This window comes from Amaranthus tricolor, chromosome 5, assembly GCF_026212465.1.
Source record: "Amaranthus tricolor cultivar Red isolate AtriRed21 chromosome 5, ASM2621246v1, whole genome shotgun sequence".
Taxonomy (NCBI): Eukaryota; Viridiplantae; Streptophyta; class Magnoliopsida; order Caryophyllales; family Amaranthaceae; genus Amaranthus; species Amaranthus tricolor.
The window spans coordinates 26,436,123-26,578,560 of NC_080051.1; the positions used below are offsets into that span (position 1 = coordinate 26,436,123).

General features: G+C 32.9%; 16 protein-coding genes across 36 annotated transcripts; 6 read left to right on the forward strand and 10 right to left on the reverse strand.

The window, feature by feature from the left end:
• The first annotated feature begins 1,256 nt into the window (after window positions 1-1,256).
• On the forward strand, window positions 1,257-4,386 carry LOC130813937 (subtilisin-like protease SBT1.2). Its single transcript, XM_057679863.1, has one exon. The coding sequence runs from the start codon at window positions 1,845-1,847 to the stop codon at window positions 4,182-4,184; it is 2,340 nt and encodes a 779-aa protein (XP_057535846.1). The 5' UTR covers window positions 1,257-1,844; the 3' UTR covers window positions 4,185-4,386.
• A 2,271-nt stretch (window positions 4,387-6,657) lies between these two features.
• Window positions 6,658-11,040, reverse strand: LOC130813938 (auxin-responsive protein IAA12-like). Its single transcript, XM_057679864.1, has 5 exons — window positions 10,504-11,040; window positions 9,408-9,715; window positions 8,715-8,850; window positions 7,128-7,189; window positions 6,658-7,027 (listed from the first exon to the last, which is right to left on the reverse strand). The coding sequence occupies exons 1-5, from the start codon at window positions 10,872-10,874 to the stop codon at window positions 6,978-6,980; spliced, it is 927 nt and encodes a 308-aa protein (XP_057535847.1). The 5' UTR covers window positions 10,875-11,040; the 3' UTR covers window positions 6,658-6,977.
• A 9,543-nt stretch (window positions 11,041-20,583) lies between these two features.
• On the reverse strand, window positions 20,584-23,897 carry LOC130813939 (uncharacterized). The gene is made up of 2 exons (XM_057679865.1): window positions 23,711-23,897; window positions 20,584-21,307 (listed from the first exon to the last, which is right to left on the reverse strand). The coding sequence occupies exon 2, from the start codon at window positions 21,261-21,263 to the stop codon at window positions 20,844-20,846; it is 420 nt and encodes a 139-aa protein (XP_057535848.1). The 5' UTR covers window positions 21,264-21,307; window positions 23,711-23,897; the 3' UTR covers window positions 20,584-20,843.
• A 1,644-nt stretch (window positions 23,898-25,541) lies between these two features.
• Window positions 25,542-28,947, forward strand: LOC130813940 (hypothetical protein At1g04090-like). Its single transcript, XM_057679866.1, has 2 exons — window positions 25,542-25,972; window positions 27,102-28,947. Exons 1-2 carry the CDS (start codon window positions 25,774-25,776, stop codon window positions 28,670-28,672), a joined length of 1,770 nt encoding a protein of 589 aa, XP_057535849.1. The 5' UTR covers window positions 25,542-25,773; the 3' UTR covers window positions 28,673-28,947.
• Window positions 28,948-29,825: 878 nt separating this feature from the next.
• On the forward strand, window positions 29,826-32,252 carry LOC130813941 (probable inactive receptor kinase At1g27190). The gene has a single exon (XM_057679867.1). It carries the CDS (start codon window positions 29,835-29,837, stop codon window positions 31,818-31,820), a length of 1,986 nt encoding a protein of 661 aa, XP_057535850.1. The 5' UTR covers window positions 29,826-29,834; the 3' UTR covers window positions 31,821-32,252.
• Window positions 32,253-34,271: 2,019 nt separating this feature from the next.
• On the reverse strand, window positions 34,272-41,956 carry LOC130813942 (nuclear transport factor 2-like). The gene is made up of 9 exons (XM_057679868.1): window positions 41,537-41,956; window positions 41,314-41,448; window positions 39,209-39,518; window positions 38,471-38,739; window positions 37,929-38,118; window positions 36,587-36,708; window positions 36,436-36,501; window positions 35,481-35,562; window positions 34,272-34,855 (listed from the first exon to the last, which is right to left on the reverse strand). The coding sequence occupies exons 1-9, from the start codon at window positions 41,564-41,566 to the stop codon at window positions 34,725-34,727; spliced, it is 1,335 nt and encodes a 444-aa protein (XP_057535851.1). The 5' UTR covers window positions 41,567-41,956; the 3' UTR covers window positions 34,272-34,724.
• A 3,327-nt stretch (window positions 41,957-45,283) lies between these two features.
• Window positions 45,284-50,193, forward strand: LOC130813943 (B3 domain-containing protein Os11g0197600-like). Of its 13 annotated transcripts, XM_057679875.1 has the most exons (7): window positions 45,284-45,437; window positions 46,831-46,982; window positions 47,088-47,267; window positions 47,496-47,691; window positions 47,841-47,984; window positions 48,539-48,755; window positions 49,552-50,143. In XM_057679875.1, exons 2-7 carry the CDS (start codon window positions 46,848-46,850, stop codon window positions 49,667-49,669), a joined length of 990 nt encoding a protein of 329 aa, XP_057535858.1. In that variant the 5' UTR covers window positions 45,284-45,437; window positions 46,831-46,847; the 3' UTR covers window positions 49,670-50,143. The 13 variants fall into 13 exon arrangements, 11 of the variants coding, with proteins under 11 accessions (XP_057535858.1, XP_057535852.1, XP_057535854.1 ...); XM_057679869.1 differs by having other exon boundaries at window positions 47,088-47,691; window positions 47,838-47,984; window positions 49,552-50,150; XM_057679871.1 differs by lacking the exon at window positions 45,284-45,437 and adding an exon at window positions 45,827-46,365 and having other exon boundaries at window positions 47,088-47,691; window positions 47,838-47,984; window positions 49,552-50,152.
• Window positions 50,194-51,762: 1,569 nt separating this feature from the next.
• Window positions 51,763-55,724, forward strand: LOC130813947 (uncharacterized). Of its 2 annotated transcripts, XM_057679882.1 has the most exons (6): window positions 51,763-51,902; window positions 52,248-52,538; window positions 53,233-53,399; window positions 53,521-54,364; window positions 54,684-54,934; window positions 55,163-55,724. In XM_057679882.1, the coding sequence occupies exons 2-6, from the start codon at window positions 52,487-52,489 to the stop codon at window positions 55,409-55,411; spliced, it is 1,563 nt and encodes a 520-aa protein (XP_057535865.1). In that variant the 5' UTR covers window positions 51,763-51,902; window positions 52,248-52,486; the 3' UTR covers window positions 55,412-55,724. The 2 variants fall into 2 exon arrangements, with proteins under 2 accessions (XP_057535865.1, XP_057535866.1); XM_057679883.1 differs by lacking the exon at window positions 52,248-52,538 and having other exon boundaries at window positions 55,163-55,721.
• On the reverse strand, window positions 55,711-61,599 carry LOC130813946 (cellulose synthase-like protein D5). The gene is made up of 3 exons (XM_057679881.1): window positions 60,488-61,599; window positions 58,482-59,286; window positions 55,711-57,806 (listed from the first exon to the last, which is right to left on the reverse strand). The coding sequence occupies exons 1-3, from the start codon at window positions 61,444-61,446 to the stop codon at window positions 56,031-56,033; spliced, it is 3,540 nt and encodes a 1,179-aa protein (XP_057535864.1). The 5' UTR covers window positions 61,447-61,599; the 3' UTR covers window positions 55,711-56,030.
• Window positions 61,600-63,046: 1,447 nt separating this feature from the next.
• On the reverse strand, window positions 63,047-66,426 carry LOC130813949 (eukaryotic translation initiation factor 6-2). Its single transcript, XM_057679884.1, has 8 exons — window positions 66,259-66,426; window positions 66,096-66,152; window positions 65,593-65,689; window positions 65,428-65,513; window positions 65,270-65,314; window positions 64,014-64,144; window positions 63,807-63,917; window positions 63,047-63,594 (listed from the first exon to the last, which is right to left on the reverse strand). Exons 2-8 carry the CDS (start codon window positions 66,103-66,105, stop codon window positions 63,337-63,339), a joined length of 738 nt encoding a protein of 245 aa, XP_057535867.1. The 5' UTR covers window positions 66,106-66,152; window positions 66,259-66,426; the 3' UTR covers window positions 63,047-63,336.
• Window positions 66,427-68,646: 2,220 nt separating this feature from the next.
• On the reverse strand, window positions 68,647-78,140 carry LOC130813950 (syntaxin-43-like). Of its 6 annotated transcripts, none has more exons than XM_057679890.1 (9): window positions 77,755-77,894; window positions 77,575-77,653; window positions 75,563-75,836; window positions 71,963-72,052; window positions 71,804-71,878; window positions 70,960-71,037; window positions 70,805-70,870; window positions 70,645-70,725; window positions 68,647-69,972 (listed from the first exon to the last, which is right to left on the reverse strand). In XM_057679890.1, exons 2-9 carry the CDS (start codon window positions 77,583-77,585, stop codon window positions 69,865-69,867), a joined length of 783 nt encoding a protein of 260 aa, XP_057535873.1. In that variant the 5' UTR covers window positions 77,586-77,653; window positions 77,755-77,894; the 3' UTR covers window positions 68,647-69,864. The 6 variants fall into 6 exon arrangements, with proteins under 6 accessions (XP_057535873.1, XP_057535872.1, XP_057535871.1 ...); XM_057679889.1 differs by having other exon boundaries at window positions 75,563-75,839; window positions 77,575-77,671; window positions 77,755-77,890; XM_057679888.1 differs by having other exon boundaries at window positions 68,648-69,972; window positions 75,563-75,839.
• Window positions 78,141-79,871: 1,731 nt separating this feature from the next.
• LOC130813953 (fumarate hydratase 1, mitochondrial) lies at window positions 79,872-88,236 on the reverse strand. The gene is made up of 17 exons (XM_057679892.1): window positions 87,996-88,236; window positions 87,044-87,161; window positions 86,647-86,796; window positions 86,420-86,530; window positions 86,186-86,269; window positions 83,813-83,911; window positions 83,284-83,334; window positions 83,143-83,192; window positions 82,661-82,742; window positions 82,462-82,556; window positions 82,314-82,380; window positions 82,132-82,182; window positions 81,701-81,796; window positions 80,997-81,095; window positions 80,881-80,910; window positions 80,733-80,798; window positions 79,872-80,277 (listed from the first exon to the last, which is right to left on the reverse strand). Exons 1-17 carry the CDS (start codon window positions 88,145-88,147, stop codon window positions 80,191-80,193), a joined length of 1,488 nt encoding a protein of 495 aa, XP_057535875.1. The 5' UTR covers window positions 88,148-88,236; the 3' UTR covers window positions 79,872-80,190.
• A 1,114-nt stretch (window positions 88,237-89,350) lies between these two features.
• On the reverse strand, window positions 89,351-97,577 carry LOC130813951 (kinesin-like protein KIN-14I). Its single transcript, XM_057679891.1, has 19 exons — window positions 96,916-97,577; window positions 96,483-96,649; window positions 96,213-96,356; window positions 95,197-95,433; window positions 95,029-95,100; window positions 94,602-94,670; window positions 94,421-94,504; window positions 94,196-94,327; window positions 94,031-94,112; window positions 93,693-93,788; window positions 93,436-93,609; window positions 93,239-93,345; window positions 92,955-93,135; window positions 92,655-92,814; window positions 92,247-92,500; window positions 91,813-91,976; window positions 91,534-91,725; window positions 90,555-91,045; window positions 89,351-89,746 (listed from the first exon to the last, which is right to left on the reverse strand). Exons 1-19 carry the CDS (start codon window positions 97,031-97,033, stop codon window positions 89,617-89,619), a joined length of 3,054 nt encoding a protein of 1,017 aa, XP_057535874.1. The 5' UTR covers window positions 97,034-97,577; the 3' UTR covers window positions 89,351-89,616.
• Window positions 97,578-103,429: 5,852 nt separating this feature from the next.
• On the forward strand, window positions 103,430-105,217 carry LOC130813619 (uncharacterized). Its single transcript, XM_057679456.1, has 3 exons — window positions 103,430-104,794; window positions 104,853-105,029; window positions 105,137-105,217. Exons 1-3 carry the CDS (start codon window positions 103,430-103,432, stop codon window positions 105,215-105,217), a joined length of 1,623 nt encoding a protein of 540 aa, XP_057535439.1.
• An 11,128-nt stretch (window positions 105,218-116,345) lies between these two features.
• On the reverse strand, window positions 116,346-127,737 carry LOC130813954 (nicotinamide adenine dinucleotide transporter 1, chloroplastic-like). The gene is made up of 9 exons (XM_057679893.1): window positions 127,314-127,737; window positions 127,142-127,237; window positions 125,002-125,108; window positions 122,942-122,990; window positions 122,752-122,864; window positions 122,456-122,550; window positions 119,845-119,933; window positions 119,661-119,755; window positions 116,346-117,445 (listed from the first exon to the last, which is right to left on the reverse strand). Exons 1-9 carry the CDS (start codon window positions 127,369-127,371, stop codon window positions 117,209-117,211), a joined length of 939 nt encoding a protein of 312 aa, XP_057535876.1. The 5' UTR covers window positions 127,372-127,737; the 3' UTR covers window positions 116,346-117,208.
• Window positions 127,738-129,193: 1,456 nt separating this feature from the next.
• Window positions 129,194-142,088, reverse strand: LOC130813955 (uncharacterized). 3 transcript variants are annotated; one of them, XM_057679896.1, is made up of 14 exons: window positions 141,954-142,088; window positions 140,230-140,598; window positions 139,283-139,521; window positions 138,137-138,293; window positions 137,904-137,981; window positions 137,665-137,739; window positions 137,210-137,329; window positions 136,468-136,632; window positions 135,851-136,376; window positions 135,319-135,475; window positions 134,577-134,686; window positions 132,411-132,523; window positions 130,459-130,816; window positions 129,194-129,744 (listed from the first exon to the last, which is right to left on the reverse strand). In XM_057679896.1, exons 2-14 carry the CDS (start codon window positions 140,587-140,589, stop codon window positions 129,416-129,418), a joined length of 2,787 nt encoding a protein of 928 aa, XP_057535879.1. In that variant the 5' UTR covers window positions 140,590-140,598; window positions 141,954-142,088; the 3' UTR covers window positions 129,194-129,415. The 3 variants fall into 3 exon arrangements, with proteins under 3 accessions (XP_057535879.1, XP_057535877.1, XP_057535880.1); XM_057679894.1 differs by having other exon boundaries at window positions 141,876-142,074; XM_057679897.1 differs by having other exon boundaries at window positions 141,853-142,073.
• Between the last annotated feature and the right edge of the window lie 350 nt (window positions 142,089-142,438).

The following is a 142,438-nucleotide window of genomic DNA, read 5'->3' on the forward strand; positions in this document are numbered from 1 at the left end:
AAGTTTATCTACACATTTTTCCACTTTGAAGTATTTACTTTTCTTAACTTTTCAAGAGTAAATTTAGTGAGACAGATAAAATATATTGATGATATTAGACTGTGACAATTCATTACATAATCTTACCGTGGCCCACTCGTGATGACATGGGACATCCGCGGGCTTGGGCCCACAAACCCACGAATAACGAGCGTTGACTTGCACTTACACTTGGTGAAATTCATTGTTTCCAAAACCATATGGTAGTAGGAGGATTAGCTCACCCAATATATATACACGTTTATAACCCACTATTTTATCAACGTGAAATCTTGTCTTAAATGTGAAGTATTTCTAAGAAATGGTACATCATGGTAATGTGCTATGTTTGTGTATGGCGTATAAGAGGCTAACAGCTGGGTATTTCTAGTTTCTACAACACGATTTTCTTGGGACGACTACTAAGAAGTCATGGTGTGTTAAGTTGCTCCGTCGAGAAAGGCAAATGAGTTTATTTTATTTTGACAAAAAGGTGACAAATAGTGATGCATTACAATATGTTCAATACTAATTGTTATTTTTAGTGTGCAAAATCGTGTAGATCGGTACTATGCTTCTTAAAATGGTACACAACAAGATTCTCTTAATTTTTAGTAGATTTTTTTATTTTTAATCTAATTTGAAAGTTATTTGAAATCTAACTGAAAATTATCGAATCATAATTTGTGAATTTTGCTTTCTACACCTCAAAATGACTTGACTTAAATAAATTTGAAAATGTGAGTTAAACTCGACTGCTATTATTTTTTTAATTTTGTCATTTTTCAATTTGATTATTATTTTTAAGTTATTACCCATTTTATTTTTAATCAATAATTATTTTTTTAAAAATGTTTCCTTGTAACTATAAAATCGATGTATAAGTCTGAAAACCAACATACAAACAAATAATTAATATATTTCTTTTAAAAAATTTTAATGATAACAAACAAAATTTTTAACCCTTGGTTTGATCCATTGATCGAATTTGATTAAATAAAAAACGACTCAACCTATAATTCACATCCACTAAACAATTCCAAAACCGAAATATATAGCTATTTTGCATTGCGTTCAAAACCATCGGACATCAATTCTTAGTTTCATAATACGCCCATAACTATTTTTCAATAATTTCACCCTTAATCATCAAAACAACTATACTAACATAAATTTCGTATATTTTTATATATCAACATAAACTTCTTATGTTTTTGTAAATTTCACATCAAAATCATGAATTTTTATCTTTCTCTAATATAAGACAACTCAGATATGAATAAGTAATAACAATGGACACTTCACAAACCCGAGGGCTCCCTTCAGGGTAGTCACACCCCAAGACACAAGCCACACGTGCAAAGGGAGCCATACAAATTTCAAACTCTTCTAGAGCGTGTGAAAATAAATGCAATAAGCATTAAACTCTTATCCACTCAAATTCTAAATCTCCATGAAATCCAAATACAATATTCTTCATCTTCATTCTTTCTTTTATCAATCAATTTCAACATTCCCAAACCAACCAATAATCTAAGACCAAATACTACATTTCTATAAGTAGTACTCCATATCCCATCATCTACTTATAACAATGGACTATAATTATTTCATTTTTGCATGTAAACATTAAATCAAACCATTATATCTCGTGAAAACAAAAATCCTCAGCTCGTTTCAGCTCCTACCAAAGATCCTCGTGAAGAAGAGCTCTTCTTATTTCACGGGTTTCGTATTCTTCTCTGATCAACACTCCCAATTCACCCTTCATATACCCCATCGAACCTTCCCACTTAGCACCATGTACCCAAATTTAAGCTCTTTTAATGGCTTCCACACCCAAATCTTCCCTTTTTCTTTCAACCCTTTTCTTTTTTTGTGTTTTTATGAATACCCATTTAGCCTTTTCTCTTAATACTTACATTGTACAACTACACCCACAGACTAAAACCTCAGCTTCTTATTACCCTTCTAAGCTTGATTGGCACCTTTCTTTTCTTGAGAGGACTGTGTCTTTGCAGGAAAATGGGAATTCTCGATTTTCTTCTCGTCTTTTGTACTCTTACCGGTCTGCAATCGAGGGTTTTGCGGCTGTGCTTAGTGAGCCAGAAGTGCAGTTGTTGAGGAGAATGCATGATGTGATCACGGTTAGGCCTGATCGGAGGCTTGAAGTGCATACGACTTACTCGTATAAGTTTTTGGAGCTCGATGTTCAAGGGGTTGGAGCGTGGTCTAAGAGTGCGTTTGGGAGGGGCACAATTATTGGCATCCTTGATACTGGGGTTTGGCCAGAGAGCCCGAGTTTCAGTGATCATGGGATGCCGGCCCCTCCTAAGAAATGGAAGGGTGTTTGTCAAGAAGGGCAGAATTTTAACGCGTCGAGTTGTAATAAGAAACTTATTGGTGCTCGGTTTTTCATTAAAGGTCATCATGTGGCAAATGCACCACTGGAATCAGATGTAAGTCCTGAATATGTGTCACCGCGTGATTCTTCAGGGCATGGGACCCACACATCGTCCACGGCTGGAGGATCACCGGTTTCAATGGCTAGCGTGTTAGGCAATGGGGCTGGCACGGCTCAAGGGATGGCACCAGGGGCTCATGTTGCTATCTATAAAGTGTGCTGGTTTAATGGGTGTTACAGTTCTGACATACTTGCTGCTATGGATGTAGCAATAAGGGATGGTGTGGATGTGTTATCTCTTTCTTTGGGTGGATTTCCGATCCCTTTTTATGACGACACTGTCGCGATTGGAAGCTTCCGAGCAGCAGCAAAGGGAATTTCGGTCATCTGTGCTGCAGGAAACAACGGGCCTATCAAAAACTCGGTTGCTAATGAGGCACCCTGGGTTACCACAGTCGGAGCAAGTACTCTTGACAGGAGATTCCCTGCCTTTGTCAGAATGGGAAATGGGAGATACCTTTATGGGGAATCCATGTTCCCGGGGAATCATTTCCCGAGGGCTGAAAGAGAGCTTGAAGTAGTCTACATAACAGGCGGCGACATGGGGAGTGAATTCTGTCTAGAAGGTTCATTGTCTAGAGCACAAGTTTCCGGGAAGATGGTGGTATGTGATAGAGGTGTGAACGGAAGAGCAGAGAAAGGCGAAGTTGTGAAAAAAGCCGGAGGGGTTGCAATGGTTCTAGCCAACACCGAGATTAATCTTGAAGAAGATTCGGTTGACGCTCATGTCTTGCCGGCTACTCTGATTGGTTATTCCGAAGCAGTTCAACTAAAGAGTTATATCAACTCTACGAAACACCCAACAGCAAAACTTCGGTTTATGGGTACTGTTATTGGAAGGTCTCGAGCACCATCTGTTGCACGTTTTTCATCTAGGGGACCAAGCTTGAACAACCCTTTAATCCTCAAGCCAGACGTGATTGCGCCAGGCGTCAACATCATCGCTGCCTGGCCGCAAAACTTGGGCCCCACTGGCCTTCTAGGAGATTCTAGAAGAGTAAACTTCACTGTCATGTCAGGAACATCAATGGCATGTCCTCATGTCAGTGGCATTGCTGCTCTTATCCACTCTGCTCACCCAGATTGGTCGCCTGCCGCAGTTAAGTCAGCCATTATGACAACAGCCGATGCAACTGATCACTACGGAAAGCCTATCAGGGACGGAAATGTGCCTGCCGATCATTTCTCCATAGGCTCGGGACATATCAATCCTTCTAAAGCTATCGATCCAGGACTGATATACGATATCAAACCAGACGACTACACAACACATTTGTGCAGTCTCGGATACACAAGATCCGAAATTTTCACAATTAGTCACAGGAACATAAGCTGTAAAGAGATACTGCGGAAAACCAGGGGATTCAGTTTAAATTACCCTTCGATTTCTGCCATTTTTAACGGGAATAAGACAGTTAAGGTGATCAGCCGGACAGTAACCAATGTGGGTGCACCAAATTCCATCTACTCGGTGGAAGTCAGAGCACCGGAACAAGTAAGAATCATAGTCAAACCGAGAAAGTTATTGTTTCGACGAGTTCATCAAACGTTGAGCTATAAAGTGTATGTTATAGCCAAGAAAGGAGCAAAGTCGGGTAGCACAACTCAAGGAGAATTGAGATGGGTGCACTCGAGCAAAACCCGTTACAAGGTCAGAAGCCCCATCACAGTATCGTGGACAAACAAACAAAGGAATAATTGAAGGGTATTCTCGATCTTCATCAACTTGCAAACTCGCAGAAGTTACGAGTTTGGGACTAAAACTATTGAATGCCATACATTCTTATGAATTCAAATGTTGAAGCAACTAGATTCTATTGCTTCACAATATTTTCTAACATGTTCTTTATGTTACTACTTACTATTCAAGTCCTTACTTCATTTATGAGATTCAGATTCTATAATTCATGATTGGGTATTCAAACTTATGCCTTCAGGCACCCAGCTTTATGAGATCCATGCAAGTCTTTCTAAGTTCACAATATACGATTAGATATTCAAATTTACACCTATAGTCATTCTGCTTAGTGGTTGAGAGCATTCTCTTTCTAACCTATGATTGAGGTTCGATTCGATGTTTAGAACAAAGCTATCTATCACCGATTGAGCGTGAGTCCTTCAATTGGTTTGTCATAGAGTTGTAGACCCATATGACAAGTTTTTAGCATCCTAGGGAATGAAATAGATTGTTTAGGCCAAATTTATAGCGGCAATTAGACATTTCAGATTAGTCGGTTAAGTTTGACCCAACAGATTATAGATTTATCGTTATTTTAAATTTATCAAATTTCAGGCAAATAGATCTAGTCAGTTAAGTCTCGGTCGGTCGGGTTAAATGATAGGTATACCCATGATTAATGAACATCACACTTGCAACATTTTTACTTTTGCTCTTTTTAATCTTAATTTTAATTAAAATATCTTTAGTTTTTTAATAATAAATATTATAAAAAATTGATATTGTGAAACAATTGTTCATAATAAATTTAACAAGATTTCACTTTATTATATATCTATCTTTTTAAAGTACAATCGTTAATATTTGTGGTCAAACTTTGTTAATACTACCTCTATTCTAAAATACTTATAACACAAGATTATTGGGTATAGTTCTCCATTCAAGCTTAGTTTGTATAATAATTAATATAATAATATGTAAGAAAAATATAATCAAATAAAATTTTAATTGAATTGTTTAATCACATATTTTCAATATTAAATTTTTATGATATTTAATGATTTAATTATGAATTATTCAAATGATAAACAATTAAATAATTTATTTTATTACTTTAATGCAAAATGTAAAAAGTATAACGAAACAAGTAAAAAAAAGTATAATTAATTATAAATTGAAAACTTAAATTTGAAATATAGCAATATGCTTACGAAAATGGGAAAAGGTATAATGAAAACAACTCGTTTTATATGAGATCGTTTCACCATAAAACGAACTCATATAATTAATCCATTTCTCTAATTAATTACGCTGAAATTATAAGTAATTACTTTAACTAAATGTATATTGGTCAGCATGATAGGAACATGACATTTTAGAAGTTGTGTGTTGAAAATTGGTAGGTAGGTACACACACAACACGAGTGTTAATTGAGCAGATTGACGGAACTAACAAGTACTGATGCAGCTATTTGAACTACTCAAATAGGATGAGTATAAGGGAACACAAGGGTCCCAATGTCCCATTTGTTAGCTAGGGACAAATTTTGCTACCTAAGGACATGCTTAGATTGGGTGTAAATATTTATGAGGGAAAATAAAGTCAAACTAATGAAATGAAAGCAATTAGAGTTACATTCAAAGTAGTTATGATAGTTGTGAAGAAGATAAAATGAGTATAAAATAAAAATAATGGAGGAAAAAGAAGATTGATTTCCCCTATTATGAAGGTAATACATTCTCCCACCCTTTCCTAAGATAAATATTTACCCCACAAAATTAAAAGCTCCTTTCATTTTTCATTACTTTGCAACCATTCTTCCGCTTCTACAACAATCAAATTTCACTAATTTCTCATATATCAACTTCGTTTTCTTACTTTGATTTTTTTTACCCACTTAAATATTTACACTCAATCCAAGCATGCCCTAAATAGTAAATACTACTACTATATAGTACCTTTTGACTCTTGAGAATTGATATTGACATATTGTCACTAATCACCATGCTAATGGGTCAAATTAACACAAACTCGATTATAACCCGATTTAACTCAACTCATCAAAGCTCCTCCAGATATGCATAAAAACCGAGAATAATTCGTTCTGAAATACCTGACCAGAATAAATCGACTTGAAATACCCAACACAAATGACCCCAAACACCCACGTATCCAACTATCAATATTTGTCTTAGTTGTAGAGAAAGAAAACATACTTTGGTTAGCGTGATTGAAGCATTGCTAGTACACACAATGGATTAAGACTCGAAATTATCTGCAATTAGTATCAGCCAAATTCAAATTTTTACAAATAACATGACTACCATGTTTAATTTAAGGCATACGATGAGAATAAGACGATCAAACAACATCATCTAAATAGGATGGGAAAGAAGGCAGACTAATACTCCAAAACCCTCGTCACGAGGAGGTCACGATCGAGGGAGGCCCTTAAGTGCAACACGGATGCAAAGGCTAAAATAATATCTCAAGATCAGAAACCAATATAAAATCTTTCCATTACAAAGGCAAAAACCAAGTTCATTCAGTATTTCATAAAACCCAAAGAACCCTTACATTCTAGCACCCCATATATGTATGTACACTAACTTAAAAACCGCTCTTGACGACGTATGCAAGATGTGTACAATTTAAATCAACAAAATGAAAAACAAAAACTTGTAGAAGTTTATCAGAGCCAGAGGATCAGTTGTTACTAGGTAACGTATGTATTCACCGTCATACTTTCATTCCGATATTTAACTTCCGCTTTGTTTTTTCTTTTCCCGTAGATAAAGACATGATGAAGAAATAGATTATATAGGTCTACTTCTTTGCTTCGCACTCCTTTCTTCTGATCTCGGAGCTGAATAATTAGAAATTGAATGTTAATTTTGTATTCAAGTTTTTCATTTATACACAAAGAACAAGTATTTTAATGCGAGTTGGAAAAGGTGACAGCTTACCGAGTCCATTAGCCTCGGATGTTCTCATAATTCTAAGCCGCTTGACTGAGCTCAGGAACATTCTGTGACGGTGACATTGGAAGGCAGATGTAGTAATCAGTCTTACGTAAACAAAGCGCAACAATGATAATAATGTGAGCGTTTAACAGAGTCTCCTCCGATATCATCCACTAACAAAAACATACCATTATTAGCATATCCAAAACATCTACTTAGCAAATTATCAAGTTTCTATCTCGCGATTGATTACTATATATGATTCTAATTTCTACCGAAAAGTGCACAACCAAAGATTAAAGCCCGACTCAACTATCATATAAAGACTTTTCAACACAAACAATTCAGACTTTGTCGATAAAATTAAGACCACATAACCAAGAATGCGATTTGAACAATGATTATGGTTTCATGCTTGCGGATGCAGTTGACTGAATGTTTGAGGTTATAAGAGACTGGCGGTTATTAAAACCCATTTCAAGTAACATATTACTTTGGTGTAGCGATAACTGAAATATAATGATGCAAGAAATTACAAGTTGTTCTTTCAGAAAATGACAGTTTTGTTGTCTTTCATGCCAACGTTTGTATACAAATTCAAATTCATCTTTGATTGTTTGCCTTAATAGTAGCCAGTTAGTTTAATGCTTTAAAAGTCTACGGGAACACAAAATCACTAATACAACACTTCAGTTTGAAAGCACGATATATCCAACTCCAATTTCATTAATGAGTGCATTAAAATGGTAATTCTAACCTCGAACAAATAATAAAAGAAGAAAATTTATTTATGATTATCGCTTTGTAGGCTTGTATTTTTCACCTTTAAAAAATATTTCCTCGATCCAATATTATGCCACATATCTACAACACCTTAAAATATGTCCATGTTTAATTGAGATAGTTGAATAACATCATCCTCATGCCCATCACTAGTGCAATGGATAATAAATTCAAGGCTGATAAGTTCAACAAGATCAACAAAGGAACTTCGATTACTTAGTTTCGATCAGCACTTATATGTTCCAATATTTCATTTTGTTGCGACAATCTCTCTCATTGGTTTGCTTTGGTTTATATAACAGACCCCCATATGTACAGATTGAGGTTATGTCATTGTTTTTGTTATGTCCAAGAAATACAAACACATCAAAATTAATTATTGTTTCACATTATTTCAAGATTTTAAAGCAAAAAACATTTCTTGTTATTCACAAGGCCACCAAGTAACACGCCAAGACTGTTTGAGGATGAAATAGAAGTGAATAGGGATGGCAACATATATTCCAAGAAAATTGAAGGCCATCAACAAGTATGTTATAGGTAAGGTTTCCCGAGCACATAGAAGGCCTTCAACAAATATGCTACAACCTACAGATGAATGTTTAGCAATCTGAAGTGATATGTAATATGTCACTATAACCCCATAACCTACGACTTTAAGTTTTATGATCCCTTCCAAGACGTCATTTTTCACACATCAAAATGCTTAGTGCTTATCACAAAAGATCTACCATTAAATAAGTACTAAACCCATAGTTTATAGCATCACAAATAACATAAACACTGAATCTAATGGATATTACATACCCCCATGGAACATCTCCCACAAGCATCCAGTCCCCGTCTTTGTCTTCATAAGTGAGCACAAAATCAGACGATCCATCCAACAGCTTAGAGGGTCTTGTCACTTTTGGCATCAAAATAAGTTCCTCTCCATTTGATTCTGAGGGACAATAACCATACAGCTATGTTAAGACAATAAAACATTGGTTTAAACTTTAAACTATTGGTGACAGCAACGCCTATCCTAACGCTCAAGACTTCCATCCTTAACTTGTACTTAAGTCACTCATGTCCATACAATAGTTTATCCAAATCACAAAAGTTGCTCTAAAGCTATGCCAACAAATCTTGTCTTTCAGTTCAATTCTTTCTTATATTACCTTGAATACTAAGCATTAACAAATAACAACATTTCATGACATTATTCTACCATCAGGAACCATTAAAGCAAGCCACTAAGACATAAGCCAAAAAAAGAAACAAAAAAATAATCCATAAATCCTAAAGCATGATATTCGAAAGTTTTTTTTACTATCATTAGCAAATGCAACTCAAGGATTTTACGTGTACCAATCGGCGGGAGCAAACAAATCTAAGCACTAAAATAGCAAGAGCTCTCCTATAAAAACTTAATTGATCATCTTAAATAAAATCCATCAAAAGTTGAGTAGATATCATTAGATGACAACTAAATAGGGCAGAGTGGCAAATACATACTCTCAACAGATTTATTAGTGAACATTTCCTCCAGTGTTTGAGCCAAGGACTCGTAGCTCGAGTGTGCATTGAGATCGACCTTCCTTCCAATTGCAGCTCCATCCATATTAACTTTAACAAACAAACAACTTTTCACTTGAACTCTCTCCTTAGATTTAGCATTTGCCATTTCATCAGCACCATACATCACATTTTTCCGTTTGATATCATCAAATTCAGAGTTGTTTTCACCAGTGGGAGCTGATTTTGCATGGTTAGCCATGCTGCTCATCCTGTATGCCCTTATCGGAGGCCATCCCACAACTTGACTGCTTCCAAACATTATCAGAAACAACAATGAATAACCCACAGAAAATCAACATCAGAAAACTTCCCCACATTAAAATATTCATAAAAACCATCAACAATAAACAACAAATTGTAAGAAACCAAAACCAAAACAATGAGCAAATACACCCTTATAAACCTATTTAGTCCAAAACCATAACCTCACAAATCAAGAGTAGCAATTATAGTACACAACCAATCAACAAGAACATAATAATACATTCACACCAAGAGAGCAATAATGAAAATTTATAGTGTATTGATGACATATATAATATCCCATTCATTAAAAAAACAACAAATTCATTAGATGGGGTTTATAACCAAAACCTACAAAACCCCAGAATAACACCCAATGACCCAAAAAAGGAAACAACACCAATGCATCAACAAACACAGATACCCAAAATTTAAAATTTAATTGATGATGTAATAGATTATCCTAGAAAAACCAAACATATTCATCAAATTGGATGGATAAAAAAACCTAGAAAACCCCATAATTACACTCAAAATACGGAAAGAACACAAATATATCAAAAATCAGAAATACCCAAAACTTAAAAACGTAATTGAAGAATCACGAGAAAGGATCATAGGAGCAGTACATTCATTTAAAAAAAAACATCAAATTTATCGAATAGGAGGACAAAAATACTAGAAAACCCTAGAATTACACCCAAAAAGGGAATGAACACAAATTATCAACTAATACAAATACCCAAAAAAAAAATTAATTTTAAAGAAGGGGGAAAATAAAGGATTAAACCTGACAGCAGTAGGAGAAGCAGCACGCTTAGTACCAGCAGAAGCATTGTTATTATTAGCAGTTTTAGCAGAAGAATGAGGTCTAAGACCCAGGGAAGAACAAGAAGAAGCAGAGGAAGGAGAAGGTAAATCTTTAGGTGTTAAAATCTTTGGAATTTGTTTCTGAATTTTAGAATTACTATTAACAGCAAGGCTCAATCCAAGCCCTAATTCTAACTCAGAATCATCAGAAACTTCAAAATTAGCAGTATTATCATTATTATTCAGTTGTTCGCCTACAATTTCTTCCTTTGAAATTACACTTGATTCTGAAGACCCACCACCACTTGCAACACCCCCTCCACCACCACTATCACCCATCAAAACCTCCATTGGAAATTATAGAGAGAAAGGGGGATTTTGTTTGATTGTAAGAGAAATTGAATTGAATTGAATAAAAGTTGAAGGGGAGGAAAAAAAAAAGCAGGTAAAAAAGGGAAAATAAGAAGAATGGGAAGGAGAGAGAAAAAGGATGGTGTGGGTGGAAATAGGGATGAAGGTGGGACCCACCTGTCTGGCATTGTGCTATGGGCAACTTCTCTTTTCTTTTGGCTCTTTGGCTAATTAGTTTGGCCAGCTGTCATCACCCGTTGAGATTGGTATAATTATTAATTTATAAATTGTTGTATGAGGCAATTTCACTATAAATAATATATTTTATATTTGAATTAAATAACTTAATAATAGAATATTTTATTTTATGGGTTTTATGTTTTGAGATTGTCTCATCGTGAGACAGTCTTATATAAAAAGGGTTGTTAATGGACAAATTTTCATATTAAAAAGTTAAATTTAACAACTTAATTAGTCACAAAAATAGAAGTATAAATTATGGTCGTTAATTATTTATTAGAGAAAAGTGATCAATGAGTCAACAGTTTACGAGAATGTTTGGCAAATGCTAGTTGGCTATTGGCAAACTCTTTTACTTAATTATTTGAATGGTAGAAACTAGAATGTGTTGAATATTTTTATTGGCTTTTAAAATAGTTAGATAATTGAGTTATTTAAAGAAATGTTTAATGAAAGATGACTTTTGTTTGTTTATTAGAGGAAAAGTAAATCAACAAGCTAAAAACAACAAAAAAAATATGAATAGTGTCTTTTCAGAAAGTCAATATTTTTTTTGCTGATTATCTAACACTTATTTGACTTTTTATCAAAAAAACTATGAGTCAACAATCAATCAAAAAGCAAACATAAAAGCCAATAATCCAATACACAAACACTAAAAACTACTCATTGTAGCTTTTTCGTATTTTCAAATATTTATTATTAATTGGCTTAAAAATTAACTTTTTATTTATTTTGTAATTAACTCTAATTCATTCAATTCCATTATTACAATGTCTTTATATGACTCTAAGTTCTACTCTTGTTAATGTTAAAACAAATAAGAAGTTATTTTCAATTGACATTTATTAGCAAACATCATATGTAACTTTATATTCCTATAAATAAGTGAACATCATTTAATGATTCATTTATAATCCAAAATTAAAAAAATGTATAAATCTTTAGTCAATTTAATTATATAGATAACTAATAATAAAAATTAATTAATAAACTAGCTATACATAGAAAGAAAATAAAAAAAAAATAAAAAAATAAAAATTTAACCCAAGAAGGGAAAAAAATGTTAAATCCTTTTGTTGTAGCTTTACATAAATTTTTCTACAAATTGATGCTTTTCTTGCTTTTGTTTTGGCTTTATTTTTGGTTGGAGTTTATTTTGTCGTCCATGGTGTGTTTTGAGATGATGGAAAATGAGACCCATCACCATTTTTCTATAATTGTTGCCTTTGAGATCATCATCTTCTCGCCGATATGACAGGCGATATGTTTGTGCTTTGGTTAATGGTGATTTTTTTTCTCATTCTAGAAAGATTTTAGTTCTACTTTTTTTCGTTTTAAAATATTTACACCAAATATATTATTACGTAATTTAATGTATTTGTTGAATTGATTATATCTAAAGTTATACATAATTATAAATTGTAAAAATTTGATATTGCAATTTTAGAATTTCAATATAAAAAGAGATAGATACAATAAAAAAGATAGTGACAATAACAATACTTTATTTTCTCCTCATTTCCCCATTTCTCAACATTTAGTTTTTCATTCTTCAAAATTCTTATCAATTTATAAGCTTTATTATTATTCATAATTTTTTCTCAAGAAAAAAAAAAAACCATAATATGAAAAATTCAAAAATAAATTAAAGACAAGCATACGCATATTCATATACCTATCAGGTCACATTTAAATTTAAGGGAAAATGGGAAAACGTGTGAATGAGATAAAATAATAAGTAAAATGTATATATGATAATTAAAAAAATAGTGTAAATTATGACAAAAATAAAAATAAGTTAAATTTAATAAACAAATTAAAATGAAAAGTTTAAAAAACTTGATGGGTCATCAAAGCATACATTTTCACCATCGTTCTCTCATCTTGCCTGAGTTTGCTCAATATATTGCATATCGTTGTATAACACGTGTTGTCTGTGGTTTTAAAAATTTTATGAAAGTTTTTTATTTAGAAAGCTTCTCACTGTGAAATGACCTCTCACAATAATAGCTGCTGACTGTAGTTATATTTGGATAAATTTGATGTGATAGAAGTGTATTGGGATAATGGGCCATAGGCCATAGGTCTTAAGAAGTAAAAATAAACAACACAAATTGTTTTACAAGATAAATTACCATGATACACGCCTCATATATACTCCTTTCATTTTTTTTCAAACGTCTTATTTGGTTTTTGAACACTATTTATCATTTACTCTTAATTTGTATTTTATTCTTAATCTATAAGTTAAAATATATCAAATGAGATCTTATTTGATTCGTCTTAGCATAAGGTTTATTAATATCTAATTTTTATAATTTTTAATTATATACAAATAGAGATAGTAAGGGTAGTATTAGTGCGTTGGCAAACGTGCCCAAACCAAATACTTCCTCCATTTCAAATTAGTTGCAATATTAGAAAAATAGCACTATTAATCTATCACTCTTAATTTGTAATTAGTTTTTAATCTATAGGTTAAAACATAGTCAGGTGAAATCTTGTTTGATTCGTCTCATTGCAAAGATTATTAATATCAAATTTTTATAATTTTTTATCATACATAATTAGAGATAATAAAAATTAAATTAGTGCATTAGATTGAATGAAAAAAAAATGTTGCAAATAAATTAAAATGAAGATAGTATTAGGACATTTGAAAAGAAATAAAGGAAATAGATTAAATAGCTCATTTAGTAGTTATAAATATTATGAGAATGTATCACCTTATTTGAGTTCGTCTCATATTGTAAGAATACATCACCTTATTTGAGTTGGTCCATGAGAAAACGAAGGTATTTTGAAGCTATCGCATGAGATTACGCATAATGTCAACTGGACCCCTCGCGCTCCACTCCAAACGACAATCCGACAATTGGTGGGACCCAAACGTTAAAAAAACTCAATGACGTTGAATACAGTGCCACGTGGTAAAAGGAAAATATCTTAAAATTTATTTTCTTAGGTGTAATTTTTTGGTATATGTAGAGTATATGGTGTACATGTTCCTTATATTTCGTATAATACGAGCAATTTTGCCACTTAATTGTATCGCGTTGGTCTAAACTCTAATAACATAGGTGAGGTTTACTTTCCAGCAAACCCGCTGGACTCGAACAATAGGTGAGTTTAAATAGTGAAATTTAGTGGAAAATAAGACAAAAACTTTACTTTCCACAATATATCTATTTTATTTTGGATAAAATTTAGTAAAAAGTGAAATTTAATTGAAAAATAAGACAAAAAAATAAGTGGATAATAGAAATGAGTAGTTGACATGGAGAGAGAAAATAAGTTTGTAAATGAAATTTAAAGAAAAAAGTAGGGTCGTTACCAAAAAAAAGGATGCGAAATAAGTAGAACAAACTAAAAAAAAAAGTGTAAATTGAAAAAAACAGAGATTGTATTTTTTTTTTGTGTCATTATGTATGTGATAAGTTTAAAATAAGTAAAGCACGTCAGTTTAAATATTAGCAAACAGATAATGAGACACTATAAAATATTAATTACTAATGGTGAACTTAACTTAGAAGCAAATTATTACAATGTATAACCAATAAATTTAACCTTGTTCACATTTAACATATTTCATAATACATTTCTAAAATTTTACTTTGTAAATCATTTTTATTACTAGTATTTAGTAACAACAAACAAATAGACCATCTTATATTATGAACCTAAGGTATTTGAAATAATTATTTGGAGCGATATTTTCTAATCTAGCTTTATAATAGCAATTACAAGAATAAAGAGAATAAGTAGCAAATATTTAAGTATACAAAACAAAGTTAAATATAATTTATTGAGAAAATATGTGTTTTTATGAAAATAAGGAAATTTAATAACAAATAAAGAGAGAAAATAATTATACAGATAAAATTAAAAAAATTAAAGTATATAAATAATATCAAAAGAAATTAATAAGTCATTATAAAAATAAAAATAATACAAAATAAAACAAATAATTTAAAATAGAAATACTGCTAATTAAAAATGAAGGAGGGAGTAAAATAATGTAAACAAAAAAAATAAAATAAAAAAAAGGGGGGGACAAAACTTAAGCATAGATCTTCTTACTTCAAATCCTCATTATTGCTTCAAGATTCGCCATCCATTCCAATACCATCAATGTTTTCAAAATAATAATAAAAAAACATTATCCTGGATGTTTCCCACGCTATCCCACGTTTTGTCACTTATATACTTCATCGTTCTAAAGAATAGGGAAAGTTCTAAAGATTAGGGAAACTTTACATGGTAATATTTAATTTTTATAAAATATTAGTGGTTACATTTTTGTAAAATTTTTCCACATGGTAGTATTTAATTTTTTGTTCTCAAATGTTTAATTCACCATTTTAACATTTAATTCACCAATTAATTTATCAACGCTCTTAAATGTTGTAACAATTAAGTAGATATGTATTAGTGTTTGGAATGCACCTTTTGAACTACAAAATGCACATTTTGAACTTATAAAATGCGTCTTTTGAATTATTTATTAGTGTTTATAACGCACCTTTTGAACTTTATAATGCCAATAACTTGAATGAAAATATAATTGTTACAATATTTAAAGGCGTTGATAAATTAATCAGTGAATTAAATTGTAATAATAGTGAATTAAACAGAAATTAACAAGAATTCTAAAGGAAAATGCTACGGCAGTTAGATAGTGCATAAAATGAATGCTACAATGTGGAAAAATCTTACAAAAGTACTATTATTGGCGTTTCATGAAAACTAGATACTACCATGTGGAATTTCCCTAAAAAATACTACAAATACTTATTAGATTACGTTTTTATTGCACTATTTATCGTTCAACTTTATTTTATATGTTGTGGCTAATGCGCAAGAAACAATATAATATAATAGGATCTTGTTTGAATCGTGTAATCGCATATTTTCAGGATATTAACTTTTTATAATTTTTAGTTATGATTATGCATAATTCAATATATAAATGACCAAAATAACGCATTTGATTGAGAAAAAGTTAAATGTAATAAGTATAATGAAATGGAGAAAGTAACTCTATTTTCACTATATGTTGCCCCTATTTTAAAATACTTGCTACTGATAGTGACATGTCCAGTGGAGAAATGTCACTATCGGTAGCAAGTATTCCTTTCGTTCCTTAAAGAAGTTTTGATTTGTCATGTGTAGTATTTTATTTATTGTTTCCCTAAAAAATCTTTCTATTTGTATCACAAATTTTTGGATAAAAATAATCTTATTTATCCTAATTTTAATATTTTAATAATGCTTATAGTCCAACATATCTTCTACTAATTTCATGTTAACATTTTTACATTCGTTATGATTCTCATACGTATCCCACTAACTTTATAAAAATATTTTTTTAATGTTTATGGTTCTCACTTATCCTCCAAATTTGTTATTTAAAATTCTATTTTTTAAATTTTTGTGAATTACTAAAAGTCATAAAAATGATAAAAATCGTTATATATATATATATATATATATATATATATATATATATATATATATATATATATAGGAAGAAGTTCAAGTGAAAACCATCCTTATATGAGAACCGTGAGAACTACAAAAAGGTGTTACTTTTTATATAAAAAGGTGTTATTTTTTTCAGAAAAACGTGTTATTTTGGATTTGTATTTTTTTTCTAACAGTTACTGTTTTTTGGTAAAAAGTACCATATTTTTTTTAATAAAAAGTAACACAATTTTGATGTAAAAGTAGCACGTTTTCTATAAAAAGGTAACACATTTTTTGATTCTCACGGTTCGCATAGAACCGTGGTTTGCACCTAAACGTGACCCTATATATATATATATATATATATATATATATATATATATATATATATATATATATATATATATATATATATACTAAAAATCATCTATTCCTTTAAAATACCATCATTTGACTAAAAAGATCAGAGTTTTTTTAGTCAAATAATAATACTTCCTCAGTGCCATTGAATTTACATTATTTTTTATTTTGGTATATTTTACTTGATTTGCTTCATTTCTATTTTTAAATAATAATCTACCTTTTTCTTTTAAAATAGAGTAATTAATAATATAAAATACCTCGCGAGGTGATAGACAGCCAAACACTACTTTTTTTTTTTTCTTTCGCGTTATTATGGCTTTTTGTGTTTTTGTTGGTACAACTATTTTCCTTTCATTTTTGCCATTTTTTCTTCTCACTGTCCCTACAATTCCCCACACATACGTTTTTTAGTTTGGTCTATAACTTCATAGTCTAGGAGACTACTCCAACTTCTTTTAACTCTTTTAAGTAGTATTTTCTATGTTAGGATGTATAAATGTATAATACACTAATTTAATTCTTAATATTTTTAATTATAAATAATAAAAATTATAAAAATTTGATATTAATAATTTTTGCAATGAGACAAATCAAATAAGATCTCAATTGACTATATTTTAACCTATAGATTAAAAACTAATTACAAATTAAAAGTGATGAATAAATAGTGTTATTTTTGCCAATGTTGCAACTAATTTGAAATGGAGGAAGTACTTTCTTCATTGTACAAACTTTTTAGCCCACTTTTTTTTAATCTGTTTTATCAATTCGTCATATTTATATTTTTATTTATAATTTATGACTCATATTTTTTTTAAAAAAATTTTATATAAATATTTAATTTACTTTTTATCTCATTTACATATTTTTTTCAACTATCCTACAATATTTATTTTTTCTTTTTTTTTTCTTGATTTTCCGACAAATATCTTTGGGTCAAACTTGGTGGGATAAAGTATGTATAAAAATACACTTTTCATGCCGCTCATTTAGCATTTTTTTCATATTAAGTTGTTTGCATTATTTCTAAATATTAGAAGTATTTATTGAAATAAGTAATGATTGTTCTAGCTTGAAATTATATAAAGGAGCAAACAAGTTTAGTAAAAAGAGTAATATAATAAGAAAATATACCATTAATATAAAAGAATCAAGTAAATTCTAAAAGATATGAGCGTAAATATGCCTATTTAGTGAAAATATTAGACAAATAAACTTATTTTGTCCAAAAATTATCTTAAATTTAAAATGTTTATAATGAAAATAATTTTTAAAAATTTTCGTTTAAGAAACATATTACCTAATTAACTCGACATATTTCTTTTAAAAAATCTGAATTCCCACTTGTACATGAAGCAATTTTATTTAAAAAATTTGAATTGACACAATTAAAGTCGTCTCACAGTGAGATGTCCTCAATAAAAAATTCGTGAAACTCTATTCAAACTGTGTTGATAATATGCTTTTATATTACTAGATTTTTGTATCACACTAAAAGTTAAGTCATCATCATACATGAATCCTATTCATAAAAACTATAATCAGAATTTAAAGAAGAAAGAAAAACGATAAACCATAAACAATACCCATAAAAAATGCGACCAAACAATCCTAGTACTAATTATTTTTTTATTTTATATAAGGTGTTTTTTATTTTTAATAAGCAAATTTAAAGAGAATAATATGCAAAAAATTTAGTATAAATATTAAATGAGTTTTAGGGGTAAAATTTATAGTGTTTTTTAAATAAATTTCCTTCCCTCTCACCTCTCCTTTGCTTACTCATCACCTTTGTAAACGGTAAATTGAAGTCTTGACCTTCATTAACATCATCATTAACACAATATGTTTTTTCAATTGTCTTCCTCTCTCGTCATGAACATGTTGCTCTTCTTTGTTTAAAGATGGAAATCAGATTTTTAGGGTTTATCAAGAACTTGTTTGTGAATTATTGGAATAATTAATTGCTTTTGTGATTTACATCCAAAAAATTGACTTGTAGTTCTCATAAATATAGCTGGAATTAAAAACGATCCACATCAATAATTGATTGCTGGAATTTCTATCCTCCAAGCATTATTTGATTCTTTGAATATTTCCTTTTTGTTCGATGAAATTCTAAATGGAACAATTTATGGAACTATCTTTTTTCAGCTATATTTAATTGACCTTATCCAATAATTTACTTGATAGTAGAAAGTTTTTGTTTGATTTTGATTTTGATTTTTGAGTATAATTTTTGTTGTACAGCTTCTAATTAATTGTCATAAATGGATTAAATTATGCAATCCTTACGGAAAAAAAGAAGTCTAAAACAACTAAAATTAAGAAACCCTGCCCCTGTAGTATAAATTAAGACTCACATGACTCAAACTGGCGCATCATAAAAGCCATTTGTTTCAGCGCTACAACAATATCAGAGCTCCAATCCTAAAAGATTGTAGTCGGTTACATGAACCAATATATCAACCCCAATGGTTGTCCACATAGATTCTTTTTCTCCATTCATTCCGATTCTCTACCATCTTAAGTCAATCATATAATTTTCCAATCATGTCCTCCAACTCATCTTCGGTCAACCTCGCCCTTTTTAAAAATCTCCCGAGCTCCAACTTTCTATCTATTTGCAACTCCTAAACCCTTTTCATATCTTTGTTTTGATTTCTATACCTTAAAGTATGTCCACTCATCCATCAAAGCATTCGCATTTCTGCTACTCCCATCCTTTTACTATGATCCTTTCTAAAAGCCTAATATTCTAATCCATATAGTAGCATCGGTCTAATGGGCGTTTGATAAAACTCAACCTTTAAATGTAAGGGCACACCTCGATCACATAGTATTTCATTAGCCTCTCTCCATTTTTGCCACCCACACTTAATTCTGTGGGTCATGTCTTGTTAGATGTCTGTACGACTCTAAAATTTGGACCCAAGGTATATGATCCAATAAATTTCCAGTGCTTGTCAACATCTCCGCGTGAATTTTTCTTCTCCATTAATTTGATCTTCTACAATTTTGACTTGTGAATCTAAATCCTTCATATTTTTTTCCATTATTTCTCTCTGAGTCATCTTTGGTCTTCCTTACCCTTTTTTAAATCTTTTGAGTTTCAACTTTCTATTTTCCTTGCTAGTTTTAATAATATCTCGTCGTTGCACATGTCCAAATCATCTTTACTAAAATTAAATTACATTCTTTCTATATTTTTTGTTGTTAGAACATTACTTCTTCATTCCACCACATTGTGTCCTTTATCAATACCATACCACCGTTTTCTTCTCCTTGAATCCCTTTAGTCTCGTGATGCAAAACCAGGGCTGATTAAGGCCTTGATTATGCAAGGATAAATGTTTAGCGGAAGCCTTTATTGATTGCACACACAAAACTACAAAGTGACAATGAAAAGATCCCTTAACACACGCAACCAGAGCCAAGAAATCCTTTCTTGGTTTTCTGATGATGTTGGTCAGTGGCTATTTCAACGCCCTTCTAATAATGATAAACGTGCAATGTCTTCCAGACTATGCACACACGGTTTTCCTTACAGTGTCAATGATTGTTCCACAATCCTTGAACCCACAAAGATCAAAGGATACTCCGTATACCCTTGATGAAGTCACCGTCAACTTCAAAGAAGGAAAACAGAAACAACTTTCTGAAATACCTCACTTGTATTGAATCAAAATGAAATCAAATGCTTGAACGTTTATTACATGGGATGAGGCTCTCCTTATATAGAGCACTCAACTACCTTAACGGCTAAAACTAATCACACCCTTAATTAAAGAACACGTGCTAAATACAAGGCGCTTAAAAAACAGAAACAGAAGACAAAATACTTAAGTACATTCTGATCTGGAAAATCTGTCAGACAGCCCTCCTTTCACTCAGCCTCTAGGATGCCACGTGGTCTATCAGTGAGATCCTGGGACCTAGATGGTTTGGCCCATGTGCAAAGATGACATCCCAACCTTGATCAGGGTCTGGATGATACGGTTCTGCGCTCAGGGGACTCAGCAAGGTCTGCTGGTCGTCAGAAAATGCTTTGGTCTGGGATCTGCTGTCTGTTCCCATTTCCAAGTGTATGTTGTTGTTCCTTGTTGTAGTCTTGGCTTTCTTGTTCCCAACATAGTATCTAGAGGTCATGTTTAGTCTTTGGCAAGCATCCTTGACCTGGTTTCGCCCTTCATGTACAATTGGCATAAATGACAAATTAGGAACACTGTCTTGTACTTGTGAGCTATTTGCAAGGTCTTGATCACTTGATGCATTTGCATCATCTCCCCAATTCATGCATTTCTCCATCTTCGTCATTTGATTCTTTCTTGTTCATGAATTTTATTTTTACGCGGGGTTGACTACATGCAAACATCAAACGTTAGGATTTTGTATTGGGTGACTACACATTTATCACTTTTTGCTGTGAATTGACTAATTTCAAAAATCAGTAAATTTGGAATGAAATAATAAAGGACAAAAAGAGAAAGTAAATATTATAAAATTGATGATTAAAGGAAGATTACAAAATAACAAAAGATAAATCAAACACTTAGAGAAATTTGAGATCTCCTAATTGAGTATAAACTCACCCACTAAATGTTTAACATTATTCATGATTCTTATGACTCTCTAATTACCTCTTTTTTATAATAAAACTATAGCTTATTTCTCAAGTATCCCTAACCAAACGATGACCTAAATTGCCCTTTCGTAAACCAAGTATCCAAAATGCCAGGTCATTGCACTATCCTTATTATTTCTTGTTTCATATTCAGAACCTCCATGAGCACTCTCAAAATTACTTTGTCTTTCTAACAAATGTGTTTAGATCATCGCCAATATACAGATTTTCTAATGTTAAAATACTTAACACACATCTAACGCTTCTCAAAACTTTATTGAGTGTTTCCTATATTCACACTTGAGCTGCATATGAACAAAAACATTTATATTTCTCATTCATACGAAAGCTTTATCCTTAGAATTCTGTCATTATTCAACACACTCCAACCACATCTTTAGCTATGCATTTATCCATCACAATATCAACTTTATTTCTACTCCTATATTGCGTCGAGAACCACAATTTGAAAATTTTATCCTCTTTTGAATGTCACGGTCTCTTCACTCACCCACTTTATCTTCTGTATGTAAAGAATGTTAATCTTACGTTTTTTTATAACATCCAGCAACTCTAATTGCTTCTCTTAAAGAGTCGGCATTCCAAGATATCAGGCTTACCTTGGAATTAACTATTCTATTTGGTCTTTAAACCTAAAACCTAAACCTAAAAATCTCTGTTCGTTTGACACCACATTTAAAAGTAGTGTGTTCCTTCCGCATGGTAACTTAGCAAACCTTACATAATTAACACTAAACCCGGTTCTAAGAAGTGAAGTGCAAAACCCTTGCTCATTTGCACCACATCTGAAGGGTGTGCCATAACCTAGAAACCCTTACATACTTTTCACTACTCCCTGAAAATGCAATGAAAATTTTCCACAATAGAAATAATAGAACATATTGTTGGGATAGCTCTAGTGATACCTTGAATAGAACTAAATCAACCTATTATGACAGTTAAATACCATATACCACTGCTAACTGCTAACTGCTAACTGCTAACTGCTAAACGCCTCACCTCCACTAAATCAAATGGACTCAAAACATACACAATACACCAAAGTGCAAACCCAAAAATACTCTACACATAGTTGGTCACAACCACACATAATTGTAGCAACAAGAAATTTATTAGTAATGAATGCCAATCGCACCCAGTACAGCCTAGTAATCATTCTAGAGCAAAAATTTCCTATTGATCCATCAAAAGCCCAGGCAAATTCCCATCCACAACAACATGATTAGGTAATTAACCATTTCCTTTGGAGAATTGCCCTTTTTGACTCAATATAGAAGCAAATAATATTGTTATTTGCTAATAATTTTGTTTGACAATATATTGAAAACTTCACTCGTTATAGCCATTTAAAATATGATGATCATCTTTGTTTAATTTAACTCTGCTCTCGCCACAATCCACATGTGCATAGAACTCCCCTTTCGCCACAATCCACATGTGCATAGAACTCCCCTTCCGTCATTCCTTAACACAACTAGTAATCTCTAAATAAGTGCGTAAATACTCTGAAAGTTGTTTTTAACCAAGGGGGCATAATTACGTAAAATTTATGAAAACCTATTTGAAAACTCATTTGAAGTTCATAGTCACATAGACTAATTAAAGATTTCAAAAGGTTGTCACCTTCCCTAATAGATTCATGATTTATGATAATTCTCAACATGTCACTTATTTATAAAGGGAAATAGATATAACACAAACTACTATCGGGTACATTTCAACTAAATGTAGTATCATTAACTATAATGGATTGGAATTCGGGACAATATTAATATAAAGCAAGGCAGTGGAAAATTAAGAGTTGGCAAGTGAAAAAAACAAGGCAGCCATACAGTTAAAATGAGTTAATAATGCAACAATTAAGGACAAAGCTAGCGCATAATGCAACAAGTAAAAATACAGACTGCAAGTCAGCTAACATAGGGTGGTACACAGTTAACAGCTCTACAAACTACTAATCAATGATAACTCGAAGAACAGTTTCATCATAAATGCAACCAATGCTAATAGACGATTCAATCAGATAAATCAACATGATTTCTGGTTAAAATGAACATTGTATAAGCTGAAAATAAAAACCCTAAAGTTCAAATAGAAAAATAACATAAAACAAGAATACCAGGAAGATTGAGAAGATGCAAAGAGCCGAGAAAGAATGGATAAATTTCTTCTAAACATGGCTGTTAAGCGAATTTTCCCTGGGCGTTATCCCTAAAGGAAGCTTGAGGGGTTTCTGTTTGTTTGGGTAGCGAGGCAGGCACGCTCTAGCCTTCCGGGCAAAAACAATTGGTTCGCACCTAGGGTTATGTCAAGGGCGAAATCAGTAATTTAAATTGAAAGGTTAACTATTAAATTTATAACTTGGAATCATAAAGAATATTACTTAGTTGAGTTTTAAGTTATCTCAAAAAAAAAAAAAATTATATACTATATATTGAGTTATGATTTTAAATGTTTAATTTCAATTGAATTGTATTATTTTAGATTTCTATCTATTTTATTTTAATGACAAGTTGTGTTTAATTTGATTTGGGGTATATAAGGCAATAGGATGGTGTTTTAATAAAAGAGTATTTGAATTTGAAGCTGAGTCAACTATGAATCACAAATTGTTATATGAGATGGTCTTATCGTGAAATGCATTTCATATATGGGTTAAATAGTTTATCTAATATATTATGAGAATTTGATCTATTCAAAAATTAATCTTTCACAGTAGTATGTTACTATGAGTAGGGTTGATATTAGGATAGTTCAATTGTGTGTTTAATTGATACTAAGTTTGGTCAATTGAAAGTCGAATCAATTACAAGCGGAGTCAAATCAAATTTTAAATAACTTTTGTTTGATTTTTTTGGATAGCAATTCGGGTTACAACTTACACCAAGCTTGGGTCAATATTACCAACACTCGTTTTGTACGAGACGAATACATATAATCAGTTCATTTTTATAAATGATCACGTTAACACACTAAATGTATATGTACCAGTCTAATGAAAATAGAGTCATCACAATATCGTCATATTTAAGAATTTATTCAATAACAAATTAATTTTTAAAACCCAACTAAAAAGTTTGACTCACTATTTAAATATCAACCCAAAATTAAAGAACATTAAAAATCTCATACCCATTCTCTATAAACAAACATAACACTTTATTTAATTTAAGTCTCAACCCTGAAGTCTGAATTTCATTCCTTCGCCAAAACACTCCTAAGAGTATGAACCATATGTTATATGTGTTACATTATTTATCTTGATTTTATTATGTAGGTTGTGTTGTGCACAATCACTAACTAGATATTTTTATTAAAAGATCTAAACTAAATGCCCAATAAATAAACGGGCCCCTTCTCATATTCCCAACAAATCAAGAATAGTTCACTAATTGGAAAAGATTGGGATAATTGGAGGAACAATCTTACCAACAGGAATTCATCCATAGCATAGCTTTTAAATCCTATTTCTTGGAGAATCATAAAATAGCCTACTACTTAAGAGTTTTCTTAGATTTTTATTGCTATAATAAATATTTTAGTTATATTATAATTATAATTCTCTTTCTTCTTATTTACACAAGAAATATTAAATCTTTTAGATGGTAAAGATATTATTTTATATAATAATAAAGCTAATAATGAAAAAGTGAAACTCATAAATATTAAAAAATATATAAATTAAAAGTAGTAGAAAAATTTGAAAAACACAAACATAATAAAATATTAAATCAAAAATAATGAGAAATATATTGGAATTCTCCGCATTATAAAAATATTTAAATAAAAATAGTAGAAAATATATAAACATCATATATAAATACTAAAAAAGTTAAAATCAAGGTGATTTAAGACAAATTAGGTTCAAAATAAAATATAAATAAAATAATTTAAAAAAAAATATAAATTTAATAGGAACATCAAATAATACATGTAGGGATTGCTTCTAAAATTCATCCTGTGTTCGTATTCTTATTCCTACATCACTACCGTTAAAAACATACATAAACAACCCCACCTAACCAATCAATCACAATTTTTGAGAATCAAATTAAACCCTTTCTTTGAAGTTTCTAAAATCTTCAATTCAACATATTCCCACAATTTTAGATCTTTAATCTTATATATTATAAAATCTGCAATTTAACATATTCCCACAATTTTATATCTTAAATCTTTTTTATGGGCAAAACCCACATCCAATTTCCAGAATTGTGGTTGATCATTTTAACAATTTTAATCATTTTGATCATTTTTATGGTGGAAAGGGTGGTAAAAAGATTGTTGAGGCGCCAACCAATTCTTGGGAATACTTCTATGGATTCATCTCCATCTTCAGCTACGTTCTTATTGCCAGCTTCATTGCCTAAGTGGCCTAAAGGTGCGTTTTTTCAATCTTTAAATTTATTTAATTTTTTGTTTTATAACTTGTTTTGAAGGTGTTTGTTAAAATTATCAAGGTATTTTGAAGAATGTGGTAATGGGTTTTGGGTTATGTATTTCTATATGGTTTTTTCTTAACAGTTGTATTACTGGAACTTTGTGATTATATGAAATGCTATCTTTTTTGCAATTAGCTTCATAAAACTTCAACATCTAGCTTATCAGAAGACTACATTCAGTATTTTACCAATGATTATGTAATGCTAATTTGGGATAAAACCATCTTATATTACTTCTATAATTTATGTAAGATACAAAAAAGTTTCTGTTTTAGCTTTCCATTATCATTGTTTAATTACATTCATACTTGTGATCATACTTTGGTAAATACTTACATGCATTTTTAATGGAGCCAAAGATCCGTAGTTCTTTGGTTTTAGATTATTATGGACTATAATGAAAATGGTTCCTTAAATCATGTGCATTTCTTAGTTACGTAGAGTTGTATATGATCTTTGTTACAACCTCGCTGACAAGAATAAGGTTGCGTATATTCAACTCCCCAAACCTCGCCTAGGTGGGATACTTCATGAGTCATGACATTGAGATAATGGAAGGTATGCATTCTTTTGTTGGTCTCATTTCTTGCAATCTTTTGGAGTAAATGAGAAACTAAGAGGTTATTCCATGTGAATTTATCTTGTCTAATTGTTTATTGAGGAATGTAGAGAATCTCATTTATGGTATCCATTTTAGTTTTGCGGCGATTTGCAATAGAATAAAATGTCTGATATGAATTGTTTCTGGTTTTGATATTTCTTGCCAGTCATGTATTTGTGATGACTTCACTGTTTTGATATATGCTCTTCAAAAGGCTGTTTTGAAGTGTAGGTAATGAACGACCCCGTTGCTATTAGGTGACTCCCACCTAGGCAATGATCGGATGTTCACAACTTTATGATTGTAATAACAAAATAGTTGTTTCGATTTACCTTTGATAGTAAACATCATTTGTAGCTTCATATAAAAAATAAGTACACACGTTTTAATGAGTCATTTTACTATAATCCATCATAATCGACCTCGCAAAAGAGTAATTTAGAAGTTCCCTTCGTATCTTTTACTAGGGCAAGGATTTGCTACTGGAACAATCAATCTCGGAGAACTAGAAGTTGCACAAATAAATAGGTTTGAGTTTATTTGGGGCTCTCATCTGTCACACGACAAGAAAAAAAGTGTTTCGTTCTATAAACCTCTACGCATACCCGAAGGATTTTTCAGCTTTGGTTATTACTGCCAATTAAACGGCAAACCTTTGAATGGGTATGTTCTTGTGGCTAAGGATGCATCACATGAACATAACTTACCAGCCCTTATGATGCCCGTTGACTATACTTTGGTATGGATTTCCGACGATGGCATGGGAACTTACGATCAACGTGGTTACTTTTGGCTGCCTCAATCTCCCTCGGGTTATAAAGCCCTAGGATTCATCGTGACTACCAAACCCGATAAACCCAGTTCAGCGGAAGTAAGATGTGTTAGAGAAGACCTCGTCGATGATGGTGAGGCTTGTGGTTTATTGCTTGAAATGGTTTCAAAATTTAACAAGATCCCTTTTAAAGTCTTTAAGACTAGGCCTTGTGATCGAGGAATGTTCGGTAAAGGTGTCTCGGTAGGAAGCTTCTGTTGTACAAGCCCGTGGTTTTTAGGAGAAGAAATGCCCGTTGTATGTTTAAAGAACAAAGACCCTAATCGGCAAGGAATGCCAAATCTTGATCAGATTCATGCACTGATCAATCACTATGGCCCTACAATATATTTCCACCCCAAAGAGATCTACTTTCCATCTTCTGTGTCATGGTTCTTCAAAAACGGAGCTCTTTTGTTCAAAGAAGGACAGTCTATTGGTGAACCTATTGATCCCGAAGGTACTAATCTTCCTGCTGGTGGTGAAAATGATAAAAAATGTTGGATAGATTTTCCTGCTGATGATCGAAGGGAAGTTCTCAAGCGCGGAAACCTAAATAGTGCCGAGGTTTATGTCCATGTGAAACCAGCTTTAGGCAGTACTTTTACGGACCTAGCAATGTGGTACTTTTCTCCTTTCAATGGGCCAGCCACCCTAAAGATCGGACCGACTAATTTTAGTTTAGGCAGGACCGGAGAGCATATTGGCGATTGGGAACATTTCACTCTTCGTATAAGCAACTTTACAGGTGAACTTCATTGTGTATATTTCTCGCAGCACAGTGGTGGTGAGTGGGTAAGTGCTTGCGATTTGGAGTTCATAGACTGGAACCGAACTGTTGTGTACGCATCTAAACATGGTCATGCTTGCTACCCGCGTCCTGGGACCTATCTTCAAGGATCGTCTAGTCTTGGAATCGGGATAAGAAATGATTGTGCTAGAAGCAAATTCTTCATTGATTCTAGCACCAAGTACAGGATTGTCGCAGCTGAATATCTCGGTGAAGAAGTTATCGAGCCTTGTTGGCTGCAGTTTATGAATCAATGGGGACCGAAGATTGTTTATAACTCGAAAAAAGAGCTGGATAAGGTGATCAAGCGGCTTCCATTGATGATACGACGTACAACATCAAATGTGGTTGGGAAGATTCCATTTGAACTTTCAGGACAGGAAGGACCAACTGGTCCTAAGGAGAAGAATAACTGGTTTGGGGATGAAAGGTGGTAGATTATTACACTAACACATTTAAATGTATTATTTTGGGGATAATCTGAATGCGGGCATTTCTCCTTGCCCACTCCTTAGAGGGGCACGGGTATGATTTGCCCGTAACCCTTCTCCCTCCGAATCCTGATTTGTGCGAGATATTGAGTTGCTAATGACGTAAATGTATTGTAATTTGTAACTGTTATATTGTTTATTGATGGTTTTTGGTCTTCTGTTCCAATATATCATAGACCTTATGCTAAAATAATCAGATGTTTTTTACTCCCTTTGTTCCACTGTGATATTCTCACTTACTAATACGATTACTTTCAAATGTTTTTCACCATAAAGTTTTTACTGTTTTTGTTACATCTGTCGGAAAGAATTAATTTTGGTGATTATCTTTTTTTTTTCATTTTTTTATCATTAACTACTTTTTAATACTTATGATTAATAATTATATTTTAACAGTTTTATAATATTTATGGCTTCTATATTTTTCACTAACTATATGTCAACATTTTAAATTCTAATAGAATCTATACATTTTTCCACCAAATTTATTATTTAATAAAATAATATTTTAACTATCAATCTCATTATTACTTTTATACAAAATATTCTCATTTCTTTAGTTTCTTAGAAAAAAAAAACAAATTATAGTAGAAGGAGAAACTCTTGTTTGAACCCTCTAATCTGATGAACATCTCTCCACTAATGTACTCTCGGCATCTCTTTACATTTGCAACAAAGTAATATTACTATAACTGTATTATTAAAATTTCGTCATAATTAATAGAAAGTAATTAAATAAAAGAAATATATAAATAAGATAATAGAAATGATAGGTTTGTTGATAAGAGGAGAACTAGTTGAAACCCTTTACTAAAATTAAAAATATTGTAAATAAAAAAAAACGTAAATATGTCAAATTTATAATGACGAAAAAAGTACTCGACTCCAAAAAATCATTCAACGCACAATTAACCTAAAAAACAAAAGAAAACAAAAATAAGTAAAATTAAAAAAAAAAGAACTCAGTTAAGAGCAAATATTACTTTTAATAGAAGCCATTGATTCAATTTGCATCTAACCCCTTGCTTCGGTCTACTTACTTTGTAATAAAAAAATTTAAAACAAATAATTTAAAAAATAACAGTCAAACTGTGTACATTCCAAAGCAATGACCATTCAACACTACCATCCAAAATTTGTAACTAACCAAAATCACCATGCCCAAAAGTTGACCTTGTCCTTCAAAAACCTAACTTTCCTCCATTGTTTCTTCCTTCTAGTTCTTCCCCTTTCTACTATTTCTCTCTGTATCTTCCTTCTTCATTCTCTACTCATTTCAATTATGAACAACAAACTCTTTTCAGATCTACCCACTTTCTGTCTTCTTCTTTGCTATCTGTTCATCCTATCTACTGCTGCAGAAGATGATGTTAAGTGTCTTCAAGGCATTAAATCTTCTTTAATTGACTCACAAGGTAAACTCAATTCATGGAACTTCAAAAATTCTTCAGCTTCTGTTGGTTTTGTTTGCAAATTTGTGGGTGCTTCTTGTTGGAATGATAAAGAGAATAGACTAATTAGTCTTCAGCTTAGGGGTTTTCAGCTTTCTGGGCAAATCCCAGATTCTCTTGAGTTTTGTTCTAGTATTCAAACTCTTGATCTTTCTGGTAATTCTTTATCTGGTACTATTCCTTCTAAGATCTGTACTTGGCTTCCTTTTTTGGTAACTTTAGATTTGTCTAACAATCAATTATCTGGTTTAATCCCACCTGATCTTGGTAAATGTCACTATTTAAATAAATTGGTTTTGTCTGATAATCATTTATCTGGGAATATACCTTTAGAATTATCTAATTTGAATAGACTTACTGAGTTTTCTGTTGCTGATAATGATTTATCTGGACCTATTCCTGGTTCTTTTGCAAAACTTGATAAGTCTTCCTTTGATGGAAATGGTAAATTATGTGGGAAACCAAGTGAGTCTAATTGTAATGGGTTAAGTAAGAAGAATTTGGCTATTATTATAGCTGCTGGTGTTTTTGGAGCTGCTGCTTCTTTGTTATTTGGGTTCGGGTTATGGTGGTGGTATTTTTCTAGGGCAAGTAGGAGAAGAAAGGAAGGATATGGGCTTGGAAGAGCTGATGATGGTTCTTGGATTGATAGATTAAGGGCTCATAAGCTTACTCAGGTTTCTTTGTTTCAAAAACCTCTTGTTAAAGTTAAGTTAGCTGATTTGTTGGCTTCTACCAACAATTTTAGTGGGGATTCTGTGATGATCTCAACTAGGATGGGAACTACTTATAAGGCTATGTTGCCCGACGGGTCGATGTTGGCGATTAAACGGCTTAATAGTTGTAAGTTGAACGAGAAGCTTTTTAAGACGGAGATGAATCGGTTGGGAAAGCTTAGGCATCCAAACTTAGTTCCGTTATTGGGTTATTGCCTTGTAGAAGATGAGAAACTTTTGGTGTATAAGCATTTGTCGAATGGGACTTTGTCGTCTGTGCTTCATGGGAAGACGATTGCATTGGATTGGCCTACAAGGTTTGGGATTTGTTTAGGCGCTGCAAGAGGTCTTGCTTGGCTCCATCATGGAGTGGAGCCTCCTCATTTGCACCAAAATATAAGTTCAAACGTGATTCTTCTTGATGAAGATTTGGATGCTAGGATAATTGATTTCGGACTTGCTAGACTTATATCGGCCTCAGAGTCACATAATGAGAGTAGTTTTGTAAATGGGGATCTAGGAGAATTTGGGTATATTGCACCGGAGTACTCGAGCACCATGATGCCTTCGCTTAAAGGAGATGTTTATGCATTTGGTGTAGTTCTTTTGGAATTAGTGACGGGGCAGAAACCCACGGAAGTGAGTGCTGCAGAGGAAGGTTTCAAGGGCAACTTGGTGGATTGGTTGAATCAGCTATCAAACTCGGGAAGAACAGTCGATGCAATCGATAAAGAGATACGCGGAAAAGGGCATGACGATGATATTTTACGGGTCTTTGCTGTTGCCTCAAATTGTATAGTTTCTCGGCCCAAGGATAGATATTCCATGCTTCAGGTTTATGAAGCACTAAACAGCATGACAGAGGATCATCCTTCTGAGCAATTTGATGACTTTCCCCTGATTTTCGGAAGACAGGATCTTGATTAGGTGGATCCCTTTCGCTAGCATTTCTGCGTATGTTGTCAATTTGTTAAATGCACCTGTATATCGAGTCTTCGAAAACTTTTATCTGTTGCAAAATAGAATAGTTAGCCTGCATTTGATGAGTGTTTGATGCTTGTGATATGCTCTCGTGTGAGTGTTTTTGAGAAGCATCATCGGAAGCTCATTTGGCTTGTAATGCCATACGTCATTGTATCTTGTAAATTAAAAAATGGATCAAAAACCCGCCTTCTTCATCCTTGATTTACGGAAGTTGAAGGATATTTCTCCGAATTTGCCTGCCAAGCATGTTTATCGTACTAATACATGTAATATGTTAGTCTCTCGAGCCTAATGAATCTTGTTTCCTGTAACATCCTTTGTATGAATGAGGCGTAGGCCTTAGCAGAATGATTATAAGCATGTATTTGTACCTAATCCGATTATTTTGTTGACTTGACAAAGATGCTGCGTAGAATTGGTGGCATTGGTGTTGACTTTTGACGCTATGACTACACTAGTGCCAAATGCCAATGATGGTTAATGTTACGGTTGGAATGGGTAATTTTGGTATGACTTTGGGTTGATGTTTTAGTGTAGGTAAAGCCGGCCGGTGGCAATGGTGGAGTGGAGGGATATTGTTATAGCGGTTGTATTGTAGGATTTTCGGGTAGCCAATGTGGCTCACTAAGTCGTCTAACAACACATACGATCAAGCTGCCCCGAGCTCTTATGAAAAGTTGCAGGCCTTTCTTATGATTAGTTTGGGTATTTTTGATGTGCTCGTTTGTAGAGCACATTTATCTCCTCATTGTAGTGTCGAGTCTCACGTTTTAAATGCGTTTTACACACTTTACGCATGATTTTACCTTGTTCTTGTCTCAATGGTGTTTTTTGAGGTAATTTCAGGTATTTTCGGAGATTTCAAGGTATTTTACGTTGCGTACAAGACTTAGATGCTTTGTTCGAAGATTAGACACGCGCACCGAAGCTTTCCCAAGCATTCCAAGTCTTCCTCAGGGTCCCCGCAAAGTCCAGAAGGCATCCAAAGCTTCAAAAGACGAAAATAGGCCAAGTAAAGAAACCATTCGGCCGAATCAAAGCTACATTCGGGCAAATGGGAAGTGATTCGGGCGAATGGGCTTAGAACTTCAAGGAGATGTGTTGAAACATGCTGGAAATGGCGAATGAAGCCCCATTCGGTCGAATGGGCGCTCATTCGGTCGAATGGGAGTCTTTTTCTGCGCGACTTGTTTTCTTCGCAAGTTTATTCCCGAGGGCTTTTTACCCCTTTTGTTCCTTAGCTTATAAACACTTCTTGTATCTGAATAAACCCCATGCCTAGTTTGAGTGCCTTTGTGTAACACCCCGACCCCTCGGACCGCTGGTGACTACTCATGGAGACTGTAGACTGGCCCCACAAACCAACACAAGTCTTTCCAGCGCACTTTGGCCTCACTCGTGTGCACCCGAGAACACTTCCCAGGAGGTCACCCATCCTAAGATTGCTCCCTACCAAGCACGCTTAACTGTGGAGTTCTTAGCAAATGGGCTCCCTAGAAAAGAAGATGCACTTTGTTGATATGAGTAGTCTATCAATCCTTTTTCAAGCTAAATCTGGAGTATTACACTTTGTGCCTCATTTTAGAATATCAACCCCTTTAATGCTTTCTCTAGTTTTTGCCCTAAAATGAATTTGTAGTTCTTCATTCATGCTTTCATCTACTTTCATGTCACTTCATTTATGTAAGTTTATTTCTTTAATGCTTTGATGTCTTTATTGTTTTTCTATTGCTTTCTTCTATACTTCCCTTTAATGCTTTCATTTAATGCTTTTTTAGTTTAGATTTAATACTTTCATGTTTTTCAATTCCTTTAATGCTTTTCTTGTTTATTGCTTTTACCTCTAGTATGTTAGAATAGTTTCTTTAGGGGTTTTAGGTTAGATAAACCCTAGGTTTAGTCTTGTCTTCAATGTTTAGGATTAAGGTTGAGATTGATGATGGTTGTTGATAAATATTTGATTCGAATCTTGTCCTGCCACTCCTAGAGAGACATAGGGCGATCATAGGTCGTTCGTATAGGTTATAGGGTCACTAACTTCCTCTCCATATAGAGAGTGTCTTGATTGATTATCATTAGAACTCCCTTGACCTAGCTTATCTTTATTTCTAATAGACCATCCTAGGGTGGACATAGTCTACTCCCCGCTTGTCTTTCATTGTTGAGTTTCGCTTTTTATTCTTGTTATTAGTTAAGTTCACCCACCAACCTACCTTCCATATAACCTTCCCACACCAAGTATTTAGTCTAGCATCCCTTGTCCTTGTGGTTCGACCCCCGACTTACCATTACACTCGCAGTAGTAGTATCAGGGTGATTATAAATATTGTTTGTATAGCCAACCAAGGCTTTTAGTATTGACGACGTGCTAGAAACTTGCTATCAATTTTACATTTATTATTACTCTTATACCATCATACATCGGGATTCAGGACTGATCAGCTTGATCAATTTGAGATGGATGTAAATCAAACTGAATAATAATTTCATTAGTTAATCGACCAAAACTTGGATAACCACAAATTCAAAAACAAAGTAGATCAAAGCCATTAGTACAAAATTAACAAAAAAAAAAAACAAAAAGAAAGAAAAATATCCCCATAAAGAAGAAAAACATATGGGGATTGAGGCAGCATATCACCCTTCAATTGAAAGAAAATAAGCTTAAGCTATTGTATGTAAAATTCAATACCCAAGATCAAGGGGTTGAAACCTAAAATATCCATCACTAAAAGCAAAACATATGCAAACACGTAAAGCAAATGACAAATGATGAAGCGGTGCACATCACTCTTCCCAATCTTGCAGATAAATGCTTTTTCATGATCTTTACTGGGGAGTACGCTGCTAGTAGCCATCGCATCTAATCTTATCGTAGTCGTTGTTGTCAGAAAAACTTCGACTTGGGTTTCTCATCCCGCCACGTCCCCTTGTCGTGTTATTTTGGTAGCTACCTCGGCCTCTGCCTCTTGCTACGACTGTTAAATGTAATGAGATACGAATACATAAGCTCATCTTCAAAAAGGACATTAACGTCACATGAATGTGTAATTGCACATGAAAAACGTGATAGATCTTCCAAACTATCCCTCATTTGAGCAAAATATGACATCAAAGCAACAACATAATGTTTAACTCTCTCACAGTCTATCTATTGTAATTTGATTTGCATAATTGCATTTCCTCCCAATCTGAGCACAAACTCAATTACATCTTTCTTTCACAATTTTTTGTACAAGTACACATGGTGCCCATAGGAATTTCAACCAGCTAATTTACCAAACACTAGTATTGGTTGGTTTAGACACCCAACCCTCTATTTATATCAAAATAAGCTAAAATTTTCTAATAAGTTATATACTGAGTAAATAATTGGGCCACAGATGAGCTCCAATTACTTTCAATTTACAGAACAAATGAATATGTTTTCAAGTGCGAGTTCCAAAAGTCTATAAATCCATCTTAAGAGTGTTGCTAAAGTTGTACTTACAAATTACTTTGAAACCTAAAAATCATCTCCATGAAACTTGTGCCTATTCAAGCAAATGAAAGCAACAAATGATCTATGCCAAACAATTAAAAAAAAACAAAAACTTAACAAACCTCCGCCACGGGCACTGTGGTTGCTGCTTGGTCTCCTCTCTTCAATGTAAACTTGTCTACCAAGCAACTCTATGGGAGAACTCTACAAAATCCAATATGATTAAAATTCAGTCTCAAAATAGTATTACATGGACAACAGTCAAGAAAATATCGGATTTTCACAGTGATACTTCGTCTTGAAATCACTATTCCCTTCCGCCAACACAATGCCAAAACCTAAATCCCAACATATTGGTTCGGCAATATGAATCAAAAGAAATTAATGTAAGAGGTTGTCAATAACAAAGATTATAATTTATTCGGCCATATATAATACAAAATAGCACCTAAGAAAATCAATTTCAATGATCATCCATATACATTCTCCTTCTATTCATTGATATCCATTGACATATGCTCCAATAAATCCCAAAAAAAAACCATTATTTTTTATAAAAAAAAAAAAGTAACTACTGAAACTGAAAACGCTTATATATTTTTGGCAACTTATGGGCCTCCACGAGGATTACAAACTAGCAATGTATTCCCTTTTTCCCATAGATGCAAGATGTATATGCGATAGCCAATGGCAAAGCCAAAATTCTTCATTGGGCGACTATTATGGGTCGGGAGGTAAGTCAGGAAATAATGCTATATGGCGTGCCCCAATATGAAAAGGCAATGAAAACGTCCAAAATCACCAATATGATGTAGACTACTTTTCAAATTATTAATAGCTGAACACCCCCCTCCCCCCCCCCTCCCCCTCTGTCGTCCTTGGTGAAAGCATTGCTGTGAAAGCCGGTCAACATAAGAATGTCTTTTAACATTCATCGTAGATTGATAGCAACTAAAATAAAGAGTTAGAGGTACACATAATTGAAAGTACAAAAAGTGCATAAATGCTCGAACATGAGGAAAGATATAGAATAAGAAAATGCAATGCTGATAGTGATAGTGGTTGTCATTAAAGTACCTTGATGGCATTTTGAACTCCAGACATGTCTTCAAATTCAACGAAAGCAAAGCAAACACCGATTTCCTGTGTACCCAGAAGTAGAAAGTCACCAAAAAGTTTTCTAACAAGTTAGAAATCAATGTCACAAAACCACATAACTGAAACTCACCCTTTTATTCCTAATGAATACTCCGTTAGGTTTGATTCTACCATACTTTTTAAACTCCTTCTCAAGATCAGCAGTTGTAACATTTGAGGGTAAGCTTCTCACATAGACAGATGTCAGTTCACCTGAGTTATAGAGTTCCCACCAAAAATGAGAGCAAGACAAAGTTTGTAGTTGAAACAAATAACATAATAAAGATACATCAGGCAGTATTCCATTGCAGATTCAAATCCAGGCTCCCACAAGATACCATAGATGTGCAACAGGATTTCGTATAGAACACATAAGAAAGAATGAATGAGTCTACACTCTAGTCAATTGGGATACAATACTGATGCAACTTCTTGCATCAAAAAGTGAATCAGGATAACCAGCTACTTATGCATTAAACTTCGAATCGATACAATACAAGCAACTATTAAAAGTATTGGCCTATCGGATTTTGTATAGTTTGACTTTTATTTCCCTTTAACTATTTACGCACAATACAAGCTAGCTAAAACTGACTTGAAGCCTGAACTCTATAGGTCCAACAGAACAGTTCTTATTTGCCACCACGGCCAAACCAAATAGTAAGCTTATTTTGGTCAAACAAGAAATCAGAAGTCCCATCCTTTTGACACCCTTCTTTAGACAATATCTCTCTAGTGAAAAGCACAAGAGTGAAGACAATCGTCTATTGATTAGAACCCAATATCTTCTTGAGAAGTAATTTCCACAAGATAAACAAACACATGTCCTACATGTCCATCCTGGAGCTGACTCGAAAACTAACTGACGGATACCCAATTTAACCGTTTTTTTTTTTTTTGTTTTGAAAATTGATAGTGTTTCGAATTAGGAGTTGGGACTTAGGACCCGACCTTCTATTTCTACATCAATATTTAAGATTTGGGTTAATATTTCACAATCAAAACTTAAAAATAAAGTTTGGGCTATTATATAAAAATTAATTTTCATAGTTCAACAAATAAATTTATATGGTGCTTTTTGAGTATTTTATAAGGACAGCAATATAAAAATAAGAAATCATTGACCCCGTTGAGTTGAACTCAACCAACTCAAAATCAACAAAATTGACCATTTTGGCAGGTGTACCTAGAGAAGTCTTCTTAGAGCCTACAGTCAAACACACATTGTTAACATTTCTTAAGAAACTGAGTAACGATTTCTCGAACTTCCCACATCTAACAATCCATAATCCACATGTCTATTTAGTTTCACAAGCCAATCAATGCCAATCCAACTATTTTCCAGGGCAACATGAAAATCAAAGTACACCAAAGGGAAAAAATTAAATACGCATTGAGGAAAGACTAAACCAAAGTAAAGGATTTAAACTCACCATCTTCTTGAACGAAACCTTCATCTGCCCCAGCATTAGCGTTGTCAGGAACAAATGATGATGCTGATGGGTTTGATTCTGAAGCATTTGCTTGCACCATTTGATGCTGCTCTACTGGAGGAGTTACACTCTGCCTTAAATTTGGTAGAGAAACAACTCTTTGTGAAGGCAGCCCTTTTGAAGCCCGTAACTGCAAAATTTAACAAAACAAAATATCAAAATATGAGTACCGAATGCTATACACAAAATATGGTCTAAAATCCTTTGATTGGAAATTGTTTCAATAATTTGATGTTTCATTTTGTGCAAGAAATATAATTCTAAGAATGAATCAAGAAAAGTTGCAGTTTGAGAAAAGTCACACAATTAGAGGATAGATCTCTCTTTCATGTAAAATTTAACTTTAAAAAAGAAACGGCACAAGGTAAGGTTCATAGCATGTTTAAATTAGAGGCAATGAAAATTAACAAGAAAGATCAAACAAGTTAAAGAGATATATAACAAAAACAAAAAAGACAGAAACTATATTGCAATAAGCATACAATGGAAGCATATGATAGTTTGGGTGGCTCTCCAACAGGCTCATCAGCTGGAACAGGTAAGGGATCTTCCACATAGACCATATGGTTGACAGTATTCTCAATTGGAGCAGCAGGTTCTTCAATAGGGGCTTCTTTAACAACGGTTTCTAAATGAGGTTCTTCAAGTTGTTCTTCATCAAGAAGGCTATATTTGTCAACAGGATTATCTTCTTCAATGTGAATTGAATTCACATACTCCCTACTCTCTTCCTCCAGTTCATAATTAGACACTGGAACATAAAACATGTCCATCAATAAGGATTAAGATTCAAGAGTATAAAAAACCAAATTTCAGACGACCATAAACCACGAGAACTAAAACTGACTGCAGCAGGCGGCACAATAATTTATTTTATACAATACAATGAGAGCAGTAGACAGTATCCGAAACACAACATCTGTTCATCAAAAAAAGAATAAATAAAATTTCAATAAAGGAATTCTATTCTAGTCCAGAGGCATGAAATTTTAAGATCTCTTTGTATGAATATCAAGTGTCCAATATAGTTTGCAATGATACAAAGCAAAAAATTACAGATTAACAGTAAAATATGGTCATTCAACTATGTTCTCAGGCTATATCAATAATTCTATAATGCAACTCTATGATCATATTAAACTACCATGCACAAACATATATTTTTTGCAAATTAACAAAGCAAAAATATCACAAGCTCCCAACTAAGCTTCCATCAGTACCTGGCTGCTCTAAGCGAGGACTAGATGCAGAAATTTCGGGATCAACCTTGATATCAGGTATTTCTGGTACAGGATGTTGGTTAAGAAAGACTTCCTCGTTGAACAGAAGAATATCATTGAGGACATAATAACCCTTCTCCTGAGGAGCTAGAAAGAAGGACTGTGTGAACCTCCTTTTGCCACTGAAGTTTCTGGACCTCATAACACCTTGCACAATGAGCAGAATGCCACCATTCATGGAATCTTGACAATTTAACTTCGTCACTTCCAGTCCACTAACATTCAGCGAGGTGAGTACTTGATGGATCTCCTGCAAAATAGTTGAAACACTTTTGTTGAAAAAAACAAAGCTAATTATTGGCACAACTACAATTGCGGAGTCACAAATGCATGCATCTGTTTGTAAAAGAATACATTCAACATAATCACACAAAGAACAGTATAAAGAGTTCGACAACAAGAACAAATATTTTATCAAATCCAACATATCAATCGCCAACATAAGGCCATAATCAATTTTGTATCACAAAAACTTCAATACAATGTACAACATTCCTTTAAGTACAACATTCCATCAACTCAATCCCATTAAGTGCCTCCCATCAAAGTGGGGGTTTAAGAGGTGAATGTACGCAACCTTACTCTTATAAAAACAAATTGGATGTTTCCAACCCATTTATCATGAAAAATTTCACATAATAAGAAATGCAGATTTTCATAATGAGTCATTTTAATGTATTATGTTTTTTGTAAAGATGAGTCATTTTAAAATAGTCCATCATAATCTAAAGTTGGAATATAATAAATCTTTGGCTCCATCACGAAATTTGCACATCGAATTTACAAATGGACAACATTATTCAAATGTTGCACATGGCAAAAAGTTTGCCTCTTTAAACATCCATAGCGATTGATATAACATAGGCAACATTAATGTGTTGATCATGAAATTTAATCCCCATATTTATGTACTGTTTTTTTCTGCTTTTCTCTAGATCATCCACATAAGCATGGATGTGCCACACATCCTTTTTGCAATAGTACCCTCAAAAGCACTGAGCTCTCAGATGCATTCATATAAAAAGTTGATTTTAGATTTAATAAGTCACAAATCCACTCTGCTCACCTGCACCACCAAATGCCCAATTCTCACAATTACTTCTATAGCATTAGCATTGTTTCTATGAAACATTGAGTCTAACTTTGTCCAAATTTCTTTAAAAATGTTGTGTTCCCATTCTACAAAAAAACCCTAAGCCGCTTACTCCACCAATCTAACGCACCAACTTCCTCTATAACTTTGTAGAACCAACCACCACGATTCACCAACTACTTCCGATCGTCCCCAAAACAAAAGGGTTCCCGGTTTCAAGAAACCTAAAGCCCTTACTATAAGTTCAAGGTATATGTTTAAGAAGACAACTAAGGACCCAAAGAAGACTACACAATGTGACCATAAACATTAGAATGGCCAAACTCCAAACATAATCATCAGATCATACTTCTGATGTTATTGTGCATAGAGTCACCCAAAATAAATATGTGAGTTCTGTAACAACAATCATCTTCCCTGTTAAGAAGGACTCGGTTTCACATCTTTCATTAGCATAGAAATTATTCCAGAAAATTAAAACAATAACAAAAGAGAAGCAATCTAGCACCGTGAAAATAAGTAGATTCGACTTAGTCATAGGATGAGATTACAGAAGCAGAAATGGAGACAATCAACTACAGTTGCTTATAATCTATGGGAACTACAGCTTAATGACTTATATTACATTGAAGAACCTAGAGCCAAAAATTGAGGGGGCGAAAATTTACAAATATAAATTTGAGATAAAAAATAGATCATTCAAACAAAACCCTTTTTTGATTACACATCTTCAAATAAAGATAGCAAGGAACCAACATTCATCCTTGTATATCTTCAAACCCCTAAATTTTTGTTCTCAACAACTTCATAGATTCACACTATATATACAGAGTATACTCTAAACTAAAAAGTAAAAATTTCAAAAAAACTCATAATAATCCAAAAAAACCATACAGATTGATAATAGATTGAAAAACAAAAGATGATAATATGAGATAAAAAAAATCATTACCATTATGTTGGAAACAGTTTGACTATCATTACCATCATCTCGAGTCAAGGTGCTTAAATCATTGTAAAACTGATGAGTAAACTCTGGTGTTTCTTGAAGCACTCGATAATATTGACTAATAAAGTATGAACCAACCTGATTAATCAAACCCACAACAAAATTAATCAACAAAACAAACCAAAAAATAAATTAAATTAAATTAATCAAATAGGAGTATAAAAACCTCAAAGGCAGAAACAGAAGCAGCCGCCATTGTTCAAGCTTAATAAGAAAATTTGAAAAATACCCACGAAAAAAAAACCCTAATTGAATCAAAAATAACCAAATTCTGATCCAAAAAAATTAATTAAATCCCAGTAGAGAAAATGCTCAATAGAACTGAGAACATGCGCAACAAGGTTTCTGAGAATAGATTTTCAACCATATAAATATGTATATGGAATACTCAGTATGTATTTATGGAAATTATTAATGTGTGAAGTCCAAGTTTAGGGAGTATATCTCAGAGATTTGAGAGAAAATGAGATTGGGGAGACAATAAATTTGGTGTTCAGATCTAGAAGAAGAAAGAGAAAGACACCCAATTTGTCTGCTGACTGCTCAAAGTTGCAAAGGACTGTTATTCATCGCTAATTGGTATTAACTCTCCTATAGTCAAGTAAATAGCGATCATTGATAAATAATTTTTTAGGTTTTTCTCGCTTATACCTACGTACTTTTAAAAATTTTCAGCTGTACCTAATAAATTTATCAATTTTCAATTGTATTCAGTAGGGTTTTTCTCACTTATATCCACGTACTTTTAAAAATTCTCAGCTGTACCCAATAAATTTATCAATTCTCAATTGTACCCAATAATTAGTATTAATTTAGCAACAATAACCATTTTTTAATGACAACTTAACAACAGTAAAAGGAGTAAATACTAAACAATGGTAATAAAATGACTTTTTGAGTAAATCTTCATAATATGTTATTTTCATGGCGATGTAAGTTTTATCCACAATTAAGTGTTGATAAATTTCTCATGAGAGCTGATTGCACACAAGTGCGATGAATTTTCATCCTAAAATCAATTAGTAAAAGGAGAGTCCATTAAGTTTATATGTTTGTCTAATCCTCTCTAATTCTTCGATATGAGATCACATGTGGTTACTATTTTCCCACAAATATTTTACTGAATTTTATAAAAAAATATGATTATTAGAGTAAGACAAGTATGATCAATAGCCTTCACGTGTTTTTTTCTTGCAAATTTAGCTAAAATTTTCATTATCATTTACACGTTCTAATACCAATAATTAAACGAAACGTAAAAGTTATTAGTTCAAAAAATAAGCTCAATTACCTTTTGATGTAATAATAACAAAAGTCAACCAAGATCAAAGTTTGAACAACTTCAGCTACCAACATGAGTACGTGGGTATAAGTGAGAAAAACCCTACTATTATTGGGTACAATTGAGAATTGGTAAGTTTATTGGGTACAACTGAGAATTTTTAAAAGTACGTGGGTATAAGTGAGAAAAACCCTACTAATTATTGGGTACAATTGAGAATTGGTAAATTTATTGGGTACAACTGAGAATTTTTAAAAATACGTGGGTATAAATGAGAAAATTAGATAAGTAAATTTCTTTTTTGTTCACAAATTCTTAAAAAAAATTGTGTCATGAGATTATCTCAATTGGTTTGGTATGTGTCATTTAGTCTATTAAAGTGATAATTTATAATTTAAAGTGATCATTTATAAAAATTGGCTAACTTTATAGGCTCCTCTCATGATGAGTCGATCTCATAGTAAAACACAAAGCTATTGTCTATTTTGTTTACTTTATTGGTTTTTATTATGTCTATTTGTGGTGATTTACAAATCACGTTGATAATTAAGAAGTTTTGTAACAGATTAAGCCGGTCGAACATTTTTTTCTAAGTACAAAGTTGGCTAAGGGACAAAATGGTCAAAGGCAAGAGATGAGAATCGAACATAAAACTCACTTGAAGAAAATGGTATATATTCTAATTAAGCCAAAATTTGATTTTCAAGTTGGATTTGTGTTTGGTTTATATACAATTGAGTGGTCGTCTAGTCGATCGTCACTTAAACATAAGTTATTCTAATTGAGTTGAAAATCACAACTCTAAGATATACTCCATTGAGTGAATTATAATAAATTAGGTTAACTTAATTTTAACCTACCTAATTAGTTTATATAGAGAGATTTTTTTATTTAAGAATAAGCTACATAAATTTTATGTGAAAACGGAATCAATCTTTCTAGTAAGCGGAGATAATTAAATCCTTGTTATAATTGTGAAGAAAAGTTATTAATTACAGTGTTAATTCATAATCATATCATATCATAGAATCTAATAAAAAGATTGCAAAATTTTACATGTCACATCCTCACAATAATATGTCATATGGAATATAACTATCAACTATTGGTTCAATTAGATTATATGACATGTAATATTTTTGAATATTATATCTTTGCAAGATGTGTTTTTCGAAATAATGTATAGCAAAGTTAACACCAACCTATTTTTTACTATATGTAAGTATATCAGTATATCACAATATAATATGTTCTTTTAAATTTTTAGGATTACAATATTTTTGAATTTAAAAGCTACACAAAATTTCCAATCAAGGTTTCTTAGAACATTGTTGTTGTATTTTGAAGTATTTGCTAATTAATTTGTAAAATATTTCATTAAAAAAACAAAGGATACATTATAATAAAAAATTATTTGGCAATAATAAAGAATCATTATAATAACATTGTTGGAAGATTACCCATATTTGGCTTAAACATTATAAGAATTTTAATTAATATTTATACTTATATTAACAACCTATTTTTTTTCAATAAAAGTACAATATATTCTAAAATCATACTCCATATATTCTAAAATCCTCTATCTATTTTATAAGAAATAATACTCTGTCCGTTCTTTTTTGTTTCTCCACTTTAACTTTGTGCACTTTAAAAGAGAGAAATTTAAATTAGATTTTTGAAGTATATATGGAAGATAAAATATATTCATATGAGATCTTGTTAGATTTGTTTTGATGTAAATTTTTTTATTATATAATTTTTATAATTTTTTATGATGCGTACTTAGAGACATTTAAGCGTAAAATTTGCTAAAAAATATGTACGAAAAGTAATGTGGACAAATAAAAAGGGAGGGAGGGAGTATTATTTTATAATGATAACATGTAATTGTATCTCAATTTAAAATTTATATTTATATATCTTTATAATAACGTGTATTGTACGAGTTTCTATATTAGTTCTTTATATAGAAATTTGATTTTAGATTGGAAAATAAGCTAGAGAATCCATGTATGCAAACACATCACATAGGTGAAAGAAAAACTTACTCAAGACAACCTCAATATATGCAACCAAATATTCCCATATAGAAAGAGATTTAATACACTTGAACACATTGTTTTGATTGGAAATTATATATATGTATTTTTTTATACAATCATAGTAGTTCTCTACCGAAACGATATTTGCAAATTTTATTTTTTGGTTGGAAATTTAGTTTATTATTATTGGGGCATTTAAAATAAAATCCTATCTTATAAAAACAAATAAAACATGTAAACATTAATTAAAAAGATAAAGTTGAAGAGTTAGATTTTTAATAATATAATTCTGAATTTTTTGATAAAAATAAATTTATAGATTTTAAATTATCTTTAGTAAAATAAAATAAATATGTCGCATTTTTACTAGATTTGCTGAAAATATAAACTCTACTATTGATTTTTTTAAATAATAAAATAGATATAATTACTAAAAATAAATTCATTTATTATTTATTTCTAATCATTTGATTAAAAAAACTAAAATGATTATACATAGTACCGTGTTTATTTGAAGCAAATAATTCTATATATCATACTTCTCATACTTCTATATGGGTTTTATTTGAATTAATATAAACAAAATTTATGGCGGATAAATAAAAAGAGTTTATTATAACTCAAAAAAAAAGGTAAAAAGGGTTTATTAATTGTTTTTAAGGATACAACAATCTCAATTCCATCAGCAATTAATCAAATCAAATTCCAGTGCTCAATGCTTATACACAATTCATTTCAAGGTTTATCTCCTTTTTTTAAAAAAACTAATCTGTTAGGGTTTTGATCGTGATATTACTTCTGTATTTTAGGGTTTATTGTGTTACTTTTGATCGTTACTCCTATTTGATTGTCCCTTTTTAAATTCCCATCGTGCTTGATTTCTTATTATATCGTGCTCTTCTCTTGTATTTTCTGCTTGTTAGGGTTTATCAATTGTTTATAAGGACATTTAATCTTTCTTTGTACCCTTTGATTTAGGGTTTTATCAATGTCTGTAATTTCTTCTATCAAATTGATCGTCAAAGAACACAACTTTTTTTTTACAATGAATGATGCTCAATTGCTCAAATCTGAATTTACTGCATTGTTTTATGTAATTAAATTAATTGTTTTTTCTTTTTTTTCCTTATTTTTACATGAATGGGAATTTTTAATTAGACATATATTACTAAAAAGCTAATTTTTATGTTTTTTTTTGGGTACAACTAAGCTATGATGCTTAAATTTGGTGCAAATATTGTAGCACAATTATTCATTTTGGTCTAAAACTAATCCATTTTTATTTGATTTGTTAAATTGATTAATTATACAACTACTTTACCATTTTCACCGTTAAATGATTTAATTTTTAATTTCTAGAATGTTCTAAATGCGTGTTGTTGTTTTGTCCAATATAGTACTTCACTGGTATACTTCTGGTTTTATTTATTATATTCCTATTGGCTATTGCTATTCATTTTGTTGTACTCTATTTTAATGGGTATGGACAATATGAGGTCATTTTTTTAATAATATTTTTGGCCTATGTGGTATTTACTGAGTACTCCCTCTATTCTATGGGATTTGCAACAAGTACAACTTACGTCTTTTTGAAGGGGTAAGGCAAAAAGATGTATATGCTCTTGAAGGGTAAGTGGGAGAAAGATGTGGATGCAAATTTAAAAAAGAGTAAGTCAAAATCAGAAATTGAATTATTGTAAATTTTATGAAATGGACTAAAAAAAATTATTCACAATTACTGTGGATAGAGACAGTCTAAGGTAGTTATGTACGCCATGGAGTACCACTTCTCCAATGGGGCATATACATAATTTCTACCAAGAGAGATAAAATATTTCAATAACTATTGGTTTACATATTATAGTGTATTAGAGAAGTATTTGTTCGAGGAATTACACCCTTGGATGATATCTAGTTTCTAGTTGGTGCTTCTCTTAGGTGACTGGTTTCTGAGTTATTGAAGCATTTTCTCATGTATTCAGTATTGACCTGGATTGTTTTTGTCCAATCTCGAAGGGGCCAAAGATTTATAGTATTTCGTTTTGGGATATTATGTACCATAGTAACCTACTGTGTCTTGTGAATTTTGTTTTTATGACATTGTTAATTTTCTGTCTGATAATGATTTTGCAGCTGGGTAATTGCATAATATGGATGACAAACCGGAGGCGTGTGCTGAGTGCTCTCGTTTTTGTTTGTCACTCCATAAATCCAAGCTTGATCCGCTCCCAATTGTTTCCTCATTCTTTAAAGTTATGTTGGGCAACCATTTCTCTGAAGTGCTGGTATGATTGCATTACCTTATTTTATCTCAAGATCTGATCTATTGATTCATCAAACCAACCTTAATCTTATAAGGTTAAGGCTTCTAACAGTCATTTTATTTGTAGATTGTGCCTCCTAGATTTGCTAAAACTATTACAGAACTTGAAGGGAAAAGCACCTATTTTGAGGATTCCACAGGACAAAAATGGGAAGTGTATTTGACTAATAACAATGGCTCTCTTGCTTTCCAAAAGGGATGGCGTGAATTTTTTGTGGATCATAATATTCAACTTGGTGATTTTCTGGTATTTAATTATTTCAAGGGATCACATTTTAATGTTCAAATTTTTGATAGAAGTGGGTGCGAAAAGCCTATGATTTTCAGCAAAAAAGATTATCAGAAGAATAGAGCTAAAACTACAAAAGATTATATTCCCAAAAGTCTTTGTCGTGTTTCGTCTAACAAAAAGTTTTTTGCAAACAAGTGCACAAATTCTTTCATGGATTTTGAGCCTGACATTGATGTCATGCAGAGGAAGGATGCTATTCATAAAGTGAGAAAATTTCATGAGGTTGAGGAAGATGTTCCAAGACAAGAGAATACCAACAAAAGGCCTAAAGTGGTCCCTAAAGACAATGTAGATGCTGATAACATGAGTATAACAAGAGGGAATATGTGTTTTCAAACACCCAACACAATGCTGAAAGCGGATACTTCCAAAATCATAAGTTAGTTACTTTGTTTTACATTATGTGCAAATTCAGAGGGACATAGAAGTATCTATTTTTTGAGTGATTTCCTAGCCGAATTTTGATTTTTGATTTTTGTTGATTTATTTCTTGTCACTCATGTTTAGCTCATTGGGATTCTTTAGCAGATGATGAAGCGGATTGGTTGAGTACAAAATGTGTAGCGCTACCCAACGATGCAGTTTCAAGGGCCGTAATGCCTTTGAAAGTTTTATATCCAGGGCAATCTGTCGCTGCACCACATACATCTGAGTTCACATCTCCAACTAGTTGTAAGCTTCCTTGTATATTCCTTGTTAGCATATATCTTTCTTAGTGAATTTTGATCAATCTATCTCAGGAGATGAGCAAAAAGATCCAGTATTTGTGGTATATTTATGAAATCCTTGACATATACTCTTCCTGTCTCGTTGATTTTGCTTCATTTGCTATAAAGAGCTCAAACTAAAAATCTTCTTAACTAAATAGAAGAGTTTTTGTTAGTTCTCCATGTTACTACTACCACCAAAAAGGTTATTTGATTGGAGCTTCTCGCTCGTTTCAGAGGTGGGTTATATGCCATGTTACTTGACTTGGAAACTGAAGTTTGATATTGGTACGTGACCATTGTCGGATACGTTTAGATATTCAACTTTACGCCTAAAATGAAATGTCTCAGTGCCATTACCAATGTCCGAGCATCAATGATCGGCCACGGGTACGTGAAGCAAAATGAAGAGTCCGAGTAACATAGGTTATATGACACTTGATGGCATGAATGGCGTCTTAACATTTAAATGCATCTGTCTTTTCCGAAATGTGTTGATTTAGTTCATTTCTTTATCAGGTGGAAAGGGTATAGTCGAGCTACCCAAATATGGTGAAAATATTTGGGGTAGCGCAGCGGCTGATAATCCTTCATGTGATAGCATGATTATATCCAACAATGGTGACAGAGATGAGATTCTATACATCGAAGCTCCTGAGCACGATCTCTGTGATTCTCTATCTGCACCAGAGTTTAAAATCTCATGTTCAGAGAAGACGATAGTGAATTCTGCCTTGTATGTTCTGACTTCTCATATTGCTGATTATGTTTTGTTGGTATTTATTCTAGTTAATCTTGCTAATTGTAAAGTGTTTTTTTTTTTATCTTCTTAAGTTCTGCCTTGTTCGTGTTCCTGTTCCTTTGCATTTTGTTGCGCTGTTGTGTGTAACTCGAAACATTCAAGACTTCTTTTCTTGTTTAGTTAATAGCCCAGGAAAGGACTGAAAAACGCATTGAATTCTAACTCTCTTACATGAAAATTGAATCAGTTACATGATTACATCACTACATGCCTGAATAGAAGCATAGAGGATTATGTATTTAGCTAGGTGCAGGGTAGGACTTAAGAGGTTTCATTTGTTTTACCTTTTGATTTTCTTTCCTTGAGAAAAATTTGCTCAGATGGAAAATGAATGGAGGAGAAGAATTTATGTGGACGACCACGAAAATCGATTTATTGGTGCATATAGTCGATTCCAATCTTTTGAAATTAAGGCTTTTGACATTGTTCATTGTTAGAGCTACTCTTGTAAGAGACCGTGACAGTCTGCTCATATGCTAATAATTTGTATTAGTTAGGCTATTCAACTCATGCATGGACGTGTCTGACGGTGAGTCTATCACATACAATAAGTTGTGTTGTTAAGGTTGTTTATGTGGGCGACAATTAAAATTGATCTATTGGTTCAGACGTTTAGTTCATATAGTGACCCCAAGCTTTTGGGGTTAAAAGGCGTTGACATTGTTGTTGGTAAGATTGCTTTTGTCAGTCCTATCCCATTATGCTTATGACAACCAGTAAATGTATGCAGACAAGATGAATATGAAGAAGAGAAAGTAGTATGGCTTGTAGATCAAGTAGGAAGAATTTGGCCAGTTATGTACAATCAGAGAGGGAAGGACAAGTTTCAGGAACTGCACTTTTTGTAGTTGAAGATGTTGATCAGAATACCATATATGATTCATGTTCAAATCTTTTGCAGTTTTTTCTTTTGCTTCAGGAATGAAGTCTGTATATGTGAACCAATATTCAATTTATGTTTAAAAATTATATATTCCCTTTATGGCACAATCTCCGTATTAATATATTAAGAAGTATGTAGAATTAAATACCGACATATATTCTGAAGTGGGAGAGTATGATACTTTCTATGTCCCTCAATTGCTATAATTTCCTTTTAAGATCGTTTTATGGAATTGTTATAAACTTATAATTTTATATTTAGACAAAACTCACGCTATTTCTTTTATTCTCATTCACTTAATCGTATTTCTTCATGAGATTGTGCATCAGGGCACAAGGATTAGAAAGTCTATGGATTATATATTAGTGACATTATATGTGAGAGGATGTGTTTCAATGGGTAATTTTATATTTTAATATAGGAAAGAAAAATTAATTGCAAACTTTATTGTGTTATGATAGATGAAGTCATATTCAATAATTATAATTGAGACATTCACCGTGAAACTTAAAATAAGAGAAAATTGTAAATAACTGCAACAACGTTTAAGTGTTTTGCAAAGTATAGCCATAAAGTTTAATTTTTGCGAATTGCTGCCATTAAATATTAATTGTTGACAGAGTTCTGGCCACATGACCAAATTCGTACATTTTGACCTATATTTACTGGTTTTATCTTTGACTTTTCACTTTTTCCGATAAATTAACTATATTAGTTAACTCCCAACTCCTTCATACACTCTACATTCACCTTATTTCTCCTATAATTTCTCAACTTAACCATTTCCTCAAACCTCTATCATTATCCCTTTCTCCCAAATAAGCCATTAAAATAACTTAACCATTTTCAACAACATAAAATTACTCCTTCCGTTTTTTTAAAGAAGTTCCCACTTTCCATTTTAGCTTGTTTCATTTGTTGTTTCTTATAAGGAATCTTTTCATTTATATCACAAATTTTGGACAAAAATAACCTTATTCATTCTCATTTTAATATTTTTTTAATATTTGTGGTCCCTATTTTTCCTCTATCAAATTTATTATTCAACAAAATAATATTTTCACTATTTAAAAGATTTTATTTTTATTAATTCTTGTGAACATTCATTTTGAAAACTTCAATAACTATGTTCATCATCCATTTACTTTATATTTTAATAGTGCTTATGATCTCTATATGTCTTTTACGAATTTCATTTTAATTTTTTATATTCCTTATGGTCTTCAAGTGTTTTCCATTAACTTTATAAAAATATTTTTTTATCAGTCTATATTTTTCCACTAACTCTTTTTTAATATTGTATTTTTCTTAATTTCCTTAAATTTTCTTTATAGGAACTTTATTAAAAAATAAATCGGAGTATAAAAATAAATTTTTTTTTTTGTAGGTGTTGACGTGTTGGACACTTCAACCTATTACAAAGCGCCAATGACCAATTATGTGTATGTTGACTAAATTTAAAGTCTGAAGTTGACATAAACGTTCTGAATTTCTAACTTTACTTTACCGAGAACCATCTTATGCACTAGTATTGTTCCATTTTATTTTTGAACGTAAGCTATTATACATATTTACATCTCAAAATGTATTTAATATAAAAAATTATAAATGTTAGTTTTAATAAATTTACATTGAAACGAATAAGATAAGATTTTACTTGACTATGTTTTAACTTATAGATTACAAATTAAAATGAATAGTATCAAAAAAATCAAATCGGACAATAATAGTAAATAGAAGAGAGTATTATTTTAGTGTGAATAAATATAAAAAAATATTTTTAATTGACAAATAGAATGTGAAATATTTGTTATTAATAGGTTGATGTAATGTAAAGTTACGAGGAAGTCTTAGTAATTAACGGTAATTTGTAAAATTAATAAATCACTCTTATATTGTAGAATTTGATAGGGTGAAAATTTATAATTTTAATTTAACTTTTTTAATTTTATTTATTTTATTATTAATTTTTATCTTCTTATAATGATTTACAAATCAAAATAGAAATTAATGTAAAGTTAGTACTCTTGCAGTCTTGCAAAGAGCAAAGTACAAACATTAAAGAAAAGTGTGATGAAGTAGAGATAGTGTATCTTCTAGTGGGCAGTGGGCGTACTATTTCTATTTGCAACCACATTTTCACTACTCAGTAAATTTGCATGCTTTGCTAATTACACCATTTCATCTCTCAATTTAAGGTACTTAATTTTCACTTTTGTTCTCTATGTTTTGTTCCTTTAATTTCACATAAAAACTTGTTTTTTACTCAATTTTTCCTGCTATGTGGTTAATTTCTTCATTAAATTATCTACTTAAATTGGAAATTTGAGTTTTTGTATGATTTCCATATGTAGTTTGTTTGTTAAGAATGTAGGATTAGCATATTTAAACATGGGTTTTGGTGTATTGATCTCTGTATGTTCTCTACTACTATAATTGTAATAATTAAGTGCTAGATTTTGATGTTTGATTGTAGAGATATGTTTGTTAAAAGAACCAATTACATAAAGAGTATTAACATGTACTTTTGCACATATTTGTAGGAGGAATCAAGCTAATTAGGGGTAGTTTCTAGTAGGTTCTTCTGTTAGATGCCTACTTTCTAAGTTGTACGTTGAAGCTTTATATTTCATGTAATCATCTAGACTTCTCGTCATGGGTGGTTCTGTTCATATGCAAGGTGCTCAACTGCTAAAGCCCCTAATTAAGGGTTTTAATATCTTTTTGAGGATCTTTCTCGAGCCGAGTGACTCTTTGGCTGCATCATCCTTCATATCTCTTCATGGATATGGGTTGTCGCCTTCCTTTCCTCCCCTATCGGCGGGATACAATGAGTACGATGATAGTGATGAGTTCAAATTACTTTTTAATTAGATCAAATACTTGGTTTTAGACTCCAAAATTGCAAATAACTGTATACAGGACATAAAAAGATATTGTGTATTTTTGCTTCGTGTCTAGTTGCACATGCATATGAGCATCAACCCTACTCAATTCCAGGTGGTATATGTGTTTTTGAGTGGTTAATATGGTCTTTCGGACCGCATTACTTGATTTCCATGTTTATTTACGTGAAGTTGCTGATCAGATGATATTTGCTATAAAGGGTCAATCGGAAACAACTTCTTTGTTATCAGTAACAAGGTTAAGGTTAAGTACATCCGACCCTCTAAGTCCCCCATAGGTGGGAGCCATTTAATGCCATTTGGGTACTTGAACAGACCTCTTATGATTTCCATGCTTTGTTGATTGTCTAAGCCCTCTTCTTGGAGGGGCACGGGTATGATCTGTCCACTACCCTTCTCTCCTGACCTTGACTTGTGCGGGATTCAGGGTTGATGATGATGATGATGATGTTGAGCGTCTAAGACTAGCTGATTACAGGATACTTTGACACCGATCTTGTTACAATAGTGCATGTATTGATGATTTTATTGAAGGATGCGAACACCCTGACCCCTGCTTTGTGTTACGAATTTGTTTCGATGACATTGTTATATTACTGATGCCTGACATTGTGTTTTGCAGTTAGCCGAGTGTTCACCATACAATCGCGTAATATGGATGACAATCTGGTGGCGTGTGCTCAGTGTTCTCATTTATGTATGTCACTCCATAAAACGAAGCATGATACTGCCCCAATAGTTTCCTCATTCTTCAAAGTTATGTTAGGCAACGATTTTTCTGACGTGCTGGTATGATCACATCACCTGTTTCTATTTGACATATTGGTGTTTTTATAGTCTTTCTTTAAGTTGCTTGTTTTAAAGTCGCACTAAATAGAGTCTTGAAAGTCGCTAGTCGTTACACTTGCAGTATGTGCCTCCTCGTTTTGCTAAAACTATCACGGAAATGGAAGGTGAACGCACCTATCTCGAGGATTCAACAGGCCAGAAATGGAAAGTGAATCTTTCTAAAGTAAACGGCTCTCTTGCGTTCCAAAAGGGGTGGCGTGAATTTTCTTCGAGTCATGGTATTAAACTAGGTGAATTTCTGATATTCAATTATATCAAGGGATCACATTTTAACGTTCAAATATTTGGTAGAAGCGGGTGTGAGAAACGAATAATTTTCCATGAAAATGATCATCCGAAGAATAGAGCTAAAGTTGCCACAAATTTATTTCCTAAAAGTTTTCGTCTTGATTCTTCTAACAAAGAGTGCACATGCCCTTTAACGGATTCTGTGCATGATGATGTTCCTGTGAGCTTATCGAACTTATCGAAGGATATTAGAGTAGATGTTCCAAAACAAGGGAATAGTAACAAACGTCCTAAAGTCGTTCCTACAACAGATATTCTGGTCGATTCATACTTCATGACCGATAGAAACACAAGCTTGGCTAAAGAAGATGCCAAAAGCAATCTATTTGATCTGTCGGTTTTAGAGATGTCTAAAACGAACATAGCTGCTAACGGAGAAACAACTTTTTCCCATGAAAACGATGGAAACAATCTTTCGGTTCCACTCACCTTCAAGAAGACTGACGTGAAACTCAATCTAAAGCATACTAAAAAACTCCAATTAGTAAGGAGCACTTATACTCGAGTGTCCAAAGAATTGTGCGGAAAGCCTTCGACCCTGATTGCACCCGTGCAAACGGCAAGGAAATATGATAAAATCACGCCTTCATATCCATCAGGTTATTGTCAGCCGGAAGGTACTCATTCCTTTTCGGCCAAATCTTTAAATACCTTATTTAGTTTATGTTGGAAAATAACCCACATGTGATCCTATATCGAAAAAACAGAGAGGTTAACTAACATATATACTTGATGGTTTTAGGATAGAACCTCATCGGGTCTATGTGACAGCCAACTGATCTCCTCTATGCAGGTTTTGTTGTGTATAAGCCCAATAACAAATTTATCGGTTTATAGGGCTATGTGGATCCCTAGACGGGATACACAAAAGAGGTTTTAATTTACTTTAAAAAGTTTCCACAAATACTTTTGCTAATTTAGTTCTTTGTTTATCAGGTCTAACAAATAGAATAGTTAAGAAAGAACCAAGAAAGAATGAAGATGACCTTTTTGGTGCCAATTTTTCCTCTTTTAATGAGAATGCCATGAGCAACCATGGATACGGTGATGTGAATTTAGGTCCACTGGATGATGATGTTAAGATTATCGGTATTGTGAAGCCAGAACCTATCGATTTATGCAATGATACACCTCTGTCGTTCAGCAGGATTACATGCTCGGTACCCCAAGACAATGAATCCTTCCTTGTATGTTGAACTGACCTCGACTGTTTATGCGCCAATGTTTATGCTTTGGTTGCTTTATCTTAAGGCTTTGACGTTGTTGAATGATTTCTTTATCTTAGAACCGAGTTGTTTTGCATGTCTAACTGAGTTGTTTTGTTGAGACGAGGTTGACCTTTGGTCGTAAACTGGCCCTTCATACATTCTATCATGCAGTACATCAGTAAAACTTCGGTTTATTTTATTGTGCAGGTGTTGCCAGAGGCTTTGCCGATGAAAGGGAGGCAATATATGAAATCAAAGGGAAAGCTTGTCTTTCTTCGGAATTCTATTGGTAAGGATTGGCCTGTTGTTTACCATGACCGGTACAGTCGACAGGTTTTGGCTTGCGGGTGGGAAGCATTCAAGCAAGCAAACAACATTCATGCTGGCGATGAGTGTTCTTTCGAGGTTGATGACATACAAAAGAGAATATTCTGTGTTCGGGTTTTGAATCGTTAAGCCGCTCACTTTTACATTCATAATCACATTCAAGTTCAACTTGGGAGGCTTTAATCGAAACTTTTAATAGGAGCTAAAACATGGGTAAATCGAAAAAAAATGTAGTACTTTTGTACGTCAAACAATCCTTATTTTGCCAAAGAATCGAGTTCAACACTCCCAAATATTAATTGTCTACTAATTAGATTAGTTGGAAATGGTTTTCTTGTTTATATAAAAATGATGTATTGGATTGCAAAACTAGTTTTCTTTTTTGTGGCGATGCCCGCGAATCCTACTCGGACTCTTTATGTTACCCTTTCTTGTCTTCTCTTTTCTCGGCCTACCCAATACCTTAAAAAAATTAAAAATTGTTTGATGTGTTGATCCAAGGTTTACTACAACACTATCAAAACATATAAGAAAGATTTGATATAGCTATGAGCTCATACAAGTTAAACTAGACATATATGGGATCACTTAAAGAAAGTTTTGGACAAAAACAAATTACAAGATATTTCATAAAAGAATCATACAAAATGAACTAAACACCACACCTATAAACAGCAAAATGAAGTTTGAGAAATAACTTCATATTGGGTACAACTTCTCAAGTGGGTAAAACGGGTATCGATGATGATCAAGGGAACTCGAACTTCATGTATGGTGCTTGACTTCCGGAGGGAGGACTGATATAAACCCATAGCAACGAGATGATAATCGAAAGAAGCCCAGACCAAACGTAAATGATTGTAGGAACCCGTCCACTTCTACCCATTAGACCTTTAGCGAAAGGATAAAGATGGCACAACACCCAAAAGCTGAAGAAAACTCCTCCAATAAGCTTACTCCATTGCGGGAATGGGCTGTATAAAGTCCTAGCAGAACCCACGGCTATAGCGATCATGTTTACCATCATGATGGTTATAGGCGGCACCATTAAGAAGCTCCATTTAACAACATATAGATCGGCAAATTCATCTTCAGCGTCATCAGGAGTGGCTGATTTCGAGGTCAGAGTGAATGAAATATCGACTCCTGCTATAACTTTCAGTAAGCCTTGCAGGACAGCTGCTGGGTGTGCACTAGTTCCTCCGATGAGCCAGAATTGCTCGTTTCTCCACCAGTCGTGTAGGGTGATTCCGGACCACTTAATCTCGAGCAGGGCTAACATACATAAGGATGTAGTTACAACCAGGAGTAAGATCAGGAATGTTATGTTCAGCGATTGGACTATAAACTGCCCTGAAAAGAGCGAGATAGCAGGTAGGAAGCAGTACACAATGAGGAACAATGAAGTGAATGGGTATAAACCTACATTTAGGTAAGCCACCCTTTGTAAGAACTTCATCCTCCGACTTGCGAAGAGTGCATTGTTTTTGGAGAAGAAGATTTCAACTGACCCGGTTGCCCAACGAAGTACTTGGTGAAGTCTGTCAGTAAGGTTAATTGGGGCAGTTCCTCGAAAGGCATCCCGTTTAGTCACACAGTAGATTGACCTCCATCCTCGATTGTGCATCCTATAACCCGTCACAACATCTTCTGTTACAGAACCGTAGATCCACCCTACTCGTTTACCCCACTCGGTTCTATCCTCATAGAAGCACGAAATGACACTTATGGCCTCAGCGACAGTAGCAGCATCGAGTGGTTCACGAGGGACAGCAAGTGAACCTGCTGGCCTCCCTTGGTAGCCTTTGCCTTGGAGATCCTGAAGAAGTCTGCCTTGGTATTCCGCAACCGGGATTGATGCTGCTAAAGAAGTGGAGTTACCGAACCTCTTGGGTAGGAGCAATGACTCAATGTCCAAATCATCGTCGTCTTCATTTTCTTGAACCGGCAAAGCAATCTCATCGGGAAATTTTTCCTTCCTACCTTTCCTCCTCAATAAGAGCTTAAATTTCCTCGCGCCAAACCATCCATGATGTTCGGTGGCCCTAGGAGGACTAAATCCATAAACTGCAATCCTTCGGAAAATGCAGCCAGTACCAACATACATGGGGCCTTGCAACCCGTCATAAGCTCTCATTGACACATCAAAAAACACGGTGTTGTGATTTGCATAACGATCACTGGGATCGATCCCTTCAAATCTTTGAGGGAATTGGACATAACAGATTCTGTCACCACCTCTGTCAAGCATGAAGCACATTCCTTCCCTTATGGCTAAGGAGTTGTGGATGTAGTGATCACAGTCGAGGTTGAGAATGAATGGACCGTTGGACATAATTGCACTAGTTCGTACAAGTGCATTCATAGCTCCAGCTTTCTTGTTGTGATCATAGCCTGGTCTTTTCTCTCTAGACACATAAACTAGCATTGGAAGGCGTATGTCTACTTCCGTTGTGTCAATCAAGTTCTCCCCATCTGCTTCTGAGCCATATACTGGTTCGGAATTTGGTGGTGCCAGCATAGCCTACACATAAAAACCATTTACACAAATTCAGATCACAATACAAAGGAAAAATTTCCGTGAATAATACAACTTTTTGTTAATTTCGTTACAATATTACCAACTTTTGATTAAGCATGAATAACACCATTTTATTAGCTAATTTACCATTTTTTGTCATATAATCTGCTATAGTTTGATTTTTAACATGTTAACGATATTCTAGAGTTGGTATTATTCGTAATTAATTAAAAGTTGTATTATTGTAGGGAAATAGGCAAACGGTATATTATTCCTGGTGATAATTTACTATGACACACAAGTTACTATATTCAATCTGATATTTATAGCATGAAAAATTCATTAAAACAATGAGTATCATAAATGTTCTATGATAGCAAATTCAGTTTTGGTCTTTCATTTGCATATATTGATATAATTTAGATTGATTATAATGGACTGTCTTTGGTTTCAGATTATAGTGAACTACGTAAAAATGACTTATATTTTTATGTGCACTTTTTATTTATGGTTTGTAAATGCAATTAAAGGGTCAATCAAAAACAACCTCTTTGTACTAACAAGGGTAAGGTTGCTTACATCAGATCCCCAAACCCTGCTTACATAGAAGTCATGTATTGGAATTGGGGTAATGAAATGTTGTTTACATATACGAGACAAACAAATATAGAACGATACCTGAATAATACCAGCATGATCGCCCCTACAATGATCAGGCTCAGCTGATGCCCAAGTCCCAGGCCAGTGAGAACCATCAGACATCCATGTAGCCTTATGAACCTTTAAAGGTTCTGAAACATTTCTTCCCATCTCTAATTGTTTCTTCTTAGCTCGAAGCTCTTCGTGGGCATTATACGCATCAGATCGTCTCCTAATAGAATCTGGTAACGAGTTAATCCTAACTTTAAACTCATCATACTCTCTCTTTACTCGCCTCCTCTCTCGAACAAAATCCAATCTCACTTTGTTCTTAAGAAAATCCTTCTTCTGCCCAAAGTAAGCCTCAGGATTTCTTGGTTCTATACCATGCTTTCGGCAGAAAGGCACCCATGTTCTAGCAAAACTAGCCGTCTCAGCTAAGGCTTCGAATGTTAAAAGTGCCCCTCCATCATCCGAAAGATAACATGCCAACTTCTCTACAGGATAGTCAACTGCAAGGATAGATAGGATGGTGTTGGCTGTTACAAGAGGAGGTTCCTTTTCTGGGTCTGCTGTTGACACAAAAACATCAATCCCTGGTAGATCAGATCGACCCTTTGGGTTGCGAAGATTAGGTGATTCATACCGATCTTTTAGCACAGAAAGATCAGCTATTCTGTTGATAGGGCACAGTTTTGGAAGCTGGTCTAATAACCAAGAGAAAGCAAACCAAACTTCACATGTAACAGACAGTCCCCATAACCATATTGCTTCGTGGTTTGGATGTCGAATCCTCCATGTTAGGAATAAGCCCAAGGCCGCAAGGCGTATCACCATGAGTAATCTGCACCATAATTCATACAGTTGTGGATCAAAACATCATACATTATGCAGACAACCTTTCTAAACATAATAAAAATGCAGGAAATGAAAGCAAGAGCTTGTTAAGTTCCATTCAATGGATTATTATATAAAGAGTTAAAGCACTTTCGATTCACATGACCGATATCTAGAGTCAATCAGAAACAAATTTTTTGTTTATATAACGGAAAAGTTGTGTACATCTGACCATCTAAATGGAAGCCTATGCTATATAGTTGCTTAATGGCATTGGAACATATGAATGTTATTTCTGTTAAACTATCAATAATAATTATGATTAATTAAAAACACTGGCAGGGTAGTTGTATTGTTCATTCGGGTCATGGGGTCATTTTGGGTCAAGTGTTTCGCGTCGGTTTAAAATTGGGTCTTAAGTCCACATTGATTTTTACTTTGTTTTTAAATTCATTTTGAAGTCGGATTAAATCGAGTTCGGTTTCAAAGTCGGGTAAATATTGGATTATCAGGTCTGTTTTGAACACGTATTTGTATGCTATAAAGTCTGAATAAACAGTTAAACAATCTAGAATGATAGAAGCGAACATGAGAAACAGAAGCTTATCTTCAAGGGGATTAATAATGCTAACAATAATTTACAATAGTTGTTAATCATTCAAATTAAACTAAAACTAAAAATGTAAATCAAACCCTTATTCCATAGGGCTAAAGATTCATTGTTCAATTTAATATTATGATATTAAAACAAATTGTTAATCATGTGCACATATATTTACGTAAAGTTGCATATGATGTTTAACACTAACGTTCATTCAGAATTAATAAAAGTAAGTTTGATAAATTCGACCCTTTAAAACCCCACCGGTATTAGGATAATGAACTGTTATTATTATAGCAAACCTAGAGCTAGTTAAATTATGGCCTACACACATTTTTTTTTACCAAGACAAATAATTGTAACCAAATCCACATTATCATAAAACAACCTTAAATATTCTACACAAATTCTTCTATAAGTCAATCTCACCGAGAGACATGCCTCCTCATATTTGGGTAAATACTTCTTGTTTTAAGGTCATCTTAAGGGTCTCATATAAGACGGGTTGACTATTCTAATATCTCTTCGCATCAAAAATAATCAACAACCCAATAAAAATATTTAAAAAAACAATAAATAAACTTGTTCAAAGTAGAAGATAGTATACCTGTAAGGACTAAGAACAGCAGCAGAAACAGCAACCTTCCTAGTCAATGGCTTCCTACACTTTTCACCAAAATCGGGAGGATACTCAAACCCATTATTGTTAGTATTATTATTATTATTATTCCCTCCTCCAAACCCATATCCTTCTTTAGGCCAAACTGCATTTCCATACCCATAAGTTCCCTTTGTTTCAAACAACCATCTATTATGATCAAAATCTGCTGGATTCTTCACAGATCTCACCAATGAAAGCCTCTTATCCATCTTGAATTCCGCCATTGAAGGCAATGGCCGAGCTTCATCATCTTCTTCTTCTTCTTCTTCTTCTTTTCCATGGTTGTCTCTGTCATCCTTATCATACAACTCCTTACAACCAGGACAATGTCCTCCATTGTTATTCAACAAACAATCCAAATAACATTCCCTACAAATCTGAAACCCACATTCACAAGGATTCGTCTTCAATCCCTTTTCATCACACCCTTTCATCATACACACCTCACGTGACTTGGGTTTCTCCTGCACGTGAGATTTCTCCATTGAACAATCAATTACATGCCCACGAGTCACCGAGTTAAACCCACCAGTAAAAATCGTACCTGAGATGAAACCCGCCTGACTCGGCTCAACTGGGTCTGTTGACTCAGTTACAGTTCCATTAATGGTACTGTTTTGTGAGTCAGAAATTGAAGAAAGTTGAGGTCTTTCTGGTGTTGGAGGAATATGAACAGTGTAAGAAACAAACTCTGAGTTCAACTCTTCTTCTTCTTCATTGTTATCTCCTTCAACGGCGTCGTTTTCTTGCTGGGAAATCGAGTATCTTTTTCTTCTAGCTAAAGAATTCATTGCATTAAGAGGAGAAAGAGAATGGCGTTGAATCGGACTTGTTAATCCAACACTTCTTCTTCTTCCTCCACTTGCTGTTACTGTAATTGTCACCGGAGATGATGGTTTCTTCATTTTTGGGTTTCCTTTTTTGTTTGAATTTAAATTTAGTTTCTATTTTTAGCTAAATTTTAGAGAAATTTTGAGAAAACCAGAAAAGAAATTTCATGGAGGAATGGGAAAGAGAGAAGGAGAGAATTAGATGGGAGATTGAATTGGATGTAATGTAAGATTTGTGGGGAAACGGTTTGATTTTTAAATTTTGAAAAAGTCGTTGGTGGGTCTTTTACAGATAACGGTCGAGTGATTATAGGCGTTGGATATTAGCTCATAGCTTATCTGACGGTGAGATGTTGTGGATAGTTAAAGGACAAGAAAAGAGATATGGAAAGAAGAAAAGTCAACATATTTTGTGACTATAATAACGGTCTTATATTTAGAAATTAGGTGACTTGATATAGTTGAAACTTCTAGTTTTAAAGTTCGTGATTGTTGATTGAAGTTCTTGATTGGAGTTGTTGATGGTAATCAAGTTATATAGAAGTTAAGTTAGATTTATTTTTTTTATCTCATAACACATGTTATAAGTACATTTTGTGATCAACTTAAGATAAACAAAAAAAATAGATATTTATATAGAAAAATGTAAGAAATATTTGATTTTCACAATAACCTTATTCCCAAATTTCTTATGGTAACTCTTTAATTTTAAATCGGTTTTCACGGTGATCTTATTCATAAATGATATTGGATATTTCTTTTTAGTGAGCGTTTGCCCATTTAAACCTAAGAATTTTCAAAATTTATCTAATGTGGTTTTTTGGTCTCAAAATTGTCACTTTTTCTCTCGATCGTCTTCAATAATATTACTATTAAAAGAGAGTTATAATGGATAGTTCTTTAATAAATATTATAAATTAAGAGATTAAAAATTACACGAATTTGAGTTCTCATGCATAAATATTGAAAATTTTAGTATTTTAAACAACTTATAAACAAGAATAACTAACGTCATTTGTTTATGGTGCAAACAAATATGATACCACAAGGTTTAACATATAATAAGAATAAAAAAATATAGAAAAAGTCATTAGAAACACGTAGAGTATATTATATATGCCGCTTTACGAGGGGCGTAATTTATCCGCAAGTAATCATGTTCATGTAAATCCAATACTTATTATCCTTTCATCATGGTTTAATTATTTTCATGCATTTTTACATGTGAGAAGGGAAACTAAATTAAAAGCATTATCTACAAAATTAGTCCATTATTTATTCATACTTTTAAATCAAACAATCATTCCGTATCGTGTGATATAATTTAGAATAATGAGTGGGAATGAATTTTCAAATTGAACCCTTTTCAATTAATATAATAACATAAATAATTACAATTTTAAATTCGCCAAGTCTTGATATAAAAAATTATACCCATCGGCCATCATAAAGATGGAACAAGTATGGACAGACATTTGGGTATTCATATCCTGGTTATCCTTATCTCGTTTCATCGACAATCCTAAGAATGAGCGTGTCCAGTATAGCAACTTAAGTTTAATAAAAAAAGATAAATATTTTTTAGATTTTACACAAAATACTAGCAAAAAAATAAATAATTGTGCTTGATAAAACAGTGGTTGAGCTTGTGGGTATTTATGCGATGGAAGTAGCGTTTAGAGATCAAAACCAAATATTCAATCTAAACATCGATCTGATTCAAAAAATTCACCCGAACAAAAGGAAGCCATTGCGGTAATGCTAAAATTCCAGCACCATAACATAACATTCATATGGATGCTAAAATTCCAGCACCATAACATAACATGTACTAATTAGTCCAAAATCTATTCATGGATGCTAGAATTCCGATCACTTTAATAATATAGAGAATGGGTTTCGGTGTTTTCGTAACCAACCTGCACTTCCTTCAACAAGAAAATATAACGGGGACAATATATGAAATCAAGCATAACTGTCGATTAGAGACTTCCTCATTTCATCAACAATGGCGCTGGGTTGGGCTTCCCTCAACTTGAAGACACTCTCGATTACTGAAAGCTCAGTAGCTGTCGTGTCGGAACCACAAAATGCAGTCCAGTCATTCACCGTTAAACCAGCTGCGATTACTTCACTTCCTCTATTAACTGTGCCGGCCACCAGGGGGACCTGAAGAAGTGTTGAAAGCTCATCCAAGTCTTCAATTGAGGTGTGAGGATGGACCTATTGACATATATAAGTTCGATATAGATAAGATAACTAATTAGATTAACGAGACTGAGATTTGCAATAAGGGTCTGGCATGTCGTCTTTCCAGACCCGATCATAGCTTCTATGAGCGGGATATACCGAGTATAATAATGATAGAAACTAGGCTTTGCAATTCAAAAGGGCAATTCTCATTTATGTATCTGGCGAAGGAACAAATTACTTACCAAACCACCTTTATTGGAGATGGCACAGTAACTTCCCACCAGAATGTTTCCGGCAATCGTTTGCCTGAAAACCTCAACACCGAGAACATCTGCAATAAGCTCCTCGGTTTCCTACTTGCACAAATTAAGCAGCATGATAAGAAAGTATAGAGAAAAGTGGCATAAAAGAATAGGTATTGCAACAAGAAACACAACAAAAGCAATTACCTTATCAAGGTCAGTGTGGGTGAGAGCAACATGATCGTTGCATGCTATGCAGTTTCCTAAGGCAGACAACTTCTCTTCTATACGTTGAACAACTACTTCATCGGGAAGACTGTTCCTCAAGTGTTGGAGTTCTACCAAGGAAAACCATACGGTTAAGAATGGCAGAAAATGAAAGTTTAATACTTATTTTAATGCCCATTTATCAATTTATAACAATTAAATTATCATTTATAATAATTAAATTGAAAAAATATTAATAATTTTATTTACAAAGGCCCGTTTTCGGCCCTTTTATAACCCGCTTCATTTTAATTATAGTATAGCCCGTTTTCGGCCCGGCCTATTTTTGGCCCAGCACTTCTAAAAACGGACCGAATAAGAGCTCAAAATGGGGGCCCGGCCCATTGAACACCCCTACTCAAGCCTATGACTAAACCTGCGTCCTTAAAGACCTCCTTTCTGAAAGTTTAAAACGTCTAAATACAGTGTTGTATTCTTTTATTGCTAGATAAGTGTTCAATCACTTGCTAACTGCTAATAGAAAGTAAAGATTGCATCCAAAGTGGTCAAAGTGAGAATTCCATGCTGGTAGTAGAATCAAACCTAACTCTAATCAATCTAACTTTATCAGTAAAGACTATAACAGCACTAAAAAGATGCCAGTCCTCTCTCAACAAATTTGAGGACTTCAAAGCACCTGGGAATGGTCCACTTTTGCAGTCTCCTGCTGGAACATGTGAATCCAACAAGAGCAAAGCCCGCAACTATATTTTCAGAACCATCATCAGTGTCACAATACTCTTATAAATCTGGGTTGTTACAAAGATAAATAACAGAATAGAAAGCTACAAATTACAAAAAAAAAAAAGTTCACAAACATGCACAAGAAAGATATGGGCACTTCTACAAGAAGAACAATGTATCTTGTAGATTAACTAATTCCACTAATACTTCCCCAATTCCCCTATAGGATGTTCCATTTCCACAACCATCTAATTCATAAAAGAATCTCGCAATCAGCCACAAAGATTGATTCAAAAGGGTTAGCTTGAAATTTACATTGCATAATCGAGTTATACTTCAAGTTCTAGAAAAAAAAGAGGTTAAGGTACCAATGAAAAGCCACACCACAGCACGTAAAAGCAAACTTCACAAATAATCAAATAATAAGGAAAACCAACAGGATAATCAAACATCTTGAAGCATTGACAAAAAACAAAAGAAAATGCACATTCTGATCGATTAATTAAACTCACCCTGGTCAGTAGTGGTGTGAGGCACAAGAAGCCCATTCTTGTTTCCTGCCATTTGAGCAAAGAAATATCATAAACACATCCACCAAATTGCAATAGCTATGCTATATGGTTGCATATATTAAAACCAAGAGCAAAATATAACAACTTCCAATCCTCACCTGCACACATTCGGCCTATAATCCTTGTTCCAGCAATAGAGGTCTTCACAACAGGGATAAAATCTGCCAACTCCGCCTCAAAAGTACTGCAAACTCACAACTCACATCGTAATCAAACCAAACAGAATTCAGTCAAAGTAACTTCCACAATTGAAGCAAACAAACCTGTAAAAGTTCTCAGACCCACCAATTGCTACCAAACAATATTTATTGGTCAACTTAGAGAAAACCCCAACTTCACAATTGTTCTCGAATTGAAGTCCTGTAGGAAATTCACCCAATCACATACAAATTCAAGCAAAAAAATTGTACACAACATTTAAATATTGCAATAGAACCCACATAATTTGAATACACAATCAAAAGAAAGGATTATGAACTACTAGTATCCAAAATTATGCAACGAAGTATTTCATTCTGATGAAAGATCATCTAAACGGAGTAATATTAGAAGTTATCGAAAACCCAACTCAGAAAACACAACACCCAATTAATCTAAAAAGGAATAATATTATTTTTGGCACTATAATATCAATTAAACTAACCAAATTCATATACTAAAAGCTCATCAATACAGGAATTAAAATACAGGAAAAAAAAACTGCGTAAAAAGACGAGTAATAATATTAAAGGTGAAGAAAAAAGACTAAAAATGAAGAATCGCTCACTGGTAGCCATGACTAGAGGATTGTAGCAAACTTGATGAAGCAGAAGGGTGGAAAATTCTGCAGAAAATCAACAACAAAAGGGGGAATAATAAGAATCTAGGATCTCTATAAATAAAACCCTAGAACAAAAAAAATATAACTATGAAAAATTGAGAAATAGTACCAGAAAGAAGAAAGGAGAGAAGGAAGGATGCAAAGAGGGAGATAGAATGACGGTAGGAAGGGATGCTAGCGGCGGGCGGCGGATAGTCCGATACGTGAAAAGGGGACGACAAGGGATATTTTCATTAATCTTTGAGCATTTTATAGGTTAATCATTGCATTTGCGAAAAAATGAAAACAATAAGCTTGTTATAAAAAGTTCTCAAAATAAATTTTAGAAAATTTTGATTCATAAAAAATATTTTTTTTTTTTATAATACAAAATTTGTATGAGATAGTCTCACTGTGAGACGTGTCTCATATTTAGGTTGAATAGTCTAATAATAAAAAATTATAGCATAATAAGTCTTTTGTATTAACTCATCTTATCGTGAGACGGTCTCGATGGGTCGAATAATAAATGAATCGATGCTACCATGGACCGGGTGGCCCAAAGGGGCGTTTGACGAATTGAGCAATGAAAAGTTAGACTAGTACTCCTTACGTTAAATGTTTTATTTATCATTTTAGGAAAATTTCATTTGTTGGTAGCTAAGGAATCTTTCTATTTATTTCCTTCCTTTAAATTTGTTTTCATGTTTTATCAAAATTAAAAAAATAATATATTTTAGATGGTGAATATATTATTTTATTAAATAATAAGTTTAATAGAAAAATGTAAAAGTCAAACATTAAAAATATTAAAATAATATTAAAATAATATTAGTGAAAAATACTACATTTATTAAAAAAATATCTTAAAAAGTTAGTAGAAAACATATGAGGACCATAAGTAAAACATATGGGGACTATAAACATTAATAATTAATAAAATATTAGAATGAAAATGAACAAGGTTAATTATTTTTAAAATTTGTGATATAAATAGAAAGATTTTTTATGAGAACAACAAATAAAACGACCCAAAATGACAAATTAAAACAACTTTAAAGAATGGAGGTAGTACTATGTAAATTTGAGTAAGAATGTCAGGTGGAAAAAATTATACGCATTTTGTATCGTATCCGTTCTAATTTCGACAGAGATGGTATGGATTTGGTGTGTATTGAATGAATATGAGTTTGAAATTCCTTATTCATCATGGGTAGTAGGTACGTAATAGGCATGAAGTCATACCCGCCTCACATCGACCTGCCCCTTTTTATACATGCCCACTCCATATCAATAATATACTAATTTATATTTATTATGTATATTTTTATATAAAAAGTAATGACAAAAATATTGAAGATATTAATTTAAATTTTATTATATGTATGGTATAAATAATAAGATATACAATTCATTTTTTTATTGAAATGTATGAAGCGTATATAATGCAAATAGAGTAAATATGAAACGGATAGAATGGATAATATTCATTACGGGTATAACCGTATAAGTAGTTGAATATACAATGGGTGAGAATGAATTTAGATATATACAGTGGACATGTATGACTATGAAAGAGCGAGTATGAAAATTTTAGATAAATATGAGTATGAAAATAAAAATGTAGATTTCTTGTTTTAAGGTCGTCTATTGAGAAACAGTCTCTCACGAGAATAGCGTTTTGCCATCCATAAGTTTGAAGATTCAACAATTTGTTTTCGTATTTTGGAGATGTTTCGCATTTAGTTGTCGGTTGTCTTATTAATAGTAGTTGTTGGCAGTGGTAGTTATCTAATTGAAGTTTTTAAATACTTAGAAATTTCATCAATTGTAGAAATTGATATTATTGAGTATAAGTAATGATTATGGATTTATGGTAGCTAATAGAATATTATTTTTTGAGAAAAATGCAGAGAAATCTAGCGATTTTTTCATTTTGACATGCTAATAACTATAACTAGGGATGGATATGGGTCTTTTAACCCTAAGGGTTTAGACTCGACTCTCCTAATTTAAGGGTCTGGATCAATCTATTTTTGAACCCCATAAAGTCGGGTTGAATCTGAGTTCATGACCTTAGGGTTTGGGTCTGGTTTCACACATTTGAGACCCAAATTCGACCCATAGACCCATTTACAGTTTTTTTAAAAATTGTATATTAGTTATCATGTGTATTTAATTGTTTTATTTGGAATGTTATATTTCTATACATTATGTGATTTTAAACTTTGTCGTTCATGTAATTTAAAATGTGATCGTTATTTCTATATTTAAAAATTTAAAAGACTTGATAAATATTTCATTATAAAAACTTGAATGTTGATAAGCTTTATATATTTATTCGTTCAATTAGTATAAAAGTATTAGAAGAACTTTATTAGTCGAAAATGTTTAAATAGTTTTATACGATCGAAAATTGTATAATATATTTTTAAAAAAATATCAGAAAAAAATAAAATTATTTTAGATCCAGATCTAGACCCTAGACCCACTAGACCCTTAGGGTTAAAGAACTCACTTGTCCGCCATTGATGCGATTCTTCAGAAGCTTTGAATTAGAGGTTTGCTAATTTCTTATTCCTCTACACAATGTAACTCGCATTCATTTGGTAAAAAAGAAATTTAAGCCTTTACTGAATACAAGCAAAACCTTTCTACATTTAGAAGTTTCATATTTAAAATCATTTTGCAACTTCTTTTTCTTTCTATATCATGCATAAACATTTTTATCATCCTTCGTTTAATGTTTTTACATTACTCTAAAACTGATCAGTGTTTGTTCTATTTTTGCAGTCGAACAATTCGAGCTTGATGATATTGTTCCATAGACAAGCTGTGTATACGTTGTAAATAATTCTTGGGAAATTATTAATGGTAGCCTTAAATTTTGGCACGTTATCAATAGTACCCTTAAGTTTTTTTTATTATCAATGGTACCCTCGTACTATTGAGCGTTTTACAACCGTAATCTTTTTAAGCTATTTCTGTAAAAAATCGTCCAAAATCGTTAACTTTTTTTCTTTTTCTTTTATTTTTCAATTCAAAATATAAAAGTAAATTAACGGTTTTGAACGATTTTGGACGGAAAAAGTTAAAAAAGGTTACGATTGTAACACACTTAATAGTACAATTGTACAAGGGTACCATTGATAATAAAAAAAACTTAAGAATGACATTGATAAAGTGACAAAACTTAAAAATACCATTGATAATTTCCCATAATTCTTTTAGCCGATAAGCCCAAGACCTCAGTGCAAATATATAGTGTGAAAAATTAAGAAATAATTGCATATATCTCCTTTAAACTTGGATAAACTCAAGAAAAGTTTGCAATTGTTTGCCTACTCCCGATATACAATAACATGCCACTCAATGATTCAAATGACGAATCTGCTCTCCAAAAGAAAAAAAAAATTAAACGATACTCGGTCCCTCCTTGTAACTCCTATGTCGGATCAAGATCATATACAATGGGGAGTTGATTACTGTTACAAAAAATAATTGATTGCTACAGTGATTAATCAAAAATCCATTGCCGATATGGAGGAGCATGGGATCACAAAAAACAAAAAATAAGCATTTGTTACTGGTATATATGGCCCTAGTTCCCGAGGTAATTACAACGAACAAATTTCTTGATCTCATTGAACCTGAATATCAATTAGGTCGTCAAATTATGAGATGACATACCAGTGCTATGCTGCTAGTGCACGTCGTGGGAGAAGCTCCAACTTGGCTAGAATAGTATCTCCTTAAGGACAAGAAGCACCAACATTACGAAGCACATGATGATGAGAATTGTTGCACAACGTACCATACCCCCCTGCCTTTGTGATCTCTCAGCCTGGAATGTTGAGATACAGGATACATATTACAGACTGAACTTAATATTATAGCAGCATCTATTCGTATCAAGCACAAACCTAAGTTGCACAGGAGACAAGACTATAAACAAGCAGATAACTCAGTAAGAGATGAGGAAAACTGGAAAAGATGTAGGCAGAAGGATCACTGAAAATAATAGTATTTGGACACACAGATGCACATGCATATTACGGAAGGTGAGATGAAAAATTAGTGTAGACTGTAGAAGACAGGAAAAATGATCACCCAGGGCAGACATAGCTACTAAGATGACACAAGAAACAGCAGAGATGTGCAGGCCCTCGAATCCTCACCGATTCTCCCAAGTTCAAAAAGCTTTTTCGTGTACACATAAACAAAGGTATTATGCCTAGTTCATTGACTCAAATCCAAATTTGAATTTCTTTGATTTGGCAAAGACTAAATTTATCAAGTCTAGATTTCCAGATGAAATCATCATTTGCAATCACAGCATTAGGAATTGAGGAAATATTGCTATAAAGAACTGCAACATGGACAAAAACCATGAGAAGCCACTGTCACCCACAGCAAATAGCATATGACAAAAACTCGAACGGATTCCAAAGATGCAACTAAATTTTCAAAACGTTTTCTGGAAAGGGAGACGAGAATATGAGAAGGGCAAGGTTACTTTCTGAAGCTGTTTGAAGCCCTCCTCAACTGATGCAGCAACGTTCTGGATGTTAAAGTCTATCCGATCAACTATTGTGCCCTGCAAGCAAAGCCAAGTTCAATGACCATATACTAGTGGATTTATGAAAATAATTACATCATGAGTTGATGAAAGTAACCTGGTCAATCACAAGAACTGATAGATCTTTCATGATCTGAGCAAGTTCATTTACAGATTGCACAACCTATAAAGCAAACAAAGTTTATTGGCAAACAAAACCAACAGATATAAGCAATTGCATTGGTGGATCTAGTGACAGGGGTAATAAGTCACCTGGTTAATCTCTCTCTCCCTTTCTGCTGTCAAACGTTCACTTTTCTTAAACTCAGCCATTTGATGATTGTCAAAACCCTGTACAAGAGCTCATATCAGCCAAGATATATATATACAAGACACCAGCTACTACATCAAAAGTTCCACACTTACCCACAAAAACTACTCAGCTACGATATAAGACAAATTGAAAATCAATACCAATTTTTAATAGCCCAAAACTATAATTGTAAAGGACAGATCTATCAGAGTGTATCATAGCTCCAGACAGTAAGGAGACTACATTCCTGGTCATAAATAAAATCTCAGTGTGAAGTGGGGAAAACACGTCCATGCTATTAACTCATAACCAGTTTGAAAATGGGCTGTATTGCCTAAAACTAAGTTTGATGCCGCAGTATTCAAGATTTGTAAATTCAAGCTGCTTGAACATGTAGAAATAAATATTAACCAAAAGAAATCCAAGGCTAATGCAACATTGTATAGAACTCCTAACTACAGATCATAAATAGACATTTACAGAACATTCAGTAAATCATATACCTTCCTTCCATCCACTACATGTCTCCACCACCCCTAAACTACAAAAAATCCAAGAGAATCTCGGCCACAACATGTTGCAATTTATCACAAAAAGAAAACAATACAGCACTATTACTCTAACTATGAGTTAGATTTATTTAAGTGTTCAAATTTACTTTCACAAAGTACCAGATTCTTCAGAAACAAAGTCAAACTACTCAAGAAAAGTGACAGATTAGCAAAAGCTAAAGAGCCGAACACCTATGCCAAGAATTATAAATGTTATACTTCCAATAATTTAAAAAGAAACAGGCTATAGTACCACGTCACTGAATTCATCCTCAAATTTTGGTACGCTCCCATTTATGTTCATTTCTATGTCGATGTCATCAGCCCCCTGTACCAAGAATGAAAAAAGCAAACTTCTCAACTTTCTGCAGTCCAGTCATGAATTTTAAAAATAGTTAGAAACACACTTGACCTCCTTCTGTTGCCTAAGTCGTTTTAGGTATGTTGACTGCTTTTTACGAAATTCAACTGAAAGATTCTGAAGATCTGTAGCAAGGGAACGCTGTCACAGAAATATCCAGAAGTAAATCATTTCATCTGAGCTCTGATTATTTTTCAAGATGGAGAGAAACCTCCGACAAAAATAAATGAATCATGCAACATTTAGAGGACAAGGAGCAAAACATTCTGATCCCACAAGCCTAATGCCATTAAGTGGCTACCACCTAGGCTCCGCCAAGGTGGGGTATGAAATGTTACCCTTGTGATGATAAAGAAATTGTTGACAGAGTAGCAAACATCATTTGCAACTTCACATAAATAAGTATACATGATATATGAGGCCTGGGAATGCTAAAAGAAAATTGCTCGGAAATTAAAGCATGTCAATGGTGTCCCAATATCACTTAACTAAACCTGGAAACACTCTCCATAAGAAACCATCACTCTATTCCCCAAACTTCTCAAGTAGGATTTTCTTTGCAAGAAATTTTAATTATTACAATCCATCTCATCCTCCATGATTAAACTATATAAGAAGGTAGCACGCCTCAATGTTTGCATCCGGTGATGGCTCTGGAAATTACTCCAATTAACCAGATAATGGATGTCAATTTGATCAGGATGTCCAACTGATTTCCATTGTGTAAACTGGAAACTGCATAGATATGCATGGGTTCATGGTAAAGGAGTGAAGTTGAATAGTCCAGCTACCTCCATAAGGTGTCTAGATGATTGATTTTACGGGTAAAAAGATGGGTGGAATGGAGAAGCATTGCGGACATGCAGCAGGGTTGACAACCTATTAGTCATTAGTTGATGAGCGATTCAGGGTGAAAGAAATTCAGAGCAGGAGCAGAAGAGCTGACGACTCGTCAAAGGTAATAGGAAGAAAATGGTGTTTGAGCAAAAACACGCAATTCTATTTTAGAAGGTGTGAATCAACTGACTGAGTTTGGATGTCAACAGAAGCAACACAAAACAAAGTCTGAAGGCTTGACGAGTCACATCCTTGACTGACGACTTGTTAAAGTTTCTGGAATTGGCGAGTGATTTTTTCAATTAGAGTTTGAATGCTTTTGTAATTAGTTATAGAACCTTAGTTTAACAAGGGGAGTTGTTTGCTAGGTTTTTACTTCCTCGTGCTATTTCTAAATCACTTGAAAAACATTTATTTCAAGTACTTCCATTGTGTTTGTAAACGTGTATCACTTGCATCTTATTCCTTATGTATAAGAAAACATACTTAAGTGGGCTTGATTTGTCTAGAAGTATATTTTCATAATGTCAAATTCATGCACAATTAAAAATATAAAGCTAATCTCCTAATTCCTTTCTTTTTAAGTATTCTCTTTTCTCATAGTTAGAATAAAACTGTACCCTTTTTTTTTTTAAAGAGTTATTCTATATATTTATTAGATAATTTCTACCCATTTATTGGGTTTTAATCTCTCTCTTTGTAAGGGTTTTGGATAACGAATTTAATTTTGTTGTAAAATTTAATTCTATGAAGATATCTGCGATGTCACAAAAATTATCAATCATAGATCTATTTTGAAGATATTTAGGAATGGTACTATCAAAAGATGTCAAAATATGAGAATATATGACGTATTTGAAAATAAAATAATCATCAAAGATAAAAAAGATGAAACCTAAGAGATAGCTTTCGAGATATATTTTGAAGGACAGGAACCATGTATATTCATGTATAGCCAAAGAATTGAACCCTCGTGCTCTATCAAAAAAATAGTTTTATCTCTTTCACCTCTTGAATATACTACAGCTTATAATGTCTTTATGCTAATATCCTTCTTAGTTTGCATGTTTGAAAACCTATTTTACTCAAATGTTAAAAATTAAGGTGTCAGATTGTGCAATGCAGCCAAAACCCTCTTTGTGGTCTATTTTTGAGTGGTAGACTCAGGTGTCTTGTCAACATTACCGAGTATTGGACACACAATATTGGGGGGGGGGGGGGGGGGGGTGGTAAATGAAGTATCGGAATAACTGTCGAATGGGTCATCTGGGATCCGGCCATATAAAAGTGTTTAAAGGACCCGGTCTCCACCAATCCCTTCAAAGTTCCTCTTCACCATGGAAGAACTAAATGATTTGTAGAGCTATTAAAAAGTTAAAACAGAAAATACGTATTCATGAAAGCGTATGGTTTAATCTAGTAAAGTAGTTTACATTTAGGGAATCGAAGAAGTAAAAAGAAGTTGCAAAACGAAATCTTGCTTATCAAAATTCAAAACTGTTCAACAATAAAAACCAGATAAAATAAGCGAAATGTACCAAACATGTATTCAAAACTACGGGGATGAATATAGGAACTAATTCAAAAAAAGCTCAAATAATTCACATAAAGATAGAATGAAATGCCGCAGATACATAATTTCAAATTTTGAAAAAAAAAGAAGATAAAATGGCATACCTTGCAAAAATGCAGGGGCGGTTCTGGCCCGATTCAGAGTGTGCAATGGAACAAGGCCCCTAGAAAATAGGGGCTCATATGTAAAATGCTGCTAAATTATTCTATAATTCAAAGGGTAGCAGTTGGTTAGCTTTCTAACTTAAAAATGACGTCAGGAGTTCGAAGATAGTAAGGGACAATTTTTTTAAACTGATATAATTAATATTTTTTTTCTAGATTGTACCTCTCAATGTCCCAAACCCTCGATTCAGGCACCCATATTTCATCTTCCTCAATTTAACTTTCTAGGTTCCCAATGCACCCTCCAACATTAATTCCACTAAAGGCTTCTTGTTACCAAAACTCAATTCATCAAATTTTATTTTCTTATTCTCTCTAATGGAGAATGGAAAGAAAGTTCAAGACTAAAAGAACTAAAGCCCACGAGATAATAGGAGAAAGGGAGTAATGGTTGACCAAGCACCGGCGAGATGGAAGTGACCGGCGAGATGAAAGTGGCCGGCGGGATGGAAGTGGCTGCAACAATGGGCAAAAAGTAGATATTGTCTTGGTATGAGATTCAATTGTTATCATTAAAGCATATTGGTTACTGGAAATTATTTTGAAATATTGGTGTATTTGGGTACTAATATTATACTTGCGTGGGTATTTTTTCTTTCTGATTGTTTTCGCATAAATTTGAGTTTGATGATTTTAGTTTTCCTAAAGTTTCTAATCTTTGTCCAGTCCCTTATTCAAGCAAAGGTTTGTTTTACTGTTTTAACGATTAACAATTTTATTGTTTGTTGGAATCTTTGATTGTGTGAAAATTTAATTTGATTTTGGTGAAATGTGAAAAAAACTTTAATTTTTTTTTTATATCATTAGTTTGTGGGTTATCTAAAGATACTTATTTTTTGAATTTTTTTTTATTTAAAAGTTTTGTAAAATGCGATTAGAAAATCTCAAGTGGTAAGTTGCCTACATACCTTATAGTATAAAAGTATTTTCAAAATAAACTAAATTCTCTTTAATTGTTAACAAAGGGCTCAAATTTTGATGTAAAAACAAAATCGAACAGGGCCCCTATGATCTTTGCTCCGCCCCTGCAAAGATGTATGCAATAAATTAATAGCAACACGGGTATAAAATGCCCACCTGTACATTTTTACGAACACCGGAATCCTCTGACGGACCACGCGCCGAAAGATCCTTCAATCTTTTCTCTGATCTCCTCAGTATACCAGTAATCTCTAGGGTAAGGCCTTCAATCTGATGTTGATCGTCCCTCGCATCTCCGAAGGATGGCATTAGAGCCTTCGAATGAGCCTTCACTAGCTCTGCCATTTTAATTCGAGCACGCTGTATATTGGATGTTATTTCTTCTGCAATGTCCACCCATGCTGGTGGTAGACCAACTGTCAATGCATCCCTGCTGTAATAAAGAAATTATTTGACAATCAAGTCACTAAATGTGTATGTAATTTCATGAGTCATTACTCAAACACCAAATTTTGCAAACTTAAAGCAATACATAATCAAATTACTAACTACTAATGGTCAAAGAATTGGGATATGTAGATCAAAATAGCAGGCAAATATATCCTCCCAAACACAACACTACTTTCCTACGCATTGGAACTTCCTTTCCTTCCAAATCATCAATAACGTAAATATTCAATTCGTCATCAGGCTGAAATGCCATCGCGAATACAAATTTGTTATTATCATGCTAAGACTAAACAATTCTACATTGAAGAAATAGAAACTAAAACAAGCTAGAATGTCTCAAAATTACCAAACTAGTGCAAAAAGCTTTCATTTAGCAATATTTGATACAACCAAAAGTTTTTCCATATGCAAGTCCCAACAAGGACCTGAACTTTTACTAATGTAGCCCATGTCAGCACAAAAAAGTGTCCATGCAAGAAGCCTACAAACTTTCTAGGAAATAAATTCCTACAATATTTATAAGATTGTTACTGCTTACCAAGGCTAGAAATACTTATTCTTACATATTGAACAGCCACTTTTTATATTTAAAGACTAATGCGCTTTCATCTCACCCTTAAAGACAGTCATTTGCAAATCACAATCATTATAAGATGCATAATTCATATTAAGCTTACATTACAGCATTTCTAGGTTATAGATCAGTTACAAAGCATCATCGTAGAGCCTGAAGTAACTACTATTATAGTTACAAGTTTACAACCAACTATTCCTTGAACATAATTAACATCATGGCATGAAAATTTTCATTTCTATCAATAGGAACACTTTAAAGAAGAAGGCCCCTGAAATTTCCCCAAATAATAATAAAGAGACCTGATCCTCAACGGCAAACAATTACCCTTGCTTGGCTATCTTGATTTTCCCTTCTTCCCCATAAGGCAAGTTTTTTTCTTCCCTTATTTCCATAGGAATCGATAATACTTTTGATACAAGTTGTGCAGCTATAAAGGAGCATAGCACAGCCAAATATCAATCAGGTTCAACTCAGCAAACAGCTTTTGATTTCATTGGACACTAGATGCAGCTAAGCTGCTACCTAGACAACAATTAAATTCATATCATAACATATCATATAGGAGATGTCCCTAAATCCCTTTAACTGTTAATAGACTGAGAGTCGAGAGAGTGTTTGATACGAGCTATTTAGGTTAAAGTAAGGGATTTACTAAACTCATTCCATTACTTAGTGCTTGTGAGATTGGGATATTGGGTTAACTCATTCCCTTTCATAAGGGTAATAGATACCTACAAATTGTTACCACTCATTTCTCACTAGAAAACCAATTCCTTACTTGGTTCTCTCTTTTCTCATTCACTTGCATCTCTTTATGCCAAACAATTAATAATAAAAAAACTTAATATTATCCTTATTTCTCTTTGCATTCCCTTTCCATTACATTTCCATTTGTCATACAAGAGTCCAGAAACCCCATGAGTGTGCACAAGTAGAAAAGTCAAAATAATGTCTCAGTAGACACTAATTAGAGTTTTATCATTTTATCAGTAGTCAAACTCAAAACACCGCATAGTTGAATAGATATCACAAGGCAAAATGCACCATATACCAATGCACAACACTCAATATTGTCCTCCATCAAACAGAAAATAAGCACAACCGGAATCAGATAAAGAAAAAATGCCTAAGTATTCCTCACCAATTGTCCATATTTTCCCTTTCACCTCATCAACTTCTCGGTTTTAATTCCATCCAGCATCCAGTTCCATCAAGAATAACTATTCAACATCATCTTTCTAATTAACTGTATAGAAAATTCAGCAAAAAGCCGAAACAGCATAGAAGAAGATAAAATTGATGTAATTAGGGGAAAACTAACCTAGAAGTAGACGGTTCGTCGGTGCTGAGAGGAGCATAAGAAGACGAAGAAGCATTAGAATTAAGGAGTGAAGTCATTTCAATGACAGGTCCACCAGCTCTACCTCCACTTCCACCAGGCATTAACGATAAATCTGGAGTTCGAACAGCTTTAATTGCATCCCTGTGTTTTCTGAACAATGCCGTTCGATTTCTTGTCGCCATTTCAATCAAATCGAGGTAGATGGAGAGTTTTGGGTTTTATTGAGGAGCATAAAAAGATTAAATTGAGAAATCTAGGGTTTAAGTTTGAAGAATCAACATGGGAGTTGGGAGGAAGGAATTCAATGATCCAAAACTGAGATGATTGACTCTTTTTTCAGTTAAGTCGATTTTGGGATAAGCATTTTCTTTCCCCAAAAAAAGTTCAAAAAAAATTTGAACATTTTTTTTTCTTAGTGTTTGTCAATTGGCTGTTAGCTGTTGGCTGCTGTCTTTTTTAGTTGGCTTGTTTGACTAGCCAAAAATATTGATTGTTTTTGTTGGCTTTTAAGCTAGCTGAAAAAGCCAGCTATTTATGGAGATATTTAGTAAATTTAGGCATTGGTTGTTGGCTATTTATTAGAGAAAAAATGGGTCCACAAGCCAAAAGCCAACATAAAAAGCTAACTAGGGAAGCTTTTTTATTTTGGCTTAAAAGCCAGTTTTTCAACTGGTTTAAAAGCTGTTTAACAAACTTTTGTTGGCTGTTTGACCAACATACTAGCCAAAAGCCAAAAAACAACTATAAAGCTAAAGTAAAAGTCAACTACCAAACACCCTTTTATAAAACTGAACTTTTGAAGTAATTTAAAATTTGATATTTCCTTTCAAAAAAAGCAATTTAACATTTTAGCTCCAATAAGGAAAACTTATCGTGAGTAATATAACTTTTTTGTTAATTTCTCTATAATAATACCAACTTTTAATTAATCATGAATAATAAGGGGTTTTTTTCTAAAATAATATCAACTTTAGTTTGTTAAGTAATTTACCAATTTTTTTGTCATATAATCTTCTATAGTTTGAATTTAATATATTAGGGATATCCTAGGAAAATACCCTCTAAGTTAGTAGTCCCTCCGTTCTCTAATGCTCTTCCCATTTGGAATATTCCACCTTAAGGAGAGAGAAATTTAATTAATGTTTTTGATACATATTTAGAAGATGAAATATATCAATGTGAAATCTCATTATTTATGGTTAACAAAAATTTATATTTTATTTATGGTTAACAAAAATTTAATTAATGTTTTTGAGACATATTTAAGGAGTATTATTTATAGTTAACAAAAATTTATATTATTATATGAAAATAAGTAAAATATTGTATTATTCATAGTAGTTTTTCCTCCAAATAATGTTAGTCTTGCTATGAAAAGTGAAAAAATGATTCACAACACACATTAATTAATGAATGAAAAAGATAATTAATCTTCATACAACTTATTGTAAGATGAGAGTAGTTAAGTAGGATAAAATTTTATTTTGTATACTAAACTTTTCATATATAAAGTTGAGTCTAAGATGAACTTATATGGGTAAAATGTAAAACTAGAAAGAGTTATGTATTATGAGAAATAATAAAAATTAGAAAAAAATTAGTGAAAATCTAAAATAATAATTATGAAGATTGGGGTTAGAGTCCGAAAAATATGAACGTATGTCTTACTGGAGTATTAAGGAAGAGATCTTCAATGTCCATGATTTTTACTTTATATACGGTTTTCTCATGACTCATGACTCATGACATGAATTATATTTTTCTTTTTCTCTCTACATTTCTACATTTGAATTCTTCTCCCATTAGTCATATTCAAGCATTGAAAATTTTTCAGGTGACATGTTTATAATTTATAAATTTTGGCTCCAAAATAACAAGTATATCAATTTTAACCAAATTTATTGAAATTAGCTTAATTGCTAAGGATCATAATCATTAAATCCTAATCATAAAATTTTATAATAAAATCATGAAAACAACCAATCAATTTGCTTCACCTTATAATATAATGTCAAGTAAAAATAAGCTAACCTAAGCTTGCAAAAATAAGTTAACAAATGTAAACACAAGTTATGGCTAGAAAAAAATAAGCTCAATTTAGTAAAAAGGTCTAAATCAACATATTAATTAAAATTAAAAATAAGGTTCAATTCAATTTACTTCTATTTTATTGCTTTAAAAATGAGGAGGCTTTCTCTTAAGTCCTTATTGAAACAAAAATACAACATTATGCCCGCTCGCTCTGAAGAGCTAATTGAACTCGAAACACCTCACTAGGAACGCCTCAATAATAAAATTGAATTAAAGTTTTTCATAATCCAACTTAAAATTGGGAAGGACCCACAAAAATTGAGAGAACAATACACAATTCCAATCCATCAATCGTATGGATCAAGCTAGAAAATTTGTTATGGACTAACCAGAAGGACCAATCATTTTCTCAGGCACCACATATTGGTGGAACTCATCCTCTGTAAGAACTCCAAGCTTTAAGGCAGCATCCTGCAAGCAAAAGTTCCATTAGTTTCGCATTCAAATTGTGCGGTTTCGTTCTTTTATGAACCTAAGGACCATTGGGCGAATGTATTCGTTGATGTTCATATGTTACTCTGTTCTACTAGATTTGCTACATTTGCCGAAAAAGAATTGTCTTAACTAATTTGCTACAATTTGACATGGACCCACAATCTCCCTCCTCGTCTTATCGACAAACTCAACCTCTCTTCATCACATCCGTACACTTTACAGCTTTGTCCACTTGTTTTATTGTCTTTTTCTCCCAATTGCTCCCAAAAACATTTATAAAAAATCTAAATTGCAAATGTAGCAAAACCAATGAGACTGAGGGTTGTATGAAGATTAGGTAGGTAGCAAACACATGTAGTATGTGAATCATAACTAAAGAGAAGTGCTACAATCATTCAGAAAATAGGAAGTCTAGGAAAATGAATTCATACCTTCAATGTTGTTCCCTCTTTGTGTGCTTTCTTGGCAACTGCTGCAGCGTTGTCGTAGCCAATTTTCTGAAAGACGAACACAACTGGTTAGCAAAGAATATTTGTACATAAGTAACAATCACGAGTGAAGGGATCAATTAAAACTTACTGGGTTCAAAGCTGTCACAAGCATAAGAGACTGCGAGTAAAAACACCACAAGCAAAAAGTTTGAGTTAATCATTCATTCAGCGACAGAGAACTTGCTTCACTTACGGTGCACTAACCTCATTTAGCAATTTTGAAATTCTCTCCCTGTTGGCCTGAATTCCCCTTACACAGTTCTTTTCAAAAGAAGCAGATGCATCACCCAGCAATCTCAGCGACTGAAAGAAATGAAAGGAGTCTAGAAAAAAATAATAGTATAATAACACTTGATAGGGCAGGAGGTAAAGCAGATTTTGATACTAACAGAGTAACAGCTCAAAGAAAAGTTCAACCCGTCAAGATTTCTACATTTCTTAGAAGACCGTTCACAGGCAATGTCTGCGCTTCTAGTATCATACGGAAAATGGTTTTGCCAATACAAAACTAAAAATTAATTAAAAACAGAAAATAGATTAAATGAGCAGATGACAGCATGCAACCAAAACCCCTCCATGCCTAAAGAGCCTCAACACAGACATCAAAGTAATGTTTAATGTGGTTACTGGCAAGGTATAGGGTATAACCATACACACAACCAAACTATAAGTTGATATCAACCATACTCTTATCTATATCCGGCTCCATAAGTATATCCATGTTTAACACATGAGCAAGGTAAAAACTAAAAACTAGATGGCTTATCTGATAGAGCTCAAAAATCCATATCATAGGCTTAATGCAATTTTTCAAAACTCATAATCATATGGATTACCTGAATATTATGTTTTACTAGAGAAAAGAGAAATGCAGTTAATCATAGTTAATATATACTCATGGTACATACATGTAGGAGAGCATTTGCAATGAGGGGTTTGAACACATTTAGTTCAAAGTGACCATTTGATCCTCCAACAGTAACTGCTACGTGGTTACCCATCACCTGCAAGCGCAAACCCCTAGGAGATCAGTGAAATGTTTCTGTCAGAAAGAAAAATTCACTCTTAGGACATCAAGGAAATTGGCTAGAGTTTCTTAGCTATGTGAAGTCGCAGATTATGTTTGCATCAAAAATAATATCTATTTATTACAAGGGTAAAATTACATAAATCCGACCCTTTAAACTCCTTGTAAACAAGAGGCACTTTTCATTGGGTTTCTGACATATTGTAGGACTTATCACGGAAGTACGAGTGTAAATTTTGCAGAAAAGAGCAATAGACTCATGATAACTTCTTTGCCTTTAAACAGTTTAATAAACAAACATGTTAGTATTACCTGAGCACAGACCATAGTCAAAGCCTCACACTGTGTGGGATTAACCTTCCCCTGAAACAGATAAAAGTACAACAATCAGTAATCTTTTATGAATTGATCCGCAATGACGAAAATTTGTCAACATAAGAAGTTTGAGGGTTGAAAATGACAAAAAGAAAGACAACTTATAGTGAGGAATTTACAGGCATTATACTGCTTCCTGGTTCATTTTCAGGAAGAATTAATTCCCCAAGACCACATCGTGGACCACTGTGAAGAAGAAAACAGTGTGAAAACAGCAGTTAGTTTAGATATAGAACAGGCAGACCCTCCTGTTAATGAAACACATACCTTCCCAAAAATCTTATATCGTTAGCAATCTTCATAAGAGAAGCAGCCACAGTATTGAGAGCACCACTTGTTTCAACAAAAGCATCATGTGCTGCCTACAAAACATCAAATCAACACGATGGTGATATCTTCCACTGCAAAGTGCAAAGAAAACAAAAGGAAACTGCAACCGAAGGCATTAGAATTTAGAATTACTAACCAATGCTTCAAATTTGTTTTCAGCAGTTACAAAAGGTAAGTTAGTTTCTTCGGCAACTGCTTCAGCAATCTTGATATCAAACCTGCAGCATATTCAAAAGAGAATGAGGATGACTCACATACATATTGAAGATCAGTTCATCTCTAAACCACGTAATAGTCCCACACACTGTATACAGCTACATCAATTTCTTTCTACATTTACGGATTATAGAAAAGACAAGGAGTCCAATTACAAGTCAAATCAGTTCTGCAAGTAGAATTGCACAAATCTCTCAATTTGAGCCTCCTTGCCAAGCAGCAACTAAAGGCACATGCCTAGTGACAATACCAGCACATTGGTGCAACAGCAAACCAACGATGTGTGTATGCACTTTACTCTTTTGCCAAGTGAAAAGCAAGAACTATAGTATCACAACTGAAGTCTAGCAATCATAAATTGATTTTAAGAAATTGCTCTGTGACATTAAGAGGATCACACACCCTTTCTTTGTGTTTAATCCAGTTCCTACAGCTGTACCTCCTTGCGCAAGCTGCAAAAAAAATAAAAAAGAGAAAATTTACAGAACTGATATAAAAAGGTGAGAAAAGGGAACGGATACTTGAGTTCTCCTAAAGTCGTACCTGATACATCCGCGGCAAAGTGCATAACACTCTATCAATTCCGTATTTGACCTGCAATGAGAGCACAAAATTAGGGGGCAAGAGAACTTTTTCATCATACAAATTTTATATCACATATATCCAATGTTCACATGGAGTCCCATTTTGAGGCTCCCTTAATACTTATACATTAGTATAAACAAGTGATAGCAGATATTAATTAAATACCCAAAATTGACTACATACAATAGAGGGCAGCCTATATATTCATTATGAAGGCATCAATTTTACGAAACTTACTCAAAAGGACACAAGTTAATATCCAAAGTAGCAAAATTAACTCCTAATAAACTCAATAAAAATAAAAGATATTCAGATGAATATCACATTTGAGTTAGTTACAACGAACTTGTAAAAAGAAGGTATTCTAAGAACCTAAAACTTATTATCTATACCAACGTTACACATCTATCTAGCCTTCCATCGCTAACAACACACCTGATTTAAGCAATGTTATTCAAGAAAGAAAAATGAGGAAATAATAACTCACTTGTGTAGAATAGCCGCTAAACTCTTGACCAAGTGTCAATGGTGTTGCATCTTGGGTATGAGTACGTCCAATCTTAATTATATCATTAAATTCAATAGACTGGAAAAAGCAAGAGAAATCAATTATTAACAGACCATAACAGACATGCACATTTAACAATGAATGAGTGGGAATCATTTAAGAGAGCTATATGACTAACACTAACACACTCATTAGCAATAAAGAGGCATTATAGAGATCAACGTGCAACTTGATCAGACAAATTTCAAGAAGTGAGCAGCAACAGCATCAGAGTTGGGTTGATTCAGAGTTAACTATAAAAATCGATAACAAGATTTCCAAAATACAGTAATAAATATCCTTAGGATCTAATATTTGAGAAATTAATGAACCCTTCATGAAATTAAAAATTGGCACTCATAAGAGGTCTAAAATTGGCACAAGCAAAGCATACAGCTCCATATAATAATAGATTATCCTTATCTTATGCCAGTGTTACTATAAATAAAATAATACATTACATCACCCCAATGCTATTAAGTGGCTATCACCTAGGGTGGGGTTTGGGGGGTCGAATCTTGGATGTCCACAGCCTTACCCTTGTCAGTGATAACACCAACAAAGAGGTTATTTCCAATTAACTCTTGGTAGCAAACACCATGTGTAACTTCACATAAATTAAAAATGAAGATGATCTTAGGAGTCATTCTAATATAGTCCATTGTTAATATTAACTCCACATTTAGTTCATCTCTCCTCTGGTCTCCTCTCTATGGCCAAAGCAATCATCAACAACTAACTCACTGCTTTCACCCGTCGTCAAGATAAGCTCCCATATTGCACTAGTTTGCTAATAATAATCTGCAAGTTGATAGGTAAATTTTGAATTTAATGAAAAATAAAACAGGAATGATATGAATTTGTCAATTTGTGACTGCACGTTCCTCAACACTTTCAATATGATTACACCTACTACTTATACATACACCATGACTTCTAACTTATTATTTATCAAAAGCAAAATTAATTTTAACTTCTAAATAAAACAAGCACAGAGAAAGTAAAATTCCAATAGAAAAAGCTTCGCTTGCTATATTAAGACTCTTAGAATAGATATATTTGCATTGGGACTCTAACCCTTAAAACTACTCAACAATGCTAGAAGCCTATAACCATGACGAGTTGCCAATTGAGGATGACAAGTCGTCAAGCCTTCTAATATTTTGTACTCTTATTGACTCCCGAAACCACATACCAATCCATTGGTTCACATTCTATAAGCATTAACACAATCCCCAAGAAAAAACGCAGAAAGAAGGCAGCAAGGGAGCAGTTGAACTCCAATTTTCTAGCAGCAGGGTTACTTGGGGATTATGAAGCCAAGATTGCTATAATGCTGATAAAGAATGATAATTGAACTTAATTAATTAGTTTTACCAGTGAATCTCTAGTTCTATTTTATGTGGCTTAGAAAATATGAATATGCTTTTTGAATCAGAGGTTGGGGATTCAAATCCCCCTTATTTTTTTGGTTTGAAACAATAAAACTTTGACCCTTTTTAAGTTATAGTCCAAGATCCACCATTGCTCACCATCTAACTATAATAAAGCATTATATGGACTCATTATATCTTGTTTCCACCAAATTCTAAACATCTTTCCCTACAGCCCCTCTCTTGAAACTTACATGCAAGCACACAATGCATATTGCACAGCATACAGCTGCAGTATTCCCAAAAGAAGCACATGTGTCAAAGCAACACTAATTACAGCATCAAGAATCAACCGCGCCATAAGCGAGAAGAAATACGTGAACATCATATTAAACAGCATCAAAGGTCATAAACGATGTAGTGTTTTCCATAAGAATATAGTTGAATTACAGAGACAACTTATAGCAGTTACGTAAACTTATATCTTTTACTCCCTCCTATTCACTATTGTTGTCTCATTTACTTTTTGCACTCAATCCAATGCACTATTTCAAATCTATATATCTCCAATTGTGTATAGTTAATATGTTTTTTTAGTTTTACATTGAGACAAATCCAATAAGATCACAACCTTAAAGTTTAAGAATACAACACAAATTAAGAGTGATCCGTAAATACTGTTGCAGAAGTAAATGGAACAATAATGATGAATGTGAGGGAGTATAGGATCCAAGTGCAAACCACAAGAGAGCATTCTTTATTAGTTTTGGATATGCAGCTAGTCTCTGAAAGATATTCACTGCTGTGTGTAGGCTGTATCTAGTCCTAGATTGACAATAATACTGTAAATGCAGTGATTATCTTCATTCTTTACAAAAGGAAAAATTGGTGTAGTTTAATTCAAAAGGCATTCCAAAAGATGCAAAATGAGTTAACTCACTTTAGCATGAAGTGTAGAATGTAAATTCTTCAAGTTTGGTAAAAATCTGGAATTTATTTCCATAGCTGCTGCAATGTGCATCACCTGGGAAATAGTGACAAGTTAATACTAGAGCAACAAGAAATTAACTGGATGATGCAAAACATATGGAATAACCATTTCAATCAAAATTAGTACAATCAATAACGTATGTCTACACCAATTAAAGAAGCACAAGAAAGGAAAAATACTTACAGTTGGAAATGTGTCATTAGAAGATTGTGACCTGTTTACATGGTCATTTGGATGCACAAACTTGCCACCACGCTTGTGACCAAGAATCTCAGCTGCCCTATTTGCAATAACCTGCATTAATCAACACACAAAAGTAAAACATTAAGTACAATCGGTAGAACTTAAATCATTAGAGAAATTCGTCATAAGGTCTGTATAAAAGTGCAAGCATCATAAGTAAAACTAACCTCATTGGCATTCATGTTGCTTTGTGTACCACTGCCAGTTTGCCATACAACAAGCGGGAAATGATCGTTTAATTTTCCCTCAGCAACTTCTTGGGAAGCCTGCATTATTGCTTTCCCTATTGTTGAGTCAAGGCCATATTCCATATTAACCTGCAATAAGGTTTAGTTCATAAGCTCAATCAAGAACCACAACCAGCATAAGACACTTGCAAGTTCGTACAATCAAGGAAATTTTAGTCGGCAACAATTCTTGAGCATTTTATAGAGTATAATGGACGAAACAGGGAAAGAAAAGGAGGTTTTTTCCCACTTTATGCTACTGTGCTAACACTACTGCAAGGGAACCGGCTAAAAAATGTTGTAGTGTTTCATTTTCATAAAAGAAAACATGATATACCTTGGCAGCACATTTCTTTAAAACTCCAAATGCTCGTATTATAGGCTCAGGCATACGTTCACGATCCCCACCAATTTCAAAATTCTGCAGTGATCTCTGAGTTTGAGCTCCCCACAACCTGAAATATTCGGTCAAAACCACCAAAACATGGTCATAATACAAAATGATTGAATAGAAATTTTTTAAGGGAATTCAGCTAAGAAATGGATCCCCTCAATAAGAAAACATGGAAATATCGCAGAGGTTAGGGGGTTCATAGGGCATGTGCAAAGTGAGTAATCGCTGCCCCTAATTTTAAAAAATTTAACTACAAATATTGACAATATAGTTATTGAAGGATTTTAATAGCAATTATTTTTTCAAATCATATTTGTCAACCTTTAAACTAATACAATATAGGATCAGGATTTGTTTTATAGTTTCATGCCCATGTTTAAGGCTGTATATGACTCCATGAATATTTAAAAACGGCTTTGAGAAATACCAACTGTTAGCTTCTACAATCAATGGCCGGGGAACCACAGATACGATTATGAGTTGTGACTTAAATTCGTAATTTCAATTTTTTTTTTTCCTCAAGTACTCTGAGATTTTGCAATATTCTTGCTATAATTGACCGATAACTACTTCAACTCCACTAAAGGTTTTATATTGTCCTACAAAAATCTCTAAATCCACCGGTGCTTACTACACATTTAAAATTAGTCATTAATCATCCATGAGATCATGAGAAACAAGAAAATTATCCTAGTAATAAAATACTGGTACAATCCAATTAAAAAGTAAAATCATAGTTCTAGATCAACCTTTAAGCTAACACCAAACATCAGCTACAAGCCTAAACCAACGCATATGTGATTTTACACAAATCGTGAGTATAAACTATAAACCACCACGAAAGACATCAAAGAAAAAAAAAAGTAAAATCTGAGAAAAGGGAAGAAAGACGAACTTGTCAGACGGGACATTGATGGGGCCAAAAGTGTCGCGCTCTTCCCGAAACGTTGACGAGTAATACCTCAACAAAGTAGAACGCAACGCCGAAGATGGAGACGCCACCGTCGACCGGTTTGAAAAGCGGCGGATTGCAATATACATCGACATTTTAGGGTGGGTGAAGATTCTGGATTATTGAGAACCCAGGATTGGAGGAGGATTTTATTGGCGGCTTTACTACTGGAAATCGAAATAAAATTGAGCTTTTCAATGCTTCTTTTGCATCGAGTTTTAAGCTCAAGGGCAACATCGTAAATTTACACTTTTTTCAAAAGAAATACTGGTCCGTTTGTCATTCCCATTGCACAACTTTAATCATAATAGATTTTTTTTTCACAAATTTTCGTTACCATCTAATTTCACTTTTGCAAATAATAATTTATTAGAATGAATTCTCAAAAAAAAGTGAAATGATTAATTAATTTTTATTAATTTATTCATAAATAAAAATTGAAATTCCTAAAATATTTTTATATATTGATCAAAATCTATTCCTAATTAATAGTAAAGCTCAATTTAGATAACAAAAATCTACATATAAAATTTTTGAGGAAAACTTTAGCTTTTCTTCAAATTATTTATTAATTTTTTGTTAATTTGGCCATAAATAAAAATTGAAATTCCTAATATATTTTATATATTGATCAAAATCTACTCCTAATTAATAATAAAGCTCACTTAAGTAAATTTTACAACTAGCAAGTACCAAAACTCAAAATTTATCGACACTTTAATAGTAGTTATTTGTCAAGATGCGGCTATAATTGAAATTTTCTTATTTTTATTTTTTGTAATAAATTGTTACAATGGATCATCAAAACTTTGAGTTGTAATTCATAGGCTAGTCTAGTGATTGAAAATTTATTAATAGTCTATCGCGAATTAAAAAACATACGTTGACAGTTTTGGTTAAGAAGACCCAACTCAATGATCGTGCAATCTAATGGGCATGAAAGATCCTCTCCAATTTTTTCAATTCATTTTCAAATAAGCAATTGATACTATCATTTGCAATATGTAAATTTATTAAAGAGCATAGAAGATTGTCTCAACTCTCACCAAATACTATCAAGAGCTCCATACCTCCATTCAAATCCAAAATCTCATGGAACTTTTTTTTAATTAAGTGTAGACTAAAGATTCCCTACAGGCACGGAGACTGTCACAAGGATGATAGGAAGACTCTGAACCAATAGACTAATTCATGATTCTCCTTTCTCCAGCATACGGACAAGCAATTCTTGTATAAGGGGAAAAACATAGCTCAAAAAAACTCGAAATCAAGCTCATAGGAGTACATCAGAAACTGCATATTATGAACACAAGTGGAACCATCTTCCTTTAAGATCTTTTAGTTTGTATACAAATTCAAGCAACTGGAATTATTGCTCAACTGTATAAGTAACAGATGTTACAAATGAACAAAAAAATCATACTGTATGTCACACATATTTATCGCTCTCACTCGCCCTCAAATACTCGACAACCACCAAATCGGAGGGACTAAAAAACACCTCACAAAAAAGAAGAAAATCAAGGGGATGATTTCACCCTTTTGAAAACAATAACTTTATCTACTATTTTCTATTTGCAGCTCGTCGTTTTGCTTCTGCTGATAGCGATTGATGCCTTCCGTTCTTTTGGGTTCCATTCGGTAGCTTCCTTGATGGTGAAGGGGATACGGCAGGAATCATGGACTTGCTGTGACTGCATTGTAAGTTTATGTTAGCATAATGCTTATAAAAGTGATGGCCTAGAAGCTAATCAACCAATGAAAAGATTGTTCAAATGAGAAAACACGAACTATCTAGCTTTGAACAATCGCAAAGCAATGGCCTTGAACATTATAACATAATTCGCTAGCCAATTCGCCTTTTGAATTCGTGAATCGCTCAAGTTTGCCCAAGAATAGCCCAAAACCGAGCATCATTTGCTTTTTTCGATTCGCAATTCGCGAGAAGATTAGCGAATCATGTGACACTGGCCTTTGAAGCTAATCTATTAATGAAGATTGTTTGAATGAGAAAACACGAACTATCTAGCTTCAAACAATCACAAAGCAATGGCGTGAACAGTATAACATAATTTGCTAGCCAATTCGCCTTTTGAATTCGTGAATCGCTCAAGTTTGCCTAAGAATAGCACAAAACCGACCATAATTTCCTTCTTTCGATTTGCGATTTGCAAGAAGATTAGCGAATCATGTGACACTGGACTTGAAGCTAATATTCAATGAAGATTGTTTGAATGAGAAAACACCAACAATCTAGCTTTGAACAATCACAAAGCAATGGCCTACTAGAAGCTAATCAATGGTTCAAATGAGAGAAAACATGAACCAGTGAAACATAATTCGCTAGTTAGGTCGCCTTTTGATTTCGAGATTCACCCAAAATGGTTTAAAATAGCCTAAAACCAACCATAATTCACTTTTTTCGATTCGCGAGACAATTAGCGAATCATGTGACACTGACACGAACAAACAAATTTATATCTTCGAATAATCATAGCTTACCTCAATTCAGGACTCTTTGTAGGCTTGCCATCAAGTTTCTTGGACTTTAATCCACTTCCATGGGAAAGTGTTGGGAGTTTACTATGATTGAATTGCCATAGCAAATCTGGCTCAGACGAGTCGCTGGTGGCAGCATCAAGCTCGTCCAAGTCGTCTGCATTAGTCACTTCAAAATCATTACTTCCACTGAACATATTAAACGATTGATCTGAGTATAGTTTGGAACCATCTGGGAAATATTTCGGGTAAAAAGAATCGGTCATGTGTCCATTTTCTGCTGTTTCCCAGCATAAACGGTTTCCTGTTTTCGGAAGTGAATCTTGCTTGTTGACCATGATCTTATCTACCCATTCACCAGAATCTAGACCCTTCTCTTCACATCCATAATTTGGCCCAGGACTATTGACGGGAGGAAATGGAGGAGAATTTTTTAAAATCTCATCAAGATCAAAGCTTTGTCGGTTTTTTCTTGATGCAGACTTGTTAGAGACCTGTAAAACAAAATACATAATTTTCCAATGAATGTTTCATTGTCCTAAGACAAAAAAAAAAAATTCCAAAATTTAGATTTCACGAGTCTAAAATAACACATTGTTCAAACATGAAAACCTTGTATAAGTATACAAATCGGGAAGGATGCACCTTGGTCACAGGACCAGACATAGCATGGTATACTTCAATCAGTTCCAATTATTTGAGGGTGTCTGGCAAATGACTTTTTTTTAGTTTTTTGGTTGACTTTGCTTTATGCTTTTGGTTGGTCAAACAGCCTTTGAGTGGGTCATTGGTTAAAACAATTGGCTTAAGCAACTAACAAATCCGCCAATAATTTTAGCCGGTTAAACCAGCCAATAGCTCCGGCCAATGCCCTTTGTGTAAAGTTCTTTCAAATTATCATTTTCCGACTTAAGGGAGTAATAATTACTAGACTAAGAAAAAAACCAATATTCAGATTGCAAACTGCAGCAAAGATTGTCACCTCTCTGTTAGCAATATCTCCCATTAGTTGTCTACCGCAATCAAATAACACATTCCCACCATTTTGGTTGGAATGAAAGGGTGAAAGACCATCAGCTTTCCCTCTATATCTCTCGGGGCTGCTGGATCCTGATTGGTGTGAACGAACGGAGTCTGCATCCTTCCTCGCCAAGGCTGCCTTAAGATTGGCAATCTAAAACAAATATGAAAGCATTAAACATGAAAGTGTACAAATGAAAGCATTATAGAAGCATACAGTAGATATCGAAAGCCATCTTACCTGTTCCTTGAGCTCTTTCACATCTGTACTGTCTTTGTTCACACGGGCAGCGCCCAGTTCAACGGTGGCTACTCTTTCTGCAAATTTAAGTGTACTTAAAGTTTCTCCTACAGCTTCAGGTTCAGGACTTATATGAACAAACATTAGTGTCTTAGCCTGTCCTCCTGCGATAATTGGAGTCATGTCAGCCAATAAAATATTCACGTTTTATCGACTTGAAAGAAAATTTGAAAAGGAATATGCTCGTTAAATAGAATCAGTGTAACATATAATTCGCTAGCTACTTCGTTTTTTGAATTCGCGATTCGCTCAAAATTGCCCAAGAATAGCCGAAAACGGACCATAGTTTGCTTTTTTTCAATTCGTGATTCGCGGGGAGATAAGCGAATCATGTGACACTGGTTAGAATGTTAGATTTTGGTGAATTGACCAACCTAATGAATCTTGTAGCAGTTGCGTTAATTTGCTGTTCCTATACGGGACGTGTGAGTTCTTATGTGCAAGCGAAGCAATCACATCTCCTAAGGCCGAGAGAGATTTGTTGATGTGTTGTGCTTCTTTTAACCTATCTCCAGTCACTTCGGATTTGTCAACCCGTTCACTACCTGCCAAATCTACCAGATGCATACAACCACGCAATACAGCACCAGTTGTCAAATCTCTCCCTTGAACATGAACAGTCAAGCAACTGCATATCAATAAAGTACGAGTTCTGAGCTACTAAAAATAGAAACCTTCTATTGAACATAAACAGTCAAACAATTGCATATCAATAAAGTACGAGTTCAGAGCTACTAAAAAGAGAAACCGTCTATTGAACTGTATGCATCCCATAAACACACCTGTGAGAACGACTACTACGGTCATTCAAAGCTGTGGCACCAACTGCTCTGTTGCGATGTCCGACATTCATCAGGTGAATGACATCTGATGTTGATGATACTGGAACAAGGCTTGCTTCTGGGACATTGAGTCCATTTTGAGAACTGTTACGGATTTCTAATGTATAAATACGTTAAGAAGACGCTGATAGTAGAATATTGAAGTTTTTCTAGTGCCTAAATTATGTCCTAGCATGTTAGCAAAAAAAATTATCCACATATCAACGCGGATATAAGAATGTCCCAAAATTAAGAAAGGATATTTTTTGTTGAGCCCGTCACTAACAAGAAGATCCCTGACTTGCTCGTTATATATCTCTATCATCTGGACGGCAACATCATAGCGAAAAGTTCCTTTCCTCTGCTCAGCGAGATAAAACAAGTCACCCAACGACCTGTAGTTCACACCTTGACTCTGTTCGGTGAGGTCTTTTGGTCCGGACTGGACATGCAAATAACGGGAACACAAATTTCATCAATATGCACTCAAAAAGATTAAATTAAATGGAAATATATGAGCAGAAAAATAGAGAGAACCGTATTACCATAGTAAATGTTTTCCCTGAACCTGTCTGTCCATATGCAAAGATACAAACATTGTACCCGTCGAGAACAGAACGAATCAGTGGTTGCATATCCGAGAAGACCTCAGCTGTACCACACAATGAAATAACTGATTTAGAAACCCGCCTAACAGCACTTAGAAACTGCTTATGAATAAAGCATTATCATCGTCACTAACCCTGTGTAGCAGATGGGCCAAAAACTTTGTTAAAGCTGAAGGATTTGAGTCCTTTTCCATGCTTAGAAGGTGCCCTGATGGTAATATTCCCTTCCTCGAAGTTTTCAACAGTACTTAGATAGCTTGAATGCCCACTTAAGAAGGGCCTCACACGACAGTAAACTCTAATACTCCCTAATAGGAAGAAGAAGAAGAAAACAGTATAAGCAAACCATCAATATTACGGAAAGAATATTAAGATAAGACATTCAATTTACCCTTGAGATCTTGTACTTCATTGTACAGCTTGCGATTTTCCTCCAGAACCTTGTGATATCCACTGGCAGCTTGCGCTAGGCCATAAACGTGTGAACCTGACAAAGATAACCCCATCAGGTCTCGTAAGTGATAAACCCCGCTCATAGTACAAAAATATGGTTTCAGACGTGATCGCATGGACCGTTGCAAAATGACTTTTCCGGTTAATGTGAATGGTTAAAGTCGATTTGCAGTTATCTATGCCTAATTTCGGTTGCAGTAAGCTGGAAATCGTTATACATACGATATTTTGCACTATGACGCCAACGGCACACATAAGTAGCATCATATTCCATACCTAGATTTTGAAGGTCCTCTAGAAATTTTGTTTGTATAAATTGCATGCCAGCTTTAGTTGTACGTAGAGTTTGTTTCAGCTCCTACAGAATCAGCCAACACCAATAAGTATTCTCATGACCGGATAGAGTTCACGCTACCAAGAGTTTCTTCATAATCTTCTTACCTGGAGATCTTTTCCTTGTCGATCAAAGAGCTCGTGTTGCTTCATCATTTGACATCTCAATTGTTCAGCACTTATTTGATTGTCACCGATGCTTTCCGGCTTCTTGGTCAAAGAGTAACTCCTATCCCCTACCTTCAGTATGACAGTTAAAGATGTCATGAGTTGCCTCAAGGCCCTAGTTTTGGCTGAAAGTCTCATGTATAAACTCATTACGGAATAACTTACCTTAGAATTAGTAGAAGCCATCTTCATAAATGACTTTGTCCCATGTGATGCAGATAACTCTTTTGCTTGCCTTGGTTGAATCGCCTAGAGTAACACAAATATGGAAGAATAATTATCAAGCTCAAACGGTCTATAGATCTTAGTACTCTTTACTATTCCATCATAACCTATATGAACATACCAAATCATTTTGCGAGCCAATGCGTTGCTCAAACTCCTCCACGACCTTGCTAAGAACGGACTCCACTAACTGCATTGAACAAGAGCCCAAGCCTTAGTGCAACCATATTCTAGTTGAGTCAATTATTGAAGAAGTTCGAAAAATCCCATCTTTCATAGACTCAATATTGAAAAAAAAAAAATTCCTCAATTCCTACGGATAATTTCCACATCGGCAAGTTACATTTTCAAGAAAAATCTAAATTAACTCCACAGATTCTACAACCATTTATCACTAAAATACATAATATGAATACTAGACTTATGTTTTCTTTTTAGATATGTTGCCAATGACTCATAAATGCATCATAGCGCAGAAAAGAATAAAAAAGGAAGTCTAACTAAACAATGACATGAATCATAATCTCTGCGAGAATCTTTAAACTAACCTGTGGAACTTCTTCTGGTTTCTTATCTGATAAAAGAGCTTGTACTAAAGCACTCAAAGACCGGGAACTTGACTGCAGAATGGCGGAATAAGTTACCATGAATTCATTTAACGATAGTAATATTAACAAGAAGTAATGCAAAACGTGCAATGACTAAATTGCACTAACCATTTTGTTGGTGTCAATATCATGAGAAAGAGCATTCAAGGATTTCTCTGTCATTGACGGGTTTCTAATTAGGGAATTAGTGAAAGGTTCCGACTTTGTGCGCACAAATTGTTTCACAGTTGTGGTAGGTTTTACATTTCCGCCAAATTTCCATACTCCAGTCCCCCCGGTCTGCTTCCATTCATGATAAGATTTGAGAGCTAAGACAGAATTCACCACCCTTGCTGATATCCCTCCCTGTACATGCAAAATCAATCATATAAATCCACTTAGAACAAGCAAAATTATACAAAAAACATAACAGAAGAAATCCAGTTAATTCACTATTTATGATTATCAGCATTTCAGAGTTACAGAAGATTCTAACGTCAAACTGAACTGTTCAGCAATGAACACAGCAGATACCAGATTTTGCAAATTGCAAAACAGCCGTCTCTCTGTTTGTCATCGGGGAGTTCAACAACAAGCCTTTTTTTCATCCAAGCATAGTATATAAAGATACATAACTCACAAATCACACTACAACAATGCCAAAGCCTTAATCCTAATGGATGGCTTACCAAAATAAATTAACGGCCCGTTTGGTTATTAATTATACATGGTGGGAATGGTGATTCAAATTTTGATGTAATTCCGCTACAAAAACTACTCAACAAGGTTTATGATTTTTTTTTCTTTTGCAAAATCAATTCTCATCCGCTACCACTCAAAAAGGTGATATCATGTGGAAATGGAAATTCAGGAAGAAAAACACATATTTGAGGATAAGAGTTCCAGCAAAAATATGATACGAGTACGACACATTTTATGAGAATTAAAACTAAATCTCGTTTCCATTACCACTATTTGATATCAAATACCAAACACCATACAAGCACAATAAATCAATAACACAGACTAATTTCTGATCCCAAGTCCTGGGTACCATAACCAAAGAGATGATCACTAAAGCTTTCTATCCATGGCATCATACCAAAAACATCTCAACAGAAAACACAAACATAGCAGAAACATACTTGCTCAAGATCAGATGCTTCAAAGGTAGGAAGTCCCATTTCTTCTGCAGCTACAAGAAAGTTCCTCACATTCTCAAAGTACTGATAAGCTGATAAAGCTGCTCCATCAGGAAGAACAGCAGAATCAGCTGGGCTCTCAACCACCTGGACATAAAATTATGCCATTAAGTTCAAATCACAACCTTCTAGAACAACTACATGTATACATTGATTCACCCATTGGATGAAAAATTGAAAAAAAATAGCTAAAAGTAAAGCAAATACAACTACCTTTGGTACAGCTCCAGGTTGAACCTTGTTAAGGACATTACAAAGGATCAATCCACTTCTCAAACCAAGTCTAAACTCTTCTTCTGAAGGCTCGGCCGGCAGGTCTTTGGCAGCTACAACCCCCACCATTTTCCTCAACCAACTGCCTGCTTCATATCTTCTGATAGCTAAATAAAGTGCATCAACCAAAACCCATTATAGCATCAAGAATAGATTCTCAAACGGCATCTACACTAGTACAGATATTATTGATGAAAGCCAGAAAAACAAAAAGTAACATAAAATTCATCTAATGTTGGTACGTGATCAAAATTCTCCAAGATTTTCGAACAGATCAGCCATTTGAATTTGTGATGCCAATTAAATCCCAATTCAAATTACACCATCAAAATTTATTTAGCAGAAATATGAAAAAAAAGAGATTAAAAATTACCAGCTTCCTCTGCTCTTCTGGATTCCAAATCAAGACCTCTTTGACGAACCCCATGTTGTTGAAGAACATCCTCAACAACAGACGCTACACTAAACGACATAGCTTCAGTCGCAGCCATTAAAACCCACCCCACCAATCTTTCCTTATCAAAACCAATAAAATCCCAAAAAAATCAAATACCCACAAATAACATGAAATTAATACCCCAAAAAAAAAAGAAAGAATCAAAATCAAATCAAATCTTAACAAATCAAACCCAAAAAACACAAAATGGGTAAGTAATTATCCTAAAAAAAACCCAGAAAACCCGTAATTTGTCTGTGTTATGTCTTGCTATAAAAAACACCCAATTGGAAAATATGAAAATGGGTATGAGAATAAAAGGCTTTAAGAAGGAAGAGTCGAAATCTTTAGCAGTTAGATGATGGAGATAGGGGATTATCTTTTGCTTTGAGACTACTACACTCTCTCTTTCGCCATTTTTAAGCTTAATTTAGTAATTTCTGTCACTTTATTTGATCAAAGGTGCTTTATAGTTGTAGAAGAGTATGAGACCAGAGTGTGAAGGCAGTTGTAAAGCGCAATGTTCTTCACCAAACCTAAATTCCGAGCCTATTGTTGATTTATTTTTCTCTTTTTTTGAATTTGAGAACCGTTTTTGTAAGTCTTGAACAGTGTGAAGTTAACGGCTTTCTAATTGCATGCACTGTGTAAGTTGGGAAGTCTTTATGTGTCCTATTTCCTCCGTCTAAACCGTATTTGGGTGACACGATCTCAACAAGTTTGTATTTTTCATAATATATATTAAATAAATTAAAAATTTTTATATGAAATAATTTCATTGTGAGATATGCCTCATATTTAAAATAAAATAATTTAATAATAGAAACTTTTAATTTATGGGTTTCTTGTTTTGAGGTGTAAAACGGTCTCATAATAAATGGGCTATGTAACCTAAATACTCCTAAAGAGCGTTTTTCGGTAAAATCGTCTCATACAATAATTTGTGTTGGAAAATTTTAGGTTTGAAATATGCTTATCGTAACTTCGGTCATTTGATAAAAAAATTTAGTTAATACTATTTCCATTCTTTAAAGAAGTTCTCATTTGCCATTTTGAGATGTTTCTTTTGTTGTTCCTACAAGAAATCTTTTACTTATATCACAAATTCTGTATAAAAATAATCTTGTTTATCCTCATTTTAGTATTTTTAATAATATTTTTAGACTCCACGTATCTTCCACTAACTCATTTTAGCATTTTTATATTCCTTATGGTCTCCATAAGTTTCCCGCTAACTTTATAAAAATACTTTTTTATTAATTATGGTCTTCATATATTTTCCACTAACTTTTTATTTAATATTTTTATAATGTTTATATAATCTATTTTTCCTCCATCAAACTTATTATTCAATAAAAATAATATATTCACTATCTAAAAGATTTTTTTTCTTAATTCTCATGAACATTCCTTGTGGAAAATTCATTAAGGAACGGATAAAGTATTATATAATAGATAAGTTAGTTCACCACACATTCAAAGTTGAGTGTTCGATCCACCTTGTTCTATATTCATCAATGTCCAAGGGATGTCATACTAACATTTAGACATATCTAAATTGTGTGTGAATGGTCTATAGATAAAATTAAAAATAAAAAAAAAGCGAGGCGAGACAAGGTAAGACAAAAGAAAGTAAAACAAACTACTGAAATATGAAACAATCATATAGGCAGCAACAATAAATATGGCAAGGATAACTACCCATGATCTCCGACACGAATCATATATCGCCTACTAATGTTACCCTTAGTCAAGTCTTCAGAGAGGTGCAATGATGTCATTCCTAACTTGCTTCTCTCACTTACTTAGGCTTTTATGACTTATCTTTTCATCAAGCGTGATTTTCTCACCCTTCTCACAGGTGCGTTTGTACATGCCTAAATCATTTTAATCTACTTCCACGCATCTTTACAGAAATAGGTGCAACATCCAGTCTCTTTCTCAAAATCTGTTTTCTATTGTTATTTCAAATCTTTGCTACATCTATCCTATGTTCATATATTTTCTTAATCGGCTAACTCTCTAGCCCATACAACAAGACATATCTAACAACTTGTTAGAAGTTACCTTTTAATCCCTGATATAAACCCACTTTTACCGGAAATAACCTACTTACCCACACAAGTGATCGACTGCTAGTCATGACTCCCTCATACATCACTTGTATTGCCTTAATATACCTCAAGGGAATTCTCTTAGCCTCGAGGCTATCACATATTTTCCATAGTACGCTATCATAAGCCTTTTATAAATATAGCAAACTTATTAGGACATATTAAAATAAAAAATTAACAAATACAATGAGACGAAGGGATTACATTTCTAATTAAAGTGTCATATAAAGCAAACAGAGAAATATAGTCCCTCATATTCTTATCAAATATCTCATTCGTTTTCTGACAACATTCATCAATAACTTTTAGTTTGTTTTTTATTTCAATTTATAAGTTAAAACATAGTCAAGTGAAATCTTGTTTGATTCGTCTTAATGGGAGTGTTTGGTAAACAACATATTAGAGAAAAATTAGCTGACTGTATCAATTTAGATGGTTGGTTGAATCAACCAAGCTAAAATAGTGTTTTGGTAAAAAAAAGCTTGTTTCAAGAGCTTATTATCATCTATCAGCTAAAAAGCTACACGCTGAGAAAAGCAGCGTGTTGATTCATTTCAGCTGATTCCCTCTTCTTAATGACAGTAACACCCATTTATCCTTATATCATTTCAAGTGCTCCTTTAATTATCTGCATGTCACATGTGCAATGCATTCTAACATAAAGTACTTACTTAAGGAAAACTTATCATCCATTTTTAGTTTTGTGACGTTGTATTACATTCTGTAAATTCATCTTTTTTTTTTTTGCTTTCTTTATTATTGTTAATTTTAGATTTCATGAGTAATACTTAAAAATATTATTTATATAATTTTTAAAAAATAATTCACAACTATATAATATTAATATTTATTTACTACAAAGAACTATGCAATTATAAAATATTAATAAATTAATCATGTAATAATTATATGGCTTTTCACACTAATCAGCTTGCAGCTATCAGCTAAATTTTACCAAACACTATCAAATAATCAGCTAACAAATTTAGTTGGTCAAATTAGTTTATACAATCAGTTGGTTAAATCAACTCTCCAATCAGCTACCAACTATCAGCTATCAGTTGTTTGCCAAACACCCCAAAAAAATTATCAATATCAAATTTCTATAATTTTTAACCAAGCACAATTTGAGATATATAAGATTGAAATAGTGCATTAGTAAGTGTGCAAAACTAAATAAAATACTCCCTTCTATTCAGCATATGTGTCCCATTTTCTTTGAGGGTCAAGTCATCCCAAATATCTCATTTCTATTTTTGGTATGTAATTTTTACCTTTATGCCTTTACTTGACTTAACTTATTTACAATTATACTCTCATTAAACTCAACTAATTTACCTCTCTTTTATCCTAAATAATCAATTAAACCTACCTAATCTAAACACTCCTTGATCATTCCCTCCAATTTAAACCCTAACCCATCCCATCCCCTCCCATTTCCTTCTTCATGTTCTTCTTTGTCCTCTGATTTCCTCCATTTTTAACACTTCCTTAGAACCCTAGATCTGGATTTGTGTTCTTCCCTGTCCTCTGATTTCCTTCTTCGTGTTCTTCTCCTTAGTCTCTCTTTTGCGTTTTTCGTGATTTTACTTTTCTCTATCTTCATGGAAAACCCTAAATCGCCCATTACCTCACCTCTCAAGAACCCTAAATCGCCTAATGTTTTCCCTCTGAAAATCCCCAAATCACCTCTAAAAAAACCCTAAGTGGTATGACGATGAGAGTTTTGACTTCTATGATGATGATTGCTCTTCAGTTGAAACAGATCCAAAGTGGGGTAGAGAACTAGATTCTGAGCGTGAACCCATTTACACTCCTGAGGTTGATCTGTGGGGTGATCGTGAATATTCTTCTATTGATGCTTATTTTTCTAATACTGATTGTGAGGATGAAGATTGGCTTGACAAACTTGGCCCATTTTCAAGTATGTGGCTTAAACTTGAAAGAATCATTTTGTTCATCATATTGCAACTTAGATAATGCAAAACTTAACCTGAGTAGTTTGTTGTTTTCATTTAGTGTGTGTTTGATTGCATTTGTGTGTTTTCTAATCACTTTGTCCTTCTTCCATCTACAAACCGTAGACTGTGATACCTCCATTTGCTTTGCAACTGAAGGTTGAGTGCCTTTTAGTTCAAATTTGATGGGCTTGAATTTTTCCTCATTAAATTGAATCTTGTTTGGTGCTTGTCTCCCAACCTTCTTGTTGTTGGGGTTGATGACTGTGTTGTTGTTTACCCTTTGCTTTTGAACTTTTATCCATAATCTCGTGATTATTTTCCTACACACTTTAAATTCTGTTGCAAGTGCATTAATTGCACCTTGCACCGATTTTCCCTTTTTGTTTAATGAGGACAATAATTTTTGCATTATTTGAGCTCTTTGTTGGGTGGAAAGATTTTTGGAGGGAGCCATATCAATTTGGATGTGTAATTAATGAGGTTGATGACTTGGTATTTAATGAACTTGGTCTGAATTTCTGTTTTGCATTTTTATTAATGGCGCCAACATTTGAAGAGTTTTGTTTCTGATTTGTTTAAGTTGATTTTTTGTTTAGCTTGCATTTTCATTTTTGGCGTCTTTTTGTGTTTTCTGATTTCTGTTGCAGTTTGCTCCTTGGAGGCAGTTTGTTGTTTCTGGTTTTTTTTTTTGGACATTTATTTTTGGTTTTTTGAAACAAAATGAGATGGTACTGTGATGATTTTTTTACAAAATGAAAAATTGGTTGTTTACAATTTCGTGGCAATTTATGAAAATATTAATGCATCGATTTTTTTGGTAATGTGAAAAATCTACAGTCACTAATCGGAAAAAAATCTGCACGCACATGATCAACAAAGACTGCAACTACACTGAAGCTGTTGAAGAATTGAGAAGGCTATCCGAGATGAAGTAGTCGAACTATGTAATTTTCTTTATCAGTCGGACTAATAATGTAATGTTGATGAATTTTAATGTATTTGTAGGACGTATGTATTTTTGGTTAAGAACCGGAACAATGTAATTTTTAATGTATTTGTAGGACGTATGTATTTTTGGTTAAGAACCGGAACAATGTAATTTTCGTTGTGACTAGAAAAAAATTAAAGACTTTTGGAGGTGAAAAATATTCACCATTTGTAAAGCACTCAACTATCTTAAAATTTGGAGGAATTCATTAACCTTCTAATCAATTCATTAAAAACCCATAACATTACTCTCTCACCTATCCTTAGAGTCTCATTTTTGATCCACTTTAAAATTCTTGAAAAGTTGAATGAGACTCTTTGACTGAATAGGAGGGAGTATTTGACTAGAATAAAAGGAAGTACCTAATACTCAGAGTCCGAGTGCATCAATTAAGGAAGTTCATGAAGTAGTTTGTATATATGTTTTATTTTGGGTCAGTAAAAATTCGTAAAAATATGATAATAAAAAACCTATTTGAATCAATAAAAAATCGTTATAATCATTTTAGTTTCATTAGTTAAAATCAATTATAATCATTTTGCAGCAGTTATGAAAATGATTAATTATGGTCGTTTTTGCACTAATTATTACTCCCTCCGATCTTTCTATATAGTCCCATATAGGTTGGGCACGGATGTTAAGGGTTGTGTGGGGTCCATGTAAAAGGTGGTAGTTGGGTATTTTTAAGTAAGTGGATTAATTGTTAATGATTCCCTCTTTTTGATTAATAAAGTATATGGAATGAAATTTGGAGGGAAAATTGGGTTTGACATTGTTTGAGCTTTAATAATTGAAATTAATACATTTCCGAATTTTTTTTTAATTAAACAACCATTAAACTAGTTAATTTAAATTACAAAAAATTACATCAAATAAATTACAAAAACCGTCAAATTCATAAAATAAGCTAAGTCTTCAATACTTCCTTGATTTCTTCAACGTTTTTTGAACGGCAATTGAAAACGAGCAACCCTCTCGCCACATGCGCATGCGGATATTAAATCTTTCGTTGACTTCAGATTTATAAAAAAACAAACACGGTATGCATTTAGTGTTCAAAATTAATAAAATAACTACAAAAAATCAAAATGTTTCATTTTGAAAGTAAGCCATCAATAAGAAAAATACAGCTGATCTTTAGGTACTGGAACAAAAAAAATCTGATAAAGGGATTGCAAAGATACTGGAACAAAAAATCTGATCTTTAGCCATCAAATGAGTTGACAATTACTAACACAATACAGGGAAACCAAAGAATGAAAATGTCAATGGCGCCAAAAATGAAAAAAATTGCGCCCATAAACAGAAAGAATGTAAGTATATAAGACAGCATTAACTGAAGAAGACAAACACTTCATTTATTTTCCACCAACTTCACAGTATATACAATGGGAAAAAAAAAAGATGTAGATAATTTCACTAAGACTCAAATAATGCATGACCTTTTAACGTCAGCAAACAGTAATGGGAAGCTACAACACGGGTTCATCAACGAAATTGCGAAGAAGTACGATTTGCATAGGAGGACAATCGGAAGGATATGGAGACAGATTCGTGATCAAAAAAAACACAATTTACCAATTAATGTCAACAATATGAAGTCATTGACCAACGGTAAAGCTCGAATCGCCTTTGATGAAAACAAATTCAAATCAATTGAAAAAGCGAAGAAGACAACCTTAAGATCACTTTCAAAGGCTATGGAAGTAAGCTACACCACAGTATGCAGATGGAAAAAAAAGAGGTACTTTCGCAAGCACACCAACGCAATCAAACCGTTACTTACAGACAAAAATAAACTCGACAGGTTAATTTTTTGTCTTAGTAGTTGCATTTTAGATGAGCAAACAAAGAATTTCACATTTAATGAAATGAAAAATGTAGTCCACATTGATGAAAAGTTGTTTTACATTACAAGGACACAACAAACATTTTATCTAACTCAAGATGAAATAGAGCCTCATAGAGAAATCCAATCAAAAAGATTTATCCCCAAGATCATGTTTATGTGTGCCGTTGCAAGACCGATCTTTTCTATTGAAGGTGAGATGATTTTTGATGGAAAGATAGGCATTTTTCCATTCACACATGAAGTGGCAGCACAAAGAAGTTCAAAAAACAGAAAGAGAGGAGAGCCAGAGACCAAACCAATACAATCAATCACTAAAGAACACACAAGAGACATGATTGTGCACAAGATACTACCAGCAATTAGACTTAAATGGCCATCAGATTTAAGCAAAACAATTTTCATTCAACAGGACAATGCTAAACCACACATTATAGATGATGATGAGGTGTTTAGAGAGGTGGCTACACTAGATGGATTTAACTTCCACTTAGTGCAACAACCTCCTAACTCACCGGATATGAATGTGCTAGACTTAGGGTTCTTTAGGTCAATACAATCTTTACAGCATCAAAAATCAGCATACAACTACTCACAATTAGTTAAGGCAGTAACCACATCATTTGACAATCTAACACCAAATGCACTGAAGAATGTATGGATCACATTGCAAGCATGTAAAATTGAAGTTATTAAGAAACTAGGTGGTATGGATTATGCAATTCCACACATGAGCAAAGCAAAACTAGAAAGGGAAGGGAGACTCCCACATTGTTTGGGGGTACAGCAGGAAACAATTTACCAGGCACTAAGGTATCTGGAAACAAAGGTGGATAAAACTACATTGGAGGGCATTTTATTTTACTTGGGGATCACAGAAGCAACATCACAAGCAACAACAGAAGCAATACCAGAAGCAACAACAGAAGCAACAATTGAAGCAACAATTGAAGCAATACCAGAAGCAACAACAGAATCAACAGCATATATTCCAGCAAGAACAGAAGCAACAACAGAAGCAACACCAGCATGAACAACAGAACCATGTAAATATGACACACATGAGTATACTTTTGGGTTTCCTTTTGTACTCACTTTTGGGTTACAGTGTAAGGCAAATGTTTAGGTCTAAACATGATGTAATATTGAAATAGGGGAGATGTTTAGCCGTAAACATTTAGAAGGAAAAACCATGTAACATTTTATTGATGGCTTCAAAAACAAATTGAAAACAAATTCATCTCAGAGATACAATTTGAACTCATCACAGATAACCCAAATCCCATACCAATTGCCTCCTACATCTGGCAAGAACATAGCCTCCTAAACGAGATGTTTGGTGGCTTATGAACTTAACACCCTAGATTGTTGGCAAAATGAATGGATTTAGAGATTTTGTAGCTATAACCAATTGTTTACCCTCAAAAAAAAATCATAGGGCAACAAAAACAGAACACAAAAGACATGCATACCATCACCAGCACAAAAAAAAATCATCATTAGTCATAGAGGAAAGATATATCCATACGAGAAAATGGGCCTCGAACATCAAAATCAGAAACCAAATCAACATCATCCAACGATTCTTCATCTGAGGAAGGGAACAAGTTCTCAATGTATAGATCTTGAAGATCCAGTTGTAAATCAAACATTCCTTGTATTTCTTCATCTTCATAAGTTATACTTCTTCCCCAGTTAGGATCCGTTTCATCAGAAGTCGTAGGTATACGATTGTAGAAATCAAACCACGGGTTAGGAGATCCAATCGTAGGATCACTTTCTTGGGACGAAGACAAACAAGAAAGACAAGAAGTTGGAGAGGCCATGTTCGAAAAAACCCAGATAAGATGGGAAAAAACCCAGATTTACAAAACCCCTAAAAGCATTAGGGTTTCAAAGAAGACGAAGATGGTGGATAAAAAATGAAGATGAAGATAATAAACCGTAAACCAAGGGATTCAGATGAAGATGCAGATCAGTGAAGAACACGAACAGATGAAGATGAGAGAGAGGGAGAGAGAGGGAGGGATGGGAAGGGATTCAGAGTAGGTGAGGTTATAAAAGGGAGGGAGTGATTAATGTGAGTTTAGAGTGTTAATTATTTTAGGTTAGTAGGGTTAACGGGGGTAAAATCGTAATTACGTGTGTGAACTAAGGGTATTTAAGTAAAAAAGGATGGCCAAAAATAGAAATGGGACTAATTCAAGGTTTTGCCAAATAAGGAAATGGGACTAAATTAAAGGATCGGAGGGAGTATTAGAAAAAATTACTTAGAATAATTCAACTTTTTTATAATTTTCCTCTAATAATTTCACCTATTGATTAACTATGAATAATCCTAACTTTAGGAGTATTTGCCTTGAGCAAATTTGGGTAGTCCAATGACCTCTTATAGTAGGTAATTTACCAAAAAAATAATCTGAAAATTAGTATAAATTAGAGAAAAAAATTTGAAAATTATATAAAAAAAATTTAAAAAAATTTTGAACAATTAAAAATAAGAAATTTTTTTTAACAATTTGTCAACATTTTTTTGACATTTTATTTAAATTTATTTTTTCTTTAAAAATAAACTTGTTATAACAAGTCATTAAGTTACCAGATTTACTCTAAAAAATAACCTTTAAAGTTGGAATTATTCATAATTAGTCTATATATGAAATTATAATAAGAAAATCATAAAAAAATTAAATTATTCTAGATAATTTTTTCTTATTATTATATGAAAATTAATGTGGTATATAATGACATAAAGTTTTGTTTTAACGTTAATTATTATAGATTATAGATATAGAGTTTTTGGCTTGTCACTTTCAAAAGTTCTTCTAATGTTCAAGCTACTATATATTGTTTCAAGGATCCTGCTCCTGTTAAATATTATATAAGTTCATGCATTAAATAAGTAAATAGATAAATATATAAATAAATAAATGTGGTGTGTGAGTGTGACTTGACAATGCCAAAATATTATGGAATGGTTCTCCCTCAAATTAAGGTAGGTTTTCTTCATGAATTTTTGGTACTTCTATTCTCCATAATCGAATTCCTATCCAAAATCCATGACATACCAAAATTTCTAGAAATCTAAAGAGACATTTGAATTTTGCACCAAAATTAAGGAGGAGTGGGGACCACTTAAAAATAGGTGGAATTCTCATTTTCCGTAAAGGGCATTGATTTTTATGTGTTATTGTGTTGTTGTAGTAAGGGTAAAAGGATAAAAAAAATGACAAAAATAAAAATTGAAGATAATCAATAAATTGACCCAATAAAAAAATGTTCCTAAATTAATGAATAGGAGGGAGTATTAAAATTCAATTTATATAGGACTTATCCCTTGGCATATCAAATCAACTCAAAAATCATAAATTGTTTCAAAAAGACATAAAAATTAAAAGTAAATTAAATTGAGGTATTAAATAAATATCTATGTCAAAATGGCTCGATTTAAAGCATTATGGTTCATGCATAATATATTTTTGAATATATAAAAAATTTATTACCTAGACCAATATCTTATGACCTCTCATTGTGTTAGAGAAAATAAAAAAAAATAAATAAATTCTACGGTAAAACTTAAAAAATAACTTTATATAAATTAATATCCAACCCCCATTCACTACTTTCATAATTTTAGTAAAAGAACCTTTATCATCAAAGAATAAAAAACTATAGCAATCCCTTAATTTAGCTGAAAATGCCTTTGTCAAAACGCATAGAAGATCGTAGCCCGTAGGTTCGAACACTGAACATCAGTTTAACATACTACTTTAGACAATTTAACATGTACTGATAGTTTTTTCACTATCAGATAAAGTTATGATATTTTTCATCACCTCGTCTCTCACCATGAGATAGGTCCATTTAAGAGCCTGTTTCTTCAATTGTTTACTTAAAGTAAGATCATAAGTAATCGTCATCACTCTAATACTATAAAAAATGATTATATTAAAATTATAAGTGATCACTTTAACATTATAAGTGATCATTTTAAGACAAAAAATATATATTGGGTCAGTCTAATAGAGTTGGTCTCACCGTGAGACCATCTCATTTAAGAATTAGAGATTTTTCATATGTAAACTTTAATTTTTCTTTTTTTTTTTGGTGTTGAGATATTTATTTTTCTTTCTTAATACCCCATTATTTGCTATTAATGCCATTATAAGCGAGGGTATGTATTTATATTAAAACACTTCACAATTTTTCACGATCTTAATTATACGCAATTGTACTTGGATACATACAACTAAAAGACAAATGAATTAAGTATTATATTTTGGCTTTTTTGTGATTTTTATAGTAAACAAGAGATATCACCCAAAAAAAACTAGTCCGGTGAATTGCTTACAAATCGCACACCAAATATATATATATAACTGCAATGTAAATATAACATTGATCAAGTATAAAACCTCTTGATTCTTTTTATACAAATTGTTGTGGAAAACGGTCTCTCCGAAAGACACAGTATATATATGGGTTTTTAGCCTAATTAATAAAATTAAAAAGAAAATAAAAATATAAATCTCTTATTTTAAGGTCGTATATTTGAGATACGGTCTTTCACAAAAGTAGCGAAATATACCCTATGTCCACAAAACAATTGAAACACCATTCAAATTTTAGAGTAAAAAATGAAGGTACATTGTTGAACAAGGAAATGGGGTCAAGGAAGGTAATGCATCATATTCTTAGTTTGTTGAAAACAACAACTTCCACTCACACTTATACACTTAATTAGACCATCAGAATCAGTCATTTTGATCATCATTAAAGTGTTATTTAACGGCTAATCCATTAATTAATTTACGAATTACTTTTTTGATTACAGGACGCTGGTTAAGTTAAAAAAAAGAGAAGAAAATGTTGAGAATTCATCCTAAGATTTTTCCCTGAAAAAATGATATTTAATTTAACTGAAATATAGGCTAATTTTCTTTTTTTTTTTTTTCGTTTCATTATACTTGCTACATTTGACTTTTTACGTCGTCCAATGTGTTATTTTATTTATTTATATGTTGAATGATACAGATCTCAAAATTATAAAAAATTAATATTATGAAAGTATGCGATTTGACGATTCAAACAAGATTTCACTTGACTATAGTTTTACTGACACATTACTTGTAATATATAAAATAAGCTTAAATGATAAATAGTGTTCACAATAGAATAGGAGAAGTATAAATTACTTTTATAAATTTACTATTGTGGTTCTTTTTATTTAGCAATCATTAATGCTTTTTGGGTGAAAATTAATGGAAAGAAAATTGAGTTTGAAAAAAGACAAAAACAAGTAGATGATAGAAATAAGTAGGTGTTTATTTAGGTTATTGAGTCAATTTTGAGTTAAATGTTTCGGGTCGGTTGAAAATAGAGTCTTGTGTTTACATTGATTTTTATATTGTTTTAAATTCATTTTTGAAGTCGGGTCAATTTGAGTTTGGTTAAAAAGTCAAGTAAATATTGAGTTGTCAGGTCTATTTTGAATACCACTATAAATAAATTATAAATTAATATAAAATTAATAAGATAAACTAAAATGAAAAGCGATAGAAATTGATAAAAGAAGCCGAGTTTAATTTATTTTAATTTGCTATGTTGTGAAGTGGGGAAAGGGCGGTGGTGGTGACTACTAATAAAGAGTAAAGGGTAGAGTTGTTTTTAATTGTAATTTTGATTTCTATATTGTTATAGTGGATTTAGTTCTAAGACCTTTTTTTAAGGATGAAGGAAACCAAACCATTTATATTTTATTTCCTTAAATGATGCCTTAAAATGTGCTCTTTTATTCTCTTCTATATCACACAACATATAAACATCCAATCCAAGTACTAGTACTTCAATTTTCTTTTTACTAAATAAAACTACTTATACTATACTTCATTGCTTTTTATTTTAAATACTCATTACTTTTTTTTTGAAATACTTTTCAAAATATAAATATCAGTCCGTACTTTTAACAATTAATCAAATATTTATCTATAATATTAAAAATATAAAAAAGTATTAAAAGAAGTCAAAACAAACTGTAAATAATATAAAAATGAAAGTATTTTATGTATAAAGAAATGGATTATAGTGCTACTCCTCCATTTTAGTTTTTTGTTTATTTGTTTAATGGATAAATCTAAATTGTTGAAGAAATATTATATGCTTAAACAAATGTGAATCACAAATAACTTTTCAAATAAAGAAATGAGATTTTAATGGTGCACCGACTCAAGAACAAAATGAGTCACTTTGTACTTAGACGAAGAAAATATATAATTGGAAATTAAACATTTAATCTAAAGTTTTTAAATTTATTGCTTGATCTAGTTAGAATTATTAGTTTGAATGAATGAGTTGAGCTTGCGCCTAAATGATATGAAGGAATTTTTCATGATCAAAGTAAAAAGAGATCTACACTTAGTCCCACATCAAAAAAAAGATTTAATAAATATATAAACGAATCAAATCTAAATTAGTATGAGACTTTTTGAGGAGGTACTAAACAATAAATTCGTGCAGGCTCACCTAAAATAGACAGTATCATACTAACGCGATTTATTTACAATGGGTGGGCCAACAATTGGTATCAAGAGCCAAATATTCCTGAAAAAATATGAATACAATGAAGCAAATAGAACGTGGTTGTATGCTAAATTGTTACAAAAAGATGTGTGGGCGGCTTCTCAGCTTGACCTCGCGATGGGGAATCTAATCTTGGTGATTTGTGTTGAGAATAATTTTGACATGATGATTAAAGAAGCAGGTTCTATAGTCAAGCAAAGCCTTAATAAGTTTATAAGTAATCCAAATCTAAATTGGTATGAAGCCTTTTAAATAGGTCAACTATATTCAATAATAATCTTGTAACAATTGCCTTTTTAATTAGTTTTATAATTTCCATTTATGTTTTTCTTTTTTTTGATTCCTTTGATGAAATTTAGGTTGTCTATGTTTTTGGATACATGTTTCTTATGTATTGGGATGTTTTTCATGAAAATATGTAATGTTTATGTTTATAAAAATGTAATTAATAAAAGGCGTTTGGATGAAAATTGTCAAAGTGAAACTTCAATCACATAAATGATTTATGATATAATAAAGTAATATATAAATAATATATTTAATATAGTAATTAGGTTAAATATTTCATTGATGGGCTTTAGGAATCAGCCCACTCACTCTTGTGTATACAATTTTTCTAACAGTCTGTCTTGTATGAGACTATTTCACTGTGAGACAGTAAGATGAACTTAAAATAGGAAGATCATAAGTTAAAAGTTTTTACTATTAGACTATAACCCAAATATGATGTATGTTTTACGGTAAGACCATCTCATACGAAAATATGTGATTTGTTTAATGCCACTAAATTGTAAAGACAAAGTTTATTTTAAACATACACCCAACAAGTGTTAATATACCATCAAACATACTATTTTTTATAGGAAAACATTCGCAAGTGAGGTAAGGGTAAAATAGTCCAAAGACATGCAAAAATCTAACGGTCAAAAATTTTTAAAAAGTGGTTCGGAAATGAAGCAAAAGAGGTTCGGGACGGTGGGACCATAAAAGTGGGTCCCTTCAAGGACGATGGGTCCCGCTCTTCTTCTTTTAACATGTGTCCTCCGCTTAGTTTTTGACTTTTTGTTATCTTTTATCTTTAAATAAATTGTTGAAATTTGACATTATTATTTTGATAAAACTACTTGCAGTATATTACTTTCTCTCAATCATTATACTTGAAATATTTGTCTTTTTATACAATTTAATACATTATTTTGATTATTTATATATTGAATATTGCTAAATGAAGAATAAAAAAAATTAATATCATAAAAATATATAATTAGACGATTCAAATAATATCCTATTTAACTATATTTTTTCTTACACGTTAAATGGAATATATAAAATAAGATTTTCCTAAAGATACATATAAAACAAACTTGAAAAAAAAATAGTGTCAATGACTATAATATAACAATTATTTCGAAACAGAAAAAGTTTTTTTTTAATTATAAAGGCAAATAGGCATGTGCCACGTCATGTCAATGCAAGTGGAATGATAAAATCAAACAGATTTACTCTTGTATTAAAGAATATATTAAAACTTCTTTTTAATTATAATTGGTGAAATATAAAGACAAATAATTAGTGATGGATGTAGGATTTTAATTAAGAAGTTTTTTGTGATTATATATGAGACCGTTATTTTGTGGGACGTGTTTATACACACAGTTTAAATTATTCTTCTATGTCAAAAAATATAAAATTACATCTAAACTTTTTTTTTACTGTTTAATAAATTAAAATTAAATCAGCCCATATTAAATCGTCTCATAATGAGATGATCTTTGTAAAAAATTTATCATAATTATTAGATAAAAGCCAAAAACAATAATCAAAGGGGCATTATATCGCAATTTATTTAAGATATTCAATCTTTTCAAAACTATTTTTTAAAAAATAAGTACAATTTATAATTAATGGTGGGACGTGGGCAAGTTGGAATTTCTTACTCGGTTTGCCATTGCACACAATTAAAAATAAAATTCCCAAAACCATACCTCCTAATTCCTTTTATGTATGATTAAATGAAAATTTTGAATAAAAAATAAATTCGATAGAGATTAATCTTCAATACATTGTAGATTTAATAATAATTATAACGATCATAAACATATTGCAATTTTTTGTCAAGACTTTAATACATCACAATATGAATTTTTCATCATATATAAATGAAAACTACCATTTTCATAAAAAACATATGTCGGGTTGCCATTAATAAATGAAAACTTTATTAAACACAATTAAGAAAAAGGTTAGTGTGGGTCATTATAAACTTTCATTCTATAATAAAACTTTTAACTTTATGAAACCGTTTTATCATCAGATTGACTCATTTAATTGGTTTAATTCTCTAAGTGATTATTTTAAGATCGTAAATAATCACTTTAAATTATAAAATAATCAATTTAAGGCTACAAAAGTGATAATTTTAACATTATAAGTGTTTAATAATTATTTTAAGACAATAAATATATATTAAGTTAATCTAATAGAGATAATCTCACCACAAGAATATCTAATATCAGAATTTATGGAATACTTAATAACTTTTATATGGTAGGGTAAAAAAGAAAAGGGTGATAATTATATTGAGTACCAAACTAATCAAAATGATTACTCTTCTTATAGTCTTATTTTGTTGGGATTCATATGAAATGGAATGCATATGATCACTGATGATGGTTTTGAGCAATAGTTAATTCATACATAAACATTCATTTCTATTCATAATTCACTGCCATTCCACCAATAAACAAAGGGGACAGTTGTCAATAAACATTTATTTTTTTTAGACTTAAAAAAAAAAGACGAAAATCAAACTCAAAACCTTACTCCAACTCACACAAGTCTAACTCTCAGGAAGGGCTCTTGCCATTGAAATTATAGAAGTGTACCAATTTCTCTTAATTATTTTTTTTTTCTTAATTCCATGTACTACTCATACTTCCTTAGTTCTTACTCCATCTATTCCACCTTATTGTCCCATCTAACTTGGGTCATGTGCTAATATACTTATTTAAGTCTTCATATTTCTAATTTATCATAATTAAAATTATAGAAAATTAATATTAAATTTTATATTAAAACGAATTGAACACAATCCCACTTAAAATATTTTAGTAAAAATGTTTATTCACCTTTTTATAATGAGTAGTTTTACTTTTTGTGCTTGCATATACAATGTAATCAATAATGTTTAGTTAAATATATTATAATTACATATTTCAATAATATTAGTATTACTTTTTTTTAAAATTATATAATATCCACTTTGATATAATTATTTATGTATTTATCTCAAAGTGAAAAAATATAAAAAGGAAGGAAATATATTTTTATATTTATATTTTTTTGTCTTTTTAACTTTTGTGGATCATATTTTGTCATTAAGGTAAAACAATATAATATTACATAAAAAATTAAAAGAAGAAATCAATCTTTTCAATTCTATTATGTTTAGGGTTTGTATGTACTTGTGAATCACTCTTGTAACAATTAGACTAGGGACCTTTGCCATTAGCATAGCACATAAAGATAGAGCTTTTCTTTCAAGGATGTCTATTTTGTTAAGAATTATCTTCTTTCAAGTTTTGGTGTGTGGCTCCTCTAGGCTTTACAACTTTGAGAGAATTATGCTTTTAGCTATAAAGGAAATCAATATACAAGCTTTAGAAAAGAAAGGTATTGTTTTCTTTTTGAAAATAAAAGATAAGTTTAAGGTCGAAAGTAACGTAAATAAGATTTGAGTCTGTGCTGATAATAAACATATCGAATAACAAACTCAATTGAAAAGTTAAAAAGATGATTAAATCGTCAAAGTTTGTTAAATACGAACTATGAAGTATTCAAAAATATTTAATTTATGATATCATTTTTTATATAAAATACTTGTATACAATCATTATAAAGTGTTAAATCATTACCTTTTTTCTTTTTTAGCTTATAATATCACAATTTCTACTACTATAAAATAGACATAAAAACAAGATAAAAATTCCAAAATTTTTAAAAAGTCGTTTTATAGCAAAGAAAACCAATTTTTTTTTTCTTGCGTGCAAATATAAAGGAGCCCGTATAATTTATAACATTCCTAATTATATGGATAAAAATAAGTGTTATGTCTTGTCTAAAACATTAGTATTCAGGGTTTTTCAATTTTCTCTTTATTTATAGAGCGTTTCTAGGGAAATAATGAAGAATAGTAAGAATAAATGAGTCTTGTGAAGTTGAATATTGTCCTTTGTTTTATATAAATTAGTCTAATTAAGTCGATGAATCAAACTCAAAAAAAAATCTACAAATTCATTTAATTTAGTAATTTCTCAATTGTACTCAATCTATAAACAACTCATTTACAATATATCATAAAATTATATTAGCTCAATACATATTACGCAGAAAGTAAATATTGCATAAAAAGAACTGAAAAAGTAAATGTAAAAGTAGTTAAACAATTACGCTCTTGACTTATTCAATAGCCTATTGACAAAATTCATTATATTTCATAAAAGAATAAATTATTTTTAATTTATGCAAATTATGGACATGTTACTAAGCACTAGAAAAAAATGATGAAAATCATAGCATTGTTGCTCTACTTTTTGGTGTACCTTAGACCTTTGGGCCGACCATGTATATGATTAATTGGGGAACTTTAACTTTGCCTTAACATTCTCATCTCATTTCATCATCCATATGCCTTAGAATCATTTTTGTGGGGAAACTTAACTATGGCCACTACTTATTTTGATATTTTTCATTGTCTCACTGATATTTAGATAACCCATTTTCCAAATAGTTAGCAAAACTTTTTAATAGAAAAAATAAAACGAAATTAGTATAATTTTAATACAAATTGTTATATGAGACGGTCTTACCAAGAGACGCATCTCATGTATGGGTTAATAGTCTATCTCATACATATTATGAGAATATTGACTTTTTATTTGAGGTCGTCTCACCGAGAGACGGTCAGTAGCTCTAATTTTAACACAATTTCTTGAGTAATTGGATTTAGCGCTTAAGGGGTTGGTAATTACAAGAAATTAGAATCAAAATAGATAGATTTGTACCCATGAAAGTATATTTACTTCCATATCAATTGAAAAACAAATTTAGAAGTAATTATATATCGTCGAATGTCAAACTATAAAATATATTAAGATTAATGATATTTACATAGTTCTTTAAAGTCAGCTGTAAATTAAAAGTACATATAAACTATTCTCATAGCACCATCTGAATACATGTTATAAAGAGTTCATTCTTATCAAATTTTGCATCTGATAGAATACACAATATATCCCAAGTATTCAACTAAAAACGGGAGCCCATAAATAAAAGATTGGGATACGTTATACTCTTTCAATGTTTATGTATAAGAAGTGGATAGAAGAAGAGATAATAACACAAGCTCATGTTCAATTATTAAGTGGAATGCCCACCCAAAACAAAGAGAGAGAGAGAGAAAAGAAAGTGGTCCAATGAAAGTTGTGTGATCTAAACTTAGATTAGTATAAATGTAAGCATAATTAGACAAAAGTGAAGAACAAAGCTTTTAAGTTAGAGCTAATGAGTTGGCAAATAATAAGCACACCATCACCCCTTTTTTCTTTATGACTGTAATTACTCTGGCTTTTGTGGGTACAAATGCACCATTAAGTTTTTTAATCCATTTATTAATCTAATTTGTTAATTGTTATTGTTTTATAAATTATAAGGTTTTGATAAAATATTGGAGTGAATAGTAAAAAGGAAAAAGTATAATTTGTTTGTAACTTTGATGTGGGGTATGTCCTACTCCTCGTGAGAATTTGGGGGAGGCTTATCCCACAAATTTTGGTATGGGAAAAGTGCAATGCACCAAAGAAAAAAGTCATCATTTGTAATTTTAGCACACAAACAAAATAATGGAGTATTTTGGAAAGGGTATCCTAGATTGAGAATATCAATGTCATTGTCATATGTATAGAACGTTGCAACTTGTAAGAACACCTACTTGTGTTATGTCATAAGAGAAAAAAAAGGTCCCTTTTTTTTTTTTTTTTTTTTTTTTAACAATAAGCATTCTCTATGTTATGTGGTGGTAGTCTCTGGTGGTAGCCTAGTAGGTATTCGACTTTCTCAATTTGAGGTAACATATGTATGATGTGGTGAGAGACAATAGAAACGAAATAAAATTTACTACATACAGAAATACTTGCATCATTTTAACTTGTGCTACATATGAAAAAACACAGACAAGTAACATCTTGTTGGATTCTTGTTGGATTCGTTCACAATGCTCATATTTTTAAACTATCCGCTATTTATAACTTTTAGATAATTGAAGATAATGGTGAGAATAAAAGTTGGTAAAGATGCAAGTTAAAATGATGCAGGTACGTATAAAAGATCAGAGTTTCTGTACACAAAAACCTTGCGTAAAAAATTAAGTACTGCTGCAGCACCCAGTTTCCAATACTTGCATGCTAAAATTATACCTCGAATACATCTTCGTAGCCTTTGCAAATTGGCAACTGACACTTAAAGAGTACACTTAAATATTTTCATCATCATCATTTTAATCGTGTTTCCATTGTACTATCCGACAACTAAATTGTGTGAAAGAATGAGCCCTATGTTGCGGTAAACCCAGTTTCCAGGCCACCAAAGAATCGAGAGAAAATAAAGTGGTTGTAGGCTTGTAGCCTTGCAGCTTGTATATCCACAGTAATTCATCGAAGGCAGCAGAATAGGCAAAGCTCCATCATAATGTATGAGTTTGAGTGTCCGGATTGAATATCTTAAATAAAAACCGGTGAATCATCTCAAAGCTGGTAAACGTGATCATAGCAGCTGGTGTAGTCCTTAGCAGATTGGTGGCACAACCACGGTAAAATCCTGAGATGCCATCTTGTTGAAATACTTTCCTAACACAATCAGTTACCCCCGAGTATCGTTTCTCTGAGTGGTGCCCTTGCTCTTGAAGCCGTGACCGAACCACCTGTCAGATAACTTAATCACATCAGATAGGTTTTCTAATACAGCACTATTTAACAGGGCAGTATAATTGGCAAATAAAAATAGGGCGTGATTTGAACCAGAGAGTAATTTAAAGAATGAATAAGTCCAAGAGAGTATAGGGCTGCAAGAACATATTCCAGATCAAACATAGTTCACTTTATGCTAAAAGAAATATCTTTCAACAGCTAGAAAAACTTTAAACAAAATAACAATTAAATGACCAAAAGAAGCCGGTGAAATATGTACTATTGTAATGCAACATCATTGTCCATCCTTTATTTTCACTGGTCATATATTGCTCATCTTACTTTTTGCACTAGAGCGAATTTATTCAAATTAGATTTTGCGGTCATATACCTTCAATACCTCACATATTTCAATGAGTTAAAAAATTAACGGGGACAAAGGAGTATGAAAAAAGCTCATAAGTTTTATAGTGTTCTTAGTTCTCCCTCGTTAGCTATGGGTTTTAGACTGGTTATCTTAAGGAAATGGATAGAGCCATAGAAGGGGTACTATTTTATAAAGGAAATCCTGGTGAACATCCTTATATGGATCAAACTCCTGTATCTTCCTCCTAATTGTTGGAGCGCGGATTCATTGAGTCGAACTGATAGCATTCTAGAAAAACTCCTCTATGTTGATGATTGCACTAGCAAACAATCAAGGGTGTCTTATGCGCTAACTGAGGATGGAAATAGATGTCACTAAGCCCCCGTCCAATCGTTCGGGTGGAAAATAGATGCAAGAGATAGTCTTGCATGAATGGATGCCAACTTTCTGTCAAAAATGGCGATTAGTCGGTCATTGTTTTGAAATGAATAGAACCCCACCAACCCTTAAACTTAAATGGCAAAGAAATGGGTTCCAAAACAACTTTAAAATGTGGTTATCCCTATCCCGAAAAATGTCGAGGTTAGTGATGAAAAGGTTTGGATCGTTGTTGCAAAAAAAAATGCTGACCTAGGGGTACTTGATAGTGCAAGCGAGGGATTGGAAATGAAAGAGGATAGAGTAAGGGAGTTGTAGCTCCCCACTTGACCTTGCCTACCTTGGCGATTTTATTTTTGGGCTCCTGGTCCCTGCTCTAGCCTTGGTTAGGCGGAGAGGCTTTTTTTTTACCCTTTGGCCTTTGGTGCTTTTAGAATAAACCAATTTGTTTTTGTGGACTGAGCTGCTGCTCTCCATTCTGTTTTGGTGGATGATCTAGTTTTTTTGGTCGGTTGTTCCACTTTATTTCTTCTGGGCTGCACTCCTGTGTTCTGTTCTCGCCTGTTTATGGAGGTAGAGCAGTGTGTCTGCCTTCTGTTTGGCTGTTGGTTTCTTGGCTAAGTATGTTTCTTTTTTTGGCTTCTTGTTTTTGGAACTTGGAGATTGTTTAGTTTTGAGGGGTTTTAGGGATTTTTGTCCCTCTAGGGGGGTTTCACATTGTTATTACGTAGTCTCATGGGTTTTATATGTATACATATATATATATATATATATATATATATATATATATATATAATTAAAGTGGTGAAAACTAAAAACAGGTGTACATAAAAGTTTAAATGGTGTACATATTCTAGTGGTAATTTTGTAAATAATTGGACATTTTCTAAAAGGTGTACATACATGCTTGAAAGGTATACGTATTCGAATAGCATTTCTGTAAATAATATGAAAATTTTCCTTTACAAATATATGCACACCCTATAAGATAGTATGTACACTTTTTGTCACAATATGTATATATTAGTTTGGTTTTCAGATTTTACCACTTTAGTGATTTTTACCTGATAAGATCATTAGCTCATCTTTCCAAGAAAAGACTAAAAATGCAGAAAAATTGATAAGATCAGCATTATTGAACAAGGATCAGAATAGAAGATTACAACATTTGCTAACACATCAAGACATTTTAACAAGTGGAACACAATATGCTGAATAACTCAAAAATTATAGTTCCAACAGTTGGTCCCAGAGATCACAAATATAAACCATCTACTGCAGCTTTTAAGCCTCCCTAAAACCGTTTATAGCAGGACAAAACACGTCAGCTAGTATTGCTGGAAAAGTTTAGAATATAAGACAAAGAACCATTTTCAAAAAATTTCTACTCAGCATATAAGCATTCTATGACACATTAAGCAGCAAACAAAAAATGCTTGAGAGATTCACAAGTCCTCACAGCAAGATGTCAGGAAGCATCATACCTCGTGGGGATATGTCAATGTAGAAGCAAATATTTTGGAGACCGACGAGGCAACCGCAACATTACGTGCAGGAACCTTATCAATAGTAGTTTCATCTAAAAAAACAAAACCATAGCTCACTCTTATTCATGAAACAATATTTATTGCAAAACCGCTTCAAAGTTTTATGGAAAAATTGAAGTACCTTTGTTGGCCAAATAGCTCTTAACTCGCTCATATATAGGAAATTGAATGGCCACATGACTAATTCCAGCCAATGCAGGAACCAGGCCACTGTTGATCCAGATACACAACACAAAATAAACATTGTTGTGAGGTTTACATACATGGACATTATACAAAGACAACCACAGAAGAAGGTAGCACTAATACAATGCAGGAATCATAAGCACATTGCATGTATGCTAATTACGAAACATGCGAGCTACAGGAAAGTCTGTTATTTGAACTCTTAATGAGTCTATGCAATAGTTCTTTTCCTTTCAGAATTTAATGAAGTATGAACAGAATTATATGACTCATTCAACTGCCTGCACATGAGCACATCACATTAATTGCAAAAAGACAGAGTCATAGTGTATTGATTTGAAATGATTACGTACGGATACCACTTTTTGATATAACTAAACAGCATATGCATATTCCCAATTCCCTCCTCCAAAATTGGGCACAGTAACACCATATGAGACTATCAGAACGATGGTAAACTTGTAAATCTCTACAACAGATACTAGATTATAACCACAGAATGGATTTGATACCTGATTCATGTAAAAATTCTAAACTTGGTATTCTTAGTAATGAGATAACAACTTGAGATTTACTCGAGTTTATTTGATTGACAAGAATTAATTTCACAAATGTCCAAATTTCACATAACACTTATATATACTTCAAAAGTTTTTTTCTAAATCAAAAACAGAGTTCCAAAACAGAGAGTTCTGCATGCTAGCAACACAACTTCGCCCATGATGATCGTGAAAAGGATTTATGTTTGTTATCAATTAAATATTCACACATCATTTCTCCCATATCATGACTCATTAGGTGCAAGAAGATCACGACCAAAAGTCAATTATTTTTCATTGCTTCTACAAGTAACATTTTGTGCCACTTACTTTCTGCATTGCCACATAAAAATGCAACATAAGATATTGCAGCAAACTTTTCATTTTTCCCCTGCTTCTAGTAAATTTCTAATCAGTGGCCGGTGCTAATTCTACATTCTTTGGAATCTGATTTTGCATCATATTTTCCTTCTTCATCCTAACTGATATTTTAAGCACAAAATAATCTAGACAACCCAAATTGGTTCCTAAGTTCAAAAAGTTTAAAACTACCAGCTATTCCCGCAGTTTCTATTTGATGTTCCCACTTTTCATTTTAGGCAAGTTCCACTTGTTATTCTCCTAAATAATCTTTCTATATATATCACATTTTTTGGACATAACCAGCCTTGATCATTCTATCTTAAACATCTTTTTAATGCTTATGGTCTCCACATATTTTCTCCTAATATTTTATAATGCTTATGATACTCACATGTTTCAACCTAAGTTCATATTAACTTTTCTAATGCTTGTGGTTCCCAAATTTTTCCTATTAACTTCACTTTTTTAATGAATATGATCCCCACATTTTCTGCCTAACTTTATTATTCAATACAATTTTATCTCCGATTCTCTTCCATCTACCTCATCATTTACTCCCATCTAAATGATTCAACTTTCTTAATCAAGTGAATATTCTATATTGAAACATCATTTAGGAATAGAGAATATAATTTAGTGTTTTCTTAAAATTGATGCAAAATTGTATTTCTCATAAATGATTGCTGCTGGGATTGCTCGCAACTTTTATCATTCATCTCTTAGTATCGAGCCATAAGTTAAATCAAGGATAAAGGGTAAAGACAGAAGCTTATGATCACAAAAAGCCAAAACTCATGACTAATGGCAAGGATTGAGTCATTTGTGTGAGATGGATCCAAAATGGTTACAACGTCGAAGGGTCATTTAGTTTTAATCCACTTTGTTAAGTTCATTACCTTGTATGGTGTTAGAATCACAAATGAATAAAGGTTGGTATGGGATCGAAACTTCATCTATGATTCCTAGTGATTTGGTTAGTTTAGGAATGAAGTCAATCTTCATCCTTGTTTTGTTTCACTCCTAGAACAAGAAAAGCATCATAAATTTTCTAAAAAGAAATCAATCACGATTCTTCTTATCTAGAGCAAGCAAATGATTACAATTGGAATTTAAAGAAACATTTTCTGTAGCAACGGAGAAGAAATACATAGCAATTGCATATATATGTGTTAAATTTAATTAACACTTGGTCCACACTACTCCAAGATGAGACATCTTGTTACTAGCGATTATATCATATAAAAATGAACTTGGGAACTTTGTCTATAGGAGAAAGCAAGGTAATTTCTATTTCCAACAATTTGTTGCCCATAGGTGGTTAGGAACATAGTGACAAATAAGGCCGCATCATATGTGTGAGTTTACGATCTACCGAATTAATATTACCGCATCATAAAAGTTTAAAAAACCGTGTGTTAGGTCGATTCAAGAGTATACCTCTTGTTTCAATGTTTGGTGACTAATTTTGCGATAGTAAAGAATTAACGTAAAATATGAATATACCATGACTAATCAAATAGAATATGAGGCTTAGTGATACCCATTGCACACTAGCTCACATACACATAGAAGATTATGCAGGAGAGCTAATTTCATAAACTATTTATATAGATATGAACAGGTTGGATTGTGACAAGAACATACCTATACAATCCACGAATACCCTCCTTCTCAGCTATTAACCTCAAAGCTGATAACGTACTCTTGTAAGGATCGACACCCTTTTTCATTCCTTGTGTCTGTCCAAGAAAAAGCAAATGAACGTCCAAGCTAAAAATTCAAAAGAACTGATAGATGCATAGTATCACTTTTCTCAAATTTCTATAGAAAGGAACCAAGGGGCCCTATTACGGAAAAAAAAAAACTTACTTGGTGTGCAAAAAAATTACATATTTGACATCAATAAGTCATAAAATAAGATATTGATTTAAAAAGATAACCTGAAATCTTGTCTTTACAACCCAAAGCGGATTTGTGGCAATGACAGTAGCAGCTCCAGCTCCAGAAGCAGCAATCACATTTGCACCCACCGACAATTGATGATTCCCATCAACTAATGCACCACAACTGGAAATACGTTAGACTTGCAAAGGCTATATAAGACAGACAACTTAGATAATTAGCACTAACCATCTGATCCAAGAAGGCTCTTAAGTTGTTCATACATAGTAAAATACACCTGCAATTAACGTAGATTAGGTTACTTAAATGAAATCAGAAGAAAAGTTGACATGTCTAGGAAGAACAACAATGTGGTGTGATCTAATCATGGGTATTTTGAAATTCCTATATAATTTTAATGGAAAAACTAGCAATCATACCAATGCTTAAAAGGAAATAAAGTGAGAAACCAAAAAGGTAAGACCCTCCAACATAGTGTAAAAAGATGGAAAAACTAGCAATCATACCAATGCTTAAAAGGAAATAAAGTGAGAAACCAAAAAGGTAAGACCCTCCAACATAGTGTAAAAAGAAGGTAATGGTCGCAATTGCGGGAACGGAACGGTAACGGGAGTGATAAGGTTATCGTAATGCCTAAAAATTGGTTGAATCATAAGGCATCCCATGATACGGCCCAAAACGCGGTTTTTTTACACCATTAAAATGCGTGAAATATCAATTTATTTGTTTTGAAAACCTTTGCAACGCGGCCGATACTATGCGATGCGGCCTTGTTTTTAAACAATGTTCTCCAATCTAATAAATAGTCAACTCTCAGTCGCTACAGTTATACATTTCTCACTTCTCACCTATAATCACATGTATACACACATCTAAATACCCTAAGGGGGTGTTTGGTATCTAATTTTTTAGATCTGAAAATGGATTCAATTAAGTTAAGGGGGTCTTAACTTATACCCTTAGTTAACTATTACCCTTACAATGTTAAAGGTCAAATATCATTGGAAACAGATATATACCATAATCTCAACTCCGCAAACCTTTCCCTCTTTCTCCTCTTAGGCCAAATAATAGCAACCCTAATTCCTTTAGCAAACTACCACAACCAGTTCTATAACATCCAACACCAGCAACTCCACTATCAGCCACCAAACTTGAGTGAGATTAACCACTAGAAACCTCCATTATACTGAATTAGAAATACCACCAAACAATTTTTTCAATTAAAAGTCAAAATTTCACGAGAGCACGAGGAGCCGGAAAAGACAGCTTGTTTTTAACGCCCAATAAAATCTCCAACAAGCAATTTTTGGAATTTGAACTTTAAGTGTCTCCAGAATTTGAAAATATTTGTATCAAGTGGACACATTGAGAAATTTGTTCGAGATTTAAAATGGGCAAAGTGGCAAAGTCAAACTTCACCAAACAATATCCAAGAGCTTGGTTTCTGATTGATTTGAAACGGTAGGTTCAATGTGAATAACTAAGTTAATGTTCTTCAATCAACACATTATTTCACAATTACTACTTATTGTCTACTAATCAATAAATTAAGCTCAAGGAAAAATGTCACAATGCAACTTCACTTTTTATTATGTTATGGCTCCATAAGAAAGTATGATCAACCCCAATCAAGATGTGAATGTAATACTTGGGGTTTATGGGATACACACAATTGTTGGTGAACCTTAATCCAATTTATTAGGCAATGCAATATCCATTGCAACCAATTTTACATGATTTTAACTTCCTATGCACATAATACATAAATGAACACAGGCATCTACAAACACGACTGATTTTCCCGTGCCACTGAGAACAATATAATTCTCTTTAAACTCAGCTTCTTATGGTGTAATGTTAAATTAGATCAATCACTCACGTGAGCCAAAAAGTTTGTATAGACAAAAGATGCATGGAGAGTCTATATTTCAATAACACGAAAAAATTGACCCTATTCAATTATGGATATGCTTTTAAGGTATACAAAGATAAACTTTGAATCATTTGGACTTTGGAGTCTTGAGCAAGAGCTCGTCTACATATTGCACCGCCAAAAATATCTATCATGAAGAAAAGCTAAAACGAACAAATTTCCGATATTTTCACGGTTGTAAAATACCAACCCTCATCTAAGTTTAATTAAAAGTAATGGAATAATAATGATAACACAGTAAAATAGAATTTCACTTTGCTTGTATAGTGGAATAAATTTCTAAAAAAGTCTACACAAAATAAAACAAGTCGTGTTCTTCACCGACTACGTAAAAAATCAAAGTGCTACTTACTGCCCAATTCGGAAGCAAGGCCAAGACAGTAGGAGAAAGACCACGATACATTCCACGCAAACCCTCCTTATAGGTTATCTGCTGCAAACTAGAGATAATGATGCTACCTAATTGAAAATAAATTCAACCAATCAGACATAAAATAAATTAAACGAAAACAATTAATGACATATTGGAATAATGGAATACAAAAATGATTACTAAAGAAGTCAAAATTATATTAAAGGTCTGTATGTTCGAGTTTTTTTTTCTTCTGCTATTGGTATACAATCTTAACAAAAATTTTGAGTAACAATGGTACCGAAACTGTTTCTATTGGTTGTAGATTGGTTTTATCGTAACGGTTTCTTTCCCATTACACGTATGTATTGTGTTTATTTTTCCATCTAAGCTTGAAAAGAGGTCCATTCTAGATAATTCGTCTTCCTCTTCTGATAGATTGTGTGGACATTCTTATGATAATAAAATTTTCTTTTAACAAAATAATGGTGCCCAAACCCAAAATTTACAATAGAGAAGTTGAGGTATAAAGAAAATCTATGGCCCAAATTCGCTCGGGTTGTATATGAGAACAAATAATTAATTTCAAATTGTATATTTCAATTATGAAATCATAAATGAAAATTTTGAGAATGACAAGGTTTGACTCTCAACTTTAACTATTTTTAGAAGGGTAGAATTGACTTAAATCTAACTTTGAATTTTTTAGATTTAACAAACACTCAATTTGAGCAATTTTCAATTTTCAAATGAAATTATCATTCCCACTCATAGCATTATTTAATTTCTCAAATTCTGAAAAATTCTATGACCACAGATACACAAAGATAAAGCTTAGTTTGCATCTACCATTCTCTATAAACCATAAACAATCACATTGTAACTGAACAATTTCGAGGCCTTTCTCAAGCATTCTTCGATAAAGCACCTAGATTTTAACTAAAAAAATGTTCAAACATTGAATCATTTTCTATTGTCAATAGCGTAGCTGATTAAAATTTTCCATTTGGATTTTTTTTAAATAATCTTAAAGTAGCTAAAAGCATTGTTCAATAGCTAAAAGCATAATCATGCAGAACAGTCCTTGTGAGTTGCAAAGTAGTTGTTGTGCTTTAGCTTGCAATTGCAACTGGACTATGATTAATCTTTATCTAAGTATGTTTAGTTTTAATAGGAAAATTAGTATAAGTTTGATTAGGATTTTAAATAAGCTGACTTACTCCATTATAAAAGCAAGCCATAATTGAACATTCAAAGGCAGATTTTTGCAAAAATAAATAAATAAACAAAAAAACTTGTTAAACTTGTGTTGTTTCGTATTTGAATCTTGTGAAATAAGTAAAAAAAAAACATAAATCTAATATGTTTTTGTGAGCATTTCAAAGGAGAGGCATACAAACCCAGTAAAAAAGAAAACTATCATGTGTTTTCAAGCTATTCTCCTTATCTACACTTATCCTAGCCTAGTGCCCTAGTTTGGTTGATTCATCTTCCAACATCACGTACTAACTAACTGAAAACCCCAAACTCTATACAAACTACAAAGTCCCTTTCTTTGACATCCATCTTCTTCTTTAAATGCTTTCCAAAAACTTCTAATCAGTATCAGCTTATTCACAAATCACAAATGAACTCCAATCCAAAAGAGCAAATGGTGTAGTAGTGCACTTTTGGGCTACTTATAACAAAAAAAGGTTAAGAATTGCATTCGCATACCAACTCAAAATCATTCAACAAACAGCAGATAAAGCAACACCACTTCCAAATTCCAATGCTATGATCTATTGGCATGTGACCAAGTAAACCGGTTCTCTCAAAACACCACCTTTTCCCTTTCCTTTCCAAGTGAATGATCAAAAATTATCTTCTCACACGCGCACTTTTGATGATCTAGATAAAACTATCTCACGCTGACTTTTCCAAACTAGCCATCAAATTTCTAAAACTACAATTAATGAAAAACAAAAACTCAAATGGTTATCTCATCATCAAAATAGATGCACTCCAACTTTAGTGATTTGTAATTCCTCGAGATACTCATAATTTATAAATGATTGCTTCATGAGGAAAATAACAACAAAAAAGGAAATAACTACATAAAATCCTACAAACAAGAGTTAACAAACAAAAAAAATACAACCTTTTGCGGCGCCATTTCCAAGAGAAGAAAGTCCATGCACTTGAAGTCTAGTTTTAATAACATCTAAAGGACACACAAAAGTCGCTGCAATTACACCTGCAAATAAACAAGATTATCACATCTACATCAAGAATTACGCGACTAAAAACTCAAAATTGAAAAAAAAAATTACCAGCAGCAGCACCGGCACCGGCATTACAGAGCATTGAAGTAGAATCGGCAGCAGCCATGGCGGCAAAATTGCGCACAATAACGAGAAGAATGAAGCTGAATTAGGGAAGAAGATGATCGAATTGGAAAAGAATCCTCCCGGGAGAGGCAGATAGTAGAAAAGCAGAATTGCATCGCCAGAAAGGCAAATTCCGATGCATAGATTTAGGGTTTCCGATAAGATCGATGTGGTTTTAGAGAGAGAAAGTTGAGGCCATGAAGTTTGTGAGGATTCGTGTACGAACGGAAGCCGGTGAATGGAAAGAGGAAGAGATGAAATCTGGTTAGAGGTTGGAGTTGTTTACTTCGTTTGTTAAAAGAAATATATAATTGAGTGATTTGAGTTGTTCACTAATATGAAAGATAAATTCAATATTGAAAATGTGGAAATACCTAATTTTATGCAATATTTTGGGATTTTTATTACTTTATTGACCCCTTTGCACGAATCTTTTTATCGTGAGACTAGTCTATACAAAATGTCTATTAAGTATAAAAAAATATAAAAATTACATTTGGACTTTTTAAAAATAGTTTAGATTAATTAAATTGAAGTCGTTTCACTATGAGACCACGTCAAAAAAATTAGTGAACTTTTTTTAATAAATGAATTATAGACTCATGTACCCACTTTGCCTATTTTCTCCATTTGGGTCGTTTAACTTTAAATTATTATTATCGAATTTTTAAATTTATAAAATTTTTAATTAAAAATATCTTATGTCATTGTCGGAAAATAATTAATTAAATTTTTATTTAATACTCTTATTATCTTAAATTTATTAAATTTTAAATTTGCACCACTTTCATTATAGTATGTTTATCAATTTTGCATTTTTTTTTTCTTTTTTAGCAATAGTAGTTATTTTTTTTAATCTCCCCATAAGTTTATTGTCTCTATTTTAATTACTAAATTAGAGGATCCACTTATTTTTTAATTTTTTTTTATTTCTCCAACTTAATTATCATTTCTACTAAATTTCACCAAAATACAATTAAACATTCTGATAAGAACATGAAATATTCAATAAAGTAATTTAATTTACTTATATCATCTAAATTATTTTTAGCTTCTTTAGTCTCCTACATTTTTGTAAAACTCACTCTTAACATGTTTAAAATTATTCAACTATTAAATCAATTAAATTCATTAATGTTAGATTCATTAGTAAAGCCTTGTTTTCATGAATATCACAAGTCACAACACGCCGATTCGTCACGCTTGGATTATTATTATTATTATTATTATTATTATTATTATTATTATTATTCTTAATTTATTTAGAAAAGAAAGTGTAGAAGAAGAGCCACAGCCCACACGTAAGAGTAGGATATTGATCACTTGGTGTTAGAAATTTCTCGCATTTTGTTTTTTCTTTTTTGGAATTAAATTCTTGGCATTTGGCCTCTGCTGCTACTTGGATATGAATGAATTGAGAGGTGTGATCACTGTGCCTCTCCACATCACCATCAAGAAACTGTGATTTGTGGTGGGAAGATTCCTACGCCTACATTTCGAACTAAAAGAATTTGGGCACGAATATGATATGTCCGCAATCCACTATCCGAATCCTAGTTTGTACGGGTTACTGACTTAATGACTAACTTTGTTTACATGTGATACAAATGCTAATTTGTTCAAATGGAAGAAAGTATATTTAAAGGGTACAAATGTCAATCTTATCACATCCTTTTTTTTAGTCTCTATTATCTTACAAGAAATATTCTTTTTGTCACTTAAAGCTTGCCCAATTTGCCAGCAAAAACTCCTACAAAAAACGATCATAAGAGACAAGTTCTAAGAAACGGCGCAATATTTGAAAATATAGATTATACTAGATCTCGTCTAACGATTCACTTGCACCTTTAGAACATTCGAATCGTACAAGGCCTCTTTAAATTGAAAATTTTCTAAACGTAATTTGAAAAGGGATTGTATAAACGATAAATTAGTCTCTATCATTAAGGGATTAGCGATTGTCCGGCCTACATAATTAGTAGCTACGAGATGGAGGAAGTGGCTTCTCAAAAAATAACACAAAATTACACATTTTCGGTTCAGGATTATCGCGAATCATGATCAATAGGAAGACCCGTTAAGAATGCCAGCATATAAGGAGAAGTCGACTTCCCAAAAAGAGAACACCAAAAAGGAAGCTTTTCCAAAACCTTCTCTGCTTTTGGTGTCAGCCTGTTGACATCAGTTCTAAGTTTTATAAGATATTTCTGAATGTCATCGTCCGGGTGTCCAGAATGCGTGGAATTATCGAATCGTTGCAGCGTCAGGTCGAATTTTGTAGGAGCATTCTTTCCACCAGAAAACTGAATGACATGCCAGCCACCCACACTACTCTTGTTGCCCATGGTAATAAGCTCTTCGGGATCATCTAAGACTGAGAAAAAACCGACATGTCAGGAAGGGAAACACAAGCTCAATGCAATAAGAAAATGGAAATCTAGAGGGAAAAACAATAGTTCTAGGATTCCATCATTGCTGCAGGGAAAGAAAATTAGATAACGAGAAAGAGTTGCGGGTTTACGAAGTTTGTTTTTATGATTATCAAGACTCGAGAGTGTCAAGGACTAATTTATACTCCTCCGCCCCCTGAGTTTGATACTAAAGTTTAGTGGATAGGAACATGAGACAAAAATAAATATAAGAAATTAAAAAAGTGATAGAAACCATTTTCATATAAAGGAAATTCACCAAATTAAGAGGGGCGAACAAAATGGAAATCAAAGCAAACTTAGGGGGACGTACAAGTACATGACAACTGCAATACACATTTGAAAAATTGTACTATAAGAGGATCTGAGGATGCAACGTTTTCCTTCATGTTTAGATGATTTTAGCTTTCTCCCTTCCTAGTTAAAATAAGTTCATTACAAAATCTTCGAGGCTTTTAGTCTTGAAAAGGTATATGGGTGTACGACCAAGTTTCAAAGGCTTTAAAGGTTTTGAGTCACCTTAAAGATGTTTCGCACTTTTAAACAAAGGTCTTGGGTCGAGTAACAAAGCAAAAAACTTAATATAGTTCAGCGAACGGAAACAGCTAAGGTCAATGATATATTTATAGAATATAGTTCTTGAAATGTGTTGTACATACCTCTGAATTCAAAATCTGCTACTTCATTGGTATTGATAGCCATTGACCATCTTTTGGAAACTCTAGTGTCAATTGACAGTTTAGTCACTCTTACATCTGTTTTTGTGTCGCTCTTAACTTCAATTTTAGGAATATCAACGTCGCTCCATCCACTTTCGGTACCATCATAGGTCAAACAACCATATTTCACAGAGAAGGTAACAAAGTCGATAACCTTCTCTGTACCGCATTCTAAGCCCTCATTGATTTGTTCAATCTCCTTGTTTAAGTCTCCTGGAGTTGAGGAAAAGAGCGACACAAATGAATTAACGTCTTTTGCATTGTCATATCCTCCCATTGTATCCACAACATGAACAACCTGAGATGCATACAAAAAATCATTTAGACATCAATTTAGTACAGGCGCTATTTGATAGCATAACCTTAGTGGCAGAAGAGAAGTGCTAATAACAATGAAAATTTGAAATTCAGACACTACAGTAGACACAAGAAAGTGATCATCACATTTCCACAGAACTGATGATTGAATCTTCTATAATTCCATACTTAATAAATGAAAAGGTTTCTGCTGTAAAATAGCCTAACAATCGGAAAAGGGAATTTTGCTTAAATCTTGCCATGTCCTCAATTCTGGGGTATTTCAAATAATAGAAACATTATTTTAGGATCAACTAATAACCAATAAATAATCAGCAAGAGCTTTTAAATTGAACGGGAACTTTATTAAAGTTAAGGAACATGTATCAACGACCGTGTCTTTGCATTGATATCTGCATGACAAGCTCATGCAAAAGTTCATCAATATAGGTAGAGTTCTATGTAACAAGATCAATCAAAGAGTCATATAATAGGTCAAAAACGCATGGTCCTCGCATTGGTTTTTTAATTCACCTCACCATATCTAACATTTGGATATGCAACTAAAATTGATGTCGGAAAGAAAACTCTGATCATCCAAATGCCTAGTTGAGCTCATTGGTTATAGATGGCACTAGGGTGAAGGGTAGTTGGGACCAGGGAGGGCATGACCTCCCCAGCGTCCCCATAACACATTCTTTCAACGAGAAATCAGCAAAATTATTCATTTGGTCCCTAGCATACACTAGTATGACCATAGGAACGAAGCTCTCTACTTGGACATGAATCCCCATGACCAAACCTGATACGTGCTCAAGTGTCCAACTCAATCCTTTAAAGAAAAATCCCAAGACTTTTAACCAAATTGAAGTATTTAAGAGTCAATGATTTGACAAACGGTACTTGAGATAAAGTGAAGAATCTAAGCATTAGCAATGAAGACAAACACTATATCAAACCCTGGCCAGTGGCACCTACCAGCTTTGAAGGATTAAATTCATAGCATTAATAAATAGGAGATAACCTAAACACTACATTTTATAATCCTAAATTTGGTGAGTGATTGTCAAGTATTGTTGCTAGGTTGATCAAAAAAGTTTTTAACAAATCCTTCCAAAAATCTTAATGAATGATGACTAGCTTCTTACAATTTTCTTCAACATTAAAGGATGAGGGAAGGTGAGGGCTAGGGGACACCGAGAATCGAACCCAGGTTCCTCCTAGAGAATGAAATACAAGCTCCAAATGAGACAAGATCCAATGCTCTCCTTCCACTATTGTGAAAGTAGCCATTTAGAACATAAAAGTATGCAACATTTTTGCCATTGCATATCGCTACTGTTTAATTGTATCCAGAAATCACAAGAAAAGGAAAAGGACTGTAACATATAGGATAATAATGAATTTCTTAAACATCAACAGTCAGTCGTTATATAGTATGAAAATACATAAATGCAGAGTGAAAACTAAGATGAAGAATAATGCAGTAATCACATGTAACAGATGTTTCTCCATCACTTCAAAATATGCTGAAGATATGTAGAAAGTCAAGAAAATAAAAGCTTCTCTGTTGCAATAAGTAGTCAGTGACTTACATTCACAGCTCTAGCAGTGTCAGCAGTATAACTTGGAATAAAACCAGACCATATTCCAGCGAGAGAGAGGCCAAACAAAGCACAGCTCACCAGAATGAAGGACCTTTTAGCACCTAAACATTGAAAAAAACATAAATTAAAAATACATTTTTATTTATGAATACATCTGAAGAGAAGTTTTGACAAATCACATTTTCATGAATTGATGGACATTGGACAATGAAGACAGTAACATTTCGAAAAGATGCATGCTGAAAGCAACTTAATCGACTTTCGGATTAACACAAAGCCCATAATTGAGAAAAAAAATACAATCACAATCATGGTTATTAAAATCACGATTCTGATCTACGATTCTAAGATTTTATGATCCAAAAATAAGCAAGCGATTCGAATCGTAGGTAGAATCGTAAGTTGGTAAAATCTTACGATTCTAATTAAAATGAATTTATAGAGGTTGAATCATAACATGATTCTATGATCCTATGATTTAACAATTCGATTCTACAATAACCTCATCCCACTATTTCCCAAACAACTACATGAAAGAAAACACTTGTAAAAACGGAAATAATGACGCAAGTTGTTCAGGAAGCTCTAGAGCCCCAAATATAAATGGTAAATAATTTTCTTTGTGGTTACGATGGCGTAGATGCATGCCCAGATGATCAATGACTTGTTTGATCATCCCAACTCCTGAGAAGATCTAGTTTTAATGCATTAAATAAGAATAAGTAAGCAACTATCGAGTAAAGCTCTGCACTGATGGCCAGGCAAATTTAAGTGGACCATCAATGATTTAAGGTCTACAGACTAGTAGACTGTAGACTTGCACGATCAGTAACGTAAAATTTTTCTATCTTACACAATGCTTGTTTTCTAATTTCAGTAAATTATAAACAAATGTGTCCAACACTTCTCATCATTTGCATGTTTCTGATTAGCATTATTCTCAGGCCTATGAAAATTTCCCTCTTTGGGTACTTCGACGACTCATTGAACCATTTCTTAGAGATGGGAAATTGAATCTTTGTAAAATTTCTCTACTATGAGTTTCATTTGTGGAGTAAAAATGAGGCCTTTGTGTTAAATAATGGCCCATTTATTATGGATTTTGAGCTTACCGTTCCGTGAAACCCCATTAATTTGTGATTTAAAATCATGGAGTTACAACCATTATAAGTTGTTATTCAAACATATTCGCCATTATAGGCAGCTCCAAGTACAAATCACCAAGTTGGCTTCCTCATAGACTTTTAAAAAAAAATCGATAATAGTTGCCCAAGTTAAATTTGTCCCATCTGGAATTCTAGTATCAAGTATGTGTAATGTGTGGTGACACTACAAATTTGTACTCATTGAGAGATATGAAACATGAGGGTGGGTTTGAGTATTTGATCCTAAAAGATCAAATGAAAAAAGAATAAGAGATGATTTGAGGAGTTGGCTCAAAGGGGAAACTCAGTTTGGGGAAAAAGATATCAAAGTGGTGTGATATAAAATTTTGGTGGTCGAGGTGAAGCTTATTTAAGGTCATAGTCAAACTATGGTCAATTACACATGCATAGTGTTCTCCTAAAATAGCCAGACATAAAGCTCAAGAACTTTCTTCGTTGTTCCTTCCCCTCTCAACTGTTTAAACACCATGATGGCATGATGGTTATTTGGGCTCATCCAAAATAAATTTAAAAAATGCATTACATAAGCTACGTAACACAAAATAATAGGTGGCATAACTAGTCTTCATAGGTATGAAATTATATGCATATTTCAGAACCCTAAAGCAAAACAGACCTATGTTTTTCAGATTTGGGAAGTCATAACAGAAAAGTGTGTCCAAAGACATATCCATACCCATCATAGACTTATCTGTATATATCCTTGTAAAACCTTTGCTTTCCTAATTAAACCAATGAACATGAAACAACATGTTAAGAATCAATAAATGGACACAAAAAATATCACTGACACATTTATCATTTTCCTCATGGCTTTGGATATTTTCAAGTATAACAAGTCTATATGAGAAAGGAAATACAAAGATAAGTTTTTCTGAAATATTCATCACACCACAACAAAATGTCCATAATTTTCAACATACCTAAGCCACAACAATTCAATACTGTGTCAATTTAAATAAGATGCAAGAGATTAAGAGCAGAAAACCTGAAAGGTGGGTGTAGGAGAGTAGATAAACCAATGTCAAGCACACAACAGCCGCAACAACTAATGACACAATTACATTTGGCACCCACTGAGGAACACCCCCAGGATTTCTGCATAGCAATTAATCGACACCATTAGCAATTTTTGAAATACCTGATAAACATATAGTAGTACTACAACATTATTTGATATTTAATTTGCAATATGCTCAATAGTACTTAGACATTACGTGTTCAATGTAAGTTTTAAGTTCTGAGATCAAATGGACTCAAAGTTTGCGGTTGACCCAACTCAAACCTAAAGACAAACAACCAATTATTTGTCAAGAGTCGTAGGGAGCTGAAATGAGGTTTGAATGTATAAAGATATCCCCTCCGCCCCCATGAGTACAACAATTTTTATTTTGAACCGTCTCTTTAACATTGTAACACTTCCATTTTGGATAATGTCCCCACTACTTTCCTTTAATTCTTATCCACACATGTTGTCTCATTTTCTCTCCCTTTTAGTCATGTCCAAACAATTATAACGTCCCCATTATTTTCTTAACATTTGTCAAAGCCTCAAAGGTGTGTTGTAGCATACTCAGGGGACTGAGGGACTAATATGAATGAAACAAAGTTCAACGAAAAACAAAGATTACTTAAAGAACCCATTATGCATAACTCTTAAGCATAAACGTATCACCTAAAGTGGTCTAAAGTTGAAAATTTATGACAAATCCACTAACTACAACTTTTACCTATCAAGCCGTACAGCAGTCCCAATGAGCACACCGATAATTCGAATAATAGCACCAGAAGAAACTAAGAGTGGAACTGATAAAGCCATAAGCAAGGTTACAATCTTCATTGGCTTGGGTAACCGAAAGGGAGTCAATGTTGCTTCTAATAACCCATCTATATGAATATTTCAACAATGTTAATTCAAAATATGAACATGCAAAGACAATTAACAAACTGAACACCTTATGATTAAAATCATATTTCAGTTAAATGATTGTTTTAGCTCTATAACAGGTACATATGATAAGCCTAATTATAGAGATGAGAGAACATAACTTAATCTTTAAAAGAAAAGAGTTTAATTTGAATTCTTCTGGTAAGATTATAGCAAAAAATTTTCCAATTTAATGATTGAATCACGTTTTCAAAAGCCCTTCATTTTTGAATCTATATGGATATGCCAAAACAGATCCATGTTACAGAAAGTCTTTCATTTGCTTTCTCATTACACAGGTCCAGCATTTACCTTTTAAAGAGGAAACCACTTACATGAGAAAGCCGGTGTAACAAGCCAAACTAAGGGTACATATGATGAACCGACTTTGTAATAATGTGCCACCCCCAGAATAAGTAGCCACTGTACTGTTCCAGATTTAAAGAGCCATCTTTCTGCCTCTAATCTGGCCAAATTGGCTTGAACAGGAGGCAATAAAGTCTTATTTCTCTGTGCATAAACATGAGACATATACCTCTCAAGCAGGAGAAAGCCAAGATGTTGACCAGAAAATGCACCAAGAAGTGAAGGGAAACCAAACAAACCGATAACCAGCCATGGACTTGTAATATAAGGAACTGATACTGATAATGTGCTTGATAGTATGAACGCCACGAGACTTGAAAAACTTAATGAAAGCACCCACATGAGGACAACACTCAAACAGGACAAGGAAAATGAAACTAAAGCTGGATAACCTCCCATAAACAACGACAAGAGCCATATTGATAGCGACTGCAAAATTACAGAGTTGTGCATCAAATTTGCAAATTTCTGACGATACACGATCATGTAAGTCCCCTGATAAAAGTCATGGCACAGGTAATTATCAGGACTTGAAAAGTTAGCATCAAGAATATCAAACAGAAGAAAAAATTTCCACAGATTATACCAAAATATCAAAGTATATGACAGAGTTCTCATCAGTATTTTCCGGTGCTCGAGAAACATCGTCTTTTGCAAGATCGGATGAAGATGCTATGTGACGCAAAAACGCCAACATATTTTCTCCAAGATGCTGAAGTGAGCCAGGCTTTAAAAGCTCCACTTTGTCATTCTGCATATAAATACTATCACAATTAGAAATTTTTAGTATATATTTCTTTCATCAATCTAGAGCTAATTTACAAAAATCTTAAGCTAGGGAAATCAACTGAAGAAAGTTCTGCCCCCATCGGTTATCTAACCAATTGGGAATGGTGGGGTTTTCTAACCAAATGCATCAATAATCAAGTGGCTATTCTTAATTTAGACGCATTCCTTGTTGCTAACAAAATTATCCTTAATTAGTTACTCGAATATAATATAATAGAAATATCCTAAACCAATCGAGGAACAAACTGAATGTCTATAAACTCCAAAAATTAACCACCAATTTAACTCAAAAAGAACTTAGGGAGCTCACTCCTTTTAATTATAGATCAAATACATGAAGTTTCTTAAAGCTTGTCTCGTGAGTAATGCCTATCCCGAATGAAATGGCAGCCGCTCAAATACTCCCATAATTCTTGCCTGTTTTGTAACATTTGACTTGCAGTCACAATGCAAAGGGTGGAAACACAATAAGACACCTGAAGCACTCGGAAATGAACCTCATAAAAACGAAAATATGTTAGACAGCACGCTAAACAAACCTTTGTGTGATACACTGCTGTATTGTCTATAAATGCAAAGTCGAGTCCAGAAAGACCGGCAACTTCCTGATAAACTTGAAAGTCTGTAGCAGATTTAATAACTCCTGAAGAAAATAAATCCTGCAGTAGTAAAGTAAATTACAACAGTATCCATGTTTGAAAAAGCTCATTTTTTAGAAGAGAAACAGAAAATAGTGAAGAATGTAACATCCTTTTCAACAAATGCAGAGTAAGGAGGTCACAGTCACACCGTAATTTACTGTGATGCCTCGTAGCAACACAGCGTTATTTTTATATAAGTTTATGAGTGGACATTAACCTTTCACCAAAAGCAGTTTTGTATCCGCCATATCACATAGGAAAACATTGGTTTTTCATGTAAGAAACATACTTTATGGCTGATATGTCATATTGGCGTATTAAAAAATATGCAATACTTCTAACAGGGAACTAACCTGTGCCATGATATGACCAGATGGGTATTTGGCTGCTAATGCAAAATTTTCAATAGCCCAAGGATGAGGCCCAGCCTGTAAAAAATGGTACAGTAACAGGATACATAAAGATAATCCGTAGATATCACATGAAATATTATTTTCAGTGGACACTGGCAGAGTTTGGTTTTAAAATAACAGAAAATAAGATTTAGAAAAGACATATTATGTAACCATGGCATGAAAACTTAAATTTGGACCTGAAATATATTGGCCTTTCCTCCAACGCCCATTGCCTCCAAATCAATAGCAACACGAACAATTTCACTCCAAGGATGCTGCATACATATACCAAGTTAACATTGCATATTCAAAGCTAATATGCCCATTTTATACAAATGGAAAATAAATGAAAACACAAGTCTTATTTAACTTTCAGCACATCAATAATCATGAAAAATGCATCCCTTGAGAACACATACAACAGCGATACCTGAGTAATGAAGCTATGAGCACCATTTAGACCCTCCTCCTCACCTGTGTTAAATAAGAAAATAACAGAACTTTTAAAGTTATGAGCCCAGTGTGAGACTCCTCTAGCAAGTTCCAACATGACAGCAACACATGAACTGCAATCACCAGCTCCACCCCTGAAGTACACAATGTTTAAGCAGACTAAGGATCAGAGAAAGTACTTTAGTAAAAATATGCGCACAACAATGCCAAAGCCCAGATCCAAAGATATGGGATTGGATACATGAACTGAACAAAATCAAAAAGAGGATCGTCGCTAACAATGATTATATAGCATTTGGTTCCAAATCCTATCTAGCAGACAAACACAAATGCACAATCATCTACAACCAAAATATCAATTTCAATGATCATCTACTTATATATTATAGATCAAATATATGAAGTTTCTAATGCTTTTGAAGATCCCAAATCTTCAAGTCAGTTCTCATTCTTGTAATCCAAGTCATTTTTGGTCCACCTCTTTCTCTTCTAACAACAATCCAAAAGCCTTAACATCAATCAAAAAAATCAGCAAGAGAGATTGTGGCTCAAACAATGCTAAAGTATCTAGAATCTAGTTAAGTGCAGCCTAAAGCATAAGTGTCGCCGTAGAGCCAGGGTCCCATCACAGAGATGTAATGTAGGAAAACCTTACCCTGCATTTCCGTAAGAGGCCGCTTCCAAGACACGAACATGTGACCATAGAGTCACAGAGTGACACCTAAACTGGTGTGCCAAGGATCCCCTTCATCTAGAATCTAATTAGCAAAAGATATTAAAGACTATACAATCATTTGGTAAACATAGCTTCATAGCATAGCGTAAGGCTCTTTTTATTGGAATTCGGCAGTCAAATTAGCACATAGCAATTCACTAAGAGACTAGGTTTGAAAGCTGACTGTCACATCTTTAACTTTAATCTAATAAAGATAGTAATATTCAATAAACCATAACGCATTAATATCCAATCATCAGCCTTTTCACCAAATCAAGACTACACCAAAAGGCTAAATTTATCAGCTTCTGATGAATTTTATCTACTCCGATTTTTAATTGGAAAAAAAAAAATACGAGCTGTCTATTAAATATAAAAAACTCAAACATAATATAAATTCATACGTACGTTGAGAAAACAGTATCAATGTGTGATGAAATCAAAATAGAGTTCATCTTGGCTTCAGATTCGTATCTGGGTGAGATCCTCAAAATGATATGATTCAGATCAGCGTAAACAAGTGATTTCCCAAAAAATAAGCCACCATTCATATTATTTGCACCAGCTTTGACATGAAATTCCTCCACCTCAACATCAACCTCCCAGTGAGAATTATTTCTTACTTTTTCTGCTGTAAGTTGCACATACTGCCAAATGGAAAAATAAACTGCTTAAGAGAATGAATAAAATGAGATGGTCAGTAGCACTAAGATTTTATGAAAAATGAAAAGTAAACTGATACAAAAGGATCACTAAAGAAAAAGGAATTAATACAAAATTCAAAAGAAACTTGTAAGGTGTGCATGAACAACCAGATAACACGAGGTACTCACCTAATTAATGATGCCCTTCCTCTCATCATAACCGCTCCCTCTTTTTACTCAACCCTTATACTCCTTTCTATGATTTCAAACAGCAATAATATCATTTATTCCAATCAAAAAGTACTCTTAATTGAATCTTATCCCTATTATTACTCTCATTGTTCATCACTAATAATAACCACGCTTGACAAAAAATAGACAGAGAAAATGTGTACTCTTTACCAACCAACTTTACCAGCAAACTCAATAGCTAAATAAAAACCACCATTTAGCGCAATCACCATGCTTATGATTTGTTATTGAATTTCCTATTATGTTATCAGACACTACCATCCATTATATGAGTCATTCTTATAGCATAATGTCAATCAGAACATTAATGATGTGTCAACTAATTCTGCTTTACAAAATCCATTTTGTGATCTATAAATAACCCTGGTACTGATGGCAATAGAGGAAAAAACTCATAAAAAGAAACCACTCAACAACCAAAGGTGGCATAAAATTTCAAGAAAAACAGGAATGACAAACCTGTAAAGCACGTTCAAGAGCATCTGAACCAACTGGATGAGGTCCCAGCTTAGCCAATGCCTTGACATGTTTCATGGCCTCTATTTCTGAAAAACCTCGTTTTCCAGCGTGTTCAGGAGATAGAGGTACCGGTAACGCCTCATGCTGATACTGATAAATACTCAATGTGCAATAGGCTATTAATGCACACACTGTCAGCATAACATAAGAAGACCTATTTGCACTCCGCAAACGGGTCCCTGAAGTATTTTCTTTGGCATCCGGTAAACTAGCAGTTTCATGGGCATCTTCACTGCCAAGGGCATGAACTGTTCCTTCTGATGAATTTTCATTTTTCTGCCTTTTATTTCTCTCCCGCATATTTATTGTCTGTGACATAATCAACAAAGGGATATCAAGATTTATATACAATATGAACTTTGTATATGTATGATTTCTTATTCAGAACAACATAATAACAACTTCTAGTTATAGTAATTGTTTTCACATCCACCATTTCAGGTGTAGATTGAATCTTAAATAATCCATTGTTCAAGAAAATTAGCGTTTTTAATAGTGCCCCTAGTTTAAAATTCAAATCCTACCTTTACCTTTTTCAAATCAATATCATACCCTTGTGGTTTTTATAAGTTCTATTTGCTACGCATATCACAAATCAATATTTTGTACTTTGCATTTAATCGTTAAAGAAAGCACATACACATAGACATAGTTGTGTAGAAGTATTCATATAGTTCATAATCACCAAAAACCATCCCGAAAAAAACTAATTTTAGACAAGAAATAAAGAAATAATGCAATTATTTGTTCATCTTCATCCTCCTCTTCGACCTCCTTATCTGCTACAACTTCACTATTTTCACCTCCACGTAATCTCATTCCACAAACAACCCTTAAACCAAAATAATTCCCATGAAATCCCTACAAAATAATCAAATGAATTGCTATTTGCATTTCCTTCTATAGTTTTCCGTTTCTATAGTAGCTTTTACTATAACCATATAAGAACCAAAAGTAATGGCAAATAAACTAACGTAAGATGATCAATTCACAAGTAACAAATAGTGTTCAAATATACTACATAATCCTATTATTACCAATTAAAGCTAATTGTATCCTCAATTCACAAAATCAACATTTATTAATAGAATTCACGAGTAAAAAATACTACCCAATTTTTTAAAATAACCAATATACAAGCAGCTTAAACTTCCAATTCATCTCAAATACAACAAAGTAAAGAATCATGTATTAACCCAGTAATAAGGACTTCCCCTATCACCCTTTTAACAGAAATTTGATTGTCATCATCTATGATAAGAATAAATTTCCTATCCCGCTTAGGCGCTCATCTATTGGATTTTCTAGCCTACTTTCGAATCAAACAATATATTAACACATCCCAAATTTTCAGTAATAAAATTATAGCCAAATCACTGAACTCGATAATCAAATTTATCATCAAATAGCAGTATATGAATCCAAATTAGATTATAGTAAAACCTAAAATTGGTTTCATAAGTACGTTAATTCATACTTTTTCATGAACTTTAGGGCAAAATTTGAAAAAACTGCAAACAATCAAAACAAGAAACTTGGCAGAATAATTGGGAAATTAATTACCAGAATTGTATTGTAATATGTACCTGGAAATTGGAAATATGTTCAACCAAGTTAATAACAAAAATTTTCGTATTAGAATTACTCCTAAAAAAACCCAATACCTAATTACTCCTAAGAATTTACTCCTAATAGCTTTTTTGATTTTAATCGACGAATTCCCGAAAAATACCAGAAGACCAAAAATGTAGCAGATGTTGTTAAGACTTAAGATGTTCATGTTGATAAAGTCAAAACGTAGACTTGTTATATTTTTTACTTTTTTTCGAGTAGTGTCGACAAAATTTATTTCACTTATTATTTGTTTTTTTATTATTTGCTTTTTTTTTATTATAGTATGAAAATATTGAGCTAAATAAGAAATTTTTCCTCCGCGGCTCCACACAATATCAAAAGAAGAGTTTTATATACTAATAATTTACATTATTGGATTATTTAGTCCTTATATTTTTCCTAGTCTGAAATACTTGTTATATTACGACTATTAGTACAATTTATCGTTCAAGCTTGCTTTATATATTATACTTAATATGTAAGAAAAAATCTAGTCAAGTTAGATTTTTTTTGAATCGTCTAATCGTTTTGTTTC

Excerpts from the sequence above, each read along its gene's own strand:
- LOC130813937 (XM_057679863.1), top strand. The coding sequence starts at position 1,845 with ATGGCTTCCACACCCAAATCTTCCCTTTTTCTTTCAACCCTTTTCTTT.
- LOC130813938 (XM_057679864.1), bottom strand. The coding sequence starts at position 10,874 with ATGGAGGTTTTGATGGGTGATAGTGGTGGTGGAGGGGGTGTTGCAAGT. Across the intron at positions 9,716-10,503 it reads GCTTCTCCTACTGCTGTCAG|TCAAGTTGTGGGATGGCCTC; the intron begins GTTTAATCCTTT and ends GTTTGGAAGCAG. Across the intron at positions 8,851-9,407 it reads CACTAATAAATCTGTTGAGA|AATCAAATGGAGAGGAACTT; the intron begins GTATGTATTTGC and ends ATTGTCCCTCAG.
- LOC130813939 (XM_057679865.1), bottom strand. The coding sequence starts at position 21,263 with ATGACGAAGATGGAGAAATGCATGAATTGGGGAGATGATGCAAATGCA.
- LOC130813940 (XM_057679866.1), top strand. The coding sequence starts at position 25,774 with ATGGGCAAAACCCACATCCAATTTCCAGAATTGTGGTTGATCATTTTA. Across the intron at positions 25,973-27,101 it reads ATTGCCTAAGTGGCCTAAAG|GGCAAGGATTTGCTACTGGA; the intron begins GTGCGTTTTTTC and ends ATCTTTTACTAG.
- LOC130813941 (XM_057679867.1), top strand. The coding sequence starts at position 29,835 with ATGACCATTCAACACTACCATCCAAAATTTGTAACTAACCAAAATCAC.
- LOC130813942 (XM_057679868.1), bottom strand. The coding sequence starts at position 41,566 with ATGGCGGCTGCTTCTGTTTCTGCCTTTGAG. Across the intron at positions 36,709-37,928 it reads AGGTTTCGTTCAAGAAGATG|GTGAACTGACATCTGTCTAT; the intron begins GTGAGTTTAAAT and ends TCTATAACTCAG. Across the intron at positions 36,502-36,586 it reads TATTCATTAGGAATAAAAGG|GAAATCGGTGTTTGCTTTGC; the intron begins GTGAGTTTCAGT and ends CTGGGTACACAG.
- LOC130813943 (XM_057679869.1), top strand. The coding sequence starts at position 46,848 with ATGGATGACAAACCGGAGGCGTGTGCTGAGTGCTCTCGTTTTTGTTTG. Across the intron at positions 47,692-47,837 it reads GGATACTTCCAAAATCATAA|CAGATGATGAAGCGGATTGG; the intron begins GTTAGTTACTTT and ends GGGATTCTTTAG. Across the intron at positions 47,985-48,538 it reads GTTCACATCTCCAACTAGTT|GTGGAAAGGGTATAGTCGAG; the intron begins GTAAGCTTCCTT and ends TTTCTTTATCAG.
- LOC130813947 (XM_057679882.1), top strand. The coding sequence starts at position 52,487 with ATGGATATGGGTTGTCGCCTTCCTTTCCTCCCCTATCGGCGGGATACA. Across the intron at positions 53,400-53,520 it reads ACGATTTTTCTGACGTGCTG|TATGTGCCTCCTCGTTTTGC; the intron begins GTATGATCACAT and ends TTACACTTGCAG. Across the intron at positions 54,935-55,162 it reads AAGACAATGAATCCTTCCTT|GTGTTGCCAGAGGCTTTGCC; the intron begins GTATGTTGAACT and ends TTTATTGTGCAG.
- LOC130813946 (XM_057679881.1), bottom strand. The coding sequence starts at position 61,446 with ATGAAGAAACCATCATCTCCGGTGACAATTACAGTAACAGCAAGTGGA. Across the intron at positions 59,287-60,487 it reads GCTGTTCTTAGTCCTTACAG|ATTACTCATGGTGATACGCC; the intron begins GTATACTATCTT and ends ATTATGGTGCAG. Across the intron at positions 57,807-58,481 it reads ATCATGCTGGTATTATTCAG|GCTATGCTGGCACCACCAAA; the intron begins GTATCGTTCTAT and ends TTTTATGTGTAG.
- LOC130813949 (XM_057679884.1), bottom strand. Across the intron at positions 64,145-65,269 it reads TCACACCACTACTGACCAGG|AACTCCAACACTTGAGGAAC; the intron begins GTGAGTTTAATT and ends TTTCCTTGGTAG. Across the intron at positions 63,918-64,013 it reads CCCACACTGACCTTGATAAG|GAAACCGAGGAGCTTATTGC; the intron begins GTAATTGCTTTT and ends TTGTGCAAGTAG.
- LOC130813950 (XM_057679885.1), bottom strand. The coding sequence starts at position 77,957 with ATGGCGACAAGAAATCGAACGGCATTGTTCAGAAAACACAGGGATGCA. Across the intron at positions 75,840-77,754 it reads GACGAACCGTCTACTTCTAG|CAGGGATGCATTGACAGTTG; the intron begins GTTAGTTTTCCC and ends TCTTTATTACAG. Across the intron at positions 71,879-71,962 it reads GACTTAGGCAACAGAAGGAG|GGGGCTGATGACATCGACAT; the intron begins GTCAAGTGTGTT and ends TTCTTGGTACAG.
- LOC130813953 (XM_057679892.1), bottom strand. The coding sequence starts at position 88,147 with ATGTCGATGTATATTGCAATCCGCCGCTTTTCAAACCGGTCGACGGTG. Across the intron at positions 86,797-87,043 it reads TAAAGAAATGTGCTGCCAAG|GTTAATATGGAATATGGCCT; the intron begins GTATATCATGTT and ends ACCTTATTGCAG. Across the intron at positions 80,911-80,996 it reads TTTCAAAATTGCTAAATGAG|TCTCTTATGCTTGTGACAGC; the intron begins GTTAGTGCACCG and ends TTTTACTCGCAG.
- LOC130813951 (XM_057679891.1), bottom strand. The coding sequence starts at position 97,033 with ATGGCTGCGACTGAAGCTATGTCGTTTAGTGTAGCGTCTGTTGTTGAG. Across the intron at positions 94,328-94,420 it reads TGGCTTCTACTAATTCTAAG|GTAGGGGATAGGAGTTACTC; the intron begins GTAAGTTATTCC and ends GTCATACTGAAG. Across the intron at positions 91,977-92,246 it reads ACTGCTACAAGATTCATTAG|GAGGACAGGCTAAGACACTA; the intron begins GTTGGTCAATTC and ends CAATTATCGCAG.
- LOC130813619 (XM_057679456.1), top strand. The coding sequence starts at position 103,430 with ATGGGAAAAAAAAAAGATGTAGATAATTTCACTAAGACTCAAATAATG. Across the intron at positions 104,795-104,852 it reads CATCACAAGCAACAACAGAA|AAGCAACAACAGAATCAACA; the intron begins GCAATACCAGAA and ends AAGCAATACCAG. Across the intron at positions 105,030-105,136 it reads TGTTTAGGTCTAAACATGAT|AGATACAATTTGAACTCATC; the intron begins GTAATATTGAAA and ends AATTCATCTCAG.
- LOC130813954 (XM_057679893.1), bottom strand. The coding sequence starts at position 127,371 with ATGGCTGCTGCCGATTCTACTTCAATGCTCTGTAATGCCGGTGCCGGT. Across the intron at positions 119,934-122,455 it reads GGTATTCGTGGATTGTATAG|TGGCCTGGTTCCTGCATTGG; the intron begins GTATGTTCTTGT and ends CTGGATCAACAG. Across the intron at positions 119,756-119,844 it reads GAGCTATTTGGCCAACAAAG|ATGAAACTACTATTGATAAG; the intron begins GTACTTCAATTT and ends TTGTTTTTTTAG.
- LOC130813955 (XM_057679896.1), bottom strand. The coding sequence starts at position 140,589 with ATGCGGGAGAGAAATAAAAGGCAGAAAAATGAAAATTCATCAGAAGGA. Across the intron at positions 137,330-137,664 it reads CTGGTCATATCATGGCACAG|GATTTATTTTCTTCAGGAGT; the intron begins GTTAGTTCCCTG and ends TTACTACTGCAG. Across the intron at positions 129,745-130,458 it reads AGCAGATTTTGAATTCAGAG|TCTTAGATGATCCCGAAGAG; the intron begins GTATGTACAACA and ends GTTTTTTCTCAG.